General features: G+C 33.1%; 2 protein-coding genes across 4 annotated transcripts; one reads left to right on the forward strand and one right to left on the reverse strand.

Annotated features, from left to right (window-relative positions):
• Nucleotides 1-3,395: 3,395 nt before the first annotated feature.
• Nucleotides 3,396-49,132, forward strand: LOC118184496 (putative defense protein 3). 2 transcript variants are annotated; one of them, XM_035354170.2, is made up of 4 exons: nt 3,396-3,551; nt 41,055-41,261; nt 43,269-43,482; nt 47,829-49,132. In XM_035354170.2, exons 2-4 carry the CDS (start codon nt 41,069-41,071, stop codon nt 47,893-47,895), a joined length of 474 nt encoding a protein of 157 aa, XP_035210061.1. In that variant the 5' UTR covers nt 3,396-3,551; nt 41,055-41,068; the 3' UTR covers nt 47,896-49,132. The 2 variants fall into 2 exon arrangements, with proteins under 2 accessions (XP_035210061.1, XP_035210062.1); XM_035354171.2 differs by lacking the exon at nt 3,396-3,551 and adding an exon at nt 27,230-27,379.
• Nucleotides 49,133-49,721: 589 nt separating this feature from the next.
• Nucleotides 49,722-114,055, reverse strand: LOC118184497 (uncharacterized). Of its 2 annotated transcripts, none has more exons than XM_035354172.2 (6): nt 113,888-114,055; nt 94,556-94,780; nt 74,050-75,335; nt 69,763-69,971; nt 57,393-57,575; nt 49,722-56,553 (listed from the first exon to the last, which is right to left on the reverse strand). In XM_035354172.2, exons 2-6 carry the CDS (start codon nt 94,680-94,682, stop codon nt 56,394-56,396), a joined length of 1,965 nt encoding a protein of 654 aa, XP_035210063.1. In that variant the 5' UTR covers nt 94,683-94,780; nt 113,888-114,055; the 3' UTR covers nt 49,722-56,393. The 2 variants fall into 2 exon arrangements, with proteins under 2 accessions (XP_035210063.1, XP_035210064.1); XM_035354173.2 differs by lacking the exon at nt 113,888-114,055 and adding an exon at nt 113,428-113,824.
• Between the last annotated feature and the right edge of the window lie 30,124 nt (nt 114,056-144,179).

Raw genomic sequence — 144,179 nt, forward strand, 5'->3', positions numbered from 1 at the left:
GCGACTATCTGTCTGGAAATATTCACAAATCTCACTACTTCTATGGATGTCTATTTTGTTTCTAAACGACGATAACAAATGGTTTTGAATTACACACCTAAATCAAACGCTATATTGCAGAAACTCACTCAGATATTCATTTTGCGCAAAGCGCTTTATTCACAGTCAGATGACGTAATGCTTTGATTTGCATATCAGGAACTTTTTGGTCACTTTTGTTTGGATGAGGCTAATTAGACTTGCCTTTCACACATTCATGCAATAATTTATTACATCGACTGGCTGTTTTTTGGACTATTATTATTTTGGGGTATGAAAAGAAAAGTTTGTACACGAGGGTGTATGCAAAAGGACCAGTTATCTGATTCTTACAAGTTATTTCTGATAAGTTATCGATCCTTTAGTTGTAATCCATCAGGAGTGGAAAAATAAAATGTTTAATTCTGTCTGTGTGTAAGCTGATTACTGTTATAAATAACAACTTACGAAAATTTAGAAAAACTATCAGGTGAGCTGAACTTAAGATAGATTAAGTACTAGTGTTAAAAGATGACCTAAATAAAACCTTTGCACTCAGATGTTTCGAATTTTGTATCCAAATGTTAGGAACCGTTTTTAGCTTCTGAAGATATAAAGAATGGTCTTTTTGGACTCAAATTTTGCTCTACCGAGGATCACATAAAAAGGTAAAATTTTGTGCTACAGAATTCTCCGCATTCTAAGAGTTTAGTCAGTTTGCATAAAATTATGCACTTTTTCGAAGATATATTACTACTATAAATGCTAGTTAAGCAAATTAAACAGCTACGAACGCGCAGCTTACGAAATAAAGCAATATTTTAATATAATAAAATGACCTTCTAAATTTCAAATTATTAATGATACTTGATTTAAAAGGAAATTACTTTCATAAAATTTCGAGGAACTTAAATAGTGCAAATATGTAAGTGTCATTATGAAAAAATTGCAATTACAAACTATCGGCGTAAAACGAAACTGACTACGGAAAATATAAAATTGAAAAGGAAAATGCGTGGTGTAACAGTTGTGTTAGTAGATGATGTATGTCAGGTAAACTCTGTCAGAAAGCAAAAAATTCCTCTCAGGCACTTTTAATGAGAATATGAGTTTAATGACAAAATTCAATCTAATTATTGCTCTTTAATGCCATTTATAACTTAGATACGTATTCTTCCTTTATTTACAGTGTGTTATTTCTATTTTGAAAATTAATTTAATTTTTGTATGCAGGTAAACGTACTCCCTCTCTAAAACTGCTTGAAAATATAGTCTAATTGTTAACAGAATTTTTCTACTAATTATAATATGGATTATGCCTTCTTTTCGAACTTTTTTTTAATTCTCTCATTAACTGTGAATTTGAATTAACAGTTGACATTGTCCTCGCTGTTATCTCGGTTAACGATTAACCCGGAGTTGAATACATATGAATTTATTAACGTACCTTTTTTTACGAGAACCGTATACTAGAAGGGCTATTATAGTGTCATCACAATGCAAAATTAAGGCCCATAAAATTAAACGAATTAATCAAGAGGAAACCTAAAATTTCTTAAGGCATAAATCTGAATTAGATTTTTAAACATAAATTATACATATTTAAAATGTTGCAAATATATTTACGAAGCAATAAAAACAAAAATTTCGCATCTTTCTTCACTCGGCTGGAATACAAACGTTAATTGAAATTAATTAATTCGTTAATTCTTCCTTTGAACTTAATAATTACTTCTGCTGTTACTTCAAAAGCTACCTTTTCATTACTGACTCAACGAAATACGTCATTCTTTTATTAGTTCACTTGCGATAATTTAGAAATTTCGCAAACCTTTAACGGTAAAAGACAGGTGATCATGCTCTAATTCACACAGGGTTAAAGCAACTTTTTTTTACAGTACATTGTTAAACTAGATAAAAGTTAGATGGCTGATTACCCCTTCAATTGGCATACACACGTTAAACTTTTGTTATTCCTTTGTGTCGGATTGACAGATACCACTGTTAAAGTCTGATTTCCCGGATTTTACTCGAACATAATTTATTTGCTGCTTTCCGAATTTCTTAAATTGTATAGTTGGAATGCATGAAACTTATAAATCAATCTCTAGAACTGCAAAAATCAAACCTTTGAAGGAATGGTAAGTTTGGGAAACTAGAAATTTACATTTTAAAAAGAAGAAAGTTTTCGAAATAATGAGTCCTTTAAATATTAAATGTTAAGTAGACATACCTTAACAATCTATTACTTTTGAGCTGCTTTTGGAATACAAATCAGGATTTTTTTAAATGAAAAATGCTTACAAATTTACTATGATTTAAAGCATTCGATTTACTTCAACGCCTTCGAAACAAACTGATCACCGAATTCTTCATCACAAACGTATAGATCTCTCTTTCAGCTATAACGTAAACAAATTTATCTTAGTGCCAGGAAATAGAGGATTCGATCATCCTGTTCTCTAGATGACGAAAAGCTCGATGCTTTGTTGATGTTATTATCTTACTGTATTTCAAATTAAGATGAATGGGAATTTTACTGTAAATGAATATGAACGTCACTGCGATACAACTTTGAGTGGAAGGTAAATTCCTGCTCATAAAACAGATGACGAACAGCTAGAACTGTCCTTTAAAGAGTATGAAGCCGTTTTTAGACTAGTAAGTACCAGCACATGAAACAAAACAAAAGGTTATTCGCAGCACCTTCTAAAGGACGCAGACAGAATATGGAAAGAACACTGTTTATATTCCGAATTTATACTTAATTGTTAACTCTGTCGACGTTTATTTCATAGATATAAAATTTCATGGAATAAAAGTATTATAAACAGTCTACTAATGATTAAATTAAAAAAATGTAAATAAACGTAAAATAGATACTTATTTTCAGTACCCATTTAAAGGAAGAATTAGACCCTATAGTATCCAGGCAGGTGATTCAGAAATGATTACTACATTTAACTGCGGTATCCACTCAAGCTAATAAGCTTTTGTTAAATATCATTCAACCTATTCTTTTCGAGAGAAATGCATCAAATCATTGAGCTCGTTCCATTTTCCTTGCAATGATGTATTTAGGGATATGGTGCTCTTTGTTTATTTATTTATTTATTCTTGCGTGAGTAAGAAGAATCGATGAGAACATCGGAAGAACGTTCAAGAGATTCGTTTTACGAAACCTACCCTAAGCAGGACTTGTTTTTCTTTCCTTTCCTTTTCAGACGGCACTGACACAGTATAAGCAGCGGCGAGCGATCTAATAATCCTTTCCCTAAAACTGTCCAATGGCAAGCGAAGCAAAAGTTACATGGGAGGTGACGCAATGGCCTTGCAAAGCACCTTCCTGACCGATTCACTCTTTCCGAAAGGGTTCGGAAATGGGTCAGTTCGACAACAGTGACACCTACCAGTGGTTAGAGCTGGTACAACGACCTCACTAAGTAGTACAATCGGGTGTCCGACATATATAGCGAAGCGTGATACCCACTTCTAACTTCGCAACTTTGGCAGCAACCACATCATCCACATACGTAAGTGCCTTACCTTTTTTCGCTGTTCTTCTGCAAAGCTTTCTCTTACCACTGTCAATAGCAGTTTTGAGGTATTTTTCTTTATTCGCAATGTTTTTAGAGATATTTTGCAGAAGTAGAATTCACCGAAATTCCCGATTATAGTTCCAAATACAAGATTTTTTTCGTATCGCAAGACAAAATACAGTTATTTAAAGCGACGTAACAAACTTCAGTACAGTAAATAATTAAATCACGTATAATTATTTACGTAATGGAAGCAAATAATGTGCAGGATAATTTTATTGTTTAGCAGTGTATTTAATTAGTGTTTTCGGCAGAGTATTTGGTATGAATTATCATATCTGAAATTCATGATACACATTTTATATGTTATTATATACATGACGCGAATATCCCTTTCTGGATGTTCGTTTAAGTTTGATAATGTGCAGAAATACGTGTGCTTGCATTTTCGGTTTTGAAATTTCTTACCTTAAATGAGTTAGTACAATTGTATGAAAACCGGACTAAATCCTTCTTTCTAACTTGTTTACAATTATTTCAAAATCGCACTAAATCCTTCTTTCTAATTTGTTTAGATCGTTGCTAATATAGATAAAAAAATATGTTTGCATTACGGTTATATGTTATACTTTTAAAGAAGTAAAAAAGCCTAATAATTTGATTAAAAATTATATTACATTTTCCGGAGCTGTGCAGACTGGAAACGACTAACTCTTAAATAACTAGTTTATACACATACGTATACCTAAGTATTTAAGCGAAAATAAAGAAATAAAATGCCTTTCGCTTATAAACAATGACTTAAAATAATATCTGAAAATGTGTTTCATTTACCCTCGTAACTGTTAACCATCAGTGAAGTGTTTTATTTTTATGCCTTATTTACTTAACATATTATTCGATTCTGTTATGTTTCTTACTTACGTACAGTACATCTAAGACATTTTAGATGTCGAATGCAAGCTCTAATAATCAAGCAGGCGTTCGTTTAACTACAATAAATTCTGAGGCAAGAACCTTAAAGATGGTATAAACACATACAGAGCTATTTTATCTAGAAATACTTATTTATATCAGTTATTCTGGTATCGCTCAGTTTATAACCCCTGGAAAAACTGGTCAAAATTTACTTCTTACATTGCCATCAACCAAGTACTTTTCTAATCATTTATAATTTTCGTGGATCCATGCGAATACTCATTTAACGAATCCAGATGCTGTTTTAGACAGTCAAGTACTGAATTTTATTTGTACTTATTAATAATTATTTTCTGTTGCAAAATAAATTGTTCCAATAAATTTGTGTATAATCGTATAGCAAGCGTACAAGAACCTCAGGAATCTTCATGGAATACTGAAATCGAAATGCTATAGAAAAATAAGCCTATTAGTATATTTAGATATTAATGAATATTATAAGTTATTAAAACAAACGCATATAAATTTTGCAAAAAATGATAATGAATTTCGAAGCACTTTATTTTTAAACCTTCCAGTCTAATTGCTTTTAGTGAAAGCAATATTTAGAGGAACGTTTAGCTATGTAAATATAAGTGTCTACTTTAGTTAAGTTACCTTTTAACATTTTGCGAAAAATAATAGTTTTTGTAACGTGCAAGCACAGTTTTCAAGCTGAAACTCACGCAACAGTGCAACAACTGAGGACTGCTCATTATTGTTTGCCTGTGAGCGTTAAGCGCTTTCCAATTACGAGTAAATGATTCAGCAAATTCATTCATTTCCCTGATCTCCATAATGACTTGAGAGCGGAAATAATTTTATAGCATGCTATTTTGACAGTATTATACCAGAAAGCTTTTGCATATGAAACTGTGATATCATTTCTACCTTTGTGTGTCAGATTATTATAAAGGTTTCATAGTCAGACCATTTTTAGCTCTTTGAGTAAATATTTTGTCCACAGATTTTAATGCTTTGAAAACTGCGTTAAAAGACGAAGAAAACATTCACTTAGGTTAGACAAATATTCAAATTCAGCACACAATCAACAGTTTTATTTAATCTTCAGTAAACAAACAGTTCATGGAGTGAAACTGAAAGTATGAATTTTAATTACGCATGACCTCGCAACGTGAAGAAAAAGAAGCGTAACATTATCAAATGCTCTTTCAAATTAAAATATACACTGCACGTTTACAGCCATCAGGAATTTGTAATGTGAGTTTTCATCTCATTGGCAAAACGGCATTACACGTGCTTTGGGATTTAATTACTCTAATTAATTCGGTGCTGTTATCTGTAAAAATATTTGAAATGCGTATAACTTAAAATTAAGACACTTTTGTTTTGATGCACATTGTTTGTAAAACGCAATTTGCATGAATTTTCTAAAAAGGATGTTATTTTCTCATATTTGGTATTTTTTGTTTCCATTCTTCTGTTCCTCTTTTAAATATCTTGAGATAAATAAAATAAATTCGGAAAAGACGAAGGGAAAGACGAAGAATGTCAGTTCATGCCAATGGGAAATATATGGATTAACATTCAGTTCACTCCTTCTTCAGCATTTTTGAATGGAAAAAATAACTGTAAGATTAAAATTGGTTAATGGAGAGGAAACACTGAAAATCCAAAAAAACAAATGTAAGTTAATCTATCTATAAATGTTGTCTTTCATTTGATAATATTGGATAACTAGGATATGTTGGTAAATAAAAGGGCGTATTTTGCAGTACGCTATTAAGTGAATACTAAGTATATTCCAAAGAATTTAAGATTTTACAATTAATCACCTTAATTCTGCAGAAAAATGCACTGATATTTCCTTTTGTGCAAACAATAAAACCAGCTCGTGTTGTGACCTTCAACAATGAAGTGTATAAATATTTCTAAACTTGCTTACCTGCAGCAATGAATTACAACTACTGTACAAACACAACACCTTGTCTCTCGTTCTCGTCCATAACAACAGTACAAACTTTCTATCCCTCTAGATCAGTAAAGGAAATTCATATGGTTGAGTTAATTAGGTATGTTTCCTCAATAATTAATTTTAAGTAACGATCAATTCGTTTAGTCGTTTAATTAAACAATAATTATTTCAGTTATATGATGATGTAATAAAATGAACTTATACGTGAACTGAAATATTTTAACATTTTTACAAATAATAGACAACAGACTCTTTTGTAGTTTATTCCATTCGGAGCTTTAGCGTAACTTTTTTTTTCAAAAATTTATTTTCTCAAATGAATTTTCCATTTCTGGAAAAGGTACAGCTTAATACTTTTTCAAAAATAAATTTATTTTTTGTGAGAATTATTTTTAAAGTAACTTATTAAAATTTTTTCGTTTCTTTAAAAAGTAAATCTGTTAAATATTTATGCGGGGTTAAAATAGTGAGAGGACGCTCTCAGAGTAATGAAAAATTAACTTACTCAAATTACTTATTTTCAGGGAAGTGACTTCATCGCACATGAATTTCTACAATTGTTTTCGGAAAAGTATCAGACGTTTTAATATTTCGCGAGCTTTAACAGTTGTTGAATACATCCACATATTTAAAATTTCTTTTATTACATTTTAATCTTTATTATAATTGTTAGATTACATTAATATTCAAATAAGCTTTGTCCTTCTTTATGTCGGAACTTCCGCAAAAATATACTGCTAAGTAACCAATTTTCAAAATCTCATCTAGAAAAATTACCCTAAATTTTGCTGAAAATTGCCCCAAATTTGAATTTGAATCACATTAAATTTTGAATTCAATAAAAAAATTTCATTTTATTGAATTAAAATTAAAAATTAAAAATTTTAATTAAAATTAAAATTTTAGTTACCGTAAATTTTGCTTTAATACGAAAAAAACTTATTTCCCTAAAATACACAAAATTAGCCTCCGTTACAATAGCTATACAGTGCCAACAAATAAGTTGTGTGCAGAACGGTCCTCCTTTGAAATGTGCCACTTTATAAAGAAAATCTGATTATGTGGAGAACAATGCATAAAAGCATCGTTCAGTTAAATTACCGATTAATACCGATATAAAATAACGATATTTAATACGTTTACAGAATATGACTGACGTTTAAATGCAAATTTCCTTTAAAATGTATAATATAATTTATGGTACACTAGTTATTTGTATTATTGCTTCACTTCGGGTGTACATCCCCCTGACCTCCCGAAGTGTTATTATGAATCCTGTACCACGAGAAGTTTTGCGGAATTGTTATTGTGAATTCCTGACTACGATAATGTTGCGTGTTTTTCATACAGCGCCCCGGCGATAAATTCATTTCTCAACGTTTACTGCATAATTTCAAGCACAATTATGTGATTCATTAGTTGATAGATGCCAAGTATTGGTAAGTTTTCATAAATTAATTCTTGTAATAACAGTTTTTGTGGTCCTGCATAAATTAATTTTAGCGCATTTCTGCAGGACGTACCTCGAGTAAACAAAAAATGCCAGTCCTCAAAATTTTGTTACTATCATAATTTTCAAGTAACGTCTTCACATATACGTGCGAAAGAAACCCATTTAATAGTACTTACCAGAACTTTTAAAACATTTAAAAACTTGGCCATATGATCTCAAAGTCATATCACGAGTTTCAAGGTCGCTTTGTTTACAAACTATGTTTTTCAAGAAGGGATACATTTCTGTTGTTCCAGACCAGTTAGCACATCCGGAGCGTGAAGCATAGCAAGATAAAGCCTACGAGCAAAATATATTTACAAATGAATAATTTTGTCGATAAACTTCTTTAAAAAGGGAAGCATCCGGAAATATTTTAAATATTTTTTAGATAAATCTAAATTGTTTTTCTTCATATGTGACTACAGCTGAGCGTAGATTCCCTCACAGAATCCCGGTAGTAAAGGTACAGCCTTAGTAATTTTGTATATAAAAGTAATTTTCTTACAATATAAGACGTTTTATCACACAAACATGATGGTCTTCATATGCTACACGACTTTATATTAGGACTCACGATTTTTGAGGAAAATGCCTCTTCACACTCATAGAGTCTACTAGGCTTTTCAGAGCAGAAAACGTTAAAAAGTAGCTGTGTGTTAAAAAAGTAGCTTCGCAATGCGAACTCCAGGCTGCTAACCAGATAGGCTACCGACTGCACCACGAAGGCATACAGTAGAATACAGTGGTAATGCATACAGTGGTAATTTTCTACATGCTCTCCCCCCCCCGACTTAAAGGGCCAGTATGGGGCAAGGAAAATAAATAAACTGGAAAACCTAGGGGGGTAACGATTTATCGTTTACCATATTTTTAGACGGTGCCACTAGTCAGCATACTCTTCATACGTCTCTTTATACGCAGAAGACGTGGGTCTGAACAGTTGGACACCAGAGCACTGGGGCAACATACTCTTTATGGATGAGTCTCAATTTAACATTCAGAATGGTTCCCGAAGGACAATGAGCCACGGACATTCTATCGGGAGCCAAACATTGTCGACAAAGATCATTACACAGGAGGAGGCTTATTTGGGATACTAAGGAATTGCCGCACCGACCTCTGCGTGAATCCTGATGTTTTCGTCACAGCAGGCAGATTCGCGACGAAATTCTACACCTTTTTTTGCGTCTTTTTATTGCTGCAACGCGATGTTTACGGACGATAACGTCCGTCCGCATAGCGCTCGAGTGATGGGGAGTTATCCGGAGAATGAAACCATTCCACATCTGTTGTGGCCGACTAGATCCCCGAACCTGAATCCCATAGAGCATGTGTGGGATATGTTGGGACGAGGATAGCTGGTCGCATTGTGCTGCCAAGCAAACTCAATGCAGGAATCAGCACTACTGCTACATCAAGTGATCAACGGTACTATTGCTAGCTTGCCTCGACTTTTTTAAATATACTTTTCAGCGAGATCCGTAGTTAGTGTGATGTTTTCATTGTACATTCTTCTACCCATTTGTTTTTTGGCGTAATATATGCGTTTTTGTATCTGTTTGCTTTATTGTTTGCTATGTGGTCTAGTAACGTCACACCATCCTCTGGGATTAATTTCACGCATATCCATTAAATAGTTTTTGTTTTATTATGTACGAGTATTTTTCCTTTGTTGCTTTTTTTAGCAAGAGTGTATGAGAAGGCAATATATATTTACTTCCCGCTTTATGTTTTAAACGTTGCTGTAGGCTTAAGATGCATCACAAGAAAAATAATCTAAGTCCGTTATTTAATAAAAAAATCTGTAACTTCAAGCAAAAATCTCGAATTGAAACTGTCGAGAGAAAACGTAACGAGGAATCGTAATCCTAAAACACACTAAGTGACGGGTCCAAAAGAAGAAACAAACCTCGGGATTTTTTAATCAGTAAAATAAAAAAACAAGACGCCTGCGAAATGTAAGTTTGTTAAAATAATAATACTGGAATAAAATTTCAAATTTTTTTTCTGTTATATTAATTAAAGTGTTTATTTTTTAGGGAAGGAAATTAAACAAGAATTTTGCCCATCCATTCGATTACTTCCTGAAGTTTTTTTATTTTTTAGACCGTATAAAATGCATCTTCCTTCAAGTTTATTTAATGCACTGTTTCATTCATTTTGCATATAATGAGGGTCCGTTGCTATCTTTCAACAGCTATGTTTCGCACAATGACTGTTTCCTTCCTTATCATCTGCAATATTTACGCTCAGAATGCATTCACCTTGTAAAATTTGGTTACTTTTCGGTAATTTGTTAGATTTTTAATTTGATTTCATGGAAACTTTTGCTCCCTCTCCTATCAAATGTACGAAAATGAAGAATAAAGCAAAAATACTAAAGCAGCTGATTAAAATAGAATTGCAAATTTCTATAAATCTGAAGTACTTAAAATAGTTATAGTTAAGAAATTACTAAGAGTCGTAGAAGTATTTCAAGATATTATTTCTTATGAGTAATTAGAGAACATTAAATTGGAAAACCTGCTAAAATAATCAGAAACTTCTTAAGCTTACTTAGGTTTTGCAACGTAGAAATTAGAGAAAAAAGGAAAAACAATTATTATGGGTTATAGCAATTTGTTTTCCATTTACCTTCATTTCAGCCCTCATTTCAACATTCTGTAAATAAGACAGAATTTTTATCTGTGTAATTAATTCTGCTTACTAACATCTTATATCGAAATGTACTTTCTATTTTTTTAAATTCGTTACGTTTACGTTTATATGAGTGTAATAGACTGTTTTTAATATTTAATTTTCACACAATTAAATTTTATTCAAGTAAGTGAGAGTGAAACAGAGTAAAGGAATGCAAAACATTTTGCTGATCAAAACTGTTGCAAGTGACAAGAACAGTTGCATTTTTCAACCTTTTAATCATTGTATTTTTATGCCCCAAAGGTATGCATAAGATAAAATATTTCTCACTTTTTTTACTTCTGATACTAGAATGATGTAAGAATTTAGATTATACCTGTTGAATTAGGAACAAGAAGCAACAAGATGTTCATTTATCACGGGTAAGTGTAATATGATATAAAGATGCCAATGTTAAAAGCTAGAAAGCACCAAAAAAAGTATTTTCCAAAGTAAAGTTTTCTGCGTTATATTGCATACAACTACTCAAAACTGTATATTAGGCTTTAAGACTACAAACTATAACGATGTTTGAGATTGTAAAATGTTCTCATTTTACGTCTGTAAAGAGCCGAGTTACGATTAGCACCAATTTAATTCGCTTGTTTTAAACTTATGGCTACAACGAATATAAACGTAGTTCGTATAGCTGGGATAAATCTGGATAAAAATCGCTAAGATAAATCTGAAATAAATCAAAATGCATCCATAAAAAATAAAAGAAGGCTTGAAAAAGGTGAGAATAATAAAACTTTATAAGTTACAAAATAGAATTTAAAAGTTTAAAGTTATAAAGGCTGAAATGATGGGTACTCCTAGGAGGTATTTCGCAAAAGGAGCTTCCTTAAAATTTTTTATCAGTAAGTAATTGAAAGATAAATATACATTTTGCTTAAAGTTAATTCTTAAAAAAAGTTATATATATTTTCTATAAAAAACAGCTTAACGGCTTAACAGTATTTGAAGTTTTACTTTCGTATTACACATTTTTATGAATAACAATATTTCAGATTTAATAGGAGAAAATGCTCTTTATGAGTAGGAAAAGTGCTCTACTCGCTAACCACATTGCTCAAGATATGTTTTCGTTTTGTAAGCTTTTATATTAAATTGGTTTAGAAGCAGTGTAAACATTCTGAAGGTTTCCACATTAGCTGTTCGGTAGATTACCTGGGTACTTATTAATTCCAGTTCGTTATTTTACCATATTTTCAGTAGGATATGAGGAGCAGTTTATGATCAGGAAATTATCTAGAATCTCAATTAAATGAATGTTACTTTGTAAATACTATAAGCAGTAATGATTAAAAAGCATTTTGCCTTTTCTGGGATTCGAACCATGCATCTTCCACTTTTGGTTGCTCATTCTAAGCCCTTTCTTCACGAGAGTACGAATGGGGGACTATGATAATTCCTTACATTCTATTCCACTTAAAAAAGACTGTATAGAATCACGAAACACAATCAACCGAATCCAGGAGGTGGCGATTTATCACCTACTGTCTTACTGTAGAAACAGTTAAGTTTTTCGGATCCAGGAACGTAAGATAGAACACCACTGTAGTAACATTTAAGTTTTTTGGATCTGGCAACGTTAGAAAACCATCTATTTTCTTGCAGGAATTCGAACCATGGCTGTGTCTGTACTAACTGATTAAGCTAAAACTTACACTACGAAAGCACTCATGGGAACATTCGATAATTTCTCACAATGATTTCTAACGTTTCGATGTAAGGTTCTAGGAGGTTACAGCTCAAAGATTCATTGCATTGCTTTGTATTTAGTGCTTCATCCATAACTGCTATTGTTGTAAGCTTCCCGAGCTATGTAAACATTCTTTCATTCGAATTTCCTGTCATTTTTCACTTTTATGTGAGTATCTATCTTTTAAAAGGCAGTAAAATTCTAAATCACGATATATTTACTCATGGTTACATTAAAAAAATCTACTTTTCGATTTTGGCTGTATATTCCATATGCTTGTCAAGCTCGTTTAATATTTTTGAAACTCCCAAAAGTGTTACAGAAGTGTTATGATTCACATATTTTAGTTTGAATTAAACAACACTCTGACACGCATATACGAATGTAGTAAAGTGGTGGCTATTTGTTTCTTTCAGTTTTCATCACTAAGTCAAGAAATTTAATATTATTGGTCGAAAAGTTCCGTTTATACGGAATCAAAATAAAAACTTGAATAATAGTAATTTTGTCTGTTAATATAACAAATATATTTACTTGAAAAATAAATAGAAGATATCATCACCAAAAATGCTAACGGGACCAGCTACAAATTTAATGATGAGTTCTATTTTCTTGGAAAACAACATTAATCGCCAAAACGAGCAATTTTTATTTTGTAGCTGCTCCTTAAGATTGTGTTCAAAAGTTTTACACTTGAATTTAGCCTGATAATACGCATAGAAAAATAAACCTTAAATCGATAATATATAATCTTAATTTTCAGATCTCTAAACTCTTATTTATTATGTATATATGAAACAACGATTACTTTTTATATGTATTTTAGTCATTTTAATATATTTTTACTCAAATGTCAATTTATTTTTAACTCTAAGCTCAATTTACCACTTCTGATTCGGATTCCATAAGCAGAAAAATCTTTTGTTTGTTGAAATGACATATAATTAATTGCTTGCGCACAATAAAAGTTTATGTAACTAACTGTATTCCATGAAAAGCGCCCTTTTCTTTCATGATTTCCATTAATTATCTGAAGACTGTACGAAATTATCGCTTTTGTTCACTTTTTTGCGCAGTTTCACATCCTGCAAGTTTTCAGTAACCAGTAATTGTTTGTCCTTTCTGAAAACTTTACACTGATCTTATGTCTTCACACAAGAAGTTATTTGCAGCTGAAATCCAAGTCAAGCAAAGTATCTGGAAACAGCTTATGTTTATTGATTGATTATAGTGAAATCTTACTCTGAAAGCAAAAGTTTAGTAGAAACCTTCAAATTTCTACTTACAGCTTGTTTGAAGACTCAATTGCAGTAAAACTTCTAACTGAGTAAGTGGGATTTCTATATGCATCTGTATGTAGAAGTGTTGATTTCATGAGAATTTTCAGTAAAAGCATTTCACGTTATTATGTAGAAAATGAAGAGAACCATATCATGTATCTCTTATCACAGCCTAAAGTATTCACTTTGAAATATAAAATTTTTATGCGATTTTTTTAACTTAAAAAAATAGCAATATTTAAAAAATTGAAATATCTCCCTCTTTAATTCTTATGAAATTTCTGATTTGTTCATTGATAGAATCTTATTTCTGTCTCTATTTATTACCGTAATTCTATTTGTTTCCAAATACTTTTACATTTGAAGCTCAATAAAGATGGAACTCAAAGTTTGTACATCTTTTCCTTTGTGCTCTTTATGGACCTTTCTCGAAGAACTACTATTACATGGCCTGCGTAATGCAGACGATACAAAATATGATCAATCTTCAGTGCAGTTTCCTAGCAAGTATTGCATTTTTTATAGTGCATACATTGTCCTAAATTGTAAAATTCGTATTTTCTGCATTTTCTGAATATAACATATTTTTATTTAGATTCATTGTTTACTTATAAATTTTGGACTCATTTATATTAATACCAGTTTTATTAATATTAACTGCTATTTTCTGTCTTTACAGAACGCAAAGTAGACGATTTATTATTTAAGGAGAAAAATTGTGTTCAGTGCAAGCATTTTTTTAAAAACATACAGTGCAATATATTGAACACATATATGCGATAGATCTGATAATGCATTTCACAACTTTTCAGTCATACTGCCGTCAGTTATTTACAAAAAGGCTCTAAATCCTTCAAAAATGTCCTTTCCATATTTCGTTATAGTTATGTTTTTTTTTATTGTTCACTGTCCTTCCAGAAGCTGATTTAAAACCCCTGAACACTCGTACTTCGACTTGTGCTCGAGCTCAGATGAACGGTCTGGCTGCATGGTTGGCTTTCGTGGTTTTCCTATGTGTAATTTGAATTTGAGCCCATGTCCCTTAAACCGTCCTCCTCGAAAACCTATCAACTTTCTTAGGCAGACAGCACTCGTGTGCTTTACCATATTCAGATAATCTAACCTACCCTTGTCGCTTATGAAAGTCTTGCAATTTTCATTACTTCTATTTGTTCATCTTTACCAAAGCAGAAATCATCTTCATCTCCATTAAAGACATTATCAGAGAAAATTCTTTCAGTGTCTGATTATTCAGTTCCACACTTTCGTCTCTTAAGCCTTCATCACTCTTAGCAATTTAGCTCTGTTTCTCCCCATTTCTTCGTCTCGTAGTCAATGTTTGTCTAATAGATGGCTAAGAAAATCCTTTTACTCCCTTTTTAAAGATTTTTCGAAGTCTAGACATCGTTTAAAATTAAATTTTAATAATACTAAAGCAAAACCAAAACAAGCACTCAAGGATAATTAAAAGTACAATACAATAAATGGTTGCCATTCTAAGTACCTTGATTGAAAATGATTGAAAGAACAGAGATAATTGATTGATCTATAGAAAATGTGGGCGAGGCTTGAATGAAGGTACACATGTAGTGGCCACCAATGTTTTCCGTGTTTTAAAATTTAGGTTAGACAGGAAAACTTACTATTTTATTCTTTTTATATCAGTGCCCTTTATGAAAATTCAAGTTTTTAATTTCTTTCAGTTGGCATATTACCATGAAATAAAGATCATTAAAGTCCATTTGAATTATCAAATTAGCTCTCCAGTATGGAAATTATTCCATTTGAAGATTAAAGAATATTTCTCCGACTGAGTTTCGTTTGCTACCCTAATATTAATCGTAAAACAAAGAAATGCTTTGTTCTTATTTTCTGTCAGTCAGTTGTACTGAGCAAGAGGATCACAATAAGAGTTATGATTATTAATTTTTCAATCTTGTACGATTTGACCGTTTTGATTTTCAAATGCAAGTGAAAAATCCTTGTTTTAATGAATGGACTATTGTTGAGCTTCATTAATTGGGGATCAAAGGATTCGCTATTAAACAACAGAAACAATGGTTGGAAAGTTATGTCTTGTCGTACATCATTTCCTTTGGTGCCAATGTGCTTCCTGAAAGTGGGTCTCGGAGGAAATTGCAACATATGGCTTCGATACATCGCCTCATGTCCTTCGGGCCGTACGTGAATTTGATATCCGAATTGCTTTATCTTCCGCTTTCTATATTAAGGGCTGAGTTGCTAAACATTTATAACTTAATTGCAGGGTAGAAAGATTTCGATTAAGTTCCAGAACGCTTCTGTGATATATTAATATGCAACACACTTTATTTCAAGCTAATTATGTTTGTAAACACAGGAAAATATTTTTTTCAGTCCTTAATTCCTTTCCGATTCAGTCACATTTGTCTTCGAACTGAATCAAATTATCATGATATTATAATCACATTTTCCCTAAAGTTTAATGAATTGAAATCATTTATCGATAATTGTTGAAAGAATCCAAATAAGATCCTAATCGTTGCATATAATACATACATAAGGAAGGTATTCTAACTCTCTGTTAGCATCTCAATTTCAAACGACATTTGAAAAAATAATATGATCGATATGAGTAGAATTCAAGTAGGGACCTCAGAAACAAAAATATTTTTTAATCAACAAAAGTAAAATAAATGGAAGTCAAAAAATAATAATTTTTTAGTTGATATGTTCCTAAAATTAATATCAAATCTAATGTGATAATTGTATGACTCTTAATGTAATGTTTCGGTTGGGGAGATTTAAAACAAGTGACATCATAAGTTAGATTAGCATTAATTTCTAAACGGCGTGTAAAGAGATACGTATAGCATGGTTTATTTAAGTAATGATTTATTAGGAAATGTAAAAATAAAAGGAGTTAAAAAGTATATAACATACACTGAAAAACTAGTTATATTTTGCATCTCTAACAAAAATCTATAGTACATGCAAAAAACATTAAGAGGTCATCTTAAAATATAACTAACATTTTTACCTTATGCAATCCGTTTATAAGTGCTAATAAATAAATGCTAGATGTAAACAATATCGGCTAAAGATAAAATTTATTAACTTTATTTTTACTAATAAAACATCCTCACTCCCAAGAGGTTAATTGAAATCTCACTTAAGAAAACTTCTTTCTGTTCTGTCATAGATATTTGCTCATTCCTAAGTAATATTCTTCCCATCACAAAAGAGAAAGTTATCTGCTTAGCCTCTGTGTAATCCACTGTTGTGTAATTAACGCCAAAAAGTATCTTCTTTTATACAAAGATACTCTAAAATACGTGCCAGGTACGATATCCAAAAATAAGACGTGAAAGGCTGGAAAAATCTGAAAATTTAACCAGTTAATGAAATATAAAACTTACGATTAAACACTATGCAGATAATTTATGTGTTACAGTTTGAAATTTTCAAGCCTTTAGTGATTTTTAGATAATAGTATACAAGAAATACTGTTCCGAGTAGAAATAAGTAAATTGAGGTATCAAATAATTTAGAATAGTATTCTCAAACTAAACCTGCATGCTTGACAAATAAACAATCTCAAAACTGATGGTAGACTGCTTTGAATGAACCAAAATGAAAAGGTTTTCGTTTTTTAACAAAACAATTTTTTTAAACTAAATTTCAAGTTTTGTTTATCAAATATTCATTAAAAACATATATAAACAGTAATAATATTAACGCAAATGAAAAAAAACATCTAATTTATATTAATTCCAATTCATTTTCTGTCTGAAATCTAAAGGCCGGTATCTGCAATTGGTTACATTTTGAAATTTATACGTATTACGAGCTAAATATTAAACATTTCAAACTCATGTTTATTTCAAATATTTCTGATATGTTGAATTAACCACTAAATAATTTATTTAAACTAAAAATCATCAAATTATGAAAACTTTAAAAATGGGACAAAACTTTATAATAAATAATAGCTCCCCCTATTTTCTTTCTTTTATTCATTAAATTTATCTTGATGCATACAGATATAATATGTATATTCGGATGTAAATATTTATAAATTTCTTTACTTCTTACTGCAGCTTTCGTCTAAACCTCATCAGCTACACCTCTTTTGATAAAGTTTGCAACCTTGGGGAAAAAATGTTAGAAACTGTCTTCTTCACAAATTGTAGATGTTCTTCGGCCAGTGTGGCTGTTTTTTTTTAAACTTATTAATTTTCAACTACGAAAACAAAACTGTTCATATGTAAATGCGCTCCCAAAGAAATTATTATTATTACTGAAAAAATTCATAACTGGGGTTCTTTTTATTTTTTGACATGCCGGAATAAAGCTTAATCAAATTTGTGTTTTCAAATCCTTTGAATAAGATTTATATCACAGTATAAATCAATTAGCTCAGTTGGCAGATTTTCTGATACTTCACTCGCGCTCGTTTTTGTAATGAAAATAATATAAAATTGGTTATTTTGGTTTGGTTTATTTAATTACGGTAAAGCATTCGAGGGCTATCTATCTAAGGGAAGAGATGTTTTCATGGAGGACTTTCTAAGGGAAGTTGCTCGTAGGCATGTTACACTTGGGAAAAACCATGTATGGTCCATGCAGGCAAGCCCGTTCGCCGGTGTTCGAACTACCAAAGTATTCGCCGACATCATCGCTCGGCCACTGGTGGGCCAATGGAAAACTGTGCTCAAAATCATTAAAATTATAAGCTTTTTACTTAATTCTTTTCATTATAATGCAAATTAAATTACAGGAAATACATTCGTGGATCATGTAAAATTGCTTCGGGGGTTGCAAGCTGCCCGCGAGCACCCAGTTCTAGACCGCTGACTTAAGAGACTATATCTGCTTTCATAAGCTTTGTAATATGATTTGGCTCATTTTCATGTTCTAGCTTATTAGACGTAGCTGTTTTAGATAGCAGATATTTCTTCATTATTAATGCAGTTATTTTTTCATTCAAAAAAATCATTTTTGGTAATTATTCAAAATTCGGCTTTCACAGACTAACACACCAACCGTTAAACAGAATGTAAATATTGCCAGATGCCAAAACTTCTACAGTCTTAAATCTCAAGGATTTTAAGCCCGTTTAAGCTAAATTACAATTAAATATAGTTTAAAGCAGTTTTACTTGTCATCAGATAAAATCACAATTTTTATTCGAACTGTGAAATTTAAATAAAGTTTTGAGGCTATATCTTTTTTACTAAAACGTACGCTTTTTTAAACTGGAAATATTCAATTTTCCATATTTCCAGTCTTAATAAAATGTGTACGAATTCGGTAAACGTTTTTAAAACTTGTACAATAATTGCATTACTTCTGAATTCAAATTTTTACAATTAAAAATCGGAAATTATATTACGGACAAAAGCGCAATTATAGAAAGCATTTTTTACAGATCTAAAAATGTAATTACTGTGGTGGAATGGAATACTTATTTGATGAGCATGAATCTGTGTAAACGATTATGATCTTAGTTTATGAAGTGTATGCATATGAAGAAGTTTCAATAAAAACGTTCCGCACGTTTAGGATATAATCTTCAATAAGAATACCTACAATGAATTGAAAAAAGGTGAAATACCAAAATCAAATTTATTTCACAAAATTTTAAATCGTAATTGCATTTGGAGTGACATGTTTATGCAAAACCATTTACTAACTAAAGTCTAGGGTTAGCAAAGGTTAACGCGGAAGGTGGAAGAGCAAGTTGTGTTCTCTTTCGAGTTTAACATTAATAACCAAGGCAACAGCCTTCCGCGTTAACCTTTCGTTTCGGGAGACTGGACTATCTGTTAGATCATCATAACGTGTTCTGCATATAACTTGCCTTCATTCAGAGGAAGTTATCAGACTACTCGATTTTATACTAGGGAAAGTCAGTGTTATCTCATAAGTGAAATATTTTTTTTTATCAAGCCACATTAGCAGAAAGAGTGCTAACAGTAGAATATTTCAGATTTATACCTTTCACGATCTTAATTAAGTTCAGTAAATATACTATAAATGGTTCTCAACTAAATTCTAGGAGGATTTTTGTTATTTTCCTTAGTTGTTCAGCCTAGCATGATGCATGTTGACATATGAACATCTTTTTAGTGTATATTAAAAATGAAAATAATGTTATCTGTTATTCTCTGTCAATACCATTTTCAAAAGTATAAATCGTCTTTTGTTTGATTTAATCCACAGCTGCATGTTATATATTAGCTTTAGGTGTAAGTAGTTAAACTAGCTAAACGATCTGCTGTATCTGACTTGTTTTGAAAGTTAATCAAAAGCAAATCAATTCGCTAACTACATGTAAATAAAAAAAAATCGAAAACTAATCAACTTGCTATTTCTACAAAAATTATTAATTTAGTGAGTGTTGGAAATATTTCCAAAAAAAGATAAAGCTTGCAAGAAAAATCTCTACAGGCATTTTCTTAGTTTAAAAAATATTTCACATATTTGCTTTTAGCATATATATCAGTTACAAATGAAAGCTGTTTGCACTTTTTCTTTTAATTTTAGCCAGTCTACGCCGTGCCGTCTGCCTTTTATCTCTAAAACTTAATCATTTTAATCCCTTTTTCTCTGATGTTAGGTACTAAATTAAACACATTCAGGTTCTGCTATACTTAGCATTATCTATGTACATACGTATATATTATACTGTGCTATAAGCAGCAGTATAGAATTCAAACTGATGCAAAATAATTTCAATAACGTAGTGTTTACTTCATGAGATTTGTGTGTCGCTGAAAGCATGTTGATGTAGGTCGACTGTAAAATAACCAGCAGAAAATGAAGCAAGTGAGGAAATCTGGTAAACTGAAAGATACAAAGGTGAAAACCAGTAAATGAGAGATTAATAAGTTCCTTCACAAAACAAATTGTTGTTTTATCTAATCGAACGGAAAAAATAATATATAGCACAAAATCAACCGTTAACCAGTTATGTGTCTGATTGTACAGCTTGAAATGTTTGTAAAGCTTTATATTTGTTTCTACATAACTATGATTTCAGCAGCACATAAATCTCATAAAGCTAAATTATCTTATTCACATGATTCATATTCTTCTGAATGTCAGCTGGTAGATATATAGATATATATATATATATAATTTTTCATTTTTGAAATTATTATTGTTTAACTGTGTTCTAAGTGTCACTAGAAAAACTCCAAAGAGAGTGAATATGTGTCTGATATTGCTGGATCTTAATTAGTGTATTGTGAAATGATGTGTATTATGTGTTGTTCAAGGTTATATTAAAAGAAAGTGGATATTTTAAGAGTGTAATGCTCAGTTAATTGCCATAACACTAGGTTAAAAATTTCCAGGTGATTTCTTAAGTACACAGAAACCCTATTATTTTACCTAGATGTACACACATTTTCAATTTTGCCCTATTTGATATGCTAAAAGATAATTAAGATTTGTTTTAATGTTCCAGGATAAGGAACGCATTCTTATATATCTGAAAGCTGTTTATAGAGAATTTAATTTTATAAATTATCCAAAGTAAAAGTTTGATCAAAAGATAATTTTTAAATAGTTCACCCGATTATAAGAATATATCAAATTATGAGATGACACCCCAAGCAAGTAAAATTTTAAACAAAATCTAGAAACATGAGCAAACTGCAAGCACCAGTTGGAATTTTCATATTTTTGGCTTAATACTTTTCCTAATGCCTAGAGGTAACTAAATTTATTAGGAATGTAAAGACAGGTGTAATTATTCTATTCTCAGCAGAAAGCTAAGACTTTGCTATTATTGCTGATCAATAATAATAATAACAATAATCGGATTTTGAAGCAACAGGACTCCATGGCTTGTGTAAACTTTCTTTTCGATCAAAGCAGCAAAGCAGGTGATGATACTGTTCTTTATTAAAAGCAAACGCTGCATCTAATAATGCGCGACAGGAGATGCTGAACTCGAGTATGCTGCCTAAAACCAATATTATAGATGATCATTATCGTGATACTTTATGGTAAAACTGAATCTCATGTTCAAGGGACATGGAAGACGCAATTAAAACCATCAAATTATTCGAAGTAATTGCTTTATATACGGAATATACGTGAATTTCAGTTCTAGACAATGCATATCCCATTTGTTAGTTTGCAAAGTGTTGTTTCAACTGTTGACCGGAAAATGCCCACAAGAAAGAAGCCCACAGGAAAAATGCTCACATAATAATCCTAACAGGTATAACTGCTCACAGGAAAAAAGCCCGCACAGAAATATGCCCACATAGAAAAAGCTCACATGGAAAAATGCTCACTTAAGAAATATACTCACACGGGAAAAAGCTCACATAGAAATAAGACCACTGATAAATAAAATACATAGAAATATCCTTACATTAATCAATCAATAAAATTAATCAATTTGAACATCGTACACTTGCTTGAATTTTTCAAAGAAAAATTATTTAAATTACCAAAACATCTATGGTATATATATTTAACAAAAACTGTATAACTTATGGGGAGATTTACTTGCTATATAAGATTAACAAATGGGCCGTTTTGAATTAAGGAAAAGAGACGAGGAAGGGAAAAAAATGAAACAGAATATACAGCGAAAAATTATTACAATTTTAATTGTGAAAAATAAAATAATAATAAATATATGTTACACAGTTTATAATATAAACATTTAGAATAATAAGCAAATAGAAATAATTATTTTATTTAAATTACGTAAAATACCTTGTTATATATAAATCATAAATATATATTTCACATAAACTTATTGAATATTAGCTAACATATGTAAATATCTAGTTTTATCATCGATTTCGTCCTAATTTCTTACATGATTCGCGATTACCAAATGTAAGTTTTTCATACTTTCTTTTTTTTTTACTTCAGTACGCCCTGTATTTACGATAGCAAATAATATACGTTGACAGGCTAAATATTTTTTCAGTCCGTCAAACAAAAACCACATACTGGGATAGATACAATTAAATAATGAATTTAGTACCTTATGAAAGCTTTCGTAACAATTTGTGATTTTTGGAGATTTTTCGAAGGCTGCTTCATAATAATTCCACATTTCGATTGGAAACTGTGGTCTTCTAGAACTTTTTTTGGCTCCAAACCTAAATAACTACATTTAAACATCAATTTCTATAGATACACATCAAAACTATGCAAAAATAGAGTGAAAAAACGAAAATAAACTATTAGCAGTTACAGGAAAAAAATGTCGTACAGGGGGCAGTGGTATAACATATTACAGTACATGCAAAATTTTACTATAGTTTTTATTCTTTTATATACCGCCTCTGGAAAGGTTAATGTGAGCATTTGTCCAATATTTTTTTAAATGATCAAATAATTTTTCTTTAAAAAATTCAAGTAGGTGTACGATGTTCAAATCTATTAATTATTGATTGATTAATGTAAGGATATTTCTACGTATTTTATTTATCAGTGAGCTTATTTCCCTGTGAGCGTATGTCTGTGTGAGCTTTTTTCCGAGTGAGCATATTTCTAAGTGAGCATTTTTCCATGCGAGAATTTTTCTATGCGGGCATATTTCTGTGTGGCCTTTTTTCCTGTGAGCATTTATATCCGTGAGCATTATTGCTGTGGGCTTTTATCCTGTGGGCTCTTTTCCTAGAACCGTTTCAACTATGATATTAGGCGTCAGAGACTGCAATCAATACACAGAGAATACTTAAAAGCTAAATGCAGAAAACGTATCGAAACTGTAGCTTCATTATATTATCCTTCATCGAGGTTATACTTCCTTGATATTCATTGCCTCTGAGCGATTCATTGACCTTATAGCCAAAACCGCAAGGTGTAAAATCATGTAATCCTCATGGCCATGCCAGAGGAAAGAGCAGCTAATTAGTCTTTCTTTGACTGAAGCCTTTCTCGCTTAGATTCAGCAAACCTCATTCATACAGATGTGGAATAGCAAAGCTGTGCAGCAGATGATGACGACTTGATAAATGTAACATGCGACTGACCCTATAACAGAAACAAATTATTGCATATGCGGGTTGCAGTTCCTCAGTATAGGTATGATACAAGCAGGAAATATGACGTGCAACTGAACCAGATAGAGATTTTCTGCGACTGCAGAGGGATCTTATGAAAACTATGTGGGATTCTATAAGACTATATTCACTAAGTTTATGAGTTCACTGTTTTAGCAAAATATGAATGTCACCTGCCCATATTATAAACGGTTAAAAATTTTTCATTCCTTTTGAATCGTTAGTATTCATCCATTCAAAAAGAATGAAAGCTTTCAGATCTTGTTTGAACAGCTAGTAAATTCCTTTTCAACCTGTAACCGTTTGAGAAACTTTATTAATTTTGGGGGCCATCTCTTAGTAGTATTACTGTCACATAGCTTGTATAGGTAAAAGAAGATTTTTTCGGAATAATTTCTTCAGCGTGGATGTAGAACGTCGAAATGTCTCAATACGTTCCTTGTGCTGCTAGATACTAGATTAAATACTAATGGATAGATATACGATATTAGTAGCAACTTCTGTTGCTTAAAGTGAAACAGGACTTCCTTCCGCCATAATACAGCACCCAATCATTCGTTTAACTACAACTGACGATAAAGGTCGGAGTATTGCTTAGACCTTCGAAATTCACTTTCAGCATCTGCTGTATTTCGTCAATTAACAAACAATAATTTAACATTCAAATTACAGTCGGTCAGAATGAAATCTACTTACACTTCTTTCAGAGAAGAATCAGTTAGAATAAGATCTACTTCTTCGTTGATGAGAAAAAATGATTTACGATAAGGTGATTCCTATCTTTCAAGTGCGTCTTTATTTCTTTCTTTTTTATTTTAAATTGCAAATTTTAAGTTTCTCCTGTTCCTTTCTTAATATCTGCGAAGGAGAGAAAAATAATTTTAGAATTTTCTACTACGTTTTGTTATTTGCACGTGTTTCCTGTTTCACGATTTTCTGTTTTATGCTATCACTAAAATATGCTACTAAAAGCACTTCGCGACTTTTATAACGCGAACTCTTCACTAGTTTATAATCACCTAGATTACTTGATGTGAAAATTGTAATGCAGCTGTAATTTTAAAAGTAAATATGCTACATATGAAAAGAACTTTGTATCTGTATTAAAATATAAGTCGAGATTTGTTTGAAATCCAGCAGTTTATTGTGCATTTCTTTTAACGTTTCAACGTTTGCATTTCTTTTAACGTACCAACAGCTTGCATTTCATTACTTTACAAGGTATACAGATTTAATCTAATATGAAAAAGTAGGCCAATGTTTCTTTCGTCACCTATGAAACCTGTCTTTCCTTATTTATATTGTATTTTACAAGCAAGATGGAATTCTGAAGATCATATATTAAATTTTAATTTGTAAATAATAAAAGCACTAAAAAAATCATTTCATGTTGTCTTCTGCAGGGCGTTCAAAAAGTAATGCATACCTGTGGTATTAAATAATTAATGAAATAAGAGCGTTCATTGAAAAACAGGTCAACATTTTACAAACATAAATCGTTTCTATAAATAAAACAATGGCATTGTTTTCTTCTGGTAGTGCATACCTAATTAATACCCCAGCTATTACTTATCAGAACAAAAACATGGCTCATTTACTAGAATTATTCGTAGCGGCTGAGAAAAGTTTTTTCATTTGTTATTAACAGTATATTTCTTAATTGCGTTCCTGATAATCGAGTTATATATATCCATCTATTAGCAGAAATATATCATTCAGCTACGATATATCGTCTGTCTCGTATTAACAGAAAAAAAAATATTTGTTGGTAAGCTTACAGCATTCGAGTGTTATGAAAAATAATTTCACAGGATTCTTTTTATTCAAAAGTTTATTAAGGATTATGAGCATCTCTGGGCTATAAAAAAGTGTAGGTTTTCCACAGGAATTTAAAACCCTTCGAAAAAAGAGACAAAATGTTTAAAATTAAAAGAATCATTGGGGTAAATTCTAGATGCGTTGTACACTTGTCGTGAAAGATCCATAAGATAATAAATAAAACATTGTAGAACTATTTTAATAATTTCTGCTTCGTCTCTTGAGAAACAGAAGCAGATTAACAAAAAGGAAGTTGCAGGGAAATTTTCAGAATTTCTGCTTCGTTTCTTCAGAACCAAAAGAACCTTACAAAATAGGGGATTATTGCAGAGCAAATTTAAGAAGTTTCACTTCCTCTTTTGAGGATATGCTTGTCAGCTACCCAGCATCGGTACGACCGCATCATAATACAATTAGGTTCGAGGTTTTGCTCACGGTAGTCTAATTTAAGTAAAGCGTTTTTTATTTACATTCATCTTTCGGTTGGTTGAACCCTTGTTGGTTTCGGAAAAAAATTCAATATATTTGGATATTTTAGAATAAAGACAGAACGCAAGATTTGATTTCTGAAAACTACTTGATGGAATTCAAATGATGCAGGATTTCTTCAGTAATAGGATATCTAACTGTCAAACGACGGTAATTAAGCACTAGATCTCTGATATTATTGACGTGTTTTTTCATTGGTTAAAGTGGACGGCCTATGACAAAGCATGTTTTATTTTTGATGCGTTTTGTGCCTGCTTTAAATATTTTTTCACCACTTAAAAATGTTTGCCTTTGATAAAATGTTGTTTTCAAAAGCTGTCCGTGATATTTTTAAGGATTTCTGTAGCAGATATTTTATTTTAAAAGCAAAATTTAATGCTCAGCTATATCTTTCATGTATAGAAATGACCAAAGAAAAAGTTCTCTGTTCATTCAAAAATGAATTTATTTTCAAATAATAAATGACAGTGAAATACGGATTGTTACCAGATATAGGTGAAAGTCGTAACAACTCTTGTAAAGCTTTGCAGCCGGTTTCTGGGACATGGGTATTTTAAATGGAACATTCCCAATACTTTTTATCACTGCAGTATTATTCTGAATTCCTCCTCACTATGCGGATTCTGAATATGAAAGTTATAATTCATAATTAACTTTTTCTTTTCATAAAAAACTTAATTTTTCAGTTTTTTTATTACGAAACTGAGAGACAAAACGAAACATCTTAAGAGAACAATTTTCACAATAATTGAGATAAATGCTTCTTTTAAAAGTGGTATGTTTTCAACGTGATCCATTTTTGGGACAAGTATAATAGCAAATGTTAAAGTAAGTTTTTGAAATTAATCTGTTTGAAACCCATAAGTTAATCAGGGAAAACATGAAAACATTTAAAAGATACATAACCTTTCCTTTTGAAACCTTTTGTGCCTTGTTAAAATGTCACTATCGAGGGAAAAAAAAGAACCTGAAAGAGCTGCGAAACATAAACGACTAAAGAATCATTTAATAGGGGATGCCTGCCTTTAAGATACTGTTATAACTGATTCGTTCAGTATAATGAAACTTGCCGTTGCATTTGCTAGAACCAGCTATTACTGAGACGATCATTAAACGGCAACAGAACCGATTTCTGCAGTGATCTGTAGTAATTTGGTTTTTTTAAGTATATTCCTCGCGGTTACGCAATCGCAAAACTTGTTTCTGTCATTAGAGATAAAATCTGTTTTATGTGGTTTAGCTGAAAGGGAATATTGAGCTAGTTCGCAGAAAGAAATTACTACTTCACAGCGCATAATGTAAGAGCGTGACGCTTTGTTTATGTGACACAGACTTTCTAGGAAGCGGAAAGCTTTTGTTTTGCTACACTACCAAACAAACAGTTTTAAAAAGTGGCGACGGAGTGAAGTTTCAACTTTTAAGGACACTTTTAAAAAAGGTATGGTAAATTTAAATTGTTTAGACTTTTTCAATTGTGTACTACGTTACATCATCTGCTACATCATATCCTCAAAGGTTATAATCCACAGTCAGAAAACAAGAGATTTATGCGTCTTTCGTGGAAAAAGTACCCGTCAGATAGTTTAAAGTCTGACTGTGATATAAATGTTCTTTTGCATTTACTGTAAAGAAACAAAGGTAACATTAAAAATAGCCAAACTTATTAAACTTATAGCTTCATATTTTGAAAATGCAAACAAAGGTGAAATAGAGCATTTTGTGAGAAAAATTTTATAATTCCATAGAATCTATGTGTTCAGATCTTCGCATCAAGAATTAAATATGAATAATAGTAATAAAGTAAGAATTATATAAAGTAAATGCAAATATTATAAATTGGGAAAAAATGTTGAAATTTCTCAAAAATTGTATTTTGTCGTCTTTTTTCTTCAAATTTTGATACCGTGCAGTCACGTAGATCTGTGGAGTCATTAGGTGTATCGATGCAGGAGAAGGGAAAAATGTGCAGTGCCCTTGCCGGACTTCCTGATTTTGCGTCGCACATGCTTCCAGTTACACCATAAAGGCATGCGGAATAGAGGGAGAAAATAACCATACAAATCTATAAGTTTCATATTTAAAATTAATGAAAAACTGTAGTAACATATTAGTTTGAATAAGAATTGATGGAAATGTCTTCTGTTCTTATTCATTCAAATCATGTCTCAGTATCTTGCTTTTCCCAGTGAAATTAATGATGTACTGCCAAAATGTATTATATGTCAAAACGTAAAATTGACTGGGCCTCTCTTATTCCATTATTTAGTTATTAATTAGCTCCATTATTTAATTTCCATTTCCAATAATTAATATTTCCATTCTTTTGTAATTAAACGGCAGGCCATGCTAAGAGATAAACTACATGGATGATAACACTTCTCGTACGCTGCTTATATTACTTCTAAGCATTCGACGTTTTACTAGAGGTAGCTTCACTTTAAGGTATCCTCTGCATCACGGTTTAGTAGATCATTTAATTGATGCGCATAGGCCTTTCACTTTTCAACCATTAAATAAGCATACAAGAGATGTATTCTGAACAAAATGGTGGGCTCTAAACTAAATTTTAAAGTACTGTTGCGATTAAAACGTCAGTTTGAAAAACTGAATATTATTCCAAAGTGTATACAATAGTAAATCAGGGAATAAGAATTTCTTTTCAGTACACACTTTTCAAAATTGCTGTATCATTCGGAACAATGAAACCTGTGCTCGCTACACAGTTATTACATGAATGGGAAAATGTTAAAATGCTTCTATAATGACAAATCTGAGGAAAAAATTCTTCTTGTCCTGTTGTTACTCTTTTATGTACGCATTCGCATTTTAGCAAAAATTCAAATGCCTTCAAGTTTCCCTCAGAATATATCAGCCATAACGCCCCTTTCCAAATACGCGGAACATTGCTGTATGCTTCGCAACAATAAGACAGATAGTTGTACTCCCCGTATAGTTATTTTATTGAATGGCCAAATATTTTATTTTTTACTTACTTACTTATCAAACGGAACTAAGAACAAGAGGCGTGCGTTTCTCAACTCACATCAGTTTGCAAATTAGATGCGCGTTTCGAGCAATAATTAAGTCACGAGATCAAATGGGAGTTTGCTTCAGACAAGTAATGTAAGAAAAGTTGCGGAACAGGTCAAAAACCAGGTGGTTTCAACTTCCAGCTAACGATGCCGGAAGTTAACAGCAAAAGTTCGTCGTGATCATGAAGAAAGGGAAAGTCATTATGATTTTTAAAAACAAAATCAAAAGGAAAACAAGAAAATACTGCTTGACTCATACACTGCCAGTGGGTTAACCTCAGGTTCATTTCTCGACAACGCCTATCTAAAAGGCAGCCATACAATGGATTACTACTTGAAAGTCGGTTAGTTCGTGCATTAGCATAGATGCATTGAAATTAGCATCGCTTAATAGGCCTTCGCTCTAGTGGAATTATGAAATAACAAATGTAAGGGCAAGGATATATTTCTTATCTAAAATCTTAATGTAGTTTCTTTCCGTACCATTATAAATAAGAAAACAATAGTTTTCTATCAGAAATGAAATGCAGTTTTAAGGAAAAAAGAAAATCAACATTAAGAATTTTTGCCATATTTATATATTTATAATAATATATGTTTTCATCAAAACTCAGAATATTACTTTTTTACTTTATCTTGCAGTGTTGGTATTTGAAATTTTTACACTCTGTACCTAATTTATTATGATTTTTGGATAATTGTATACTTCTTTATGTTTCTTAAATGCTGCATGTATAAGACCTGCATGCACAGATCTTGTTGTCTTTCTTATATAATGTGTAGGGCTGTTGTCTGAACCTGGCGGCCCGCGTTGCTGCATGCTGTTCCCAAAGCAATTTTATGCGGCCCACGGGGACATTTGATTTATGTATTTGTTGCAAATACAGCGTTACAAAGATTTCAACATTTTAGCTGTTTGAAGTCCGAGTTTATATTATTTTCAGTTCCATTAAAAACGAACAGAAATAACTCATCAGAAAATCTACTAGGTAAAATAATTCGAGCTAATTAATTTACAATGTACCGTAAATCGTATTCAAAGATTCGATGATGCAGATTTTATTAACTTTAATTGGTACAGGTCAAAAATAAATCAAAGCAATTACGAAAATTTGAACTCAGAATAATCGCTTTGTTTAAGAACACATTTATGGATAAAAAGCTGTTTTTCACAGTAGAACATTAAAAAAAGGCATCTGATAAACATCAACAATCCGTGACGAAGATAATTTCTATTAATTTTCTTCAAGGCTCCAAGACTTTTAAAGGACGAACGTAACCGATATTTTAATTGTAAAGTGCACTTTAGATTGTAAATGCAACCTACATTTGAACTAAAAAGTATAACCGTGAAAATTTTCATACAGGTACCAAAATTTAGGTTTTCAGACAGAAAATAAATATAAATTGAATTTTCTTCTTTTGCGATATTATTATTATTTACGTACGCTTTCATAAATATTTAGTAAAATATAACAAACACGTTAATGAAATCAAACTTATTTAAAATACGTTTTATTTTGTTAGTAAATTGTTTCATTTAAAAAAAAAAAATATATCTGTTGCCAGTTGCTTTCAAATCGTGCATTCAACCTGCACGCAATTTCAGTTTGAGACCATTTAAGCAGGGGATCTTATATTTAGAGAAACGTATGTGCGTAACTTATATATGTATGGATTGCAATGAAGTATGTAGGGATTTTTTCCGCAGTTAGGAACCGTGAATAAGATCCGCATATAGCGTTTAGAAATGATAAACAAGATCTGTGACTGCTATATATCGTTAGAAGGAAATTGTATCATATAGGAAATAATTAGGAGTATGTTTGAGAAGCAAGAATGATTCAATGTGTTTGATTTTAGAGTCTATAATGAAAAAGCAGGTGAATGCTTCGGATGATTTAGATCTGATTATTTGGATTATGACAAACCATACTTTGGCTATTTATCTGCTTAAGGGAAGAAGAAAATGCATCAGAGAAACAAAAAACGTTTGTGAAGGAAATTTTGGCTGAGAGACTTAAATTTAATCTAATAAAGTATTCGGGATCTTCTGTCCTATATATTTAGCCCAAAAGAAAAGGAGAAGAAGTATATGATAGCTCATCAGTTTATGCAATAAAGCAACGGCAATAGTGCTGCCTGTTTTTGTGAAAGTTGTAATTTATCCGTTAAATTTACCCATTACATACTCCACCGTGAAACACTTTTTAAAATATGAGACTTGAAGTTATTTATAATAAAATCAAAACCCCTTTCTACCTCTGCCTGTACTTACTGGCTGATTTGAACTATGTAGAGAAAAGTAATTTTACTGCGGACAATATGCATTTTTAAGAAATATTATGTAAACAGATGGTTGATTTTTATTTTTGCATATGATGCTTTTTATAGTTAACAAATGCATTAGCCCCTTTTGATAGAACACGCGAAAGAGTGTATTTTTTGCCAGCTTGTTGCCACCAGTGTGAGAACGGTTAAGGCCGCTGGATGCTGGTAGTTCGACTTCAGTAGAAACAAAAGCGAAAGGGCTGGCTGCATATGTGATTTTTGTGGATTTTCCCGTGTGTAATGTAAATGCGAGCCAGTTTCCCATAAAAAATCCTTTACGAAGTCATCTCTCCCTTTTGACTCATAGTCTTCATATGCTTTGCCATATCCAAGTAACATAACTTAATCTTTTAGTTAATTCATTACTCTGATGCAAAATATAGCATTTGCGTTGTTGATAATATAATGAGGAAATATTTGCCTTCTATAGAAATTAGGAGAGAAATTGTAGGTTGCAGTTTATCTAGTATTTGTCATCAGTTTCCTTACCTTAATGAAATTTCTGAACATAAAGCACAGATGAGAATTACACATATGAAAACATAAAACACTACTAAGGTACATATGATAATTTTTTCTACTCGCATTTATCATTTTAAAATTTGCAATGGTGATTGAAAATTTGTTAAATAGCTATTGAATTTCCTAGTTTATTCTTCGAACATAGCTAAATCATAGCTAGAGGTTGTTAGCTGAGAAAAAGGTGTGTGATGTTGTTAGTCAAGTTTGGGTGTAGCTTCGGCGATAGCCCTCGCTTTCACTTTAATTAAATAGTCCAATTCTATCCTGAAAAATTAATGAATTTCTCGGTCTTGGTGTTTGTGTCATTCACGTAAAATTACTGAAAAATTAGAAGAAATCTAAATTTACCCACCGAATTATGAAATGCGCGTTTTTTGTTAGCCACCTTACAAAATTTTCTTCTTTTGCAGGCCGTGCTATAAAACCTTCTTCTTTTTTTAATGTTTCTTACCCGCATGCTTTTTTCCTATTTAATTTAAGCGATGCTTCTTTAATTTATTTTTCCAAATGATACATTGTCATTTCTACTACTACATTAAAATTAGGTAGCATTTTACTAATATGTATTTTGGCGTTTCACTTATTGTAGTGTTTTCCTAGAAAAAGAATTATATTTCATAAAAAATCAGGCCAGTTAAAAAAAATGAGTAAATATAGTGGATTTTGTAACAAAAATTTACACACATGAGAGCAGAAAAGAAATTTAAACTCTTAAACTGTAAATCAAATTCACTTTTATAAGAGGTATATTATCATGCGTGAGGTAAAAAGAAATAAATTCGAAAATCAAATTATTGGGGGGGGGGCAAATTAACTTTAAAAGATATTGATTTATTCATAATAAACTCGTTGAAGATTACTGAAAGTTTTCAATTTCAGGCTGGTTATTAAATAAAAAGCAAGTAGTTGATTTCGACTAATGTATATATGTTTTCCAAAAGTCCTAAATCAAATCTTCGAGTAGTCATCTTTATTTGCTTGTTATAAACTGATAAACGTAGCAATAAACCTGCATAATAAAAGTTTATTTGTAAAGCAATTAAGAACATCTGTAATAAATGTATCAATAAATTCGCATCAAGTCTTTTACTGACTTTGTTTCCTGCTGTGCTAAGTAGACTTTCAAATTCTCAAGTATATTACAAGGACTTGAAGTATTTCGTAAAAGTAACGCTCATCAATTATTTCTTAATAACCTCGAAATAATACGTGAATAAAAAGGAGGCAGGTGAATAAATACCAAAGAGGTAGTCAGACCATTTTCAACATTCTTTTAAAAAGCCCTTCACTTTCTCAGATGAAAGAAGTTCGCCGTTTCAAAAGCGGCAATTCACGAAACAAAAGACCATTCAAAGGAAATACTCGATTTTAGTATATATGGATGCGTCGCTAATCAAAAGCAAGGCTAAAACAATTCAAAGTAACATTTCTTTACTATCTGGCAGACAATACTTTTTGTGCTGAAAACTTGCACACTAGAAATTTATTTATCCAATATAAAATCGTTCAATCGTGTTAGAATAAAAACGGATTTCGTATAACAGAGGAAGAATAAAACATTAGTTATTAAATAAAATTTCTGAATAAGGTACAATAAAAGAAGATGTTGCGTACGTTGGGGTTCGTTATAACTCGATGCACACACAACAGATGATAGCTTGATAACATTCCTTTACAATTCTGAAACTTTCCATAGAACCACTTAAACAGCTCTTTTCAGTAAGTACCACAGAACACAATCAGTAATTACACTCAACTACTAAGAACGTTAACCACAAAGCATAACAAAGCGTATCTAAAAGGCGATTCCAACATAGAGATATCTCAATGCTCCGAAATCACGTTAAACTAAACAACTACTACTGAAAAACTGTTGCACTACCTCCGCTGTTAGCTTTCATCCAGCCACTAAGAAATCCCTAGTACCTACCACTTCTCGAAATTACTGGAAGGCATATGAGGGCCGGATACTGCTACAGTTACCATATAAGATCAATTACAGTAATTCAATTACAATACTCATTACAGTTACACAGGAAACAGATCAAAATGTCGCCAAATGGTTGCCAAGCTTGACGACTTTTGGCGATTTCTCTCCAAATCTGGCGACAAAAATGAGTTGCGAGATGGCGATTTACTCAGCGTTGATTAGACTTGGCCTATATTGTTATCTTTCCGGCAGAACATCCCTTCTTTTAAGAATTCAATGGTATATTATACACGTTATATACACAAAAAGTACTACAGTCTTATATGTAATTTCACTAAAATAATTTACATATGGACAAAATTTGTAACATTGCCTCCTTCCCGAGTACTGCACGTCCCGGGCAGTACAATCCTTGGACAGAAAGCCATACTTGCAACTGAAGAAATTCAGAGCAATAGTAAAATAATAATCTCAATACATAACAAACCAAACATTAAGTCAATAAAGAAATGCATGAATTTACTGATTTGTATACAAATAGGACCCTGGTCTTAGTATACTATGCTCTCGCCGGTCTTATATAGTCCCCCCGGCTCCCGAGAACTCTCTAGTACATTCCAATTCTCGAAATGACTGGAAGGCATATAAGGGCCAGATGCGATTACAGTTATGTGTATGGATTAATTACATTTATTCAATCGCAGTACAAATAACAGTTATACAGGAAACAGATCAAATGTCGCCAAATGGTAGCAAAGTTTGGCGAATTTTCTCGAGTTTTCGACAAATTTTTGTGACAAAAATCAGTCGCCCAAACGATTCGCCAGCTTGGCGATATCTCACTATTTTAGCGAGATAGCCGTTTAGTCAATGATAAATAGACTTGTAGTAATATATAAAAAATCGTACAGTTTCACATATAATTTGACTGAAATTATTTACGTATGTACAAAATTCATAACAACAGTATAATTACTGGACATTGTGTCTTTTAATTTGACCTTTTTATGGTTATTATAGTAAATTTACTTCGTTGGAAAATAAAGATGTTTTCCAGTCTTCAATGCATCCAGTCCTTTTTTGCATCAATTTGTTCTAATCTAGCAAGCATTATAAAGCATCAAGTTTCTACAAAATTCTGAATACCGCTCTTCATTTGACAACGAGAACAATCTGCAGAAATTTGAAATTATTGGATTATGACAAAGCACTGTAGGGCTCTGCCTACAAGAAAGAATATTCTAAGAGTTGGTTATTGGAATATGTTAAAGCACACGAAGTCTATCTGCCAAAAGCAGTGGTCACCGAACTTATGAAGCTTCTGAGCTACTGCACCGTTTTTAAATTCTACTGTGAGCTACCAACCAAAAGAATTGCCAGTTTTTAAAAAAAATCTTAAATCTGTTTATTGCCTATAAACTTACATATCTGGTAAATATGAAATTAATTTTAATTAAGCTGTACATAACAAAAAGAAACTGAAATTAAATTTTGCATAAGAAAGAAACTGGAATGTAGTTTGTAATAAATAACAAATGTAATAACAGTTTTTTTAATAAAACTTATTATGAAAAGTATGAAACTCCCTTTTGTCATCAACACAGTTTCTAGTGTCGGGAGAGTAGGTAGTGGCTGCTATTCGAATAAAGTTGTTTCAAATATTCATCAATGAGTCTGCGTACTTATTTTTGATAAATTTCATCCTGGAAAAAGAAATCTCACACCGATATGTAGAACTGAACATTACCTCCACTTTGAGACAAACCTGGATCAAAATTGGGTATTTTCTTTAGGAAAAATAAGCCAAATATTTTTAGAGCTTGAAGAATGTGATTTTAGAGATAAATCATCTTAAAAATCAATGTTCCAACTCCACTGCCTCATCGTCTTCTTGAAAATCAAAATTCTACATAACATCAGTACAGAACTTTTCATCATTAATTAAATGCGATTTGACAAACAAAGCTTTTGTTGAATTCACTACTTTCTTACGAAATGATACACTTGCATAGCACACAGTAAACACACACATTTGTCCTTTACCTGGGTAAAGAAGTAATCGGCTTCCTATTCGAATAAAACTGATAAGCTTTTTGCATGAACACGCCATAGTTAGAACGTAGCGTATACAATCAACTACGAGATGAAGCATGCTCCTTATATTAGGTTTGTATACATAGTTACATAATTTCTGTATAATGATTGTTTAATTGTTGACAATGGCAGCTGCGCTGAAGAAACAAGCAGTTATCGTCAGCGTCAGCTCAGTGGAGGAATCAAGGTTAGCCAATCAGAGGGTTAACGCGATCTACCGAAAATGTTCCGCGAGCTACTAATAGCTCGCAATCGACGGTTTGGCGATAGGAATTCTAGAAGTAACTACCTCATATTCAAGTTAATATATGGCGGATGTTCTTAGTGAAACTAGCTCGTATTCATGTTTCACACGGTGAAAACTATGAAAATACCCATGAATGTAGCCTGTTCGCTGAGATTCGAACTTGAGTGAAACAACCAGCACTGTAATTCATTATCACTTGGTAGGGCTAAATCGAAGAAGAAGCACACAAACTAAAGGATTATTTAAATACGACAAAGCACACTAGCCCAAGGAAAGGCTTGTTTTCAAGGAGGACCTTCTAAAGGAAAGTGGGCCATATTTTACATGAGAACAACTAAAATTTTCTCATGCAACCAGTCTTTTCATCAAGATTTTTATCCTAGAAGAACTACCAATGTTCAGATGATTTATCATCACAGTCAGTGGCGATCCACGCTGAGCCTAAACTCAAACGCTTATCCTAATACAACACAACTGGAAACAATACTTTCCCCCACCCAAGAAAAAAAAAAGAAGCGTGAAGAATGCATGGTGCAAATTCACTGTTAGATCGGAGTGCAATTTTCTTGGTGGATAGTTTTTTTTTTATTATTTTTACGGAATAGACTTATTAGAAAAAAACACTAGCAATGTAATTTGAAAAAAAAAATACGTAAGTAGTATAGAAACAAAAATCAGTTTTCTTGTTAAATTCGAATTTTGTCCTATATTGGATAAAACGGAACGTCGAATAATCTGTATTTTAAAGTAGCATATTCTTTTAAATCTAGCATATTCTTTTATTCAAACACAATTCATTCATTTTTAGCGTAATTTTAGTATTTTTTCGATCAGTTTGATGCTCTGTTAAAGATTTTGGAATATGCTTTGCTGTGTTTTATGTATTTGTATTTACTTCACCTAAAAATTATTGGAGACCGTGGCTGCTTAGAGGTTATGTTATTTAATATGGCAAATATACGAAGGCTATCTGCCTAGTGGGAGGGATTTCTTTGTGGAGGAATTTCTAAGTGAACTGGGCTTGGATAAAACCACAGAAACTAACCATGCAGCCAGTCTCTTTCACCTGGGATTGAAATCTGGTCGAATTATCATTATTCATTATTCATGCATTCTTCATCATTATTCATTCAGCGGTCTTAACTACTCGGCAGCTTAAAGACATTGCCCAGAAAAGCTGAATACTAGAGTAGTTTATTCTTTTAATGCAAAGAAAGACGATGCTTGAAAAGTATCTTTAAACAGATTTTGTTTCTTGAAAAGAAAAAGAGAACATCTTTATAAAATAAACCGACTAGTGGCATAGTGTACTGCTTGCTGATCATTATATGCGAGGGAATGACTGTATTTCGTAATTTATTTTTCTAGTATCAATGTTAGATGATTTTCCTTAAAAAGCCTTGAATCAAGACATACCTTCCCTTAGGCAGATAGCTCTTGTAGTACCTTGCCGTAATCTGATAAATCCCATTTACAGCAAAAGAATAAATTTCTTCAACTGCATTTCTTGCTCAGTTTTAAAAGCTGCTTAACTGCTGTGTATTTCCCAATTTTAAATCTGACAAGGCCGTGTTTTTCTTCCTATAAAAATTGAAAATCGAAGCAACTTATCTTTCTGCTTTAAATTATCTTGACAAATTTAAGATTATTCTATTACTTCTGAATGGCTTTCCGTTATAGTTACTGAGGAAAAATACCTATCTGCATTCTGTTTATAACTTCAAAAAAGATCCTGGCTTCGGCACAAACAGTTGATTTTCCGGCCAGCATGTAAAAACAAAACTTCATTACACATTATGTACTAAAGCGCTTTTATTAGGATTTATTTTATCAATAATATCTTTCACCAAAGAATTTTAATCCAAAGTGCGCTTTTTCGTTAATCCAAAGTATCTGTTCATATTTTCACTAAAATGATCCCAAAAAGAGTAGGTTTTTCTCCCTGTCGAGAAAACAACGTGTAAAAATCTGAGTTACTTCCTTATCTATTCTCCTATTCGTGGGGATCTATAAGCAAGTAAAAACTTTCTTGAATATAATATACGTAAATAAGATTTAACTTCCCGTGTGCTGTGTAAATATTTTTTTTAATTTCTGAACGTAAGCGTGCTTGTCTTAGAGGCTTACAGTATCGAACAAACAGCTTACGACACGTATCAAGAGATAGTCTGCTTAAGCTTCTGAAAGAAATCAATACGAAGGCTTAACGAAGATTAGGAGCATCAATCTCTCAAATATATTTTTAATAACAATAGTGGGATCGTGTACTACGTTCAACTGTGGTTCGGTAGGACATGATCCTTTTTTATCTTGCACAGAATCTAGCTAAATAAGTAGAGCCTCTTACTGGCCTCTTCAATTAAACTAAGGCTAGTTCTGTACTCTCGTTTGACCAGAGATATAAAAACATTAAAAAAAATTGGGAAAAAAATTCTTATATCATAAATATAGACCATGCATTTTACTACAATTCGCCTAATCTGCTTTAAGCAAAAACAAATTATCTAGAAAGGGATGAATACTAAATAAATTGACTGAAAATCCTTAAAAAACTGAGACGAATTATAAAAAATGAGTCTATTTTAAGATCTTTTTCAATAATCAACTTAATGTTCACGACTCTTTTTACGCATTTTGATACTGCTAGGTAACACAAATGTTAAGGAGTTTCGTTGCTTCCTGCATAATGCAATATAACTCGAATTCTCAGGTCTAAATAGGACATCTAGTCAGTTGAAAGATCTAGATATCTGACCATATATATGTTCATTACTGGCCGAGTGGATAAGCTAAAAGTGGTAGTTTTAATCAGATCGGAATACCGACGAGTGGGCGTTTATCGTAATAATGTAAACAAATTTTATTGTGTTTAAGCCTGCTTTATTTCAGCCAAGATTATAAAGTACAAAGGAATAAAATATTCCTATTTCCGTTAAACAAACTAATTTTCACAATATTTAACAATGAAATTCGCTTTCTTTGGCATAAATACATAAAATTTTTCTATTTCAAGCAAAGTAAAACAATGCGGTTTCATGGGTTTAGTTTTACATAAACCATATAATGCATACTTATTATTAGCTAAAATATTTACTCATTTTAAATTCGTAAAATGTAAATCTTATGAGATTTAGGTAAAATGTAAAACTAAGCATAAATCTCATTTTTATTTTTACTGCAATAAAACTAAACAAAGGAACTAACTTTCGTCTGGCTAAAAGAAAAAGTATAAGCTATGTCTGTTAACGAAAGTTAAACGAAGCTGAATGGTAGCCGCAATAAACAAGCGTGGTGGGTGTACATACACTATGCAATAACATTCCTGTTAATGCTTATTTGCTATGTGTTGTCCAAATGAAAAGCTATAGCATGCTGTTACAAACCTACGTGACTGGTAAATAATATGTGATAATATTCTATTGCTCCTTTATTTATTAATTTATTGGAACGCATACGTGAACTGAACCACCGATGCAGCATATGTGAACTCTCTACCAAAGATTTTTTAAGAGAAACTGTTTCATTTTTATGTTACGAATGAGGAGAACTAAGCAAACGCCCACGCAGCTAGTCCGACTGGAAACCAGGTCGAACTAGCACTATTCAGCGCTCTTATCCATTCCGCAAGTTTTGGGAGTGCTAACACATTATTGAGTTAAATGAGCTGAATGAGTATAACATATTAATTGTCTTTCTATGAATTAGTTTTTACTGTAAGCTAAATAAATACATTATGTCCATTCAGTTAAATAAATTATATATATATATATATATACGTAAAATAAAAATTAATATGTAACTTTATACTTTAAATTAACTCTTAGTTCCTTTTTTTTTATAATTTGAAAACGCATCATATCTGGAAATTAAGTCTATAAACTCCGCATTGCGCATAATTCCTCAGTCAATGAGATTAAGGCAAAACTTCTAATATAAATAGCTACCAACTGCGAAGTCTCTCTCTTTTTTTGGCACTTCGCCTTCCTGCTGACAATCTATGCCTCTGCTTGCTATTCTCCATTGTTTAGGATGTAATGGCATATCTAAAATTGCAGGGCATGTTTAGTACCCCTAGTCTTCTACTAATTATGAAGATATGCGCTAAGAGATTCGTAATCCAAGCTGGGTTGTGCTTCTTAAAAGTCTAGCCGGTCTTTCCACTATGACGCAATTCCCAATCATCTATGCAGTAGTATTTTCGGCCATGACTAAAAAGTGAATTGTTATTATATTCCGCCAAAATTGCAATATGACGTGTATATTCTGCACTCTTTTGAATTGCTTGGGGGAAGGGGGAATTATCAAAATGATAAAAACAAGTTAGAGAAAGTTATAAATAAAACAGCAGTAAGCTTATTTGCTTGCCTTGAAAGAAACGAAGCTAACCGGATAATTAGAGTTCTGAAAAATTGGAATTCGGAAGACTTGTGAATTTTGAATAGTTGGTTAGATTATTTGAATTACGGCAAATCATGCTAGGAGTATCTGCTTAAGAAGGGGGAATGAATTTCTTCAGATCAGTTTGGTCTGTTTTATTTGATTATGGCAAAGCACCCAAAGGTTATCTGCTCAATTCCAAAGGTTCAATTCGATGGTATTTTAAGTAACCCTACGCCGCAAAGACACTATATACTTCTTCCAACGGACGGATGAGAGGGTATCCTATTCCTATTCTCTCACTACCAAACCTCTGGATAGAACTTTCAAAATGCCCCATGCTGCAAAGACACTATGCACTTACAAAAATCCATGTCTTCTCAGTGATTAGGCCCAGGCAATGTGCTATAGTACCCTTACCACTATGCCAGCAGGCTTCCATAACACCATGTCAACAAGGTGGTCAAGATGTCAAGTTTATTTAATATGTTTATTTTAATTCTGATCTTATTAATATATGTTTTGAATACCTTTTATTAATCCATTTTTCCTGTAAATACATACAAAGTTTTGATTTTAGTTTGCTGTGCAGCGATGCTGAGAGCTTTGTTGTTGGTTTCTCTTGCCTTCATTCCTTTGGCTGCGGGGTGGCCGACAGGAGCACCGAGTAAAGCATGCGAAGCCATGCTTCCCAAACACGGCAATAACAGACCTCAACCAGCTCACCTTTCTCCTTACTCTTTCATTCAGTCGACAGATTCTTACAGACCAGGTGACCAAGTAATAGGTTAGTATTATTTTTCAAGTTAATAATGAAATGCTGCATGCTTAAGAATGATTGTGAATATCAATTTTCTTAAACTGAGAGTTTTTAATATCTCTGGCAACACAATTTCATGAAGCACCGTTATGGAGCTATTTTTGGTTCTTTAAAAGCAGTTTAGTTTGTAGGACAATTTCTCTCTTTTGATAAATGTGTTAACTTACTATTTCTCACTTCACGTAAAAATGTAATACTTCTGCTATCGATGTTATCAAACATACCGGATGTGATATTTCCTGCATTTTTATATCATAATGAATAATCTCAAACTTCTATCTCTACGCCTTGTCTTCTAAAGTCTTTGAAAGCACATTGATATCGTTGCTGGGATTAAAAACTGGCATTTTAAATGCTATTTTATTATGGATGATTTCTTGGCCTTTTCAGGATTTCTGATATTTAATTATGTCATACTAATAATTGCTATGACAGCTTTATAGCTTCCAGGTTGACCTTGGAGTAAGGAATCTACTGTAAACATACGTACAGTCTACAGTAATGCCCATTGAAGGTATCATAAACTGTACTCTACTGTCGATAGAAATGTGTAATAATTGAAAGAAAACACGTTAATAAAAAATGTATAATAAATGGAAACAATCACATTTGATATAATTCATTACTGGGATACTACAAGCGGCGTATGACCTGAGGACTATTAATTATTTCTTTCCTCAAAAAATACAATAAAACGAATTTTCTGGTTAGTTGCATCAATTAAATAAAATTTGAAATTTCTTTCACAACTTTAAGGCTGATTTTACTTGACTAATTTAGTAATATTTTTTTAACTTCCTGAATAACTAATTACCTTAACACTTAAAAAATATAGCAGAAGATAAATCAGCGTTCCGTTATTTCAAAATTGATTCTTGACACTTTCTTTACTTACTAGTATGTTGTAGGTTGCTACTCATAATGCTTCAGCCTTATTTCAAGCTCTTAGGTTAGAGGTTTCTATCAAATCTGCCTTTTAATGTAGCTCAATATCATCCAATTTCAGGAAATGCTATCTAATTATAATACTAACATGCAGTTAAGTTCTTGTATTACTATCTTTATATCCTTTTCAAAATTAACTGATGCAACTACCTTTTATGCATTAGTATACTTTCCTAAAAAGGAATTGAAAATTCCAGTTTCCATAAATTATAAAGTAGACCCTTACGTCCTATAAGATTCTAATATATCTGATTCTCAAATATGATTTAATTGTTTTTCTTAGAGCTTTGAAATGAGATGAGAAATAATTATTTATTTCGGAAACGATTTTTGAAGCCTATTATTAACAAGAGTTTGCTATATGACTATGTTTAAGCAAACACCATACGATATGAAATTATTTCATAAATACGTTAGACGCTTCAGTTCAAAAGGACTAAATCAATATTCATTTGGTCAAATTCATTTGGGCAAGTATTTTTCTTCTTAATTGAAACGCTCTTATCTCATAAGAATGGAATGACTGTTACTTTCGGTTTACTTTAACTCAGTAGCAATTTTCTACCGTAGGACAAATGAGTTATATTACAATCGAAAAATTAGAGTCGGTGTATCACAAATTGTATGCGATGCTCCAGCCATTCTTCTAAACCTGAATAAGTAATAAAAAGCATTAGAAACATCGTTTTTGGTTAATTAATGGTCAAATGTTCATAAAAATAATCAATTAGATATGCTACAAATAATATCAATTAGATATATTATTAAAAATAAAATGTTAATCATTAGAAGTAGGTACATTGTTTTGGAATCGCCCTGTTAGTAAGTAATGTTAAGATTTAGTTAGATAGTTAAAACTAAGATGAAATTATTTCAGAAACGACAATCTCTCAAACCACTACAGCAAGCTAACATAACTTGTTGCGACATGAATAGTAAGTAATAGCTTGTTGCGACATGCATTGTATTGACAAGCTCTGAAAATACCAATTTCAAAACTATATTCTAAAAATGTACTATTATTTCTAGTGTATGTCCAGGCTCCAGCAGGTACTCCCTTCAAGGGTATGATGGTACAAGCTTATGACCCAAGAACAAATAATACCATTGGGGAATTTTTAGAAGGTGTGGGTTTGAAGAAAATATTTGAATGTGCAAGTATGTCTCACAGTGATAACAGAGACAAGAAATCAGCTACACTTGTGTGGGTTGCTCCTCAGGATTCTGGAAATGTTCGATTTAGGTAACTATATCATTTTGAATAAAAACATTATTACAAAAGTTCATACAATATATCGAATTTTTGAGAAACTAATGGACATATTTTGATTAAATTCGGAATGAATGCACATTTATAACAAACAAAACTATGTATCATTCAAAAAGTCATTTTTATGTACGCATGATTATTAATAAAGCTCACAGAGCAAGAATGTCCATAATCTACGATGTGATATCGAACTGAAAATGAGTATAATATGGCACATGTTCCCGTCTCACAGCGAGACAGGTCGCGCAGCGTAACGGTATACTAGATAGGAGGTATTTGAGGGGTCCCTATGGCAGTCGATATCACTCCTACAGCAAAGGAGTCTCCGAGATAGTTTTCGAAGGAGGACAACGAGATGAAATTGCGCTCCCAAAAGCGTCTCAGGCATACACTATAGTGTTAAGATTAGGGGATCTGGCTAGCCATTCCATGCGACAAATATCTACATTTTCCAGGTAATCGTCGACCAGCTGAGGACGAAAGCATATGGATGAAAGCTGTCGTCAATTAACAGGAACCCAGGAACAATTGCGGCCCTGGTAAGTCGAATATAATGCCCTACGATTTCCTCTCTATACCTCATAGCACTCAGACAACCTTTGTCAAACACATAGAGGAGTGTGCGGCCGTCCAACATAATGCCTACTCAAACCATTACACCTCCACCATCGTAATGATCGTTTTTCCTGATGAAGGAGAGATAGTATAATGTTCGAGACTCTCTTCAGAGAAAGGTACGCCGAGAAACAGTGTCCATTCTGAATCTCAACTCATCTATTAAAAGCACAGATCTCCACTGAAGTCTGGTCCAAGATGCATATTTTCTGCACCATGTTAACCCGCTCTCATGTGCTGCAGTGAGTGTGACGCAAATAGCGGATCCTCTGGAATACAGCTCTATCTCAAGAAGCTTTCTGGCAAATGTAGACCGTAAAACTCGGGTTCCAGTGACAGCATACAGGTTATGTGAGAGCTGTGAAGCTATACCATTGCTGCGTCTCAGCGCTGAAATTATCAAATAATGATTCTAATTCGACCTTGTGGATCTTGTCGACCTTGTCCAGGCTTTCTCGATAAGGCTCCAGTGTCCTGAAACTGTTTCCATAAATTGCAGATGACACTGGCCGTTACATTGAGACAACGCTGAGCTCAGTAGCCGCTTGTGCTTGTGACTGACCTGACTCCAATCTGCCGACAATTCTGCATCTTCATTCCACCATCCATACGTTCGTGGCTACTCATTTTACCTGATATCTTATAAAATTGGTAACTCATTTTACTAATACCTTATAAAATGTACCTAACTCTTGCGAGAAACAAGGCGAATGTCGTAATGGATTAGGAGCACTTAAATTTCCGAAAGCCCCTCGTGCGTTTATATCCCCTCCACAACCATAGCTACGCAGACACGCACGCGTATGGTTTCGCATTCGACTTTGAACATTTTAATAACACTTCGACGGCATAATTAGTACCTTTGGTTCAAATGTTTTCCTTAAAAATAGACATAATTTTCCATTTATCTTCATTTTGCACACGCGTGTGTATTAGCTAACGCGAAGGAGAGGTAAATGCAGATGTAGATTTCAGATGTCAGTACAAGGCGCCTTTACGTGCTTTACCTTGATTACAATTAGCAACCAGCTGACTCAACAACTTTCGAGTACAGCCTGTTCGTTATTGCAGTGAACTGCCGCAGCAGGCGCGCTGGCTACCAGCTGATCTGTTCCCTATTCGTATCAACGACTGCTGCGATTCCTTTAATGCGCATTATGTTTGCTTACTTCATACTAAAGTTGAGCTGAAACGATCGGTGGAAAAAAAATGAAGACTCAAAACAAAAGTTGTTTCTGTAAACTTATACCTTAAACTATGGTCATCATGCTAGGTATGTTAATTATATTCTTTTGCTTAAACAAGTAATGAATTGCTGTTATTTCAAGTTAAATACTGCGAAATATTTTTACAAAAATGTTCAGATAATCAGAATTTATTATGAAAGTCATTTTATTTTAATACATTAAAAATAAGGTCTTCAAAACTTATTATGAAGCCATGCATTTTAATACGTTAAAAATAAGCTCTTCTTATTAGTTTCGAACAGTTTTAAAGTTGGTATACTCTTCTAACTCATTCAGCTAGGAATGAAATCATTTCAGAATTTGTTTTTTAAATCTCAGCTTTCAGGATCATGTGAAGAACATGAAACAACAAAAAAAATGCTTTTATATATCTAAAAAAGAAAGCTAATGTTGAATATACATACTATTTCACTGATTGGACTAAATATGTATCTGAACAACTGCAATTAAGTGTTCGTTAAAATTTCTGAAATTGTATTTGAGTCAGAATTCTGGATAATTTAAGTAATCCTCTAGAATATATTAAGATTGGAGTAGGAAACGTTAAGAATCAACTATGCCGTCACCGATATTCGAATACAGGATCTTTCAGTTGCAACTAGTCGTTCTAATCACTCACACAAACACAGCAGGCCTAGGGAATGTTGTAGTTACATATAATCGCATCGTGAGAGAAATGAACTTTCGCATTTTCTTCATCTTCAGCATGAAAACGTCAGTTATTAAAAGAATTCTCTGTTTCAACGGAATTCGTTTTTTTTTCAGAAAATGTGATCATGATCATTTATGTTTGCATGCGTAGACAACAAGTCTTAAACGTGTTTTGAATTAACCATAATTCTAAATGGCAAAAAATGTTTGGTAATATTATGCCAGTCAGAATGACTATTGCTCAACGAATATTAAAACTTTTTGTAGCATTTAACAGCTAACACTAGGCTCGATCCTTCTTTCCCAAGAAATGGAGTCATGGCCTTTGTTAGCCTGCAGTGCGTGTAATAATGCTTGAAAGCCGTTGTGAAAGAACCACAATTCTAAACATAATGAAAAAATAATTTAAAATTAAAAATAATTTAACATTATTCTAAAAATAATGTTACAAACAGCTGATAATGTTTGATTGTATCATACCAATCATAATAGCTATTGGCGAGCGAAGATTACAGAATTTTACAGCATTTAATAGCTGATTCTAGGCTCCATCCTTCATCCGGAAAATGCAGTCACCTCCATTTTTTTGCCTGAATATGCGAGCAACAAATCTTATTTAATATCACAGTATTTAGTAGCAGAATCTGCGCTCTATCAGCTCCCCAGAAAATGCAGTCATCAGGCGTCTGTTTGCATGCGTTGTGCGAACTATAATTTTGTGAACGCCGTTGTGTTCATTGGCTTGTTTGAATATGGCAAAGCATATGAGGACAATCTTCCTAAAGGAAGAGAGCATCCGTGGAAAGCTTTCTCAGGGAAATTAGCTCATATTCAAAAGCGTCGTTGTGAAAGAATCGCAATTCGGAAATTGTAATAATATTTTATAATATTATAGCAGTTAGAATAGCTATTGCTCAATAAATATTAATTTTTGTTCCATATCATTTAAGATCTGAATCTAAGATTTTTTAACCTTCCAGGAAATACAGTAATGAGCATTCTTTTGCCTGCATGCGCAAGAAGAGCAATAATTCTTGAAAGCCGCTGTAAACCAACCATAATATCGTAATTTTAAATAACAAATAATATATTGTAGAATTATATTGATTAGAATTGGTTCTTGCGTAGTGTTAACACGTCTTCAACGTCAATAAAGCAATCGTTCGGATTTGTGGCTTGTGATTTGAGATGGGTGATGCGCCAACTAGAGAACATAACTGTCATTAATTTTATTGCGTAATAAAACTCTTTAAAAAATCTCTTGAAAAATAAACGCTTTTTGAGCTGATCGTTTATCATGCATACTAAATTAACTAAAACATTTTTTATTATTCAATTTTAGATGAGTTTGCAAAACGATATACTGTATAAAGTCTGAATATATGTACAGTATTCTGGATGATATAACGATGCTCGCTAAAACGACCACTGATCATAGCTATTATTCTTTGTGCAAAAATTTCCTATCTGATGAAATTATGTTAAATCTACTTTTATCATAATGATCACTCGTTAAAACATCCTTTTTCTTTAGAATGCGAGATGTCGTTCTAACAAGCGTCAAATTTATTTTTAAAGTTAAAAATATTTTAGGCCATTTTTTCTCTCCTTTTTATGCATATATTTGATACTTTATCATACTTTTGATATATTTGCAGTCTTAACATGAAATTAGTTAAGAACTTACATGTGATTTTTACTTTTAATCTTTTTCAACATTTCTTAGACAACATTTATCAATTAAATTCAAATTTTTACTAATTTTATTTGATTCCAATAAAAATCCGCGCCTGTTTTTTTTTTCAGAGCAACCATTGTTCAGCAGTTCAACACATTTTACCATGGACTGTCTGCTGCCCTACAGAAGGTCTGAGAAAATAATTTGTACATCAGAAATGTGGATGGTAGTCGTACAACCTTGATACATCCTGTTGCCACATGATCCATATAAATATCACATTTTACTTTCATCCAAATGCATCTATCTCACTATAATTTACTTTTAATACCGAATTTGCGTGGAAGCCATTCCTGTGCGACGAATTACAAACTTAAGCTGGGAAAACAATAAGATTTAATGATGCTTCATGAATAAAAGCTATAAAATTAAATAGAAAGGAACATTTAAAATGATTCAACTGATAAGAAAGGTTGTGATGCAAAATGACATAATTTAGGTACAGAAAAAGATTTTCATCTGTTGTTTTAATTCCATGGAATTGTGTTACCACATGAATGTAAACAAGTACTTAGCACAGAATACGCAGAATTTTATCAATAATTAAAACACAAGACTAATGTTCTAACAAGCATATAAAAATATGCTTATAAAGCATATATGAACCGCATATAATAAATTAACGAACTTAATATTTTAGTTTTTCTCACCCACTCACATTTCTATCTAAAGAGATTTACTATTTTCCATTTTGATTAATTTCTTCTATTTAATAAAGCGATGCACAATATTTTAATATCTGAAAATCAGTCTGCATCCTAGTACTAAAATATTTTTTCTGAAATGGTATTTTTACAGAAGTCCATTACATTTTTTGTAAGAATAATGGACTGAATCTTGCATAATTTTAGCAAATAATAAGCTTCAAAACATTTCTTTACCTTTGAAAATTCGTTTATTTAAGGATTATTCTATTATTATTAACATTCACACATCAGCAATGCATTTCTCTATGCATCCATAAAACGGTAATTCATATACATAATTTTATTTCAAGCAGTGATGTCAACACAGTGTACTGAAACTTTTTTACTTTTGAAGAAAATTTCTTTTAGACTATATATATTACACATGCGCTCAGAAAATATTTACTGCAGACTACATACTACTTTAAACAGATAATTCCTTCAAGACAGGTGTGAAAACTTCTAGCTAAAATAGAACTTTTTTTTTTATTTATAAAACAGTGTGAATCATACTTTAAAATTATATTGAATTCAATTATGAATTTATCTGTTATACATTTTTACCTCTACCAACCATGTACTTATTTACAGAATATTATACAAATGTATTTTGTTGATAATTTTTACAATTATACAAAAGCTTTACATATTTGACTTGCTTTGAATAAAAAATGTAGAAAAATGTTTTTTTTGTTTCTGTTTTCTATTTCATGTTTATTACTGTAAATACTTCAAGCTTGAATGGCCTTCGTAAGTTTGTTTACTCTTGAAAAATCGTAATTTAGCATCAAACAAATCATGTAAAAATTTTAACTTAACCTTGATGGATAATTTTCACACATATGCGCATCTTGACATTAAATTACCCTGTGATCTTCTTCATTTGAGTATCTGTATAAAATAAAATGTCCACTATATTGTGAAAAATGGCACCAAACATCTGAGTATGAAAAGATGTGCTTAAAATTTAAACCAAACAATAAATGTTTTCTGAGACAATTTTTATGACGTGTAGTTAAAAAACTTTTAACAGCTGACGGAAACATGTTATTAATCATAAAAATAAGAAACTTAACATTAATAATCAGTTAAGTGATTTTTGTTTTCAGAGAAAATGCAGCTGTAGAAATTTTTAACTAAAGGAAACTATTTTCAAGGTCCACTACCCCCCCTAAAAATTTTTCATTTTCACAAATATATGTTTATATATTTATTAAATACGAGCGATATTTCTTAAATAAGGTCAGTTTTGCAATAAAAATGAATCAAGTAAAATAGTTTTCAAAAGCACTTTTATTTTTTGAATTTGCATACAGTTCTCTATTTTTCTACTTAATATCATCGTGCGTTTAAATCGCTACCATAACGAACACTCAGTTTTTAGCACAACCTCCTCATTGAACTCTTGTCACCTGTGATGATACTCTACGGCGTTATTTACGGTTGTTTTCACTTTTCCATGAATGTCTTGACCTTCCTCAAACAATCTTACCCATTTCACAATTTACTACCACTCATTGCAGTATCACTTTGCACTTCACATATCTGGCGATGAATATTCGCTGCTTTCATATTTCTTGCTGTTAAGAACCCAATATGTGATTATAATTCACTATCGGTAAGGTGCATGATTTTCTTTGAACACTTCACCCTCACAACTACGAAGAATACAGACCTACTACATAAATTAAGTGGCGCTGGATTCAAGACAAAGAATGTCGCGAGCATGCGCTCAGGATCGTTCTATGGTATGATCAAAATTTCAAAAGCCGAAACAAGTCTTACTTAAAAGTTTGCCTTCATATTAAGCGTTTTAATTTAATTTTTTACGTATACTGAAAGCTATTCAGATCATTTTGTTTCTGAGGGTCACAGCAGCAACAAAAATCTTGCACCTATATAGAAACTATATAGAAAATGGTGATACAACCTACAGCAGGAATGGACGCGTTTTCCGTTCTGATCTGCTAATGGTTAGTAGTGCTATGTATGTGTTACAGTGAAACACCGAAATCTGGATAATGTCGACTTTCACTGGTGAATGTCAACATTCACATAGTCTCTTGGTGTATGTCCGAAATATTTTCCAAATACTCTTATTTCTGACTTACACCGGTCAATGTCGACATTCACCATGTACTAATGGTGAATGTTGAACATATAACAATATTATATTTTCCTCTCCGTAATTCAGTCGCGAATAAACGCACTTGAGACTTGAAATAAGAACTTAAGAAAATGAGAACCTAAAACACACAATACATTCAAAATGAGAAAGGAAAATAATAGAAGTTAAAAACTTACTTAATTATACAGTACGTTCTAAATGAGAAAATAAAATAAAAGTAATAAAAAACTTACTAAATTATGTGATTCAAATCTTATTTATTGCAACAACTTAAACTATTATGGCACTTTATGACCTCTCTTTTCGACTTTCACCAGAGCATATCTGTGATTGTCGAAATACACCGGTGAGGGTCCGAATATACAAGAATGTAGTGAAATATTCGGTCTTTCACCGGATATTCTCTGGTGAAAGTCGACATTCTCCAATTTCGGTTTTTCACGGTAACATATGTATATATATATATTATTTTGGAAACATCTGCAAAATCATTACATTGTCTTTAACCTTAAGCTTATTCCATTTATCAGGTTCAGCAAATTAACTGAATATTGTACACGATCTCTCAATTAATGAACAAAAATCAGTACATGTAGGTTAAGTGTCTTTTGCATGATTTGTATTCATAAAACTACAGGAACTTAAATCTGTTATGCATATTATAAATCATATATTTATAAATCAGATAATTTTGTTATGCATTTCGAAGCAGCGATAAACCTTTGCAGATTTATATAGTCTAAGAATTAGAGGTACCACCTTGCAGCAGGAATTAGCTCTTTCTTCCAATCCTGCATTTTACTGCTTACTAGGTTATATTAACTTGGAAATATACCGGAGGCGATATCCTTGGTTAATTCAGAATCTTGATAAATACAATGGTACGTAAAAAAAAAGGGAAAAGAAATAACCCATCTTACATTTACCAAACAATTAACCTATATTTTCTGGCAGCTTAATATGGGAAACAGATTCCTTTGTTTACATTGATTATATTTTTCGATAACAATTTTTCTATTACCCCGCAATAAATAAGTTTAATTTTTTTAGACAGGTCCCGGGTTAATCCACAACCCAGTTAATTAGCCGCTGGATAATCGGCAGTTTATTGTACGTTTAAAATGCTTACTAGGCATGTGAAATATAACTGCATTTACTGTATTTCCTAGTTATTCAACTTAATCCATTATTCTTATCCGATCTCTGACTAAAAATCCTATGTTCTGTAAAAGAAAGTTAGGTTATAAGATAAATGCATCAAGAAAATATTGAAATCTACAGTAAATATTTTCACATCATATTCTTTAAATATATATATATATATATATACTCCTTACAAGCGCAAATCATTCGTTTCAAATGGGTCATTCGTTCAAGTCATTCGTTTCATTCTCTTGCGTCAAATGGAAAAATAACGAACATGCAAAAATGTGATGTTATAGTTCACATTTAATGTTACACTTGTTTCAGGCTTATGCATTTCACACTTATTTTTCATATATATGAAGACAAACTTTCAATTCACCGTAAAAAATATTTAAAATATTCTAGGACAATATTTGTAAAAGTCCAAGACAATATTTATTAAAAGGAAACCTTTTATATGATACAGTTATTTCGCAAATGTTTTCATGTATTCACCAGTGTTACTGTAAATAAAAGTGGATCGCTACAGATTTGGTGCTGTGATGAGTACATATTATAATCTACACTGTCATCTGGGTTTAAGTTACACAATAAGGAGTTTCTTTACACAGAAGCTCTGTTTTCTTCACAAAGAGTTATACTACCGTCAAAAAATGTTTCTAACCAATTAATATTATTAGTTAATCAAAGAGCCACCAGATGACTTGATGATGAAAACATGATTTAGATGTAAAGAGAAGGCGTTCTGGGGTTTTCCCTCTTTTTTGTTTTCGATGTATACTTAATTCGTTTCTATTTCGAATCTTAATTGACAGGAATTTTACTTTAATAGAGTTTTTATTATGTTTCAAAGTAGTTACCTCAATGACTTTTGCGATTTAAGGTGCTTTTATTTTGCAGATAATAAAAAATAAATACATAAACAATTTTACTGGATCTTTCCTTAAATATACACTCTTTGGTAAGAGGGGTTACTTCTCTCAAATTATTTAATCTAGCTACTGAACTTCGATAATGTAAGATTTGCAAACATTTTATGGTATAATTTCTAAATGTTATACTGATAAGGAAGCTAACATTGTGTAATGCAGTAAAGTGCCACTAAATTTGTAGTAGACAACGTAGTGCGAATATCTTGGCGCTGCGGATTCATCTCTGCACATGTGAGAACGCTCCCATAAGATATATATATAGCAGATTTTCAGCCCTCTCAAAGCAATATCTGAAATATTATCCCTAGAACTACCTCCCAAAGTCATCAATGCATCAGGGCAAAGGCGTCCACTCTTCGTTCATCTCCTATTCTTTAGAATATTCATCTCATCGAACATCAAAGTCATGGCAGTTTAGGGAAATCCTTATTCAGTGAGTGACGGCCCAATCTGACCATAGGCTTGCACACCTATTATATATCCATATCTATCCATTCTCTCTAAGCAACTGTTAAGAATGACACGATGCTAAAAACTCGCGGATTAGATGCCTTTGATAGAGAACAAATAATACGGTTTCAACTTATGTGTCAATCAGTTTCAGAGCTAGCTCGAAAATTGGTATCTTCTCGTTTCCGGTATCAAGAATATATAAGAAAACTCAGATAGAGGAAAAAGGGTCATTTAGCAAACTTCAAGAAGTAAGAGGCCTTGGATGATAGCGATCTTTGAAGACTCAACCATACCATATGTAGCTAGAGACACTAAACGTTATCTCATTTAATCACTCAACTGAATGAGGGTAGTCTGGAATCGGAAAATCAAAACCGCTCCTTCACGTATGGGCTTCAGAAGCCGAAGACTTAGAACGCTCCGCGCTAACATCTTGAATGGGACACAGAACACGGTTACTGGACCATCGACGATTATAGGTGAGTATTACGGAGTGACATGTCTCGATATAGCACACATGGCAAGCTAAAAATACGGTGCCAGCGCCATGAAGCTATGCAGCCGTATCCATGAAGCCACGCCTGACAAAATGTAGAAAGTCAAGGCGGCTCAGGGATAGAGTTTGGTTTTTCTGTTGGCAATGTTTAAGTCCTTTGGTACCGTTACAGCAAGGCCATAACCTCAGAAAGACTTCCGTAGTCTTCTTGAATTTATGCCTCGTCGAGTGCAGCCATAACCAAGGTCAGAAGATCAACAATTCAATTCTAATCAGGTACCTTAAATTCAGTGAAACTTTCTCGTATTTACTATTTTATAGATATTTAGAATAGAAAATAATAAAATTGTGATGTTAAGACTTTTGTAGTTAAATCAAGTCTAATACTAAGTTCCATTTTATGGTTTATCGAGAGGACACTATGGTCGAGAGGAAAAGTGTCCCAGCTAAAGATTTAAGAATTGCGAGATCGACTGTACTATCTCAATTCTACATGCAAGTTCAGGAATCGCACAAGTAAGTAAACAGGATAAAGCTAAGAAAAAGGTTTTAGTACATTCTGTCTTCATTAATGCAAAAGAATTTTCTTCCGCTGTTGTTACATTTGTGCTTCAGAAAATATTAAAAATTATATAATAAATTTGAAGCGTCTGAAATCCATTTTGCTAATGAAGTGCATTATGATTAGATACATTAAACTGTACATTGTGGTATCATTCGCAATGCACTTTTACATGCCAGTAAAATAAAATCATATTATATAAAATCGTGTTTCCCAGTTATGACTTTTAAGCTACATGTTTCTTTAGACCTTAGTACTCATCAGAAACTTCCTGATATTCCCAGCCAGTACAATACGTTAACAATGATGGTTTGAGAGAAAACATGAAATGTAACTTTTCACACCGAATGTAAAGTTTATATGAAAAATCAAATACATAATATCAAAAATATTTATATTATTTTCTTAAGTTTTCACCGTTTAGTTTCATGACTGTATACTATTTGTAGCTAGTCAAATAAAAAAAAGCGCATTTTGTCACTACATTTTAAGGGTTTGATAATGTGAAGCTTTTATGGTATTATAGTGAAATTATATCACTAATGTCTAAAATCTTGATATTTCACTAAGCATACGAAGCGAAATAGAGTAAAATCTAAAATAGTGAATTGGAGTACCAAAACCGAAATTACCTTCTTTCAGATAAAATGTTTTATTTCCGATATAATTGTAAGAAAAAATTATAGATTTACCTTTTCTGAATGCATATGGAATTTTAATGAAAATGAATATAAAATGAATGCATATTGAATTTTAATCAGAAGTATGAAGCTTTAAATCTATAAATAAAGCTACAAAAAATTTCGTGAAGTAAGCTGGCAACAATATATTTTATTCTTCAAATTTGCTACGACATTTACAGCAGTGATTGTGTGCACAAATAAATAAAAGTTTACAATATTTTGTTTTCGTAGAAGTTTTAAATTTTTCCATAGTCATTATCTTAAGCTGATCATGTAATTAAAAACTTTGCATTGTTTTATTAAACAAATAACAGTCTAATGTTACTTCGCCTTTTAAAAAACTTATATCCTGCAAGTTCTGCTCACAATCACCATAGCATATATTCTCTCTGTATAAATGCTAGAATGAAATTTCAAACAAGTAATAGCTTTAAAAATACCTCTTAGGAACTTAGAACTCGTTTGATAATAGAGAATGATTCGATTGATAGACCTCTGGAACTGGCCTCGATGAAAATGAATGTTTCGTTCATTTTGCCACACGAAAGCCCGTGGGATGTGTTTTAATTGAAAATATTTCTCAATGTACAACTGGCAGTTAGATAGGTAAGACACTTCACAATTCTTAATTCAGCACTTAAAACTAAGCAATGTCCTTGACACTACTTTTGATAGCTGTAAAATGAATAAAAATGAACATTGTTTATGAAGATTACGTATGTATACATTTAACACGGAAGCTTCAATGTTTAATATTAGGTGACCTAAATTCTATTCGGTTAAAATACATTAATCAAATCTTACTAACAATTTCCGCTTTATTTGTGCATTCAGGAATTATTGGTGCGAAGGAACACGCATTCTAATGAAGAATCTGGTATCAGATTTCAGTTCTAAAATACTGATATTAATTAATTCGAAAGGAGTTCAAAAAAATTCTATATTCTCTATAATAAAAGCATCTGGCTCTCAATATTACCGATATCTTTTATAAATAAAACACTAATCCAACTGTAGGCGTAGTCAACATTCAAAATATTACCCAATTATAAAAAAACTGTAAAAGTAACTAAATATCAAACACATTTTAATAAAGTCAAATACGTAATGAGAAATATGAATACTATTTGGATATGTTTCCTGGAATAGAAGAAATACTTTTGCAACGAAACCTGTTTTATTGTCCTATCAGTATAATGCACTCTGTTTGTAACCTATAACCAATAATAGTGCTGTAAAATTCCATGACTTAATGTTGAAAAATGGCACATAAGTTGTTTACGATATCTGCTCTCATTTATGAAAGGTCACCTCAACTTAACGCCTTCCTAGACAAACGGTTTGCCTTAAAATCCAAATACCAATTCTGAAAAGATCTTTTTTAATTTTCTGTCATCATTAACAAAATGGCAACCTAGAGTTTCCTACAAGTATCCCTTGCTCTTTACTGTACCTCAAATGACTGAACATATGACATAGATGTTTCCAATAAATAACAACTGCGACGCCATGGAAGACTAGAAACTTGCGTCGTATCATCAGTATATTCAAGGATCTTGGGGTTCATCGAAAGAGAGTGGCCGAATTTTCATCTCTGAGGACTTAAGTGAATAATCTCCTTGCCATCGTTCCCAGATTATTCCAAGGAAGTAACCATTTTCTGTAGGATTCGTATGATAAGGGCCATTCAAGTTAGCTTCAAAACACCTGAAAAATAATTTTTCAAGCATTAATTACGGAGGAATAAAATAAATTTCATCAAATACACTCAACAATAATTTCATCGGAGAAAAATCAAGCAATAATTACAGAGAGCCCCAGAAACAAATGCGACAATGTTACAAGACTTATTCAGAAAATTAAAAGGAATGAAACACGGTCGAATGGTTTCAGTAGACCACTTTGCTCAGAAGATAACGCGATTTCAAATCCTTCGAGTGAAGGGACGCCTGTAACTTATTCATGGAGTCTGTAGATCACCAGACTTGAAATCGGTGAAATTCATGATTTCATCTTACAAAGCATTGTACAGCAACTGTGTACCAAGAGTCTTTGAACACTAACGAGAAATTAATCGCAACATTTGACATGACTTTTGACAGCGTTCGAAGGATGCTCGATGCAAATCATCTTTGAATGTGCTAAACATTTCTATTAGAAATGCAATGTCGCTCCTATTCACATCAATGATTGACAATTTGAACACATACGCTAAGCCACATCATGAAGGACACTGATTACCAGCAACTACACCACGGGTTCCCTTCATTCGCCTAGCAAAAAGTGTCAGCATAGGACTCTGAAGTCACATGTCTCCTGAACAAATGAGTATGCCACAATCTTTGAAACAATATTTTGTTTCTCCTAACCTCCCCAAATCGCAATATATCCTTGTCGCACATTATATGTACTACCATGTAGAATATCTGAAGCAAACACTTAAACCTCTTCAATGTAAAGCAAAATATTTTTAAGAACTTTTTTTTACAAAACAGAACCAACAAAATAATATACCATGAAGATTTACTGCAATATAAGCTACCTACCTGTAGTACCACCAGCCACCTTTGAAGGTATCCGCGCAGTTACAACATGCAGCAACTTCATCGTTATCTCTGTCATACGTGGAAAATAATTTACCGTCATGAAGACTCAGCGAATCAGTAGCATTACCTTGGTATTCACCAACTGAAAGTCGATACTGCTTGCTCTCGTCTTCCACTCGAAATCTGAAATTTGATGTTTACTTTAACCTAAATGCTTTATTCTTGATAAACAATGTAACATATATTGATATAAATAATTCTGTTTGGTAAAGAGTTTGTTCCGCATTGCTGACGGTCTAAACTCAAACATCTCGTGCTAGGGGTAGTAGATAATACAAGATTTTACAATTTTTGAAAATAGAAACAAAAAATCAACTTAGTATATACCACTATACCATTTATAAAGAGAGTATTAATGGAATAATTTAATACATTAGAAAGAACATATGAGCAGATTTACTAGCATTATTGAATTCTATAGTTTAAAGAGAATTATATTTGATACTTTTGATGCTACTCCCTCTTTTACCACTAGTACATGGCTAGCTATTTATCCTTTTTCAGTTGCTGCTATAAATCTTGCTGAAGGAACAAGATGAAATGCAATGCGATGGAAAGAAATATGCATGTAAACATGGTATTAACTGAGATACGATATATAAACCAACTTTTATCAGTTTCAAAAACTAAGTGATAACAGCTTCCAGGATTTAAAGAAATGAGCAACTACATTTGTGAAATGCTGGAGGTTGTAGGCAAACTATCTACTTTTTGTCGCAGTAGAACACGTTTTTGTGTTTTATAATTAGTTTTATTCATCTGAAAACTGTGGTATTATTAAATTTCTAGATCTTGTTGTTTAGCTACTCATTATTCCTTAAGAACGCCATAACTTGCGTAACACTTAATTCGCTGGGAATGACCTTCATATCAAGTATACATAATTGAGAAGTGAGAATTTTAATTAAGAGCCGAAATATTTAGGAAATTACAGATGAAAGCTTTGCTCGCTTCTCATCTGACGGGTAATAACCTTTCATATCATGTAATCATTCTGAAAGATTTGCCCACTATCGGCAGGATACCTGGAAATTTAGTTTAGATTAGTACACTGGAGGACAGCCACCAAGTCTAGAAACGCCAGAGTTTGGCCAGAACACTCATATGAGTTACAATCTTTCCATGTCCACTTAAGTCACTAGATCTCAACGTTATCCAGTCATATAGGAGATCTGGGATGCCATGCAACGCTCTCTGGAACACAAAATTCTGCTTTTCGGAATACATAAATTTGTGCTCTTCTTCGCAGAAAATAGGACATCCATGTGCAGAATACCGCTCTGCGGAGAAACTGGTTAAATAGTAGACTGGTGTACCAGTCAAGATTAATCCCCGTTTTATAATTCTTATATTATATCCAAAGGCTTCAATCCAATAATAACTATAAATTTTCAAATCAAAACCTTAATTAATTAAGAGAACTAAATCGAAACTATAACTTTGTTATTCATCTTCTAAGTTGTAATCTTCCACTCTTTCCTTACTTGCCTCTATGTTGTTAGCGTCATGTCTTCCATTTCTGTTCGTTATTAACATTTCTACAGAGTTATTTACACTCCTCTGACTATGTGGAAATCTATGAATTTCTTCCTTCCTTTTATTATTATGCAACTAAATATACTTCAGTAAATATGATCTGTGGAAGCTTCAACATGCAACATTTACATCATCAAGAATTATCATGGCATGCACAGGGTGATTCAAAAATGTCTGGTGCAAAAGTAGAGGGGTTCGAATTAGGCAGACTTTCTAATGAAATGTGTATGCCCAAAAGGGCGCCTAGAGGCGGTAGGAGACAGTTGGAGAGTAAAAAAAAGCGTTTTACAGAGGTAAACTTTCATTTCCCGTCCGAATATTGAGTCCGAATTGAATGCATCGCTATACGAACACGGAGCTCGCCGACATGCATTTTATCTATGGGGCTGCTGCAAAAACATGGCGAATACTCAATGGAAGTTACAGCAAGCAGTTCCCGAGTATCTCCATCGAGCAGCTATGTTGTTTCCGTCCGCAGATCCATATATAAAATTCATATAGATGAGTTCATTGATGCATTCTGCTCTACATTTGGGTGTGGAATGATAATTTAGGCAGGCAGAATGCTTTTCCTATCATGAAAGAGCCCCTGTGTTGCTTCAATGCCCTATTTCGGCACAAACCTTCTATTACGAAATCGTTCTCTCTACCTGGTTTTACATTTTTTAAATTATTGTTTGAATTACCCAGTGTATATATAAATACGTACATACAAATATACATACTTATGTAAGATAAAAAGTACATAAAAATATAATCTAACTGCACTTTGCAACATTCCCTTAGCACTCCAATTTAATTTGAATATTTCCACTTTCTGTCCAAAAACTACTAACTGTTGTAGAGACATTAGGATTTTTGAAAGCAGGCAAGATAAAAAATTAGCAACGTCTTCGCCGGGAATCGAACCACGGACCTCTTGAATACAGGCCCAGCGTGCAGAACCATCTACACCATGAAGTCACGCTAGGATGGCGGGAGAAATACCTTATACTGCTTGTAATAAATCTCGTTAAACTGCGTTATTTTCAAATTAGTCAATTTTGTAAGACCTTACATAACCCTGCTAATGCAGGTACTTGCATAAAAGCTTTAATCAATCACGATGATTCGAAAATTGAAACTAACACTGAAAACTATACGCTTTTGATTAGCCCCTATGCTAAGAGGAACAGTTGGTGGTGTTTCGTCTGCAAAACGTCGCTCTACAGAGAGTGTATGATAAACCCATAAAGACCAAAGCCAAGGATACAAAAATATGCTCTTTCTTGTGCGCGTAGTTACAAGTTTTCCCTGGCTATATGATTTATGTATCTAAATGATAATTTGTATAATTAACATATGTTTTCAATCAGCTTTGAGTAGTTGCTCTGCTTAAGGCGAATTGTCCATCTTCATCTGACTTCCGTTAATAGCGTTGTGCGTGTTATTTATGAGTTCGAAAAATCAGTAATTATTTGGAAAAGTAATTACATGGATACCTGACGTCGTTCCGAAAACGCATTTGGCTTACTAAAATAAAAGAATTTCTACTATTTATAATGTGATGTCACAAGATGATATGAATATTTATTCAAAGTGATACGGTATAACTGTATGGTTAATTTGTTATAACTTTTTCGAGCGCAGCTCATGTCCGCCATTACTGTTGCTTTCTGTTACAACAATTATATAGACGCCATTGATCATTGGCAAGACTATCATGACATTTTCTCCTAAAATCATTTGAATTAATTACTTAAATGTAATTATACTTAATTCTAATACACTGGCATTATTTACTATCAACTGAGTAATATTTTTAAACATCGATATTTATTTTTGTATTATTACTGCTATTGCATGGCATCACTACTGCACTAGCCTTTCCACTGAGTATTAATTATTTTATTAATCATTTCCGACGCAACCACTACATTAACATCAAATTAAGGTTTCAAGATCTAAATGCATTTTAAAATTTCCAATCAGTATCATACTATTATAATTATTAATTAGAGTACTACTGCCTGTATAATTACTGTACACGACATCGCAAGCGTTTTATAATGCCACTATGCCTTGAGTTAACTATGTATTTAACTGATTTCTTTTTTACAATTTTAATTATTCCTAGTTTAGAGCATTAAGTTCTGAAGGCATCTATTGAGCATTATTAAATTACATTTCATTCATGTTTCATCCTGCTGTTATTACCATTCTCAATGTTGCTAATGAGCTATGTTTTGAAATTTTTGACCACAGCCTGCATATATTAGCTTCAGCTTCCCCTTACCGTACGACATTTTTGGCCGCATCCCCGCTAAAGACTTACACCTATTACTTGACAGCCTTGTAATCTCATTAATGGCCCCTTGATACTCGCACATCCATTTCTTTCCCAAACTGCCCTTTCCAGTCTCGTTTATTAGATTATTTTACGAATTTAAGTTACTCGTCTTCTTGATGGTCGGAACTAATAAATATTCCAATTAGAATCATTTCTCCTATTAATTATTGCTAGGACTTGGAAATTTAACTGTAAACAAAACCGTAATTCCTTTCCTAACTTTCCAATCTTAAATCTAGAAACAAATTTGATTGTAAATTAATTTAATAGTCTTTTAAATAGGTGGAACATTTAATTATTCCAATTATATTCATTTTTCCAACTAATTGCAAAAATTGGAGTAAGAAAAATTCCAATGTAAATTGGACATTAACTACTTCCCAAATTGCCTTAATTTAAACCCAATACAGTCTTTTGATTTAAAATTAAATTACTAGTTTTTTAAATAGTCGGACCATATACTTAATCCAATTAGCATTTAATCTAGAAAAATCTTAATCATAAAAAAATCATAATTTTTTTTCCAAACATCATTCTTTAAAACTAATTGGGTTTTCAGCTTCTCGATGAATCAGCGTTCCTTATAATTCGTTTAACCAGCCACTTATCTCAATCGATTCCTGTTTATATAATTTGCTTGATTTTTATAACTCCCTACAGCAAATTAAAAGTAGAACCCTCGTGATCTGTAAAGAGATATCACTGCCAAATTAGTCTTAAATCAGAGAATACAATCTTACAAGAAAGCCCCATCCCACCCCATTTATCAGCCTTTCTCAGTTTTCCTCGGATCTAAGCGCAGTGCTTTCTTTCAGATAACTTATTGGTTATCTTTTCGTTTATTGTTTCTAAGTTTAATCTACTTAACGCTTTATTCTCACATTTTTGTTCGAATAATTATACAAATGTGCTAGCCGTTCTTTTAAAGTGAAACAGAATTCAGTGTTCTGACCACAGAATACAGCTTAAAATCATCAGTGGCTGTAGTGAATCGAAATAAGTTACAACATACAGTGAGCACGATCCTTGTTCGTATGTATTAACCGAAAATAACTACGTGGACTGTAGTCTATTCCAGTGGTGCGCAAACATTTTTCGACTGCGACCCCTTTTGTAGAGAGAAAATTTTTGGCGACCCCTAGAGATAAATGTTCACAAATACGATGTATATTTCGCGCATTTCTTTCGTTTCATCAAATAAAAGCATCATAATATCTGACTCATATTAATTTTATTAATAATTTTAAGAAAATACTTTTTTATAACACAAAAATCAGTAAATTGCCCTTTAATGAGATGTATGTGGCTGCAAGTTTCTAATTATCTCATCGATGTTTGGATGTATGTTGCTAATTGCAATTCGCATATCATCTTCAGGGTTTTAACGCGAGCGGCATTCAGTTTTTATTGAAACTAGTTTGCTAAATCCAGTTTCACATAAATACGTTGATGCAAATTGTATTAACACTCTGATGGCATTCTTGCATAAAACGGGATATTGTTTTTCCACGGATAGCCAAATTTTTGGCAAGACTGAGTCTTAAATTGATTTCGAAGAGTATAATCACTAATTAGATCTATCAATTGCTCTTTCTCACTAATTTGAAGAGTTGAACTGCATATGTCAAAGGAAAATGGATCTCGAATCCAACCAAGATTGTTTTCAGGAAAATCCTCGAATCTTCTCGAAAAATTTTCCTTTAATTTTTCAATGTGATTGGAAATGATGTTTTTAAATGTAAATATATCTATCTATATTATTTTCCTTGGTAAAATCGTTAAAGCAAGGGAGCATGTAGGTGTTGTTTTTATTCAGTTCAGTTTGCCAGAGACTAAGCTTATTCTTAAAAGCTTGAATTTTACTGGCTGAAGTTATGACAGTTTAATTCTCACCCTGCAAGCTCAAATTCAAGTCGTTAAGTTTTTCGAAAATATCAACTAAATAGCTCAGCTTCCCTAGCCAAACTTCATTGATATAATAACTTTCCAATCTACGTTTATTTTCGATTAAAAACATGTACACTTCATTTCTCAAATCCGTCATAGTATTTTCCCACGTGAAAGCCATCTGGCTTCGGTGTGTAACAGTAATCTCTCATACGTTGAGCCCATCTCATTGCAAAGTATTGAAAAGAGACGGCTGTTGTGGCTGTTGCATTTAATGTAGTTAATTGAACTAACAGCGTCTTGTAATATGTTGTGCAACTCTTCATCCATATCTTTTGCAACAAGAGCTTGCCGATGAATCATACAGTGATTAAACACCATATGAGGTGCCACCTTCTGAATTAAGCCTCTGAGCCCTTTATTCGAACCTGTTAATGCTGCAGCACCATCAGTACAAACCGCAACACAGTTTGCCCAGGAAAGGGACTTTGTTTCAAAGTATTCATTTATTACTTCGAATATTTTTTCTCCAGTTGTTTTTCCTTCCAAGCTTTTGCAACATAAAAACGTTTCTGTTATATCTTCATTAAAAATAAACCTAACGTAAATAATTAGTTGTGACATTTTAGTAATATCGGTAGTCTCTTCCAGTTGTAAAGCAAATACAGATGAATTTTGTATGCGTTTTATGACTTCTGACTCTATATTTCGTGACATTTCGGAAATCCGCCGAGACACGGTATCTCTTGATAATGCTATTGCTTTTAGTTCATTTCCATATTTATCGCCATGCATAATTGATGTCATCTTAGTTGCTGCAGGAAGGATAAGGGATTCTCCAATGGTATGGGATTTTATTGTTTTTCCTATTAGATAAGAAACTTCTAAAGAAGCTCGTAATGCTTTCTGAGGTATTGTTGTAAATTTCTTTAAATGTGCACTTTGAATTTTCAGATTTTCAGCTCGTCTTTGAAAAAAATCGGCATGTTTATTTTGAAGTTCTTTATGTTTAGTTTCAGGTGCCTTTTTAATTTAGCTGGTTTCATGCTCTCATTTGCTAAGTTTTCGTTGCAAATGACACATATCGGGCGTTCTTCATCATCAACAGCACAAAATGTAAAACCATACTTAATAAACTCCTCATTGTATTTTCTTACTTTTTTTAGATCGGGCATTTAGTTCAGTATTTTGCGAATCCTCATCAGTATTTGTTCCTTTGTTAACTGAAGATGTACCTGGTGTACGTAATACCCATTTATCCATTATGAAGATAGGGGTTAAATTATTTAAACTAAAACAAATGATATATAAAATTTTATAATTTTTTTTTTGAGAAAGTCAATAAAATTAACAGATATCTTTCTCTAATGATAGTACATACCTGATAACAAAGAGTAGCAAAACTTGATAAAAATATAAAAAATCATAATTACACAACGTCACATGATAAAACTCGAGGATAAACTAAAACAATTGCAGGCCAACTGCTACATGCTACAACTTCATGCGAACACTTCACGTCTTCACTCTGACTATCAGATACACCGCGAACCTCGCCATCTGATTGGCTGGTCACGGAAGCGAATTTTTCCCCTTTCCCTGCGGTTTACGTCTAGTCAAACAGGCGCTTTTCAGTAACTGGCGAATTACCGCGAAGAGGGCGCTATCTACCGGAGTGAAAAACTTGCGTCTTCACACTTAACATACATTACGCATTACGGTCAAAGAAAGAGTGGACAGCATGAAATTGCAACTAAACAGTGAGTGATGGCGCTTCACTCTTTATATGTGCACTGTATGGTATGCAGCATGCAGGCGTAATGCATTTCATAAAAATTTGGCGACCCCCAAAAAACTTCTGGGGATCCCCAAAGGGGTCGCGACCCCTAGTTTGCGCACCACTGGTCTATTCGATAATAATAACAACGACTCAACGCAGTGCAATGGAAGCTGCCCACTGAAACAAAGAACTATATCCGCCGAAAAGACAGCAGTGACCAGACGAAACAATCTTATTTAATAACACCAAAGGTATTTAGCATCATTGCCAACAACTGCCCGCTCTATGTATCCAAATCCCCCAACTACTACATAACCTCCAGAATGGCATCAGCATACCAAGAAAATTCTCACGAGTCAATAACGAACGACAGTCTCTTCCAGCCGCCTAAACAATTAATCTAATAAAACATAATTCCAACAAAGTACAAAATCAACGCCATCGAAGATCCTGTTCCGAACTTTCAAGACTCAACCAGAAGACATTCAAAACTACACTGAAAATTTATCAGACTAATTAACAATAGAACTATAATGCAAGAAGGGAAAGCCACTATATCATCTGCGAGGCATTAAGAAACAATCTAAGAGATGTAATATATTCGATATTACTGTTTGCGCTTCAGCACTCATCATAGGGAACATCAGCTTCTCAGCAGCATCCTGAGAGTCAGGGAATTCCAAGAGGCACTTCATCCCAACAAAAATAAGGTTCTAGACAACGTAATACGTAAAGCCATCGTTGCAATTATTCCGCGGTAGCACACCATAAGGGAAGGGAGGTGATTTACTGGCACAAGAATAATCAGTGCCTACAAGTAAACCTAATCTCTCACGCAGAGGCTCTAAAAAAGAAAAGAGACAGGGCGAACTCTCCTCATTTTCCCAAAGAAAATTCTCGAAAGACCACGGTCAGACATTTTGAAAAAGGTCTTTTCTACCCATAAGATTACAGATAACGTCAAAATAAATTTTCACTATACAGGAAGGAGGAATAGTAGTGACTTACAAGTCAGAAAGAAGCATTAAACCTTTGCGGCACAGTATGTCTGGTCTGGACACACCTAAAAATTTCCTTCTGTACGCACAGAAAAATTGAATGAAAAAGGATTTATAGGCTACTATAGGTTAAACTGAACCTTCTTTATTTATAGTAGATGGTTGCTCAACACAAACCAGTCCATATATTTTAGCCACGTTTAGTTTTTTAAGACCCTCATTTTTCAAAGAAATCTTCCAGATTTGTTTAGGGTATAAAAGGAATTGTTTGAAAAGAAATTTCTATGTTATTTTTTTGGCTATATTCTAATCTCCTTATTCTATATTAATTTTAAATTTTTACTTTGAAATCTTGCCTAAAATCAAACGGCGTTGCCTGAAATCAAACGGCGAAACTTAGGTGTACCCAGACCGGGCTCACCGATAATCTAGGACAACTGAGAGATTGTGTTCTTTGTTTCTCCGCATCTCATCGGTCAGTTCATCGACAACAATGCTCGTTTCAGCACTCTTTTCGAACCTCTATTCAATCAGTGTGCCACTTTGGGCGCACCCACAGAATTAAAATGATAAGTGCTATCTTCACATAATTTTACTGGGTCAACTGGGTAATAAGGTAGCTACTTGGATAAATAATATCCTCACTGCCTATAGTTAAACAATGGGTTTTCACCACCATATTTCCTATTTTTTTTTTTTTTTTTTTTTTTTTTTTTTTAATGCGTCAGATATTTCCCTCTTTGCCTGCTTCCTTCTAGCTAACACATTACGTATCAGAAAGAAAGAAAGAAATTACCAAAACCTGATGATAATGCGTCTTCAAAACTATTAAAATTCTCCTTCTAATTCTTCTAATTCAAACATTTAATGACAGTAAATACACTAAAAAACAGCAACAAAGGCTACAGGAAAAAGTACAAATGTAAAAAGGGGGATTAAAATATTAAATTTACATATATGAGGTAGAGGTTGCATCAAACAAAGTGAATAGGCAACAAAAATTAACATAAAGCGCAATCCCACAGTGACACTACAATACCTTAAAAAAGGGGGGCATGTCGCATCTATACGTCAGTTAGCAAGCGACGATAGTCCCATGTAATTCGAGATATCCAAATCGAAAAGACTTCTTTTTCAAGATGAAATGCGTTGAAGGGATGTGAGGATGTTGCAAGCTGGTGCAAGACAACCGCTGTTGCGAGAGAGCTGAATGTGCATTTTAGAGTCAACAATAGGCTGTGGAATCGTTATCAAAGGGATCAAAACCTCTGCAGAAGGCATGAGCCTGGACACCAGAGGATTATCACTACGCGACACGATCGCTTCCTGTTGCTATGGGCAAGACGCCGTAGATCACTAATAACACGACAGTTAGCGTCACATCTCTATGCTGCTGCAGGACGGCCAACTTCACGTCAAACTGTGTCGCGTCAACTGCATGAAGGTGAACGGTACACCCGACGACCTATGGTTTGTGTTCCTTTGTTTCCGCCGCATGCCAGAGCGCGGTTGAATTGGGCTCGTGAACATTGTAGTTAGACACCAGAGGGGTGGGGTCACATACGTTTTACGGACGAGTCTCAATTTAACATCTAGAAGGATTCCCGAAAGGCAATGTTATAGCGAGAGCCAAGGGACACGCTATTGAGCGCCAGACGTAGTCTAAAGAGACCATTACAGAGGACGAAGCTTACTCCTCCTTTATAATGGCCCTGTATGGCCTAGGATCTCAAACTGTGTATGGGCTGGGGTAGCAACCAACGGTCGCACTGAAATCTACGTGATTCCTGATAGTTCCTTCACAGTCGTCCGATATTGCGAAGAAATTCTGCACCCACATGAGCGTCCTTTTATCGTTGCAATGGATACCGACGCGATATTTTGGACTATAACACCCCCGCACTGAGCTCGAGTGGTAAGAAGTTAGCTGAAGAAAGAAACCATTCCACATCTGCCGTGGATCACCACAGCATGATGTATGATATATGATATGTATGATATGGATGATGTATGATAAACGTTGGGGCGACGGATAGCAGATCGCATTGTGCCGCCAGGCATTCTCTATGAACTCCGACATGTATTACTGCAGGAATGGACGCTACTGCTACGGCAAGCGATCATAGACACTATTACCAGCTTGCCTCGCCTTTGTCAAATATACATTTCAGATGGAAGTATCATACCCGTTATTAGCGTGATATTTCCATTGTACATTCTTTCAGCCACTTAGTCCTTGGCTTAATGTATGTGCTTTTGCCTCTAATGCACCATAGTAAAATGTTCAGTTCTTTTAGTGCAAGCAGTGCGGATTCGTAGCTATGGTGTATCAGTACTTCATATATCAATTTCATCTAGTTAGAATGAAATGCTGAATCCTACTTAGAGCATATGAAACTCAGAAACATTCTGGAAAATGCCTATGAAGAGGTCGAATGTCGATAGCAGGTATGGTGTTAAACGAGCGCGTGCGTTCTGTGTACTTGAAAAACAGGCGTATTTAAGTGATTTGAACAGATGTTTGTACAGCTTCTATTGATCTCTATGTCAAAGTTTTTGTCAGACATGTGGTCTTAATTATTATGATTATAAAAAGTATTTAGATTTTCGGAGCACTCAACGGCGGCGGTCCTCTGTTTGGTAGCCAGAATCCGAGCTACGTATCTTCCACTGTTATAACTACTAACATAACGAAAGCACGCATGGAGAAATCTGATAAAAAATCTTTACATTTCCCTTCGCTTAATGAGCGACTGGAAATATGCACGATATGCATACGATCAAATCTAGGTTATAGTGTAACACATTTTAGTTCGGGCACCAAAGTAGACCTCCTAAGTAGTATTTCGAGCCGGTAAACTTAAGGAAACTAACCGCCAAAATTTGAGACATGGACTGTCCATTGTTAATTGAATATGCCAGAAGAGTACGTACCCCACTACACTTATGTAACTTAAACACCACGTATGGGAAAGGATATGAATCCTTTAATAGTCATATACATACAAAAGGATAAGAATTCAATATTGTTTTTGTAGAAGAAACTGATTCTGTTCTCAATGAAAGCTTTTAATTCTGTGATATATCTTTCAGTTAACATTCATGGAATTGTCAGATTTCTACTTTGTTACATTTGTAGGGTTTATATTTATTTTAACTAACATTTATTTTAAGTTTAAACTATCTTTCCTGTCAAGCCTTACTTTCCCCTGGAATTGCCAATGCCAGAGTATGTAAATTTTAGTAGAACGCGCAAGGATTCAAATTATCAGCGGAAGTATTCTGAGTTAAATAGAAGGGAAACGAGTTCGAAAGTGTGCTTTCTTACTTCACGAGCGTGGAGGTGGCTAGTTAGAAATAGAAGAACCACGTGTTTATGCCTGTGTGCTTGCCTCGGCAGTTTGTTAATCTTTCAACGTAATATTCAGAAGTTTGATGAATTATCAGCGGTATTTTACAACGCGGTGAGGTTAGTTACGTTTAGAGAGCCTCGTAGTTAGTCACTTGTTACTATTCTTTTCTTAGTTTCTTATTTTTATTTTACCGCCGGGTCGGCGTAGTTTGTGAGCGTCAAGAGCACGCGTTTGTAATTTCTAAAGTTGAATAAAAAGGGATTTAAACCCTTCTCAAGACTTTGGTCTACTTTCCAGTTCTCAGCATTCACCACTATTGTTGCGTGCAGTTTGGAAGCGCGCAACGTTACACATTATAATATTTTATGTTTATACATTTTTTACTACCGCTCAAGTATTTTATCTTAAATAACGTATATTTATTTACCTTGAATATTCCGCGTACGCTGTATTTCCTTCAAAGTCCTCAAGCTCGATTCTGAGTTTCACATCGTCTTGAGTAGATAAAAGATGAATTTTTTCGTTTCCAATCCAAAATTCCCGCTGAGGATCGCCAAAACCTCGTTTGTACATATCCCAGTTTTGAGTGAAATTTTGGCGGAACTCTTCTCCAAAATCTCCTCTTCTTTGAAGCACCTAAACGCGATTCCAAAATAAAGTCATAAGCATTAAAAGCATCATACATTTCATTAAAAATTAAAATTTAAGTTGCTCAGAATAACAGCTGAAGATAATTTTGCCGTTAAAGTGCTTGTTTGGATAATGTAAAAAGATATATACTTGGATACTTGGTGTTTTATAGAAGCATTCTACTGCATAAGACAGTACTTTCCTGTCCTATCAATTTCATCCACAATGGGCCTTGTAATGAAAATTCCTTAGTAAAGCCCTCGAAATGCGAACGTGTATGCAAAAAATTTGAGACACTTTGTTTCAGTAAGAGTTCAATGCCCAGAGAAATCATGAAGGTGTGGCGCCATCTGCCCAGTGAGGGTTTCTTGCAGCAGCTGATGAGCTGTATTTTTAGAAAGAAATACAAAATCGGAAATCAGGTCACGTGTCCACTTCGAGGCGGAACCAGAAGAGAGCGGGAGCCAATAGAAGAGAGCGGGAGTCAATCAGGAGTAGGAGGGTGGAGATAGGATAAGTTGTTAAATTAGACTTTTTTTAAATTTTAAGGTAGCTGATTAAGAATATTCAATAATAATACAAACATATATGTATATATAGCCTTGCTCTAACTTTTTGTTTTCTGTGATCGGCTCTGAACGGTATTTTACTTACATGCAGCTTTATTGAAACAGAATAATCTTGGTCATTGTACGTTCTAGATCTGAGCGTGCTAAATGTAATTATTATCTGTAGAGATTATTGAAAAATAATGTATTCAGCTATTAGGAACCAGAGGGGTTAACTGTTTATTCAAAAATGTTACTCATATACATTATGCGTACAAAAGTTCTTAACTGGCTTTTATTTTCGCAACCGTTGGTAATATACATATACTGCCACTTACAAAAGCATTTTGTACGACTTAAATATTTATAAGACGAAATAAATCATGCTTTGACACCTCTAAATTTAAAGAAATTAATTTTGTAAAATGTACGGAATCTAACTTTTTATACGGTCCAGTTTATAGAAAATAAATCACAAAAATTTGGCAGCCGTACGACAAAAATTGACCAAGATATTAATCTCAAAATTTACGATTTTTGACGTCAATTTGTATTGAGAGGTCGGTTAATAATTAAATTAAAATAATTCGATTTTGAATTTTCCCTTTAAATGCCATTTAACGATATTATCTTGTAATGCACTAGTGTCTTTCATTTATAATTTTGCTGCATTTGGTATGACGAAAGAATTTTCAGAGAAGTAATTTATACGTTTGTAGAGTCATTACTTTTATCGATGCAGGAGACGTGATAAATGTGCAATGCCTTCGCCCCGGAATTCAAACTCCGATTACGCCTCGGTCGTTTACCAAGAAGGTACACGGGAAGGAGGAAGAAAATATCTTACATGCTCCTTCTTTTAAAGTACGACTGGGAATGAGGGGACCCAATTGCCAAATCCTGGTGATGGCGAATTAACATCCACCACCTCTTTAGTTCGGCCCCACTTGTAGAGTTATTGATATAGGTTTTACTTGTGAGTTTATCGATAGGAGATGTGAAAAATGTGCAGTATCCTAGACAGGATTCGAACTCCCGAACCTCTTGATTACCAGTCGGACCGTAACCCGTCAAGTTACGCATCCAGTGCCCGACAGCAAATGTTGGAACGACGGTTTTTCTTCTGAGTTTCTGTGTTTGCTTACTTTTGAATTCTGTATTTTTTTACATTTTGTATTTTCTACTACATTCCTACATACTTCGAAACATCAGTATGCATAGTATTTTGAGTACATATGCATTATTATGTAATGTGTATTAATATTAATAGATAATTATGTTTTTAACTTATGCTAAAAACATAATCCGGCATATTAGCATTACTCATGGCCTTATTTAAACTTACAGATGTTTTACTGCAGTTTACAACTAAAGCATATCTATATCATAAACATTATATAAAGGATAAATTTTCTTACAAACCTGAACTTACTGCATTAAATATGGTATTGCATTTAGCATTGCTAATGCTCAATTAAATGAATACATTTCGCTTTGACTTTGAAAATCATTAAAGACAAAACTTTTTAATATAACTGATTTTATTTAAGGTATGATATCTAATGTCACAACTTGTAAAATGTGAAAGACTACAAAACATAAGAACTTACAAGAATATGAAGAAATCCCATTATTAGAACAATCAACTATTTCTGACATCACGCATAACTAGCCGATGACAGAAAGCATATATCCAGTTCAGATCACGCGGACGCATAGTAGATGATCGAGACTGGGTACTCAAATGAACAGCAGTCGCCATAATGAGGAAAGGATGTGGTTCATCCCGAGTTAGGAAAGATGTTTATTTTTGCACTGAGCACACGGTGTTAGCATTTCGGAAACCGCACGATTTGTAAATTTATTTCGGTTCGGCTACAGTGAAAGTGCATCTTTAAAAGTACCAATAGTACAGTTTCAAAGACAAGAGATTAAACTGTGGAACTCCATGAGTGATGGACAGTGGAAATTTACGACGTTCCCGACGATTAAGTGAAGGGCGATCGCTGTACAGCTGTGGATCGACTCACCGTATAAATGTATCAAATAGCTTCGAGAAGTATATCTAAAAGAACAGTTCAACCAACGTTTTCGTGTATGGGACTTCGCAATCAATGCCAGGTACGAGCATAGATACTCACAGAACTCATTGATAAAACCACCTGCAGTTAGCAAAAGAACACGGAAATTACGCAACTATGGAATTTAAAAAAGGATAATTTTTCATGTTTATCTTGGTTTGTGCTCTATCGGGTGTATGGACAGTGGCATATTTGGCGAGAAGCATCAAAATGGCAATACCTAGAATAAACAGATCAGGAACACAGACTAGTGGTGGCAAAGTCCTGGTCGGGAGGATATTTTCCGGCATCCACTAGATTCTCTAATACCAACAAATGTCATCCTGAATCAATTTGGACACCTTTCCACACTTGATTATACCACACGTCCCGAAACCATTATCTTCTTTAATTGCAAAGGGATTTTCGAACACATTAAAGCGACCATGACCTCCAGATCCTCCATCAAGAATTACTTTAATCTCAACAAGAATGTTTGGGATTACCTCAACAGATACATTAAGCGAATGAAACCAGGCGAAGGTCGAGAAGAAGGAAATCTGAGTCAAGTGAATGGCTAGTCATCAGACCTTTTAATGACTATTAGAATTCATTTTTTTTTTTTTTTTTTTTTTTTTTTTTTGAAAAGGGAAACATGAAAAATAAACTCCTGGTTTCCTGGAATGAAAACCAAAAAATCCCAGTGGTGACCGGATGTACTATTAATGTGTACTACTAATGTATGTACTTGATCGCTGTACTACTTATCCGCATGTTATAAATGCTTTCAACTTCTTACAAATAAAAACCTATTAAGACAAGAATAACATTTTCTGAAACACAGAAATTTTCTTAAAGCAACCCCCTTGCCTATCTGTAACAGTGTTTCATTAAATCTCATAAATTAAGCAATAGTATTACAATATTTGAGTTATTTCTTAATTTCTCATTTTATATGCTGCTTTACAGCGCTAACTGACTTTTCTGTAGGTAACTTCATTTCATAATTTAGTACTTTCAAGATTTGAAAGAAGTTATAAGGTATTTCTCCCACTTTCCTAGCGTGCCTTCGTGGTGTAGTGGTTCTGCACACTGGGCAGGTATTCCAGAGGTCCGTTGTTCGATTCCCGGCGAAGGCGGTTGCTATTTTTCATCTTTCCTGCTTCCAAAAATATACCTAATGTCTCTACAAAGTTAATGAACATCGCGTTTGAGCCAGTAATATGAGTACTTTAATTTCCTAACTGGTAATAAATTTAAATTACGTCGCCTATTATAAGCCTGTCTTATTGAAATAAGATTTATTAAGAGATGTTTTCCTCTACATATTTGTAACAGGAAACAATTTTCAAAATTTAAGCTAAAGGTTATATTTACTTATTTCTTATGACTTTTTCAATTTGAAGGATTATTTTTAACTATTATTTAAAGTATTATTTTAAAACTTTTTTATTTCAGTTATAGAAAAATACATACCGTCCATCCACCTCCCTCGGTTTCGAGATCACAAAATGCTAAGAAAGCTTCAGGAGCTTCTTTTGGCTTTATTGTGTAGATACCATTCTTCACAGTTCCTTGAGCTTGAAGATCTGCGCAACTTGTCGCTAAATAACCTTCTCCCACACCTTCAAAATATCCTTCAGTTACTCCTGGGATAAATGCAGAATTTCCAACTTTGAGTGTGATTTTAACCCTTTCAACTTCAGATAAAATTTTGGCGCAAGAATTTTGTAGAGCTAATTGTCGAGATTCCATGAGTCCTAATCTTTGAGTGATGTCCTTAGTTGTATTTAAAACTGATTGCATTTGCTTTGAACAACCTTCTCCACTTTTGCCCTTACCAGCCCATTCTTTTAGTTTGATCAAAGTTTCATTATGATACTTTGCATTTGACAATTCTAGCGCTTGAGCAAGAGATTCGATTTTTTCACCAACTTTATTGATGGGTTCCGTCATCTTTCTCCATAATTTCCTAAATATCCTACCAGGTGTTTCTCGTGGCACATTACCATCTTCTGTATGACCTTTACTAGGGGCCCTAAATTCTTGCGCAGTGTCATGCGAGTAGGCTATGTCGTGAGGTGTAAGTCTAGAACCTTTGGTCGCTATGCAATTACATTCTTGAATTGCCCCTTCTAACCTACTACTGAAATCTTCAAGTTTCAAACGAACAACAGATTGAAGAGAATCAATCATGTCCTTCCATTTTGACTCTACAATTCGGCCAATATTTCTCTCTAGATCTCCTGGATTGCATTTCTTAGCTACATTATCCATTGGATGGCGCACAAATGAATGTAATATGTCTTTAAATGATTCTCTATCGCATTCTAGGCATTCGGATAGCACCGCCGTTGACGCTGTCAAGGAATCAATCTTTTTTGTGATAAAAACTTTTAAATCATTAACGGGACAAGATTTTGGCAATCTTTCCACTCTTGTTTGTAAATCATCCAGTTTTCGATTCATTCCTCCAAATATTTGGTAAAGGGCTTGGACATTTTCTGATACTTTATCCAATTTTTCAACTTCAGTTCCACTTTTCTTTGCAACCGTGGTGATCTGTCTTCTACCCATTTCTTCTAGACTGCGTGATATCCTCTGCAGAATGTCCTTTCGAGCATCATTATCCTGATGTATTTCACTCAACAATTGACTTTTTCTATTAATATCAGATACTTTACTCATCAAAGAGCTCAAAGTCACTTCAATGCTGTGGAGTCTGTTGCCATTGCCCGTAACAACCATTGAATCTAATTTTCCTAAAAAGAAAGGTAATTTTATCTAAAAACAATAAATAAGTGCGAAGTTTAAAACTCATGAAAATTTCACAACCATACACAGCAACACATCGCATAATCAAGGTAATCAATTTCGCTATACTCCACTCTGTTTGGAATCGGATTAATCGAGTTACTAATACGCACAAAAATTATAAGTGGTTCCAAGAAACTATATTTTCTCCCTAAATGAAACTCGATTAATAAATTGAAATAGTTTTATTAAAAGTTATTTTTTAAATGCATGTTTAATGTAATTTATGTTTTATTCTCTAAAGGTTCTTAAATTGAATCGTCGTTTTCTAAGTTGTCCTTCCTTTCTTCATAAGCCCGTAATTCACCTATGTTAAGAAGTGTTTCAGTGTCTAGTTTCGTGTCATATAAATTCAGAAATCGCATAAAAATAAATTCGACTGTATAAAGGAAGAAACGCCGAATATTTCGTACCCTGTGTATTAAAAAAGTAATTTTAGGTACTTTTTTTTTAGAATTTATTTTAGTTTTGCTCAACTTAAATTTCATTTTTTAGAAATTTTCAAACCGAAGTATAGTGATTCAGAACTGATCGAAGTCATATTATGCGAGGTATTGCTGTATTATCAACGGCTACCTAATACCCAACATTGCAATATTCTGCGATTTTAATTAATCTAAATAGCAAATAAAACATTCAAATTTTCTTACATAAAAGAAGGATTTCATCAATTAAAATTCTGACCTACTACCGAAGTTTTGCGAATATTTCCCTATATGTCATAAGAATTATTATCGCCATTATTAATCTAGTCTTTATACAATCCTCAGAGCATTTTGTATAGTCACATATATTTTATAGCACTTGATAAATATTGGATTTTATAAGCAAATATATGTTTCATTTTACTAGTTTTCAACTGATTTTTGTCATATATGGGATACTTTGATTTAAACAGCTTTAGCTGCATACGTTTTGGAATTATGTTATTCCGGAAATATAATGCAAATGTTGTGGATGGAAATTGCTCATTTACCCGTGCAACACTGCCCGGTATACACCGAAAGAGATAGAAAAATATCTTAGAAAGAGGGGCAAAATTATTTTTATGTAAGAATATTTCAGTTTAGTATGACAAAACAATTTTGACTTTTATTCAAATTTTATATAAGAAAATAAAAATATACGTAAGAAAATGTTGGAATCATTAATGTGTTAGGTAAATTTAAAGACAATTTTAAAAAAATCTTTCGCTGTTTCATTTCGATATGTGAATAGAACTTATCCTATACGTAATGAAAACAGTAGTTTCAAGTCATTATGTATACGAAACTATATTTCTGTAGTTTGGGTCTACCATTAGCCGAGCGGTAATATCACTGAACACTGATAGTTCGACTCAAGCTCGTATCCCTGCGAACGGGCTGGGTGTATGGGAATTCGTTGTTTTCCCCAATTGTTTGTTTTTAACGTTGATATAAGCCAATTTCCCTTAATAAGTCTTCCACGAAGGCATACCCTCATAGGCAGGTAGCCCTCGAGTTGCTTTGCGTTAATGAATTGACCTAACTTAACCTAACCTGTAGTTTGAATTTACTCTTATTCTTTAGTAATCTTTAATCTAGTGTAAAATGAAAGGATTTTAGCACACACTTGCGCACTATACAAATTTCACAAAACGCCGGTCAAATTCAGATTCATAGCTAATGGTGCAAAAAACGCTTTGAAAGAAATTGATTATCTTTTTTTTCAAAAAGCTTTAAAAAGTTCTCTACATTATTAATAATATTAATTTCCAAGATCACAATTACAATTGGATTACTACTCACAACGAACCGATCATCGAAGCTTTCCAGTCTTTAGATGTTAAGAATATTAATTGCTATGTTTTCGAAAATCTTTATACTAATTTGCCATTAAAAGAAATTTATGACAGTCTGCTCACTTTACCAGATCAGCTTACAAAAATTCTTACAATAGTCTCCAAAGAAAAATGTCAAATCTGCTTAAAAGTATTTTGTTTCATAATTACATCAAGTTTAATAATACATTTTTAAACAAGTCACGGGCATTCCAGGGGGATCGAGCGCATCTTCGGAATTTGTAATTTGTTCCTCTTCTCACAATAATATCAGTTCCAGTGTTCACATACTAATGAACAACGTACTTATTTTTCCAACATTTTCAAATATGTCGACGACATCATTACATTCAACAACTTTAATAAAACAGAAGAAGCAAATATCTATCTTACTTGCCTCAAACTTAACAAAACTATCCTACATCAACATAATATCAACTTACAGATTTTAAACTACAAAGATAACTGTAACTTGATTTACATATTTTAAACTACAAAGGAATTAAAATTTATGATGAAAAAGGGATTTTTAATTTTGATACAATTATACTCATCAGTTGGAATTCCAACATCTGCAAGAAAAGTATACTTAATACTATTAATTCGCAAATTCTTAGAATCAAAAAGTTTGCAAAGAAACAGATTACCTTCAAGGAGAATTATTAAGTTCCTCTTAGAAAATCAAATGCCCAAATTCACTATTTCACACACTTTAAGAAAAGGTGGCATTAACTTTATATTTTAAATTACTTGTTTACAGTGATATGAAAATTGTTACCCAAACCTGAAAATTAAGGTAATAGTTGGATGAATTTTGACAAGTCATTTAAACTGAATATGTAATTAAATGTCTGATCTTTTCTCTTTGTAAATATGCGAGGCTTTAATGAACATATTACTCTCTTTATGTACTTTTTATTAAATTCTCGCAATTCTTTCCTGTCTCTAACGAAAAAGGGCCTATTTAGATTTCCATAACGCATTATAGCTCGATTGCGTGAAGACTTTTGCCTTTTGTGGCACCAGCACCATTTTTTTCGCTTTCCTGAACTTTTGGCCAAAATTTAAATTTAGATTGTGTAGAATTACATCGCCATCTTTATTGGTTAGTTTTCAAGACCCGACTCAGAAAATAAGACGCCATTTTCTTGTTCAACTCATTACCGTCTTCATAGTTTGCAATTTTACTCCCCCTTTCAAATTTCCACCAATAGTATCACGCCTAGAAAGCGCGGGCTTTTTAACTGTTTTTTGTTCATTTCTATTTGTCAACTATTGTTGCTATTCCAGTTTAAGAACCATTTTTCTCATTTTCTGGTAAACCCATCAATGGGGTTCGACAAAGTTTCAGCAACCTTTTTTTTTTTTTTTTTTTTTTTTTTTTTTTTTTTTTGCATGCGTTCCTTCCACAGCTTTTGGTTGTTATTTGATTTACTAGACGTTTACAGAAACAGTTAAGGTTTTCATACTTTACACATTTGTCGTTCCAGCATTAAATATTACTTGTATCACTTTTTTACTGTTGCTTATAATTTCTCCATAAAAAAAATTCTTTATGTACCATCGAGCCACACCTTTTTAGTACCTTGTACATCGACAGTGGAAATTTTTTTTCATTTTTTTAGTAGCTAGTTATAGAAGCCTTTTGCTTTTGAATTCTTTCTTATCTTTTTATCCTTACAGATTAAGTTGAACCATTAGTTAGATTCTTTTAGTTTTGTCAATTTTTAAGTACACTGGTGAAATAAACTAAGAGAATTTGCATATTTTATCCAACTGCATGAAAAGAACTGAATCGAAGGAAAAACCATCACTTCTAGATAAAAATGCAAATCTTTTACGGCCAATACGTAAACGTACACTTGTGTATAGGCGGAGCCAGCAGAAAAACAGGCTTTATAAGCGCATGGAGTGTAAGACGAATTGCGTTTTCCAGCACACCTCGGCGAATTTCTTGGCGTTATCTTGTAGCAATCGGTTAAATTCACATCGGAACAGTAAAAATGAGTAACCGCCAACGTTTAGATGATGGGATGAGCTGGCAAATTGTGGGGAGGCTAGAGACAGACCATCGCAAGTCCAGATATGCAGAGAGTTTAATTTAACGCCCAGCGTCGTGTGTTACCTATGAAAACAGTTCCAGGATACTGAATCCATCGAGAGAAAGCCTGGGCAAGGTCGTCCAAGAGCCACGACGCCAGAGAAGATCTCTATTTGTCCATTTTAGCGAGGCGTAACAGAGGGGCTACAACTTCTACGCTCTCTCGGAATCCGTATGCAGCCACAGGGGTAGTAAAAGTGTAGGGGCAATGGCAAAAGAAACTTGGGCTCATTATGTCATCAGCTGGTTTACTAAATAGTTATTCGTCAAATCACACATCGTTCTGATATAGAACGTTTTTGAGGTGAGGTGATGTGACGTAAAACAATTTCCCCACCTTTCTGCGATAGGAACTTGCATGTATTTTCGGAGAGATGACGCTGTTATTTATCCTAGTTATTGTATAATTAGACGTTTTCCTATCATTTTTAAACACGTTGTAGTACGGCTTTGAATTCATTTATATCTGTATATTCTGACAAAAGTTCTGTCTAATTCAATATAATATTTTACCATGGTATACATAGTAAAACTAGGAAAAGTCAGAGATGCATTATTACCTACTTTTTTCTAGGCATACCAATGATTATTATAATGGGCGTAGTCTTGTACTGAAATCATTCAGCTAGATATGGCTGTTATAATCAGCGGTAGTTACATATATATATGATAATTTAATGATGTGGTTTATTTCGTATTTAAACACCGCAGTTAATACTATGAGAATTTTATTCCTTCTTCTCATTCTGAAATTTCATTTACAAAAATTCTCGATTTAAGACCCTAGCAAATTTTAGAAGCAAAAATATAGCAAGAAAGGAGGTCATGTATGCGAGTTAATACTAACGAAGTAGTATTAACGTCAAAATGATATGCAAATTGACTCAATGTATATTTTTAAAGAAGTTTTACCACCCAAAAGTTGCGTATTGCTTCAAGTGTAAGTTACCACGCAGCACAGAGAGCGCTCTTATTTACTGAGTCTTTATACGGAAATTTTCCCAATGCATCTCACTAACTTCGTCAAATTTCGGAAAGCTAAAAAGTCTAAGGATTTCTTTTGAAAGTAGAAAATGAAAGTCTAATAATGTTCCGTAACAACGAAGCTGGTTTTTTTTTTTTTTTTTTTTTTTTTAGTGTGTGCTGAATGAAAAAAACATGAGATTAAAATTTTGGAAACCATTTCTAGGAAACCATAAGCGCAGGATCAAACTCCGGCCTTCAGGACAGGAAATCAATATAAAGGTGGTGCATTGACAATAATGGCACAGTTATCATCAAAGGACAAATGGACCTAAATGTGTTTGATTATCTGTGATTGTTTGGTCAATGACATCGGATTATAAGATCGATACGCATTATGTGCGCGGGCTTTCTCATCTCTTGATGGGATGTTGCTACATGATCATTCGATGAGAGTTTCATGAAATATATAAGACTTTACACTCTTAGATCACGCTATTACCCTTTCAATATCATCATTGCTTTTTTTTAACATAGAAGTAGGCTTCTGACTCAGTTAGGAAATAGTTTGGCATCATTGAAAGTAAATCCCCAGTTTAGGAGAAATTTCATAAAGGCGATATTAAGAATACAATTCCAGCTTTGTGCATTTAAAATAACACTCAGTTCCCTCTAATGTTAAATGTTCATATTTCAGTAATTCTACAAGTGTAAGATCATACATAGGCATAAAATTTAATTAAGAAACAGCAGGCGGAACGAAAAAGAAGAACTTAAACACCTATTGTGCTAAAAATCTAGTTAAGAGAGTCGCCCTCCCATTGTTAAAGTAAGCAAAATATCCGAAGACAAGAAACTGAAACTTGCGATGACATTTCTCACATTTTCAAACATCCAATTTACAAAGCTTGCGCCCAAAACATCGCTGCAAAATATGCGGAGAAAACAACAAAAAAAAAAAAAAAAAACACCGCCATAACAAAATATTGTGGGAGCAAAGAAAGCAAAGAGAAAACCATTGCAGTTTTGTATAATATCTTAGCAGAAAATAATGCGGTGCAAAAACTCTCAGTTTTAAAAATAGTCGTCTGAAATATCGTGATAAAAAATAAAGCATATACAAATCATCTCATGATAAAACTGCCGACATGAGTTTACTGACCAAAAAATAAATTCTCGCATCATAATAATAAATGAATTTTTGCATAATGCTTTATGAACACAAGAAGAAGTAATATTTTATCTCTATATTTCATATTTTTATATTAAGTAATAAAAGTTTATTGAAAAAGCAAGAAGGAAACTTAAGCATTCAAAATCTGAAAATTATTAAAAATTAATGCTATGTATAGCAGTTAATAGATTTTTAAACTTATATTGCTAAAAATTAAAAGTCATTATTTAATGACCTCTTTTATAAAGATATATTAGTAGATTCTCATTCAAAACTATGATATAAAAAAGAATTAAGGAAAGGGGTAAAAGTATAGTTTAGGGTACCCCTTGGCGAAACTTGGCGATTTCTGGCGGTACATAGATACCGATTTTGTGCAATTCTTTGACTCGTTATTTTGACTTGCGAAGCGCCGATTTTTGCGCCAAAAATCGCCGCTACACAAAGCCAAAATAACAAGACAAAAAATTGCACAAACTCGGTATCCATGTACACATCGACTTATTTTCACTTAAAAAAAATCCCCGAATTGCACAAAAGTGGCACTGCGCACCCCTTTTACTTTATCCATGTACACGTCGACCTATTTTCACTTAAAAAAAATCCCAGAATTGCACAAACTTGCATTGCACACTCCCTTTACTTTGTTCATGTAAACATCGATATACTATTTTCACTTAAAAAGTAAAAGGAGCACCAAATTCTACAATATAAGCAAACAAAAAATACATAATCTCAATAAAATACATTTTAAAATAAACAATAAAATAACATAAAAAAGGAAAAACATGTTATACATTTAAGCACTACCAAAAGCAAATATTCACTTACCATGATTTTCGAGTTCGCTTCGTACACTAAGAGCCACGTAAAAATCAAAATATCAATTATACTCAAATGACTTTTTTCAAACCAGGTACTCTTTCTGATCGAACGCTTCACATAATGACCATCTGAACCTTTCTTCCTACAAACCCATACAAATCCATCTAAACGGTTTTTACGTTCGACTAGACGCATATCCTTCCTACATACAGGACACTTATAATGGCTACTAAGTAAACCTTCATTTACACACCAGTCAATTAAAGCTCTTTTCCCCTTTCGCTCCAAATCGTACAGAAACTTCAAATTAATCTTACTACATTCGGCCATTCTACCGTCTAAAGAATCAAACCAACACACACCACAAAAACGCTTAGAAAACATCCCATGATTCAAAATTTCCCAGAATCATGCACCCAATTACGTCGCAATAGGGTTTCCATAACATTCAACTACTTAGGCTACCATAAATGAAACAACAACTTGGCGATAAATCAAACAACAACTTCGCCATAATACAAGGGGTACCTTAAAGTCTACTCTACCCGGGAAAGGAAAATACGTAAGTTTAAAATACTGTCAGCTGGCTACCCATAGCACTCATTTTTATTAATATCCAGATTTTGAATTTTTTTCAGTAAAAATTTATCAGTTAGTACAAAAATACGTAGGGGAGTCAACTGAAAACCATAATAGTAGAAATAAAAATCCGCGTATGGCGCCAGTGAGCTGTAAGTTGGCATGCTTGTTTGCGATAGTATGCCGGATGTCTCCTAGGTCGCAGCAGCCGGCAGATGCACAAAAACCGGCGCAACAACAGTTCCAAAATGGCAGCCCCACTAGCCACATGCACCAGCGAGGAGCAGTGTTCTGTGATTCGGTTTTTGCGAAGTGAAGGTGTGAAACCGATTGACATTTTTAAGCGAATGAAGGTTCAGTATGGAGATGCGTGTTTGTCACAGCCACAAATCTATGAATGGCGCCAGAAATTTGAAAATGGTGTTACGTCCGTGGCGATGCTCCACTCCCCGCCCAGGCTCGGCGCGTAGTGACTCCAGAGACCATTTCAGCCGTTGAAGCCATCGTTTTGGAAAACCGCCGTGTGACAATAGACGAAATTGCAGCATGTGTGCACATGAGTCATGGATCGGCACATCATATTGTGCATGATGTTCTCCAATTTCATAAGGTGTCTTCAAGATGGGTGCCCCGACAACTGACGCCTGAACTGAAACAGCGACGTGTTGATGCGTGCGAAGACCTTTTGTGGCGTGCTGAACGTGACGGTAATGCCTTCCTGTCACGAATCGTCACTGGTGACGAAACATGGGTGCATTACCATCAGCCTGAAACAAAGCGAGCGAGCAAGGAGTGGCGCCACTCCTCATCACCGAAACCCAAAAGGTTTCGGACACAGCCGTCTGCAGGGAAGGTTATGCTGACCCTCTTTTGGGACGAAAAGGGCATCATCTTGGAACACTACACTCACGAGGAACCTCTGTGACGAGTGCTACGTACTCAGACCTCCTAAAAAATCATCTCCGGCCTGCCATCAAAACGAAACGACATGGATTGCTGTCAGCCGGTGTGCTGCTGCAACACGACAATGCACGGCCCCATATGGCGCGTGCAACGGTTGCGACCATCACAGACCTGAAATTTGAATACCTCCCACATCCCCCTTACTCGCCAGACCTCGCACCGAGCGATTTCTATCTGTTTGGTCCGCTCGAAGAAGCAATGGGCGGCAGGAAGTTCTACTCCGATGAAGAGGTACGCAACGCGGTGCACGAGTGGTTGCGCCGTCGCCCAAAAGACATTTTTTCTGCAGGTATTCAGGCTCTTCCGAAGCGCTGGCGGACTTGCATTGAACGAGGAGGGGACTATGTTGAAAAGTGATTTACTTCTGTACCCTGTGTGACCAATAAATAATATTTAAAAAAATAATTATGATTTTCATTTGACTCCCCCCTCGTATATAATACAGAGATAAAATATTACTCAATTTTTTGTGGTCACAAATCATTACGTGAGAATAGCCTTAAAAAGTTTTCATTCAGAAAACACATGTGTACGATGTTGCGATCATGGTAATTTGTATGTGTTTTTAATTTTTTGTCACTTTTTAATTATTATAATTATTATGTGCTTTATTTACATTCATGGTATTTAGATTATTTTTATGAAATATTATGGTTGTGTCTCTAATTAAATTAAATTTTCTTTAAGAATCTTAAAATCCTTATACGTGTAATTCTTAACTTCCTATGAAAGCGGTTTCAGTCATTTATTTTTATAATTTATTATCCGAAACCAGTTTTATTTCAGATTCGGGAGCTTGCTTTGTCTTTAAAGGCTTTTCATAGGTTACGAACACATTCCAGCTGAAACCGTTTCGTAAAGTGCGAATAAAAACTTAAATTTCATATATTTTTATAAAAGGTATCCCGTTATTAAAATTATCATAATCAGAAGGACTACCGTATTTGACTCATTTCTTAAACTGAAATCACTGGCCTACAACTAATTGTTCGAGAGGTATTTAGTCAAAGCATGAGTTTTTGAAACATCCTTTGTATATGTCATAGGATCAATAATATTTCGATGGAATGTTGGTTATATATATATATATATATATATACATCTTTTAAGAACACTGATGACAAAAAAGTGGTTTACTTTCAAAAACTGCTTTATTTTAAAAGCTAAATATGTCCTGCATTTGAAAGTGAACCGTTCCAGGGCTGCAGGCATGTAGCCGTACATACATCCTATCCTCTCTTCTCATTTAACATATTTTTTTAAAAAATCTTCTCACGCTATTTTTTAAACTTCTTTTGTCTTTTCTTTCGGAACTTCATTGTCTTTACCGAATTCTGAAGCGAAGTTTCCTAAGATTATCGTCGAAAAAGGCGCCTTTGTATTTTCTATTAGCAGTATGATGGAAGAATGACACGAAAGTGCAGTCCATTAGCGTTTTTGTTAATTCTTTCAACCACACGAAAGGTCGTGAACTCATCAGTACGTGTAGAATTTTTATAAACCCATTTACCTTTCAAATCCTATTCTCTTCGCTTTAATAACTGAAATGTAATACAAAAACGAAGCGTATGTCCCGTCAGACACAGAGCCTGCAATCCTTTATGGGAATTGCTAATGCGCTCTGATATAGTAAATTTAGAAACAGCGCATTTCATTCGACTACTGTAATGAGGAACAAACACATTCCCAAATTTCTGATAAATGTATAATTAAGCTCTAAATTCTGCTGCTAGCGAAGCGCATTTTCCACAACGGCTGTTTACTACTGTCCGAGCGAACACCCGACATCGTTAGACAACGCCAGAACTAGAACAGATTCTCGTAATGGTTTCGAAATCGTAATGGCCGCTGAATGCAAAATGAAATGTTGACTATTGGCTTTCGAATTAGCTCTGAGGTAATGGTAAGTGAGTGTTTTAATTCTCTAGCAGCGATCCGTCAATTCTTAATGAACGATGAAAATAAAACAATACAATTTTAAGCACCAGGCAAATATCCGGAGGAAATGGCCTATCAGTTATACAGTTTTAATTGTTCTCTACAAATGCAGAGTTTTAAAAGGCTTGAAGTGTTTATTTTCTTAAGTATTCCCCCAATTATCAGCTAGAACAATATTTTTCTATACCTGCATAAGTATACTGGAGGTCAAACTTGCTACCCCAGTAGACCTAAATTAAAATGTTTCTGTGTATACACTAAACTCAGTTTAAATTCAGTTATATTCATGTAAATTTCGTGTGCGTATTTCAATTCAATTTAAATAATGTAATATTTAATTTACAGATATATACTATGCAATATTTAAAGGATAATTTGCTTGTGAAGCTATAAACAAATGTATTAACTGAATAAACACGAATACCGTTAAATAGTTACGTGAAGAACAATACTTTGATTTTGGGTAAGTTATATTGTAGTATTTTATGTTAATTAACCAGGTAATGTGCTTTAATCGTAATGCAAATTAGTTGCTGTGTATTTAATCCAGAAAGTTTGAATGTTTTATAGTTAGAGCTTCTAACAGCTTCGCATTGCAATTATGCACTATCGCGAACTCTGCCAAAGTTATTCAGGCTTTAGCGCACCTTGCTAGACGACGTTTAAAGTACACGCCGTTAATTATCTTGAGCCAGCTGAAGTAGTTTATTTTGTGTGTGGTTCCAGACTACGTTACCTAAATTGAATTTAACTTTATCTTACGTTACTTTGAATACCCACAAGTGGAGGCTCATCTGTAGCATAAGTAGTCCTTTCTGTTCATTCGTAGAGTTAAATATAAAAGTTATTTTAACCTTCTTGCGGCTTGGTCGTCATTTCAGACTAATATTATTACTCGTTTGTCAGTCTAATAGGTTCTGCAGATCATTGAGACAAGCTCCTAGGCATAGCAGAATCCTGCAATGTGAAGTTTTCTTTAGTTCATTTAATGAAATAGATACTGTTTACAAAACTTTTCTTTTTCATGACCAGGCATTTTAAAATATATTGTTATGTTCAGATGTTTAGTATTATTTTAGATCCGCATTTATTTTCCTTTTACTTGTTACATAGCTTTTCTTTTTATTGGTTGCATGGTTTTCGTTTGATTCGTTGCATAATTTTTCCTTTCCTCTTCTATGTTCCTTTTACTCGTAGTATAGTTTTCATCAGTAAGATTGTCCTTTTATCTGTTAAATAGATCTTCCAGCTTTTTTCCTTTTTTATAGTTGCATAGTTTTGCTTATCTACATAATTTTTCCCTATTTTATTTTATTGCCTTTTTTATTTTATTGAGTAATTTTTCTCTTTACTTGTCACACAATTTTCCCTCTCTCTTCCTGGAATGTGTTGCATGGGATTTTGCTTATTTGATTTGTTGTATAATGTTCCTTTTTGTTTGTTACACAGGTTCCCTTTTTAGTATTTGGGGTATAGATTTTTTGTCTTGTAGCTAAAAAGGTAATAATGTTCACAATAGTGTAATCGTAACGCATAGATTTAACCAGCGGCGAGTGCAGGACGTTTCGCCACTACTGTAATTATCGTTTTTTAAACACTGCATCCTTCGTGAAGTAATATTAATATGTGTGACGTGCATTATTCAATTAAAGGGAGTGGCATGAGACTTACAAACTTAGGCTTCAGAATTTGATCGACAATTTGATACCTGCAGATATCTCCGTTACCCTCTTCCCTACAGATATCCATACCTTACCCGGTTCTTTCTACGAGGCAACCAGCTTTCGTAAACCACCGCACCAACAAGAAAGGACTTATATTTGCAACATCATGTTTTCTACAATCAAAAAATAAATATCCCGATACATATGTACATAATGGATAGGTAAGGAAATTAAAACAGAATTTTAATCGCCCACTAAACACGATCTTTAACAATTTGGGAAGAAAAGATAAGTTTTTAGCTAAGAGCTTTAGTTGTAAAGTGAGTGTTGACTCACTGCGCACTCACAAGTAGTCGAATATAGGACTTCTGAAAAATTGGCTCAGTGTACTGTCGTTGCAAGAATACAGGAGAAATACGGCTTTCTTCTTAAAAAACTCATTTTAAACTGAATTCAGTTTCAAACAATTGAATTGGAAATATAATCGGTTCATCTAATAGTAACGTTAAAAACGTTTCTTCTGATAGCATATACATAGACTAAAAAGACTTCATAAGGTCGACCACAGATTTATTGCGTTCAGTATAAGTGTAGCAGAGTTTAAATATCACATGAATTTCGGATCAAAATATCTCTTCTGAGGAAGTACTTTGCCACTCACGTACCAGCTCTTAATCTTATTCACTCTACTGAGTATCTTTTCATCTAGTGCCTTCATGATGGCTCTATTAATAAATTTTCTTGAAATGATTCCTAGAGCCTTCTCAGAACTTTCCTGATGAACATCTGTTAGTTTCTAATGTTCAAGAGCCAAAATTTGGCTAACTGCTGTCTTCCTGTGTTGAAGTAAACTTCCAAGTGGACGGCTTGGAAGTTCGTTGTTGCTTGCTGACACCACATTATCCTTCAAACCGACGATCCAGAGCCATACCTCAAGCTGAAAGACAATGCTTGGCTACTTTGATTTTCATTGCCATGGTAAGATTATATTTTAACTTTCTTCATATGAACAAAATTAAAGGAATAAATGAGATAATATTTTAGGTTTAATTTCAACTAATATAATTTTATGATCGCTGGAGTTACTTTCAGTTTCAACCTCAGGCATCCGAGCTTCCCATTTTACCTTATAAGGCATTAAGCTATTTTCTCCCTCCTTTCCTCATGCTTTCGTGGCGTAATCGAAAGCATACTCGACGCGTATTCGAGAGGTCCAGGGTTCGAGCCCCTGCAAGGGAACTGCACATTTTTCACCTAATCGCTCTACAGTGGCTCCCAAACCGAAAGCCGGCGATTGCGTCCTTTCATCTGTAGTAGGTCTTTAAAAGGGGGAGTATATAAGATATTTTCTCTCTTCTTTCCGCATGCCTTGAGGTGTAATGGAAGCATACTCGACACGTATTCGAGAGTTCCCGGATTCATGTTCCGGCCAGGGCACTGCACATTTTTCATTACTCCCGCTTCAAAATAACTTAATGCCTGTACAACATAATGAAATTTTTCTTCACTAGGGGGAAATTTCTGCATCTTTTTACTTTCACCATTTTAATTTAAAATATTTTGAGAATTTTAACTTAAAATGAAATTAATAACTGAAATTTTCCTCAGCAACTGATGGCACGTTTGAAAAGTGATAACAGTTTTATTTATGGGTCCAGTAATATACCAATTATATACAAAGCTTTTATTACAAAAGTTGAGAATTTATTGGCAATCTTGGGCCACTATAAAAGAAGTAATACTTAAAAACCCTCTTACTGCAGACGGAAATATAGACATTTATGAAGAAAACGAATTGTAATAATTCTTTTTAATGCCAGTTCTGTTTATTTGCATAATCTTACAATCTCTTATATAACTAATACTTAGTTTAAGTGCCGACAAAATTCTGAATGCTCGTAATAATTTGAAGAAACAAATCCAGTCTAAATACTCTTGCTATACAGAAAACATTCGATGAGAAAGCAAAAACGACACTTCGAACAACTTAAGACAGAAATTTACTCTCTCTTTCTTTTTATCTTCTTATAAACAAATTCTGCAACTTTCACTAATAATGGTCGTTAAATCTCCTTGCATATGGCCAGAGAAAGCAGCTTAGAACTAAAAAAATTTTAGTTATATCTTGATGTCATATTATATCCAGGAAAAATACGCTTAAAAACTTCAGCATCACAAACCTAATTTACATGATTATGAACATCATGATTCAAAAAAAGGCAAGCAAAAAGATGGGAAACCTAAGACAAAGTATCCCTTTCTCCAAGCACAATATTATTATTCAGACGCACTTTAAAAAAGTACTTTGAAAAGTGATCGTTAAAACGATTTAAAGCGTTATTTTACATATCAGATTTATATGACAATTCATAACTCCCCGACATCACATAATAGCCCAAAAAAGTAAATTAAAGTATTTTATACTCAAAACAAAGAACTGATAAAATTAAATGAAAAATCTGGATTACACGATACCTTTTTTTATCCAGTTTCTATGATCATTTCACGAAGGAACAAAAGAGTAAAAACTAAACTATCGAAAGCAAGTGCCAGTGGCGTGATTCTAGCTGCGATAAACAGCGCAGCAAATTCTCCAGCCACGAAGTTCGTTTATAAGGCAAATAAATAAAAACGAAAGAAATATGATAGGTCGATGAAAGCAGAGTGTTATGGACAGGGAACATTGGCAATAACTGACAAATAAATGTTAGGTTTATCAGGCCAAACCGCCCTCGTCTAACGCGGAACAACAACAACAGAAAAAAAAATCATCGTATTTTTGGGAAGAGGTTTCGGTCTTATTTGTTTCTGCTCTTAGTGCGGGTGATGAAGATGGAAATACCTTGTTAAGCCGATAAGTTGTGGGAGTAGGGCGATTATTTTCTAAGCCTCTGTCATTGTTAAATGGAACCAAGAAGAGTTCTTAAATTCGCTTTTTATTAAAAAATACTTGTGAGTTTCAGGATGGTATAAATGAATTTTAATAAACATTAAGAATTAAACAATTTATCTTCTACTTTCTTTTTTCGTTCTTGCCTAATAAAACTTCTTGAAGCAAGACTATTAACATAGTAAATATTAAGTTTCAAGATTATTCTGGGTTGTATACTAATCAACCATTTTTGATGTTTTTCTTCTGTTACTGTTGTTGGAAATACGTTCCTGATATATGATTTTTAGAATCAATACATTAAATTTCAGCAATATATTTCTGAAAGCAATGTTACACATCTTAGTTAAATTTCAGTTGACATGAACGTTATTTTGTGCTCGATATTACTTAATTTTATGCGTACATTCTGCAGTCGAAAGGTGACAGTAGTGAAGAATCCCGCAGTTAAGAGAAAATCAAAGACATTTTCCAAATTCTTTTTGATAAAGCGATTTCCTCATTTTTGAGTTTTCATTATTTTGAGTTTGAAGACTTTCAAAGGGTTGGCTTGTTTGGTTTATTGGACTGCGGCAAACCATACGAAGACTATCTTCCTGCTGGGAGGGATGCCTTCGTGGAGGATTTTATAAGGTAAACTGGCTTGTATTCACTTACGCATGGAGAAAGCCATGATAACACCGATACACAACCAACCTGCTCCTTTGAATTCGAACACAGGTCAAACTACTAATGCTCAGCGATTTTGCCGCTCCACCGCTGATGCGCGACTTTCTAAGGGAAACTGCATCATAGTTACATTGCACATGGGGAAAACCGCAGAAACGGGCATGTAACCAGATGAGATTCCAACCCAGTTCGCCAAGGTTCTAGCTCCGGTCGAAATACAAGATGTTTATCTGGTCCATTACATATTAGTCATCTTGTCAGGGAACGATAATGCGAAAGAAATTCATTGAATGATGATATGTACTCAGAATCTTTGTGAAATAAAATGTTCACGCTTTGCACCATTGATTTCAGCACCTTCTCGAAACAGCTTTCATATGCTTCATATTGTTTTACAAAAGCTATTGGCAAAGAAGGCGAAGAATTGCATGATCATATTGCTTAATCACATCTTCGAGTTATTCCCAGGAACAGTTTTACTGTATGTTGGTATCTTAAGTTTCTTCTCAAAGAGCTCTGTTAATCCGAATGCCAGTCGTTATCTTAGTTATCTATGTTTAGTTTTAGTTATCTATGTTTGCTACCTTAGTTATCTATGTTAGTTTTTATCTTAGCTAGTTTTTACCTCATGAAGTTCAGCAATCTAGACTAACATCTCAACTGAAGATGTGTTTGTTTAAAAAATGCATCAAATATTAAGCTAGGAAAGAAATTTCAGAAGGGACAATGTTCGGGGGATTTTTGATCATCGGTTTCATCACATAATAAGAATTCCTGTCATCAATTTTTCTTGCAAAATGAGAAAGATTCAGACAGAGAAAAACTAATCTAACCTCATCTTAAGCATGTACTGTAACAGAACACATGCTGAAGATACCCGTTAAGCATGTATTATATTAAGGATGCTGTTTGCCTTCAGCTAGTCCTCTCCAGAAATGACATGACATTTTTTCATTCCTAAACACTATATCTTTTGCTTCGCGGTTCCTTTAAAATGGAGAAGATGGAATTTTGTCGCGGTTTAAATCCTTGTAAAGCATACGATGGTGGATAGTCTAACACTGAACCAACTTTTGAGTGATATCTTGATGATTCCTTATACATTGCATATTTAGCTGCATTTATCGTAGTCCTCATTGCAGGCAATCACCCACATGTTAACAGTATACGGATTGCGTAAATTGCAAATGATATTAAACTTGTAGGTAGAGGGAAGCGGTCATATAAACTACTTTCATATTGAAACTGGTTTTTAGAACTGTCTCGTTTTTATGATCATGAAAATGTTCTAAAGTTTTATTCCACAAACTAAATCTTTATGCGTGATAAATTATATTCTTAAAATAAAACGATCCGCTACCTTGGTTTCGGTTTCTAAGGCAGCATCATTCCACTTAAATTTAAAAAAATAATAAGAGACTGAAGTTGTTCTAACCTATAACAAAATTCGTTACTTGTTTATTATCCCGTCGACCGTAAGCGGAAATTTCCGTAATGATCGCGAATCGTAATGTTACTCGCGCCCATAACATACCTTAAGCTACACGTTCCTCCTGGGTAGTGCTAAATGAATACCAACACTTGCAAGATTGGAGCTTTGTTTATCATTGTGGAAACTTTATGTGTTTTGCACTGGAATCCTAGCGGGATGTCACAGGCAAAGAAAGTGGAACTTGAGAATATTTATCGTGAAAGGAATGTCGAGATATTATCTCTGATTGAAGCTAATATCACTAACGGAACTTTGAGAAAATTTAAGTTTAAAGTGTATAGCTTGTTTTGTCTATAAAAGAACAGACAGGCTGCAAATGGAATCCTGGTGGGAAACAAGTCTACCGTTATATCGAGATTTACAGTCTTAAAAATGGGAAGTACGGAAGATAAGACAATTATTGTAAAATGCTGCGATGAATAAAGAATGCCATTACTCAAAGATTTTGCGCAATTCGGTATGGATCGGAAACCTCTGGTTACAAACAAATTCATTGTGGTTTACCGCAGGGAGACGTGACTAGCATAAGTCTTTTTAGTGTATACATTAACGATCTTCCTGACAGAAGTAAAACCATAAAAAACATTGAATATGCTCTACATTCAATGGACGCTGTTCTCTTTTTTTTTAATGAAAACTGAGAAAATTATCTTTGTATCTCTTCGTTTAAGTAGGAAATACAGAAAGCCCTTCGCAGAAGCGAAGAAATGTAAAGCGAATTTTTGCAAAGGTATACTTGTATTTGAAATATTGACTCGAAATTGAAATATTGACGCGAACGTTAGAACGTTAGAATATCTCTTTGAAGAATATATCTCTGATTTCACCCAGGAACATTTAAAATTCTACTCTAAAGTGTCTACGAATAGTTAGAAAAATAAAACTTTCGTCGATATCACCAATTTTCTCGCAAAATAAAATTCATGCAAGAATTCTTGTCACTTTATACTCAATTTTTAAATGCGCTTTTTGGAGGCCACAACGAAATGACCTGTCATTTGTCTTACAGATCCACTGGAAAGTAAACATGAAACCCTCTGAGTAGAAGAAAAACATTCTGTCATGTAATTCGAGGATAACTCATATTAGCATGCGGGAAACGCTGACATATGTTCCAGATACCAATATATTCATTTAACTGGGTAAACATATTCTGCTGAATTTACTCTCCTAAATATCCTTTTTGTGTCATCAATGGTTTAAGACAAAAAACGAAGGTTAGTTAATTGATTATGACGAGGTACTAGAGGGTTGTCCACCTTAGACAATGCCATAGTATAGGACCTTCTAACAGAAATTGGCTGACATTCGCGTTACACATGTGAAAAACCATGAGAAGCCAGCAAGCAGGTTTACTGAGAAGGAAAATCAGCTCGGAATACCAGTGTTCAGCAATCATGGACAGTTGTAGGCCATAAAACACAAAAGTTTACAATTGCATAAAGCATGCTTATGAGGCGAGCGGTATTATACAATGTTCAAAAGTAACTATAAATTTAGCATACAAGTAAAATAATATCTTAGTTTACAAAATTGGTTTCCTCAAACTATGCTCAAAAAGTGTTTTATATTCGCAGAATTCCGGAAATACAATTCAAACGTTTGCGTACAAGACCTAATTTTTGCGAATTTTAGATAATTAAAATATAATTAATATTTTTCTACCTGGAACGTTTGCTCTAAGGAAACCACACAAAAGATCAGATATTTTATTTCCAGCAACATGCCCTGTCAATAACGTTAAGACTATTTTTCAAAACATAGTTCCGCTTAGCTGTTTAAAGAGACTTTGTGATTGGATGTCCATGCCTGAAATGAGCATTTAAGGTAAAAACGCATGTAACCACTTTTTCAAACATGTTGCATATGTTACACATCAAAATATTATAAAATATGAACATTGACCTATTTAATTGATAGAGGAAAAAAATTGCAAATTTTTAGTACTTATAAGATAGCGAGATATTAATACAACTAGATAACAAAATATTGCTAAGCATCTAAATTAGAAATTTCGATCTTGAATAAAAACTTAATAAGTAACCTCAGTATTAGATGATACGTTATGTATAAAAAACGTTTTCGATTCGAAAGCTTTTTGTAACTTACTTTCAATACCAGCTAACGTATCCTTGACCGAAGCCAGCTCCCTGCGAAGTTCATGATGTCCAGTTTTGGCCCCAGGTACGAGACCATACAAGAGGGTACAAATGAAGGCTGCAAGGGAGAACTTCATCTTAATTCGGTTCCACTTCTACTGCACAGCGGAAGCAGTCGAAGCGTCAGTTTGTGCACGCCACCACATTCATCCAGCTTTCTTTAACTAACCACATTCTGAAAGGAAAATAATGAATAAAAAGAGTCACAAAACAGGAATAAGGCTATTGTCTGAATAATGAATAAACCGCTCATTACTGAAACCTTACTTGCTTTCTTTCGTCAGTATTATTGTCAGACTGAGGTATCTATGCCTATTTCTCTCGCCCATAACATTGCCGGTCTGAAATTTTAGTTACAAACCAGTACGGAAAAGCCTATGACTCATTACTCGCCCAATAAAAAATTGCCTAAAAAGCCATGATCTCGAAGTTCGGTAAGGTGAATGCTCCAAAGAAATGCAAGCTAAGTAGCTCAAAAACCATTTTGTATATAAGGTATGATAAGCATGAACCAGTATTTTCTAAACACATCTTGTTGCTTTGAAGCATAACAAAGGAGCACTGACTGGAAAAAAGATGCTGAAGTTTAAGATCTCAATTGGAAAACTAGATGTAACATTATCTATAGGTAATTTATACTGTTAACTGTAATAATGGGTTAAGAATTTTTATGTTGTTTTTTGGGTCGTATCTCAAAGAGTTTAGTGCTTATTATGTCAGTATATATCACGGGGATAAATGAGACAAGCATTTTAGATTGTAACGGGCTCGTTTGTGGCTGAATGTTTAACACCGCTGAATGCTAAAAGGTCGTCCTCGGTTCGATCCCAGGCAAACAGAAGAATGCATGGTTAGGTTTCATGGCTTTTACTATGTGTAATGTGAATAAGAACCAGTTACCCTTAGAACGTCATCGAAAGGCATTCCTTTCTTTAGGCAGGTAACCCTCGCGTGCTTTTTCATATTCATAAAATCTGAATGTGAGCCATAGCACTATCAAGAGCTAGCACAACCCTCAGATTGGGAACACGGTTTTGGACTGGTTGTTTATTAACTTGCTTAGGAATCCTAAAGTACAAAGGTTTAGTGAAAAACATATTCGATATTGCCGATGAAAACGAGGCCCTTTTCAGTACTCCGCTGTTGATGGGTTTACTGTAATGCGCAATGCAAAAAAAAAATTATCATCGTCTGAACGCGAACGTTAGTTATTTCTTTAATTAGAATCATGGTCTTACGACGACTTCACAAGAGATAATTAGCCGTGCAGCATTTCTGGAGCACTCTGCAAAACATTTGAATTATGAGTCAATGATGTATACATTATATTCAGTAGTAGAAACTAGTAAATGAATAAGTAAAAATTGAGGAAAAACTTTCCAGACAAATTGTGGCCTAAGTATCAGCTGATTTATACATATGAAATATTTTATTCACTTGTGATATTTTTCTTATTTTATTCATTGTGGGACATGAGTTATCCAAAAGTTATATTAAAACTAAAATCATGCATTAGCAAGTCGTAATACAACTTTAAATAATTGTGTTGATCTTCAAAATAAATATTTAACACGTTGGAGCCTAACAAATACGGAGTTAACTTATTATGGAGACTCATATATATGTTGAGCACACACATATTGAGCATACACATATATGTGAATCACTCACTTAGTGTATCTAATACACATATATATCAATAAAGCACACGCATATAAGGCTGATACACTGTAACTTCAAATTAAGACATGTATGTCCTACAATTTATACCATGCTCTATATCAGAGAAGCCTTACTAATACCAGGAAACACTATCCTGAAGAAACTATATTTCATCTCCTGGCTTCTTCCACATACGTCTAATCAAGTACCAAAGACTATCAACAATCTTTGATACTTGACCCACTCAGCCACTAGTAAGACAGCAGCGGCTAGTCAGAAGGTATACAGAACTTTAGTTGAATATTTTTTAATTTAAATTCCAAGCATATTAGTTACCATAATTTTAGAAAACAAGTAATTATAATTAACGTGAAGAATTAAATTATTTATTTATATTTACATACTTTCATTTCATCACGTGCATGAGAACAAATAATGCATTTCTGTAATGCAGCTTATCAAAGATCAAAATAGTATACCTATTTATAACTATCCTAATTTATATATTAATTTTATTCCATGTGCAGTTACGTAGTGTTTTAGTCTCGTTCGTTAGATAAAATGCCATAATTAAGTTATTATTAACTGATCTTGAATAATACTTTTATGAAGAGAATTGCTTAATTACGATTTACGTTCTGATGCTTTCCAGTCAAATTACTGAGAATTTTATTTTCACTCAGAAAAGATCATTTGATATATAATTACAACCTGGCCTATTTTGAATGGGGTAGTATCGTTTTATTGTATATAATTTATATTACATATAATGTATTTCCATAACGAATTATATACCTAAAAACAATAATAGTATAACAGTATCGCAATATGTATTTTTCTGTTGTTCAGTGATATTATAAGTTCAAAATCAATCGTCCAATATAAGTTTCAGCAAAATGTAGAGGGTGTTTATACATTTTTAGAACAATTTCGCGGGTGTTTAAAATGTAATGTACTGATGTTTAAAATATAAAGAGTGCTTTTTAAATGTTCGATTTTATAGCCTTTTCTTCGGATAATAAATTTGCATAGTGGTTTCTATGATAGAAAGGCTTTTCGTAAAATTTCTAAGGGAAAGATTTCTATTCATCTGTCACTACGTTTTAGAGTCCATCAATAGCGGTGATTTTCCGCTTTAAAAGAGCTCTTTATAACCGATCAGGGGCATAATAGTCCATAGATGAAATGTCAGAGGATTTTGCAGTAATATATTGAAAATGTAAATATGCAATACCTGTATCAGTCTCCATTTTATAAAGGAATGTAGTGGTACTTTTAGAAGTGAGACTTGATGAAGTCTCGTTCTTTGAATGTCATTGGGATAAAGAAATTGAATTTCTTCTGTAAATATCGAACATAAAATTTTCTCTTGACAGTACATTTAATTGAGTACATTAAAATTCTTATTTTAATTTCCCATTGTAAAAACAATCCTCCAACAATCTTTTCCATTGATGGATTCAGGTTCGTAAATTTTTTCTCCTCATTTTGGACAATAAATAGACCTTTTTTGTTGCGTCATCCATGCTTCGTCAAAGCATCACAATGTATTCCATTTATCTGCTGCTAAATAGCTTTCATACATGTTCTACAAACTGCTCTGCGCTGAGCCACATGGCTCGCAAAAGCTGACAAATATTATGTTTTTTAGCTTTTCTATATCGTAAATATTGAGTTATTATTTTATTTACTGCTTTTAAAGGTGTATATAGAGACTTTGCAACTGATTTCTGCGTCGGTGGATTTTTTTTCTTGTTGCTAAATATTTAACTTTAGAAACATTAGAAACAGTACATATCTTTTTCAAGCATTAGTCTGGAGTCTTCTTTCTGTGTAGAAGTAATGACTGACGGTATTTTTTGCAGTTAGAAACTTTAATACCATGCATTTCATAACGTTTCAGAAATATGGAATAGGAATATTTCTTTTCGGAAAGCCCAAAAAATATCATTCCACAGCTTGTTTACATGCGACATTTGAAAAAAAAGATTAAATATAAGAATAGTAGATGATATTTCTCACTTGAGATAATAACCTGTTGCCAGAATTTTGAATTTAATCATTTGTAATTTAGTATTTTATTAGTAATATACATATACGGTTTTAATTTAGTGTCATTTCTATCTTTATTTATTTATTATGTTAGCTCTAAAATGCTATTTGTTTGTGAATGTTGTTTGATTTATTTACTTGTGAAAAAGCCACATAATGATAACGAAATTAACTAATATTTTTATTAGCTGAATGGATTCCGCCTATATTTTCATCAAGATATCCTTTTAATTTCATGAAAATGAGAAGCTTATATTTTTCTCTAGAAAGCTCTAGTATCCTTTTAATTGCACCATTTCTTTAATTTTGTTTTAGACAAACTATTTTTTTTTTTTTTTTAGTTTTGTTTTAGCCAAACCATTCATTTTCTTAAAACGCTGCTAGAAGCCATTTTAAGGTTTCAGTTTTAGGTATAATCTTTTTTCTTATTCTTTTCCGTATGCCTTTGTGGTGTAATGCCTTTGTGGAAGTGCATTCGACGCATATGCGAGAAGTCCAGGGTTCGAGTGCTGGCAAGGGCGCTGCACTTTTTTCACGTCGTCTTCTTCATAAAAACACTACATAAAAACTCTTACACAGATACAAAAAGTTTATTAGATAATTGAAATATTGCTCGTTTCATGGTGAAAATTCAGATGGCTTCGAAGATTTCTTTAACAAAAATAGAATTAAATTAAAAATAAAATTAATTATATATATATATATATATCGGATATTTAAAGAGAAATATCATTCTATGAAACTATTCAAAATTATGAAGCGTTCATAAATTTTAGTAATGACAAAGAAAAGAAAATGAGAGGTACTGAAAACGTTTTTTTTTTTTTTTTTTTTTTTTTTTTTTTTTTTTTAATTTTTATTAAAAAAAACTCCGCTATGAAGTTGCAGAAAATATTTATGATTTTCGCTTTTAAAGAAACGTGAAAAGTAAGGGATCCTAAACGGATAATGATGTTTCGGAACGTTCTTTTAATTTCAAAAGTTCACCATAATGCTCTCTTTCATTTTTAGATGAAGTAATTTAGTTGCCTTTAGTAAAGTCATCTTCGCCAGAATGTCGTTTTTTAAGAACTCTCCAAATCTTCAGTCCAGAACCATCAGGGCCAAATCATAATAAACACGTTTAGTGCCAAATTATACGACAAAAGAATTCAAAACACACCAAATACATAAAAAGCAATGTATGATTTAAAGAGATAAAAATCTGCAGTTTGCAGATTTACGAGCTGTTAGAAACTATACTGAAAGTGCTGTCTCAGCAAAGATTATCGTTTAGCCAAAGGCTGTTGAAAATTAGAACAGAAAAATTTATTTCTTTGATAAATGTAAATTACTTTATCTCGTAAATTTATGACAAACATTTGTGCTATTTTAATGTTTCTTCTCAATATCACACCTCGAACAACTACCTACGTATTTTCTCCTTGAATCCAAAGCAGCATTGAAGAGAATTTTTCTTCGCTGTTGCTAATCGAGATTTAATCTTAAACTTTATTTGAAATGAATTTAATTTCACCGGAGTGTCTCAAATATGAGAAAAGATAATATGATATGCTGAGAATAAATATTTTCTCCTGACTATTATAACATTTTTTTTATCTTAGTATTCACAGAATAGAGTTTTGCAGAATGAAACCCATTCAAAACTTAACAGCAATTAACCAAACTCTCTGACATTCCCAAAATGATTGAACAAATGGAAGTGCTAATAAGCTGTGATAAGAGGTAAAATATTGCCAACTAACTGATAAAATTTCAATGCTGGAACTCAGAACACCTCTTTTATGACACTGTTTCACAAAAAGATAAAAAGATCAGATACAGCAGTTGCACTTTGGGTTTTTTTTTTCCCTCTCTCAGTTGGACTATGATTCGTAATGAGCTATCGGTGAGAAAATAAGAGAAGACTGCTGTAAAAGGAAAACATATTTTATGTCATTGGTAAATGGCAGAAATTATGGAAAACCTTGGTAGTCATTAACAGGGACAACCCCATTAGTAGAGTGACTCGGAGGCAGGACAACAAGGCACATTAAGAGTGGCACAAATGTTTCAGGTACTGCAGAAAGAATATGAACACTTGAATATTTTTCCAAATATGAAACTTAAATAAATCCCTTTTACACAATAGAATGCAATAACTGATTCATAAATATTGGACAGGAAAAGAAAAGTTTTACTTAATAGTCGAAATATTTGGTAAACATGAACAGTGCCTACATCAATTTTCCTGTTATCAGTTTTCCTAACTTATTACCAATTTTCATTTCTCTTTTCGTTGGTAAAAAGAAGAAATAGGTTCTGCATATTAGAAAAGAAATTCTTATCAGAAGAAATATGTCATCATTTTCAGTACGTTGTCCTTAAAATCAGAAAGGTTTCTTCTGAATCCTGCTATTCAAGGAGTTTAGTCTTTGGTAAGGTTCTATTTCATAAAATAATTGAGGAGATTTATTATAATTGATTTCAGTAGTTATACGATAGAAAGCGATTACCGTAATAAGCAGAAGAAGAAACTAAAATGTCTCCTACAAGAAAAAAATGCACTGAAAATGCACTTTTTCTAAAGAAAAAAATGCACTGAAAATGCACTTTTTCTAAAGAAAAAAATGAATGAATTTCCGCGAAAACTTAAAAGAAATCAAATGGAGATGCTTTGTATTAATCCTAGTAAACTAATTAATTTTCTCAAAAAACGCATAAGCTGCTAACACAGGTAGCTTTTATAGAAATATGTGATATGTTTTATACGGATCTGTAGTAAAAAATCAATATGCTTCATTTCGTGAACAGTTACTCATCTCATTAAAGAGGAAGGAAGTACAAAAGTAGTTCCCTTGTCGATTACGAATATAAAACCGTTTAGTTATCTACTTCAAAACAAATATGCAAACTTCCCGCGCAAAACCTTTTAAAAGTTAATTTTAAATAGTACTATTTCACATCACAAAAGTTAGCATGATTGCATGCTAAATTCAATAAAGTCCCATCCTCAAAATGCAAATAAATAAAGGTTTCAGAACATATCGTTTACAGAAGAAATTAAAATAATTTAACGGAAATTAGTTTTATTTAATTAGAAAGTACGATAAAAGTATGTACACAATAGATAATAAACCTCGTATGTACACAGAAACATAAAATAAAAGTTAGCTTCCGATATCAGCTGAGGTTTTCCAAGGATTACATAAAGGTACTTAGACTGATTTTGGGGAGTTCTCTAGTGAAAGTGTAATGGCGTTAAAAACGTCTTAACCTAATATTTTCAACAATAAAAATAAAATATTATTTATATTAATAATGAGTATTAGAAATGTAAATATCATTAAGAATTATGTGTATTGTTTTTGAAATTCGAAGTTTCTTACTCTTATGAGATTACACATTGTAATAATTTCAAAAATAATCGAAAACTTCTTATGTGGTATAGACTCGCAGCAACTTTAAACAGGCAGTCTGCGAACTGGTAGGGATGAAACCAGTACGGCGAATTGGAGGACTAAGGAAACTTGAAACTTGGAAACATTAGAATATTCCTTTAAGATATTAAAAAAAAAAGATTTAAAAAGAAATCCCTGAAATAAACATTTTCTCAGACCAAGTTTTTTTTAACAGAAAGGGAACTGAAGGATTTCACTAAGAAGAGAAATAATAAAAGTCTAGCTAAGAGAGAGTTGAATGTTGAAATAATTCCACCAGAGTCTGTCCATTAATCCACTGGAGTTTTAAAATAAAGAGGTAGCATCTATCTCTATTATCAATACGTTTAACAAATTACTGAACAGGCTAAGCCCGTGAAACATTGGTAGTCACCTGACTTCTATTCCAAGCTTTTAAACAGACTGCCTGTAAGAAGTGTTTGAGTTTTTTACATGTGTATGCAGGCCAGGTTTCCTTAATAACTATAATAACTAAAATGTCCTCCCCGAGGACATGTTTCGTCTTTGCTTGATAGCCTTTGTGTGTTTTGTCATAATCAAACGATAACATTCTGTTATCAATAGCTTCAGGCTTCTAGTTACTGTACGGTTGGGCTTGAAAATAATTCATGTTAAAAGATAATTCATTTCTTCACACTAGTTTTCCCGATTTTCATTTCAGAAGTGTTCTTTCTGATCAGTCTATGCCAGGATGTATTCGTACACGAACAAGCGAAATCATAATCGCGTAAATCGAAAATATTTTAAAATGTAAATCAATGTAGAGGTGTTTGTCATCTACATGTGTTTTGTCAACTAAATATTAACAATAATCTGCAAAAACATAAGTTTAATTAATTGCAAGAAAGCATATTGAGCATAATAAAGTCAGGCGTTTGAAGAAGCCTGTCTATAGGTGTAACGAATTTTCTTTTGAAGCCGAAAAGAGTCTCGAAAACACGATGAAACAACGATTCTGCGTTGATTCACTGGAAATGCACTGGAAATGCACTGTTTTGCTTTCCTTTCGAGTCTATTGCCATTCGGCAAAATGTAAGGTATTCATTTCATCCTTCAGATTTGACCTGTTTGTTATTGATTAACAAACTAAGCTACTTAAAAGCAGCGAATGGCGTTCTTAAGAATATATTTTTTTAATTTTTCAATCTGATTAATTTAATAAAAAATTCACTTAATTCATGATATATCCAATTAAAAGCATTAAAAAGTTTTATAGAAAACTTTATTTATTTTTTTACTTTTCAAACATACAGAAGATATATAATGTTTCCATTGTTAGTCTAAATGTATATTTATCTAGTGTCCTATAAATATATTTTGCTATTCCTCCTGGTCTATCTCTACTGATAATGTCTACTGATAAACCACATAAAACTTTAAGATAACCTTTATGGGCGACCGTTATAATCTGAACCTTTTCGGATTTTTTAAGTTTTTATTTATTAATTTCGGAAAAAAGTAAACGAAAAAAGAAAAAAAATGTTGTAGCTTTCTGTTTTAAAATTCTACAATCAGACCTCACTGAAAAATGACCTTCATCTTTGAGATCTGATCGGTTTGTTATTGATTAGCAAACTAAGCTACTTTACAGCAAAAAAAACTCTTAAGAATATATTATTTTTATTTTTCAGACTGATTAATTGAATAAAAAATGCACTTAATTCATGATATATCCATCATAGAGCCCCATGAAGGCCTCATGAACATCATAAAATTCTTCTTCGTTAAATTCTGCTCTATCCAGTCAGACTTCTTAAATTCACTTGTACACTTTCATAAGCTAAAGAACCTAGACTGTTCCTTCTTTTAGGCGACATATAACACAACTCGCATATAGGTGTTTACATTTTACAAGAAGCTTCGGTAATATGAAAAATATTGCATAGGCACAAACTCGTGTTTACATGCTAACATTTTGCAAACGGTTTTCAACAAGAGGAGTAATATGGCATACATCAAACTCACATGATATAAAGGACCCACCAGCGACGAAGCGGTTAAAGTCGTTAGTAGTTTCAGCCACACACAAATCCTGGCGAACGGGCTGGCTGCATAGGCCCCTTCATGGATTTCCGAATGTGTAATGTGCATACCAGCCAATTCCTTTAGAATGTCCTTCACAAAGGCAAGTCAAGTATCTTCCATGAACTCCCTCCCCCGGTGGAAGAACCTTGTTCAAAGAGTGTTATCTTCGCGAGATTACAGAGAGTTATTAAATATCTTTCCCAGAAGTGTAATACCTTGTCGGGTGCTTTTCATATTTAGAGCTAAATTACACTCCAGAAACTTAGACATCCCCCCGGGATACCGGGGTACTCGCAGGATGGCTAGTGGAGAGAAGTAAAATAAAAAGAAAACGAGAAGAAAAGGATAGAAAGAAGATACAAAGCAAAGCAAAGAAATGAGTGAAGAAATGAAAGAATTGGATGATGACAAAGGCATGGGAAATACCAATGATGTACTAAATGAATTATTAGATCCAAATTTCACGCAGTCTTATATAGTTGATATCGTACTATCATTCTTCAATAATCAGACAACTGGAAGATGTCCTGGGAGATACCACAAGAAAAGTAAATAAAAGATTGGGAAAAAAATTAGAGAAATGTTTCAAGAGTTACAAAATGTCTTAACGAATGCCCTAATAGAAAATAGCAAACTAAGAGATAGATTAAAATAAAAAAAAAGAGATTATACATACCTTTGTGAAGGAAAATGAAAAACAGTAGCTATAATTAAGACACAATAACACGCCGAATAAATACTAATTCAGAAGTCAAACAACAAAAATCAGCGTTATATTCACAAAATTTGTGAATATAACGCTGATTTTTGTTGTTTGACTTCTGAAACAGTAGCTATATCAAGATGCAGATTCAGATCAAAGCAAAGTAGGAAACTGAAACAAGAATATGCTGCTCTTAAATAGGATAAAATGCTACTCTTAAAAGGATAAAAATAGCGCATCGGAGCAAGTATGGGCAAAACTAGTTACGAATATACTACCTAATAAGTTGAAGATTGGTGTTCAAAGATACAAAAGATCAAAAATTGTGAAATTCTTGTGAAGATAATTAAAAAAAAGGATGTGGCAGTCCTAGAGACAGCCACTGCTGAAAATGCGATCCCGAATACAGAATTAGAAATAAAAAAGGCCTAGTAAGGTGAACCAAAAGATTATCATATATAATGTTGATTCGTCATTAAGTAATGACGAATTCAAAAGAATGAAAATTCAAAATTAGCTGAGATTATTCCAATATTTAATATAAAATCTGGAATCGGGGTTCAATGGATTGTGTCCTTGGATCCAGAGTCTTTAAAAAGAATAATAAAAGAAAAAAGCATGTTTAAGATAAATTTAACAAAATACAATACAAAAGAAAAGAATACAAGAGAGTTGCGAGATGTTTCTCCTGTTACGTATTTGGCCATATTAAAAAAATGTCAAAGTAAAGAACTAAAATGAATGTAAAAACTGTACTATGGCAAATGAAAAATATGGTCTTGACTTAAATACAAATCATGAAAATACAAATAAAGATTGCATTTGCCTTAGAAGACACAGTATTATAGGTATTTTTGTTGAAAAAATTTACTATGAACAATAAGCCTGAAACTATTGTAATATGTCAGATCAACTTACATCATGCTCTCAAAACCACGAACTAAAAGTAGAAATTAAGAATAAGAACATTAAAATAGGCTTGTATGCGAGAGCCTTATGCTTCCAGGGCAAAGTCTATGCATTTCCTGTGAACGCAAGAGTATATTATTAGAAGAATCATAAAATTAGGACAAGAATCTTGGTCTTTGATAACATATCAAACAACTATGCAGATCTGTGCATCCAGCATTCAATGATATAGTAGCAGTTTTGATTGATGGTCGAAGTCCTGTGTTTTGGTTACGTGCTATTTCACGCCATAACAGACCTTTCAGGAACATTTAAAAGTTCTAACAACTTTGTGTATAAGATTTGCTAATTATAAAATTGTCATTATTGACGGAAACATGAACAACAAACATCTCCTATGAGGATAAGATAGAAGGGATAACAGAGGAGAAATATTAGCCAATTTCTTCTTGACCAATGGATTCATGATCAATAATAACAAAAATTATCTTCCAATTTTTTGCTCCACATTAGGGCTTTCTTGGATATGCGTTACGACTATGGGAAATTTTAAAGTTACAAATTGGAAAGTTACTGAGGATGTTTCTTTGAGCAATCTTAGATACATAGTTTTTGAAATTAATAACACAGATATTTAGTATCATACAAGAGATAAAATAAATGTAAAAAATGTAAAAAAAAAAGAAAAAATGCATAAAGGATATGAAGTTTTAAGATGACATTAATGAAACCGTCAAGATTATAAACAAGATAATTTGTGAAACTTATCTTGAGACAACAATGTGTAAGTGAAAGGAGTAAAGAAAGATCGCGAAACTATTCTCCATTATGGAACACGGATTTAAGCATTGAGAGAAAGCAAGTTCAAGCATTCAGAAAAAAGTATCAGAGTTCTCCGGAATGCTAAGGTTGGAGCAATGAATTATTTATAATGAGAATTTGGTACATTATAGGAAAAATATGCAACAAATCTAAAGAAAACTATTGAAAAATTTAAAGAACGATATCATAGTCCTTTCGGCACCCATTTTAAAATTGCCGTTGATAAGCAAATTAATATTGCAATTATTTCAAAGATTAAAAAATGGCATAATTCTGACCAATAGCATTGAAAAAGCTATTAAATCCATCGTAGATTTCCATTGTGATTAAAGAAGAGAAAATGAACTTCATGAGAGGATTCGATGGCTAACAAATGGAATTCCAGAAAAGGACGAGGATATACTCTTTGAGCTACAAGGCATTTATAATGCTTTTGAAAATATGAAACAAACAAGGCTCCGGGGCCCTATGGAATCCCGCTGGAGCTTTTTCAAGAAGTTTTGTTTGCAAATGAAAAGTTGATTTTGAACTTATATAATAGTTGTTTAAAAAAGAGCACTTCGCGTCGGCCTGCAAAAGCACAAGAAAAATTTTCTTTTCTAAGCCAGGAAAGAATTCTATCATTCTATCATTCCATGGTCTTACAGACCTACATGTTTACTGTCTACTCTAGGAAATGTTTCAGAAAGCTGATCAATGATAGGCTATTACTTGAAAAATAATGATCTCGTGAATGAAAAACGTCAGTACGGGTTCACACCTAGAAATGATAACATACATGTTATTGAGAATGTGAAGAGAATAATGGAAGAAAATACGAAGACATGCTGCATTGATATTGACTGACATCAGGAATGCATTTAATGTATTATGGTGACCTAATAAAAAGGTGAGTCTATTAAGACTGAAATGTTCGAACAATTTGTATAAAACTATCTCATGCTATTTCGAAAATCAAGAGATATTTTGTGATACATATAGAATATATACGAATAGAAGCTATAATAAAGATGCACCCCAGGAATCGGTCTTGGAACCCACGTTGTAGAATTTGATGGCAGATACAGTCTTAGGTTTGGAAGTTCATGATGGAATAAGGCTTACGCTGATGATTTTATACTCCTTATTCGAGGTGGAAGTAGATTAGTTATTGAAGAAAAGCTAAAAAAAAGGCTGGAGATTTTTTCCAAATGGATGAAAGAAAATAAGCCGGAAATTAGTGTTGATAAAATTTTAATGATTACGTTCCCAAAAGCGTCGAAGTTCTTGCGACTATTCACAGTGTCATGGAAAATAGTAATATGGTTAGTAGGAATGCAATAAAACTATTTTGAGATAACAATGGATATAAATTTTAGCTGGACTTCACATCTAACAAATGTTAAACAAAAGGTTTATAAAATTATGAACAAATCAACAGGATGATTAATGAAGATAACTATAGAAATAAAAATATACTTAAGCAGTTTCATAAAAGAGATATAGAGATAATTATTTTATACTGTGCTCCTGTATAGTGGAGTGGAAAAGAGAAGACCAGAATAAAACATTTACAAAGAGTGGCTTTGCTATCATTCACCCTCTGTTACAAGACAGTGTTGACCACAAGCATACAAATTTTAGCGGGTGTTATTCCCAGCCATCTAAAGGCAGATTATATGTTTAAATTTATTTTGTACAACACATGGGAAAAGGTATAAGTTCTGGAAGCCTAAGTGTAAACAATACAGTAATCGACGTAAAAAATAATAAATATTACCGTCAGCCAGCAAAAGTAGAAATAATTAAAGCAGCAAGGTCGGCCATTATTTTAATTTTAATTTTTGCGTTTTTTTTTTTTTTTTTTTTTTTTTTTTATGAAGTTATTAAATGGTGCCGGTTTGCAAAGTTTGGGAGTACGGTCTTTGTTTCATAGGAAAGGTTATGTTAGGTCTTCCATGAAGGCATTATCAGTCCTCCATGAAGTCCTTCCCTTAAGCACGTGGCCCTAGTGTTCTTCTCTATAGTCAAGTAAGCAAAGCCAAACCATGTTTATAAAGGACTTCGACGTGGGAGTGATATCGCATGAGAACAGATTCGCACATGCAGCTGCTTACATTTTTGGTTTTTACAGATTAATCGGTATCAGAATGAATTTATATAAACGAAACAAAGGTAACTGCAGAGGTGACTGAAATTATAAATTTTTGTTCAATATCAAAGATATGAGAATTCAATTTACATTTAAAAACAACCTAACAGTTAAATCTTACAAAAGTAGAAAAATAGGGTCTTCCACTTTTCTGAGTTTGGGTTTTAAAAAAGACGCAAGTTGAGAGGTAGACCTGTAAAAACTAAATTTCTCATAATTTTATTCTTACATTTTAAATTAGTGAGATTTAAGATTTTTTATTACCATTTTATCTGTAAGTAAGAAAGAGTTTGTAGGCTGGTCATTTCGATGTGTAAAATGTAATTCATATATGGGTCACACTGAGAAGAAATTCAATAACGTTCGAAAACAAATAAGAGGAATAAGTTCTTCGGATGAGTGGACTTCTTAGGGGAAATTCCTCCAAACTAGGAGGAATTGGTTCCCCGCATTAGATTTCTGAATTCAGTTAAAAAGCTTTTAATCGCTGTATTATTTAATATGAAAGAATCTTCCTTTACTCTGCCCTTTTTTTTTCAATAATTAGTAAAACTACAAAATCCAATATTAGTCTAAATTTGCATAATAATTCAAATAATTTTCTCATAGCATTTAAAATTACTGTAGAACCTATTATTTAAAATTACCTATTGTTTCGGCAACAATTTTTCTCTCGCATGCAGAATTATTCTCCGTTTAAGGTTCCGAATGGCGTTTTGTAAAATTAACATTATCTGGTAGCATAGTAATGCAGTAACGATTTGTAAGTGGCTTGTATTTTTTATAGACTAGAATAGTTTTCGTTTGCTCGCATTCACAATATTTTTTCTCTTTCCTATTTAAAACGAATCGATCGAGATTTTACTGCTAACAGCAATTGCTTCATTCTAAAGTAATTACTTCATGTTAAGACTTACTTCATGTTTGAAATTGAATCAAGCAGTGGCTGATATAAATAATATTGCTTATATTAAAAGTAAATGTCTGTCAAAGAAAGAAAGTATTGGGAATCTTCTCATTGTTCTGTATTCACCCCATCTTTATCGAATATCCTATATTTACATGCACCGAAAATGAGCGGCATAGAATCTAAGATGCTGCATAAGAAAAATCTTGAAATGAATATATTTTAAAAGAAAGAAAAGGTTATTAATGGTGATTAACAATGATGGAAAACAAATTATCTTGTGTTAGTTAGCATCAAATATATGACAGATTATTATTATTTTTAGAAATTTATTTCTGCTAGTTATAAAATAATCGCATAGTTTTGTAATCCAAACGTGGATTTTGCATTAGCTCTTTTATTACCTATCACTCACATTAGATTAACGTGGCATTTTTAGGAACTTCAAGATATAATATTTATGGGCATTGCTAGTATTTGGCACATTACCTATTAATAGAAATGTGTTACTCAAGAACTTTCGAAACTCATACTAATAATACCCTTATCAATTAAAATGTAGTATCAGTTCCCTTTGATAGCGAAAGCTTGTTGAAGTTTAACCCTGAAACCTAAGCTAAAATTTACAGGGTTTTTTTTTACTTCTAGAAGATTACCTCGAACTTCGATGTTATGCATTCATATTAATTTTTTTATTTCGTACTTTTGCTTGACGAAAATAGTTCGAGAACAGCTCAAAGACTGACATGTTAGATTTTAAAACTCGAAACCTATTAAACAATCTAAAATAAGCTGAGTTAGCTTAGTATGTATCTGAGATTTTTCCCTACCAAAAATTTCTTTTTGTCTGAAATGAAATTGATTAAATTATCCACGCCATGTGCCATGGTAATGTGTGAGAGGAATAATCGTAACCACAGCTTAATGGTTACCATCATTCCTCCCACCTTCGATTGAAATGGGATGGTTACAACACAGAGTCGGCTATTTGAAGATCCTGTGTTGGATCGTGGACGGGACTGCAGAAACTTTGTTTCTTTTTCAGGAGACTGTTTGCTTTCACAGACCTTTTACTTCCAAACCCCTAATTTTCTGTATATGCAGAACAACATTACAAACGTCCTTCATTTCTATCCAAAAGTCAAAATGGAGCTATTTAGCAACAGCCCATCACTGACACAATTCTTACCAGATCATGACTCTTTCTTGGCTGTTTCAAACTGTTCGGGGAAAAAACATCAGATCAGTGCCAATGTGGAGAAGAAAGCATTATATCAATGGTAGGGAATAGCATATTGAAACATCGAGTGCTTCGAACTGGGTAGCATGAGTAGAAATCACAAAGACAAATACACTATTAAATTACGGTGATATGATAAGCGATTCCACCACTTGAATTGTGCCCCTTACTTTCATCTCAAGAGATAGATTAATGTGTCAAAAAATGTGCATAACTATAAATCATCTCATACATTTCGCTCTTGAAAATGAATAAAATAAAGAATGAATAAATAAAGAATAAATAATAAATAAATGAATTAATAAAGAATGAATAAATAATAAATAAAGAATGAATATGTTCTTAAACTAAATATATATATATATACAGTATGTGGTGCATATATATATATATATATATATAATTGAAAAAGAAAATGTAAAGCTAACTGGTAATTAGACGTAAGACCTATCTGGTCTCAAAAACTTTTGCGCATAATGCTGCAAAAAGATTTGAAAGAATAGTAGTAGGTAGGAACATTTTAATTTTTATGTATAGGCATATTATATATTGGCAATTTTTAATTTTAATTTTTATGTATTGGCATTTTATATATTGACATTTATAATCCATGTTTTTTGTAACTTCCTTATATATATATATTTTTTTCCGTCGACCTATTTTTCATGTGAGTTAACTTTTCACATTTCACAACGGTCAGATTCATTAATTTTTTTCGTGCATTAGCAAGTCTTCCAGCACTAAAATTTGGCAGTTTTATCGCGCTTATGCAGTTTTTCCAGTTTTTCCAGACAAATTTCTTATTGTTTATGTAGTACTATGTTACAACATTTCGTGGAGCTACAGCTCCTGGTAACGTTTTAGCAAGGTTGCTGCAATGTTCCTACCTACTATATATATATATATATGCACCACATACTGTTATTAAAAATTGTGAAAGCACTTTCTTAGTACTTACCTAGACTACATCATAAGTAGTTATTCATATCTAAATAATCTAACTTTGTAAATATAATATTTATATGTGTGTATATGCGTACCGTATGTACTTCTAATGTTCACCTAATGTTATTGTAGTGTTCTAATGTAATTTTTTACCAGATACAGAACACATCCTCCGGGTTCGCAACCATCCTTGTACGTTAACACCAAGGCAAAGACCTACTCCGTCAGCGTTCTGTTCTATAGAAGCCGAGGAAAATAGTTACTGCCAGCTCGTTACCAAACTTGGATTGGTCGGCTGGGGCTACGTCTTGAACTGGCCTTTCCCGTATTGTTTTTAGATGGATTAGAATGTCAAAATAAAGTTTTGACGGTCACTACTAGCGCCTAGTACTATATTAAAATAAAATGTTGCGTCATGTTATGAAAACTATTTTCATAAACAAATACAAATAATGTATACGTGCGGTGAGAAGTTCTTTGACAAGGTTCAGTTCTGTGATCAAAGAAATGGTATAATAAAGATATCATATAAAGTATAACAAAGAAATGGTAAAATAAGAGCAACTTCTTCTCATATCTTAGATATGACTTCATTTTAGAGGATAGCCTTCTCAAGATCTACACTTTCGTGATTTTGGCTATGCTGTTTTTTGTTAAAAGCTTACGCTGTTATCACAGCTTCACTGCATTAATTGTAATTTTTATACATCTGTAATTTACATTCTGCCAGTTAGTTTGCTTATCTTTCTACGTTTTCATTTTGTTTGCCTGTATGTATTATACCATTTTGTGCATCATATGCCTTTACATCATGTTCCAATAACATACTGTGGTAGTTGTTCCTCCCAGAAATCTTTTTTTACTTAACTTAAGATAGCCCAAGCTCGGCTTACAGACTGATTTCTATCACTGAGTTGATGAAACAGTGGTAGCAGTGTGGAAAATTTTCACAAATTTTTCCTATAGATGCATATCAATACTCCGTAAATTCGAAGTAAGTGTCAAGTTTTTATGATGTCCAGTTACTAATATTGTTTTATTTGAGTGAGTTATTCATGGGTAATTATATTAATTTCACAGACATACAGTTTCTTTTAAAATGAAGTTTGAGTTTGAACCAATGTCATGTGGATTGGTTCAAACTCAAACTTAATTTATTTTCAAACTTAATTAATTTTTTAATTTTATTTAAATTTAAATTTTTAAATTAATTTTTTTTTAATTTTTAAATTTTAAACTAAAACTTCATTTTAAAATTTAGTGGAAGCAGTAATATTTTTCCAATGACTGTTGAGATGCTTGACCTCATTGACAAGTTCATTTTAATATTCAAATTTAATAAGCAATATACTTTAATGCAATGTCGAAGTTATTAATATTAACTTTATGCTTAAAAATCATTTCCACCAGTTTAAATATTTTTGTAATTTAAATAATACTTATGAAGATACATACTTTGATAAGAAATATTCTATGTTACTTTCAGCCTTCACTCAGATGAATCATATAAACATAAATATTAAAGAAATGAAAATCATGGACATGAATTAAACTTCACAAACACAAATAAAATACAGTGATGGATGTGGGCGAATTTTAAGTGGATGTAAATGTAGAAATGATATTTTTTTCATTCATTAAAGCTTTATTTGGCATTTTATAGTTACTAGTAGTCTACGTAATTGTCTCTGCCATTTCTGTGAAAAATAATTATCATTTTCTTCACATAGGTTTCTGTATTTTGAAAACCCATTTCATGTAGATTTTTAAAACATCTATTGCGCGTATGAAACTGCACAACAAAACTTTATGTATGTGCTTACATTTAAAAATCTCACTCATAAAGAAATTATTTATAAACGTAAAATGACCTTAAAACATTAGGAATACAATTACAAATATTTATGGAGAAACACTAAGCATGGCAAGAAATAAATTCTTTGAAGAAAACATTCTAAATTCAAGCAAATATCGGAATTTACTTACCAATACTTTGTGGCGCCCGTCTTTCTAGAAACTTCATACATTCGCACATTAATATAAATTTATTATCTTTCACATTAATAATTAGAATTCACTCTGATAAACCTATCGTATTAATACAAAACAGGTGTTTTAATTGCATAATGTAATAAAACAAGGAATTATTATATTTTCTTCGCATTTTCTGTAATTATCCTTGGGAATTTACCTCATCCCTTAGCAATTCTTTCTACATAATGAAGCATCATCAATAAAAAAGTTATTGAGAAACTCCTGCCCACGCGTCAAATTACCAAGAAGCAAATCGGATTCAATCACTCAAGATCTAAATTACAGACAGGAAAAAAAAAGAAAGCAGTGGAGAAATCTCGAAATTTAATCCTGCTCAGATTTATTAAGCGGAAAGCGATTAAGAATATAAACCAACAAAATAGCGAACAGAGAAGAGCGTTGTGACACTTACAAGGAGCACTCAGAGGCCTTCGAAATTCGATCCACTCCCATGTACAGATTGCGACATCTTCGGAACAAAGCTGTTCAGAACTGGAGGCGGAAAAACGAAAGAGCACTTAAGTTTCATTTAGAGAGCATTTGAGTTTGAGTCGCGGACAACTTGTGAGAGCGCAAGAAACTGAAGAGTTGGAAATTTGAAATGAAATGCGCTGGTCGGGAGGCGCAGCGCATGCGCAGCTCCAGCCGCAATTCTTTACTGTTGTTATTTTTATTATTGTTACATCGATGATGGATGGATGATGTCCGTCTTTCTTGCTCCTACCAAAAAACTATACAAGTATTGCTTACCCTCTTAAACAAATGCGAGATATGCTGGTACCAGGGTCTAATATTTCAGTTTTTGATTACAAATACTTTGTACCAAACACCATCCATAAATGGATATTTAAGATCCTCAATCTTAACTTGCTGGACAAAAAATTCTAATACCATTCTGCTTTCGAGGCGTTATTAAACAGCTTTGGACAATATACGCAATTAATTACTATTTCACTAAAATATATAACGGTTTTAAAAGGGAGAAATGTGTTAATCGTGTATGAAAACATTATTGCAGTGAACTGGTAATGTTCATAGTAGAAAAAAATTATAAAGGAGAAGAAAAGAGAGAAAAATAGTTTACAAGCAGTTTTCCTTTACATCCTACTTGAAATACGACTTTTGGAAGCAGCCATAAATTCCAAAATCCCAGCATGATTGTTTTAGAAAATAGATTAAATATTATTCTAAAACAGTAATAAGAACGAGGATGTACTAAAGTATGAAAAGCTTTCAAATGACTTAAACAAAGTTAGCATCACTAGTTTGTTTCGCAGATAAAAAATATTCAGCAGTTTTGTTCTTTGACAGTTTTTACTCAGCCACAGGACTTTACCTTTCTATCCATTAAAAACTCATCTTTATAAATTGCTCATTTATTTGGGTTGAATAAATTGTGAAATTTAGAAAAATGAGAGGGAAAATGCTGATGTTCAAAAAATTACAAAGAATACTTTCCCTCCCTAAATGTCCGGATACTTGCCTTCCAAGCAATTTTCAAGAATGGCTGAACCCTTCAGCCATTTAGCAATGTCATCACCATGAGTACTATGCAATGTATACGTAAGAGATAAACCGGTATTCCACAAAACAATTACGTCTTACCCGGTAGGCGAAAGCGCATTTTCTTGAAAATCTATACTACACAGGGCGATGCAATCAACATTAAAAGCTATAAGGTATTTTTCCCGCCTTCTTAGCATGCTTTCGTGGTGTAGTGGTCAGCATGATTGACGCGAATTCGAGAGCTCCGTGGTTCGAGTCCTAGCGAGGGCATTGCTCCTTTTTCATCTTTCTCCTGCTTCAGAATTACCTAATGCCTCTACAAAGATAATAAAAATTACTGTAGTAATTAATAATTTAATAAAATTCTCGTTAGAGATCAAATCTTATCCATTTACATGAGTAATTTATGTTAAGAATATAAAGAAAAGCAATAAACTAAATGATTATAAGTTAAACAACTCTTCATTTAAATTGAGTTACGCTCTAGTAGATTAAAAATCAATGAATGGATAAAATTAAACTTACTAAATGTAGGAATAAATTAAAGTATTTAATTTGAACTTTTCCTCAACTAAGGCAAAAAGGCCGAGTGATCAAAATGTGAAGACACTTTAATACATATAAAAATTAGACATAAATTAAAAGGGAAAATTAGGTTTCGAGAGAAAAAAGAATAAGCTGCCGTAGCAATTAACCAAATATAGAACTTACATCTCTTCAAAGTTAAATCCCCAATAAAAAGATGTTCATTCTGTTTGCAACTTAAAATACATCTTATTTCCAATTTGTTTCCATTTTGATTCAGGTATGCCACAAAGAATGATCAAAATCGAAACTAATCCGTTAAAACGCTATCTCGTAGTACTAGTTTACTTATTTTTATCGTGACACTGCGATCCCGCCCGAATTTATAGAGGCGTTTGCATGGCAGTGCCATATACGTTTGTTTACATACTTGTTTTAATCGGGTCCTTTGCCTTGTGAACAGAGAACTTCTTTAACTCCTTCGAAATCTGAAGCTTTTCCTGAAACATAAAAGTTCATTTACAAACTATTAATATAAGAATAAATGATGTAAAATTCTTATAACAAGGGTTGATACTTGAAAACGAAATTGAGTAAAAGGTTTATGTCCTGACTTAACCATTTCAGAAATATTACAGAAATAAGCAGTGAATTTCGTCTAAAACATTCATCAAATTTTAATAAAGCAAACTGAAACGTTTTAGGGCTGTACAACAAGAAATAACGCCGGTGTAGAAGATTTTCTTTTGTGCTAATGCTATAGTTTGAGTACTTGAGTAAATCAGTTAATATATCCAGTCAACTCCGAATTATGAATAAATCAACTTTAACACATTAGGTATTACCATCCACTTAACAAATGATCGCAGGAACAATAAATTCATCAAGGCAACAATATTTTACCAACCCTTTCCGAAAAAGCATCATCCATTTTCAAAATTCAACACTGACGTCGCTTTTATAGATAAGCTCAATGTAGAGAAAGTATGGCATGGGTCCCTTTCTTCAAGAAGGAAAAATATCTCGCTTTCCAGGTATTTCACACAGGTCCATTAAAACTTAATTGCCATCTTTCCAACAAAACGAGTGTGAGACAGGAAGACTCAGACTGACGCTAAACTCCTGTAATTAAATAAAATACACCGAACAAATATGTTAATATAATATCTTCGAAATAGCTGTTGAAAGTAGATCTGGATAATTTATATTTTAATATACGCGCTCATTATTTTAATATTTGATACAGCTTACTTCTTAGGCTTTAGTTCGCTGTGTTGCCATTTAAATTTATGAACCATGATATCGAAATTATGTAAATGTAAAGAATCCATACACCTGCACCTTGGTCGTCTTAACGCATGGGGCCGCTGGGCACTTGCCCGATAGCCCCACGAGCATAGGGGTCTCGTGTTAATCCATTTACCTTTAATTTACGTTTCATGTCTATGAGAGGTTGTCGTAGAGGTACCTGAACACCGGTTAACCCCAGCGGCCCATAATACTGTTAAGACGGTACTTGACCTCCACGTGTGGTCTCATGATAGCATGGACAATCAATGGTTTTATTATAGATCGTCTGTGGTGAAGGACGCAGTAGTATAAATATCAATTTTCATGTCCTATAGGCTACTCACTTTAATTGCATATCGCCCCAGAAAAAAGCATAAAGTGAGACAATTTCTGTTGATTGCACAGAATAAGCATGTGATTGGCTTACTTGACTACAGCAAAGTTTTTCGTGTTTTACCCACCCTGACGTTGGTTAGTCCATAGCTGTCATTAAAAAAATGGATACTAAACAATCCCGAAGCCAGTCCAAGGTCTTCAATATCCTGTTCATCGCAATGTCTTCAGATGCGTGGAACTTTGGATTTTCTCCAGGCCTCTGAAAAGTTTCTGAATGAAAGTTTTATAATCTTCTGAATGTCTGAAATATTCAAACTTGACATTCGTCGGCATCCCGTTTTTTTTTTAAATTTTCTTAAATCTAAGAATATCCACTTTGTATACCTTACAATTTCTGACAGTTTTAAGTTCGGTTTCGTAGATGTTGCTTAGACAAATGCAATATAAATCGTACACTTATTAAACTGTGTACAGATCATTAGATATTTCAGAAAGGAAAATATGAAAAATTAAATATGTTCCGTTCGAAACACGGATCCTCTGTTTGCTAGCGGGGACGCATATAAACGTTTCGTACCGCTACCCGCGCATAGGGAAAAATTCCATCCTTACTATTGGATATGGCTTCCGATGACATCATTTGTTCTATGCTTGGGAACACCTTCATTTTTCTTGTTTGCATTTTGATAGCAGTATAAGAAAGCCTATTATCGTTAATGAATTGATATGTATTAATGTTCTATGATTTCTTACGAAACTGCTTCTCGGTGAATTCAATATAAAAAGACGCAGTTTTCTTTCTTTAAGAAATTTATTACAGTTTCTTCCAGTAAGATAATTCGGTAAATGTGTATTAATGTTACATTTAGAAGTTTCCAGTAAATGAATTCTTGAGGATTTTCAACCTTACATATTAATAGTGATAGCATTATTTTTCCGTTATTCCATGTCCATTATATATTCATTCTGTGCAGATGCGAAACGTTGAAAGCATGAGACAAATCAGTTTTCGCAAATAGCAAAAAAGGTTGGAGCTAATATAATACACATTAAGTTCACGATATTTGTAGTCAGTCTAAGAAAGGCACCTACTAAAGATTTGGAAGAGAGAACTAGATACGTTTCTTTCAGTCTTTTAATATATTGTACAACTTTTAGTACGTGACATTTCTGTAGCTTTGTATAAAAGTAGTGTTTACCAGAGAAGATTGTTTCTTTTTTATGCATTTGCATTATATTCAGCGAAATGCATTGTTGTCAGCGAAATGTATTGTATTTAGTGAAATGTATTTCGACTTTTAAGGGAAAGGGATGATCAGAAACTACCATAGATGAAAATACTTAATAATATAGTGCGCAAGTTAATAACTAGCTATAGGTTTGTGTTTAAGAAGTTGCAAGTAATAAAATATTCCAGATGTTAATTCTGTTTAAATTAATGCTGTAATAACTGCTTAATTAAAGTTAGAAGCCCCAAACTCTTGAAATGTTATTGTTTTATGTTATGTTATGCTATTTCATTCCTTCCCAATTATTATATTACTTATTTTTTTAGTAAAAATTACTTTATTTCGCTATTTTGCAACAAAACCTGATAAAAGCAGTATCATGAGGGGAATATTTTTATTGGTCATTAGCAAGTATTAATTAGGTCACATAAAAGCGTTGCATACTTTAGTAATGAAAGATTGAACATTAAATGCAATAGCCCTGAAAATTAAATCCGATAACCTTCCGATACCGTTTATTTTCTCTTTCTATTGAAGAAATTGATAGCATGAAATATTAATCGTATATATTAAGTGCTGATGCATATGCAATAGAAATAATTACTAGAACAATAATAATATACTTGCGAACAAATAATCGCTGTACAATTGAGTCGAGATCGTTTTATAATCCAATATGTTATGGTTTTTGCTCTAAATTTATTAGTCAGCTATTTATAAAAATCTAAGCATTTAATATTGTTTCTCATATTAAAGAACGATTATATTAGACCATGACACAGCAAGGTTAACTGCAGAAAGCAAGCAGCATGTAAATGTTTTCGCCTAATTTTTTTATTCAAAGAAAAGATACGAAATTTGACGTATATATTACGCACATATTTCACGTTCGCATAATCTCTCATAATGTCATTCAGCGAAAACAAAACCATATGGATATGGGTGTAATGAAGTGTGGTGGACACCCATTGTTTAACCATTGGCAATGTGGGTGTTGCCCAGATCCCGCTTAAACGGCATTATGCCAAAGCGTTTCCCAAGCATAGATGGAACGATGTAATCGGAAAATATATCCAGTTACAAGAGCAGATTTCTCCGTATGCACACGGCACGGTACGGAATGCTTATATGCTAGAGAGACGTGCTAATACCTTACAGCCTGAAAGGGGACAAGGAGTATGTTACTCATTGCATTACTCATTATATAACCCATTACATTTTACGCCACTTGAACCGCGCCCGGAAAAAAGCGCAAGACGCAGTCGACTAAATGTAAGTAGTGTCCGCCACATTTTTAGCTCGGTTCTTCTGTAAAATTCTATATTTTGCCCTTGTATGGCCATGTACTTTGCCCTTGTATTGTTTTCGGAGTGTAGCTTCAGATAGTTGCGGGTTCCGGACGATACCCGACTAGTCTATGTAAGCCGTCCGGGTGTCCGGACCTGCTCTCACCTGTCACCTGTAAAATTCGTTAAATATTTACATCAAGAAACATGTAAAATCAGTTGTACGTGCCAGCCTTCTGTAAGAGAAAACTTGCACTGAGGAAAATGATAATTACTTAGAGAATTCTCAGTTTTAAGATTATTGTCACACAAATTTACTTTCCTCGCCTAAATGAAGGGAATTATTATAACAAAGCCGTTAGTGTACAAATAAAATTAAATTATTAATAAGCCAGAATGATGTTATTGTTATTTACAAGACTAAATCCTTTACAATTAGCTAAAAATTTAAAGAAGAAGCATTTCAAACACAAAATTTTACAGGTAATATAGTATTGACTGCATTAATAAACGTTAAACGAAGTACCATAATGGAATACTTTGAAGGCCTTACAAATAAATCTTCTAATATGACGTAATAATAAACAAATTAGAAAACTGCACACTATAGCGAGGAAAATAGTGTGGAGGAGGAGGGGAAGAATATAAAACTAAAAAACTGATTAAATATTTTTATACTTATTAGCATTATATTTAATTATTGAAATAACTAAAAAAGAATAAAACCTAGAGATAAAAACCTAATTAGAAACAAGTTTGCAGTAGAAATGCAATAGAATGGATCTAAATGAGCAGAGGAAATTAAAAAGTTCCCTTTATTCTAACTGATGAAGTTACAAACAACTCAAGGCTTTCCAAATTTATTTTCATTTTATTTGTCTTGATTTTTCCCTCCGCTCTTGATTTTACTAATATTATCGTTTCTTTTTTTCCTCTTTTCTTCTTATGCCGCCCCCTCCCAAAAGCCCAGTGGTCAAGACCTCTGAATAACAGTTCGACCTGGCTTCGAGCCCAGGCAAAGGGGTTGGTTATATGGTTGGTTTTCGTGGTTTTCCCCATTTTGTTGCCCATTTTTCCTTAGGCAGATAGCCATTGTGCTTTGCCATATTAAAATAGCCTTATCTTCTTGTGCCTTCTTCTACTGATGGCTAAAGCCACGAAACACCGATAGTTCGCTCCGGGTTCTACGCCAGCCAGTTGAACGGACTACTTGCACAAGATTTTTGTGGATTCTCATAGTTGAAAACAAAACATGGCACAAGTTTTCCCTGAAAAATATAAGCTATTCCTTTCTATACGCTAAGAAGCTAAAATGCTTTTCTACAGTCAAATGTATGTAGTAATCTTTCAGATGTCTTTAGTTGTAAGGTCTAGTTCTTTTAGAATAAAATGTAACTAGACGTACCTAAGTTATGAACTTTGAGAATTTTCACACAGGATTGAAGATGGAAGCAACCAGGGGAAGGGTGTAGAAGATCCTTTCATTGAACACACTATAATTTACAGACGCCACGGATTTACGTGCTTACGAACAGCGACCACTTCCGGTGAGGACTTAAAGGATAATTTAATACTAAATTCAAAAGTAAAGAGTAGTGCGAGACTACATAGCTCAGTTTAAGCTAACAGTTTGATTCAGAACCTACACCGGCAGAATAATAGCTCGACGGGAAGAATATTAATGTTAACAGTTGGAAGAAAACTGTAACGTGCGCTCACAATAGCGAAATCATTCTCTGTATAACCTTTTTGCTGCAATAGTTTAAATACTCTGGTTCACCCTAACTCATTTGCATCCTGGCAGGGAAACGCTAGGGGAATAAGAGACAACAACAGTCTCACAAATTAAAATAACTGCTAGTAAAAATAAATAAAACTCTATATAGTTAGCAGATAATATTTGCAACGTTTAGCTTATGAGGTTAGTATACCGTGTGAGTGCAAATATTCTGGCCAGAAATTCTCCTGTGCATAATCTCTATTACAGAAGTTTTAAATTATAAACAATTATATGTATACTTAATGAATTTTTAAATGCATCATAAAAGCCATCCCTAACCGTGGTCCATTCCTCATTACAAATGTAAGTTTTGTTCGACGAACAAGAAATTTAACTTAGCGAGATCAGCTCAGTCAGTTCAAGCTACTCTTGAAATGCTTTTAGAAATATTGCGAATTTCGTAAAGGCTGAAGAAATTTGTGATTAAGCTGCAAGAAGTTAAAATCTCTTCCCTCTGACAGCTCCTCTTCAAAACTACATTGTAAAGCACGGTCTCTTTTTTTCCCTCGAGCAGGGGAACTTTCTCTCGGAGAAGAAAAAATTGCTCAGAACCAGTAGTCAAAGAAATAGCAAGACAGAAGGAAGTTTTAAGAAAATAAACGGAAGTTTTAAGTTGTTAAGAAAACAGCTGATTGACAGAAGTTGAACTGTGCGCGACAGAAATATGGGGAAAGATGATGCAAGTGCATTAAAAGAAAACGTCTTGAAATATCTCCTTTGTAACTACATTTTTAGTTATGCTTCGAACATTAAGCGAAAATCCAGCAACGCATATATATAGAAATATTTTTAAATAAATAATTACGTTCTTGGCGATGAAATGCTTGTATAAAATAACTCTTTAGCTTCCCAATAATTTTAGAATTATAATTCAGTAAAGTATTTTCCACGAATCATTGTCAAAAAACGTAAGATTATAAATTCATTTCATTTCTAGGATTCACAAAAAGGAAATTCTTGTTAACATCGCTGGATTTTTTATTAAAACGTGAACTCATGAAAGATATGTAACTTCTATATGAAACCCGTGCAGTAGTTCTTCATATACGGGTCTCTCAATATGAGCTATAAGAAATGAAGTAAAAAAATGCATACTGGAAGAAAAAATATTTCAACTGAAAGGTTTTAATTTACTAAAATTAGGTTTGAAGTTTACTTGAATGCATTATACATTATTTTTAGAACTTTCTGAGCTTAAATATATGTGAGGTAAGGAACTTAAAATTTGAAATTCTAAATCTAATTCCTTAAGTCTCTCTTTTTCAAGAATTTCTCACTCTTATTTCATTTTTTCACTCTTTCTATATTCATCTTAAGAAACATGCGCCCGTGTTCCAATAACTGTATTTGTACTTTTCCCATCTTTATAAAAATATATTGGAAGTAAAAATAGAGAAGGGTTGACCTGCCTGTTAGCAGGACACAGAAGTTAAGGTTAGCGATACTGACTGCCGTACAAAAGAGCCCGGGTTCGAATCTCGGAGAAGGCATGGATGTTTGGAAATGTATTGTGTCTGTGCGGCACAGAAGCACTCTAAATATCCAGCGAACCGAAATTCCTCTTTAGAGGTTGGTGGTAGGGAAAGAAGGGTGGGAGATTCTCGGACATGTCCCCATCCAGGATGTTCTCCATCAGAATGGGAAAAGCGAAACTAGCAAAGTCGTACTGTCACCCGTATGGTACTCAAGCCTCTTGCAAATGACAGGCGCAGTCTTGCACTTCTTGCCACGAGGAATTTCGTGGACTTGTTCTGATGTTACTGTCACACAAGTGAGATAAGTCACAAAAACACGACAACAGATACTTTGCCTAAATTATCTCTCTCTTTATATATATGTGTATATATCTTGCAAATTTATATATGTGTATTTTTTATATTTATATATGTGTTATATTTATATATATATTTATATATGTGTTTTAATTTATATATTTATATATGTGTATATATCCTGCAAATTCAAATTCCGGCAAAAGGGGACTACAAACGGCCGAGCGGTAAAGTCACTGAACGGGTTCGAATCCCGACGAACGGGTTGGCTGTTTGGGCGTTTCGTGATTTTTCCACTGTGTAACATGTATACGTTACTATACTCTCATCCTTTAATACTGCACTGTGGCTGTGTAGTATGAATTTCATGTCTCCCAGTTAATGTTTTGCGAAATTAGAAAAATCAGAAAAGGTGATTAAGTTTCGCACACTAGTGCGCATATGTATATACATATATATATATATAGACAGAGAGAGATACGCAGAAAAATATTAAAGGAGTTGTATAAAATAGAATAAAAAATTGCATGAGTGCATTCTGCAGTATTTCGCAGCAACGGTTTCACAAAGGCAACGTAATCAACATTGTCAATATCGTAAGCAATACATACATATTTTTTGTCTTCGTTTTCGATAAATTTCCATTGGCATGACATTCAGGTTCTTATGGCTCGACCTAAGACAGGCGTCATCTAGGCGGCGTTTATATTATATACTTGGCATACGTGAATATTATGCAATAAAAAGGGGAAGTTAGATAATGTAATGTTAAACAAAAACTACGATTTAAAAGAAACTTTTTCCTTTCAAGTATCTAAGACAACCTGACGAGACTACAGTTACTTTCGAAACGTTTAAAATGAAGGAGTATAAGAAAGAGAGTTTGTTTTACGGCTATTAATAGTATTTGAATATTATAGCTTTCACTTCTTACATTGCGTAATCTAAGCTAATCTGAAAAATGCATATGGTATTGAACATAAATTTTGTGCGTGTGTGGGTGCCTTTAAACTCAATAATCTTATAAAGTGAAATATTTTTCTAAAAAATCCGTTATTTTATGTCGGCCGAGCGGTAAAGTCATTCTACACTGGTAGTTCGGTCCAAGGTGCGAACTCCGTGAACGGGCTGGCTGCATGGGCGTTTTCGTGCTTTTCCGAATGTGTAACGTGCATACGAGCCAGTTTCCCTTAGAAAGTCCTCTTCGAAGGCATCTTCTACTTAGGCAGATAGCCCTCGAGGCTTTGCCATCATCACATAAACCAAACCAAACCATTATTTTACGAAATATCCCATTTCGTTTCAGTCTTATGGGATTATGCTCAGCCTGTTGTAAATCGGTTACAGTCGAAAACAACGCGGACGAAAACGTCGCGGAGAAAACAACGCAAGACGAAAATTTTGTGGTACAAAACATCGTGGGAAAAAAGAAAGCAAAGAGAGAACATCGTGGTACAAAATATCATAGAAGAAAATAAAAGCGGTTCAAAATCTTCGCATTTTAAGAACATCTTCGTCGAAAATATTGTGGTAAAAAATAAAGCACCTACAAATCATCGCATGATAATAACATCGCACACATGCTTTTTTCAGGTTTCTGAAAGTTGTAAATGCATATTCGCAGAAAGATTTGGGAGCGCAAGAAATGAATTTCTTTAAGAATAAGCGGAAACAAAACAAGATATAATTTTTACCAACATAATATTAGATTAACAAACGTGAAAGAAAGATAAATAAGTAAGCAATTTTTAAATAGTTAACCTCATGCAGTTATTTATCTTCCTTTTCTAAATATTTTTAGGCTGTATTTTTCATGAAAAATTATGAGTAAAACTTTATAAAAAAAAAGGTTAATTTATTAATGACTCTTGTAAATTAACTATGTAAATTTAAAATTCTATTAAGTGATGTAAGTTGCATTAATTTTCTACCCATTTTCAAATTTTAAGTGCTTAAGTTTCCTTCTTACTTTTTCAGTAAAAATGTATTAGTTCATTCAAAAATATGAAATATAAAAGTTAAAATATCCCTCTTTCGTTCTTGCGCTCCAAAATAATTATGTGAAAATGTACTTACAGCTTTTAAAACATCAAAATCGCATGAGTGCGATATTACCGTCATGCGATGTTTTGTAGGTACTTTATATTTTACCACGATATTTTTAAACTGCGAAGTTATTGAACCGCTTTATTTTACCGCTTTATGACGATATTTTGTATCACGATGTTTTCTCTTTGCTTTCTTTTCTCCCAAGATGTTTTGTACCCCGATGTTTTCGCCTTGCGTTGTCTTCTGCGCGGGATTTACGTCCGCGATGTTTTCGGCGGACGCCTGTAAAAGTTTGCTGGGAACAAGGAATAAATTCAACTTTCACGATACAAAATATGAAAACAAATCATTTTATATCCAAATATTATTTTTTAGATACTTTCCGAATAACGGGATGTTGGCGCGAAATCTGACTAGAGAGAGAAATGACAATCCTAAACATACAAATTTAAAACTCATCTTGAAAAGATTGGTTATCTTATTAAAACCAATGTCAAAACCATTTCCCCGAAAAACAAGAAAAGTACAGAAATTTATAAATAAGAATTCACTCAATTGTTGCAACAGACAGTTGTATAGTATTTCATTCGTAGTTGCATCTGACATAATTCTACCAACCTGGACACTTTACACTAGACATAAACAAACCCAATAACTGTTGAAAATATGAATACTTGCTCCTTCAAACCAGCTTCCGCTCTATATACCTTTCTCCTTGCGGCGAGATCTTTGGTTGCAAATAATTTCGGTGCTTCGATAACAGTAAAATATAATTTTATTCCTTGGTTTTTGAATGAAACTTTTGATAAATTTGTCTTAAGCAAGAATCGCAAGTATCATCATTCGTTTTCCACATTTGGCATTTTTTCGCATAATTTCCGACTGGCCGGAACATATTTTTACTTTTGAAGATTTTATATTTTTTGATATTTTGTAACCATATTATGTATGCTAGTTGTAATCAAGACAGCTGTACTTTCTAAAATGCATAAAAAAGTGTCCAATATATAAGTCAAAATTAAATTTATAATTAATATAAATTAATTATAATTTAGTATCGAACACAAAATAAAACTATTTTAATATGCTAAAACATTCAAATTATCAAATAAAATTGGTAATATCGAATTGTAGTTAAGAAATTATGTTTTTTTAACATTTTGGATGGAATACTATTTAAAAACAAATGGCTATGTAGTTAGAAACTTTACTTTCATTTTGGCAGTCTAAGGATTAATGAAACAAATAAACATAATAAGCAAGAAGCTATTCAAAGATTACTTACTCTTGCAAATATAAGATTTGATAAAAGCAATTCATTCAGCGCTAAGATGATAACAGTTGCTATATTCAGACTATGTCTTGTGATATTTGGATTTCAGACATTTTATTGTCGATATAAGGTTTAAAGTTCTAGCTTCTCATGATTCTAAAAATTCGAGCCGAAATATAGCTCAACAACCCTTTCCGGTTTGCGAGTTTTCGCTATCACCAAAACAATAACATAAACTCAAGTTTATAATAACAATTGAGAGGTGCGATAAAATAATAAGTGTAGCTAAGATGTTTCTCAGAAAGGTGTAATTTATATTTATATCGTATAAAGCAAAAACTAAATGAATGTACATATATTTTGTATTTATACTTCATAAAAACTTAACAGTAAAACAACCGTGTAACCAAACGCTATAAAACAGCTCCAATTTTCTGTAGCGACATTCTAGCGGGCGGTTTAAAAAGAAAACTAGCAACTCAATCGCTAATTCGAGTTTCGGCAGATTTTTGCATGGGCATAACCTTTCCCCTTGTTCCAGAGTAAATTCCTTTATGTTAATTTTCATAATTCTTAACGTAAATCTTTTATACAATGCTTTTGTTTTAATTAAATTTATTTTATATAATGCACATAGTGCACAAAGTTTATTTTCAAATTTAAATGCTGTCAGTTACTTACAATTTTCAGCTAGCCAGTAAAACAACGCTACACATAAATGCAAATGGCAGCCCAATGATAGGCCTCGAAAATTTAAATTATTCAAAAATAAAAAGCCATGTTTCTTACTGAAGTCCCATGTCCCTTTTTCCTTCTAACTGCCTGCTTTAAAAGAATAAAATCGCCCTCCTGTTGATGCGAAAAATTTTGATATTTGTCCCTTCAGAAATAAATAACCACGTCGGCATATGAAAGATTAATCCAATATCTTGGTTTTATAGTGAAGCAACTATGCAGTAAGTAGGACATTTATTTTGTGCGAAATTTAATTGGTTATGATTGTTTTAACATATCTATGTTAAACTTCTGTGAGTGAAAGTCTATTTAATTTTGCAAATTAAAGTAAATGATATGTAAGAGTCAAAAAGAAAGGAATCAATAGAAGGTGTGGTTTATGCGTATACGGCAAAGCCTCAAGGGCTATCTGCCTAAAGGGAAGGGATGCTTTTGTGGAGGACTTTCTAAGGGAAACCGGCTCGTATACACGTTGAATAAAGGGAAAACCACAAAAACGCCTAAGCAGCGAACGGGCTGTTCGCGGGATTCGAACCTAGGACCGAACTACCAGCGTTCAGCGACTTTATCCGCTCGGCCATCAAGAGAAGGAAATAATCGAGGAGATGTCATTAAAACTCAAAGCAACTGCATCAGATGAACTAATGAATAAATGTGCAAATCCCCCAGATCCTAAATTTAATCTTATTAGGCTCATTTATCGTGGCTTAGAAAAGGAACATGATAATCATTTGAAAACCTATGAAGAAATGGAGCAGCTCATCAAAGGCTTGGAAGCAGTAAAACAAAACCTTCAAGATGAAATCGAGGAAATGGATTTAAAACTCAAAGGCTTTGGTTCTACTACAGATGATTGTTCTAATAATTTTTTAATAGTTTCGTAGAATTAGAAGATAAGAAATAAAATTAAAATTTAGAAAGTGAAAATAAATGGCTCAAAATTGTGTTACAGCAAGTTCAGTGATCTGGCAAAAATTATGAAGATAAAAAAATAGTAATTTAACATGTATAGTCAAGTTGCCTTTTAATTCTGAGACTTCACAATTTTAATTTTAGTTCCTTTATGTGAATGTGATATTCTAATTTTTGAAGAGGGAAAACTTATTACAAGAATTCAAGAGTTGCTTCGAATCAGGAAGAGACATTACCCTACATAGTCGACATTGTATTTTTAGTGAAAACAGTAAACGTCTACCAGTTGCAAAACCTCCTTTTAGAATAACGTCAAAGAATAACGTAAGACTTTGCGTCGACTAATCGTAAACTAAATGCCAATACTATTGCAGACAGACAAACTTTACCACGTATGGACGATCTCACCGAAGCGAAGCCCAGGGGCCACTAGTCAAAGCAAAACAAGTGATGCTTGAAAGAAATAGAATCTCCTGATTATAAGGAGTTCTGAATGAATCATCCCGATTCAGAGAAATTTAGAAAAATCATCTTGACTCTATGCAGTTGGATGAATCATCCCGATTCAGTGAAGTTTGAAGAGAATCATTTTGATTCTACGTGGTTTGCAGTTTTGAATGAGTCATCACGATTCAATGAAGTTTTTAAAGACTCGTCCTGATTTTATGCAGTTGGATAAATCATCCCAATTCGGTAAAGTTTGAGTAGAATCACACTGATTCTATGTAGTTTTAGGCAAATCATCCCCATTCGGTTATGTTTGAGTAGAATCGCTCTGATTCTATGTAGTTTTAGGCGAATCATCCCGATTCGGTAAAGTTTGAGTGGAATCATTCTCAGTCTATGCAGTTTTAAGCGAATCATCCGGATTCAGTGTAGTTTTGAAGAATCATCCCGATTCTATGCAGTAAGATGAATGGACATAACTTTTCCGACTTGTCCCAGAGTAAATTTCTTTATATTACTTTTATTAATTTTGTCAGGTAATTTTTCATATAGTGTTTCTGTTTTAATTAAACTTATTTTGCCAAATGTACAAAGTTTATTTTCAAATTAAAGTTTTGTCAGTAACTTACAATTTTCAGTTAGCCGATAAAGCAACGCTACATCAGATAAATCCTAAATGTACACTATCGGAAGAGCTATATCAAAAATTTGCACTTGAAACAATACGCCTAAAGTTTCTAAATAAAAAATGTGTATAAAAGAATAGCATTTTTAAAAGTTTTTGTTCGCAAAGTTTAAGTTTTCAATCATTACTAGAAATACGTTAGTAATAATAAAATAAATAAATTCAGTTGGAATATGACTTACTTGATTTTTGAGCTATATATAAAACCTGTACGTATCTTACTAATATGTAAATATTTAGTAAGAGTACAGAGAAAGTTTTACAGCTTTGCTTCTCAGTATTGGAATTAGTTGGGGCTTCAAATTTCTTTTTTTTTAAAAGGCTATTAGAGACCCATCTAGAACAACAGCTGGAAAACTTTAAGCTTAGCAAAGGGATAAATTGTCTCACCTTTAAATCGTAAATCGAACTACATTTAATTCCTATCATGTTTCATTCTAATTCACTCTAACTACGACTAACTATCTTATATACGCGTTTTGCTACAACAGAGTTTTTTCGTCGGAAATAAGTATTAGAAATTCTTCTGTCTTTAAGATTTTGTGGGTTACATAATCCACAGCTACCTAAAGGGGAAGACCGCTGAACGGTAGTTCGATGCAAGTTCGAATTCCGGCGAACGGGCCGACTGCTTGGGTATTTTCATAACCTGCTTCATATAATAGAGAGAATACAAACTCAGATTCAATTAGGCAATCCCCCACGATTTCATCCTTTCCCTTAAGCAAATAACTCTTATGTGCTTTTTCATAATCCACCAAAACAAACTGGAAATCAAAGATTCTAAAACTGTACATTGCTGTCATCTTAATCAAGACATGCAGACCGAGCTCACAACCTAGCGCTCAGTTGTGAGCTTATCATGTTATGTTATGTTTTTCTATTTTGATACGGTAATAATTATTGCACATCTTTGAATAAATGTTGCATAATTATGTTATTATGATACTTTGTTTAAGTTAAAGAATAATAAAATAACGCAGTATTAATTCCTTTTTTATGCCTAGTTATAGAAGAATGGGACACGGAAGATTTTCTACGACAAGAGGAAGCTACAGGATGAAAAGTCTGAGCCTTTGTACCTGGCGTAATTTATTTTAATATCCAGAACAGCAGTGGGGAACGAACTAATCTGCATGCTAAACGTGATACGTCAAATGACAAAATTTCTCTGCTTGTAACTAAGAGCTGGGCTCAAAATATAATTAAATAAAATATACAATTTCTTCAAGGAGCTGTATATTTTAATTTAATAAAATGCGATTTTATCGAACATGGTGATGTCAAATAAACATGCCACAAAATAACAATCGTTAGCAACTGGTTTAATAGTAATAGAATAAGCAAATCAAATAAAGATTAATATTTCCTAGTTATCCATGTTTGCGACTAAGCCTTATACGATTTACAGGCTTTGAAAAAAATCATGATTCAAGAATGAAAAAAGCGATATAAAGCGCCTAATTAAACGCGATATTTGCTTTTTATTAGCCCAAAGGGCGTTAGCCTAGAAGGGCTATTAATTTCGTTTTGGCATTTTGCGTTGGTTCACTATAAATGTCGGTTCCCTTTTCAAATTGTTGCCATCAAATATACTCCAGTCTGGAGTAGCTGTCTTCAGTGATGAGTCCCGCTTTGAACCGAGTCCCGATGACAAGCGAAGGCGAATCTGGAGACGCCCCGGACAGTAGTGTGATACCAAACTGAATGTCTTCCGACGGACAGGCCGACAACCAGGAGTGATGGTCTGGAGTACCATTTCAAATCATTATAGGACTCCTTTGGTCATCCGTCGCAAGCACAGCGGTACGTCAACGAAGTTCTAAGGCCCGTTGTGTTGCCCTTCATGTCACGCCAACCTGGGCTCACGTTTCAGGAAAATAATGCCCGCCCCCCACACTGTACATGTTTCTACTGCTTGCCTTAGTGCTTGCCGAACATTACCTTGGCCAGCAAGGTCGCTGGATCTCTCTCCTATGAGCACGTTTGGAGCATTATGGGCAGGGCCCTCCAACCAGCTCGGGATGTTGACGATCTAATGCGCCAGTTGGACAGAATTTGGTACGATATCCCTCAGGAGGACATACGCAACCTCTATCAATCGATGCCAAGCCGAATAATTGCTTACATAAGGGCCAGAGGTGGACAAACTCGTTACTGACTTTTTCACTTTGTGAAGCTCTATCACTTCAATAAATCATCCAATTTTATTCAAACTGTAATCATTTGTTTTTCTGCACATGTACATCACTTCTACCAATTTTCGTCTTATTCGGGTCAATCCTTCTTGGTGCGCCGTTTTTTTTTTCGGGGGGGGGGGGGTTAAGAGTATATTACGGCCTTGTGTTATATTTAAAGAAATTAAATAATGAAAAATCTGTATAAATGTATGTATGTTTCTCGCATTGTGTTAAAACAACGGTGCTAGAGCCATCAAATTTTGAATAACGTAATCTTCCACTGAATATGGGCATCTGGAAGCCCTAATTCGGAATTTGAAATATGTTTTATTATCTATTTCATATTTTGTAACACTTTAACGAATTTTTGATTAACAAACTCGATGATTTCAAAGCGAGCAATAGCAATATTGTACGAAAAAAAAAGCATTTTTACCTCCAGAGCGCGAAACTGTGTATCGGAAATTCTAATGATATGCTCATTATTTTGCCATATTACTGTTGAATTGAATTTTATGGTTTAACTGCGATGAACATGTTATTTAATAAATAAAGGTAGCACACAAAACCTTAAGCAAACGCCCCTTTGGGCGTAATGTAAAATCTGAAAGCTTTCAGATTTTATATTATACATTTTCTTTAATGAAATAATCTATTGATTTTTCTCTACGTACCTGAAGCTTATGCTCAAACTTTTCAGCCTTTCCTTTTTTTCTCATACAATTTCAAACTCGTTAAGGTACTAAAACGCAGTGAAATTATTGCATCAGTCATTAAACAGCCAAAACTTGCGTAACGCATTTGCTATCATTTTAAATATTGCATGTCGCCCTAATCTCTGAAGTGGTTAGCGTTGCTGCCTGCTATGTCATAGGGCTCGTGCTCGACTTCCGGAAAAGGCCTGGATGTTTATAAGCTTGTAGTGAAGGCATGGCCAAACTGCCATTCTTTGGCTCCTTTACTGCAACTCGCCAGCCGCATGCTCCTTTTTGACCCTTTAAACGCTATTCGCCTGCAACAAATAGAAGTTTCATTCTTGAAACATAATTGAATTTTACAACGGCACCCACTTCTTTATCAATCATTAATTTAACTTCCTCAATTACATTTCATTCCTATTAATTATTCTATTTCAAACTGTCAGCTATATGCTAATCAACAGAGTAGCAAAAGGGGGGGGAATAATTTACTTTCATGGAATTACTATCAGGGCTTTAGAGTAAGAAATGGTGATACGAACAGCAAAAAAAATATAAATACGAAGGTCATTTAAAAAAACAAAACTCCCCATTTTTTAATGTTTCAAATTTATTGTATTTTAAGCAGTTTCTCATTACAATTCTATGTCCTTGGTTCTTAATAACTGAGATCTAGTGTCTCGGAATATTTGCATTCCATTGAAAATTACTGCTTTCGATATTCGACCTACAACATGGGTATGTAGAAAAGTTTATATGAGTTCTTTTCACAATATGTAAAAAAATGCGCATGGTCAATAAAAGCTTGGTTCAGATAGACTTATGAAATGCATTTTCTGGTCATAAATTTTGACCAAAATATGCGTGTGAATATTCGTTTAATAAATGATCATCCTATCTCTTCTACCATTTCGTTATACTTAGCTAGTAAAACTTCATTTTTACTCTGCTAATCAGAATTATTTTAACAATACCGATATTGTGAGCGCAAATAACATTCCGATTGCATCACCCTTTTTGTGGTTCTGCTACCTCGTGCTTTATTTTTAAAATGACCTGAGTACAATGGTATTATTATGTGCTTATAGGTCATCCCAAATCTCGCTAACAGCACTAGGAATGTGCTGCATAGTTTTTAACTTGCCTCTGACAACTTCGGCATGTAGAATACTGAAACAAGAAAGAATCTCATATCTCTCGAATCCCTCATAAATAAATAAACTGAAGGCAGGAAAAGGCAAAACACTTTTAATTAATATAAAAAATTTTTAATAAAAGCAAAATATAAAACCTGTATATAATAAAAGAATTAATTTCAGAAATTATTTTAAAAAACATATGTTATATTTAGTTAAAAAAAGATGGAATTAAATTAAGCGTGTAGAAAAGCTTAATTAAATTCTTGAAACCTGAGGTTCATTTCATCAACATAATTTCACAAACATATAACAGTAAAATTCAAATTTCAACTAACAGTTCAAAATTCGACTGCCATAGGTTCAGTTGGCAGACAAATAGAGTAACGTACGTAAGGCAGCAATTATATGTAGTTGTCAAATATCCTAATCGCTGTCATTTTTATTTTGGAAACAATGGCTGCACTCTCCCTCAAAACAAAATCAAAACTTTTGACAATTTTAAAGAGAAGAGTATTAAAATTTAAACCGCACTTTTTTTATAATACAGAGTTTTATTTTCATCACCGAAAGATTTTCCCGATTAGAGAAAAGAGCAGGATATCATAGAAATTCAAATCTTACTTTTTCCTTTGATATGATACTAAAAACACTCTGAAATATCTACTTTCGTTTCCTCTTTGGAAAATAAATGTTTTTTTTTTTTTTAAAGTGACTTCATCTCGAAGTCAGTCTCACTCTCTTTTACTGAATCTCCAAAACAACTCTCGAGTTTAGAATGGAGACTAACTTTTTGTGGTATGTTTACCACCATCAAGAAGTCACCCCTCATTTTTTTCATAGCCAAATAATGTTGAAATCTGCCTTCAAAAAGTTTTCGAGATAAGAAGAACAGCGTTTCTTGTCAATACACCAAGTAAGCAGATTAGAAGTTTCGGATCTCTAACTTTTACTCAAAAGTATCAAGAAAAAAAAAGAGCTACCAAGAAGTAGGTGACGGGACTGATATTGCTTTAAGCCCCAGAAACGCGTTTATTAAAATCTGTCCATCAGAACTCCTTTTAAATGAAAACTTTAGGCATTATTGGAATCTAAACTCTTTCAAGTGATGCGTCTGTTCAAAATAAAGAAGCTGACAACTTCTTTTAATCTTGGAGATAGTAAATTTACTTCCCTGTATGTGTGAAAAAACTCGCTAATGAGTTTCCAAGACAGGGGATCAGTCAAGAGGGTTGTGGCTACACACAGTAAAAATAGCTATAAAATACTAGGTACGAGGGTTATTAGTATAATAGCGAAAAGTCTAGGGTTTTTTAATATATGATAGTTTTTCAACTGTGCATTTTTACAGTTATTTTTACGAACAGTCAGGCGTATGTACCTTTCTCAAGGGATGCATTTTATAGCGCTTCAGTACCAATAATGATATACACAAAATTCATCAAAACTTTTGGGGAATTTATAAGAATTCTGTAAAGAAAAGTGTTTCCCGAGTTCCCAAACTAGGTTTAGTACTGATTACACGTTATTAGTAATGTTCAAACAAAATTACATATATCTCTTACAACTTCTATTACTGGAAATGCTTACAAATTATGGTTAGAACTTTGATACAGTTATAAAGAATTATCATTTTCCTTCGTGGTTGCTGTCGTCGTGTAGCTGGCAGCACGTTCAGCTAACAACTTCAGTTGGCACCCGAACTAAAAATGTAGTGAACGATAATTATTCACCACTTAAATTTGGTCGACTGTGTCTCATGCCTCTTCAGTACGCTTTCATATAGGGCAGAGTATGGAAAATTATCGCATTCTTTCATGCATGCTCTTGTGATGTAAGTGGTAGCTTGATCAGCTAGTAATATAAAGTTCCCTGGTTCAAATCCCAAACAAGCCAAGCTTTTTTCTCACCCTCTTACTCCAAAAGTTTATATAGTTTTCCTAATTTTTTTAAATGTGCAATTTTGGAAAATTTGGGTATCAGATCTAATGAAATTCAAAACTGTCACGGATCTAGTTTTTCGTGGGTATTTGAAATTTGTCTTTGAACTATAATAAATGCTCTTGTCCTCATATATGAGTCAAAAATACATAACATCCATATTGCAGTAATTTGTAACTCATTTCTAGATTCATCTAGTATGAAGTATGGAAATTTGGACGTCATAAATGTCACAGAATTCAGCTTAGTGTAGCTAACACTCACATCGACTGTTAAGTCTACAGTAGTATAACTAACATTGATCTTCGCTGGATAGAACACAAAAGCAAGAGTTTGACAGTAGCAGCTTTCTTCAAGAAAGAAATTTTGCAGTCTTTAAATATGAAAACGTCAATCCAAAATAATTGCTGCTTAACGCAATTTGATGCTTATTATAATTCAGTGTTTGCGTTTTAGTGTATTCTGGTTCATGAATTGTTATCGTGTTTTTATGTAATGCTAACTTCTTCCACACATAAAATTCAGAAATTTTACCGTGATGTTCACCGTGACGAAAAAGGTTCATTGACTTCAGATTTGACTGCGGCCTATTTTACATTTTAGTAAAGCTAAATGTGGTTTTTACGTTTCGGTTGCAGCACAACTGAATATAATAGATTACTAGATATTAACTCATACTAAGAACATGGTACTTTAGTTTTCTGTATTTATTAAATTCATAATTGTCAAACCAATTGCATTCATTTGAAACTTTAAGGATTCACATATTATTTTCTTCGAAAAAAACGTGACCACAAATGGCGATAAAATATGAATACTATTATGGAGCTTTTTTTATTCAACGTTAGCAAAGAAGTCGAAGATGAAGTGCAGTGTCAGGGTCATAAGTCTGCAGAAACACGTGGTATTCATTACGTTTCACCAGATAGATACAATGTGTTACTTTCACATCTGGTACTTTGAAAAATTAAAACAAACAAAATAACTCAGTTCTCCAAGATTCGAAAGTCAATTTTATCACTAACTTGAAAAACGAATGTAAATTCTTTATACTTATATTGATATACATAGTAATCAAGTCATTATTTGAATAAAAAAGAAACTTTTATAAGTAAGAAAGAGATTTTAGAATTTTGCCGAAACAAATTTTAAAAAACGCCTTTATTTCAATGCCGAGCATATGCAAGTAAATGTTGATCCAAAACAACTTTTTTTTAAATTAATGTACATGAATTTTATTCAGGTGATATAAATTCACATTTAGTTATACAGTGAGTTTCAAATTACTGTATCTACTCGAGTATTTTCCCCATTTTTTACGAATTTTCCCCTTGGAAATTGTGTGGGGGGGACGGGGAATGTATGTAGTTTACATTATTTTCTGAGGGAAAGAATTAGAATTGAGGGCAGAATTTCTGGAAGAATTTAGTACATTAAAAAGTAAAATTACAATCTGAAAATTTCACATTGCAATTTAACACTCCGAAGAGTTTTTACTATTAAGTTTAAAAATATAGTAAAATTTTAAAAAATTAAAAATATTAATCTAATAATTGCGAGTTCCAGTCTAACACCTCCAAGAAGTTAATCAAAAAACTTTCAAAAAGTTAAAAATTTTTATTTTAACATTAAAAAATTATAAATACGGAAATTGCGCTTTTTTTTAAGCTTTATGAACTTTTGAGTTTGCATTCGAAATTTCGTATGCAGATATCAGTTTAACATCTAAAAAAATTTAACCTAAACAGTTACGACTAGCCTGCTTGTTTAAGGATTAACTCTCTGGCAATTTAAGATGCAGAATATAAAATGATGTATTTGTTTTTGTTGCTAATCTCAGTTGTCTAAACTAATCAGAACAAGTCCACAAATATTACCGTGGCAAAGAGCATAGATCTGTAGTTGCCATGGGTCTTGAGAATCATAAAGGTTACAGCCCGATTTTGCCCAGCTCAGGCCCAATTTTGAGAAACAGCACTCCGGGGAACGGATTCAAGAGTTCTCCAACACCTCTTTCTTTATTGCCAAACCACTCGAGAGGATTTTTGCCTTGTCATGCATTCTGAGTACCCCCATGCCGCTGTACAACCCATTTTTGACTATAAAGTGAATTCACATTCATTAGGCGGGACGAGCTGCACCCAGATTATAACTAACTAGCTAACTCCCGTGCCGCTGAGACATTATATTTTTTAAAAACAATCAAGCCTTCTCCAGAATTCGGGCCTGAGACCTTCGTACGGCAGTCAGCATCTTCAACCACTATCCCGTCTGGCCGTCAATCACATACGTATGTCAGTCAGAAAGTTTGTTGCACTACTTCGTAAATATGTTCCGTCTAAAACTATTTGGATGACACTGTGTGGTAACACTTCAGACATGTACCTTTATCGCGTGACATAGCGGCTTCCCCGAGGCAAGTTTAGTTTTTCTGATAATCAGTCACAAACATGTCTTGACAGCTGCAAACAGCGCCCAAATTGGAAATGCGAGCAATGATTCGTTTTTTTTTTGTGGGCAAAAAGGTGCAACTGCACTGACATTTATGGGCAGTTGCATGAAATGTATGGTGAAAATGCAATGCCACGTCAAGCTATCGTGAAATGGTGCAACATGTTTGAGAATGTACGTATAGATATTGACGACGCTGAGTGCGAGGGAAGACCATCAACCGCAACAAATTCGGAAATCACTGCTTGCGTGAATGAATGCATTCTTGCAAACAGACGCATAACGATAGACGAAATCTCAAATAAACTGGATATTTCTCATGGAAGTGTGCATAGAATTATTGCCGATCACCTTAAATTTCGTAAAGTTTGCGCTCGATAGGTGCCACGTCTATCCACGGAATATAAAGGAAAGCGTTTTGAAAGAGCATTTGCATTTCTGAAACGTTACCAAACGGAAGGAAATGAGTTTTGGGACAAAACTGTGACTGGAGATGAAACTTGGATTCACCACTTTTCACCTGAAACGAAACGCAGCTCGCTCGAGTGGAAGTATTGCAGTTCCCCGACAGGAACAAAGTGTCGAACTGTTCCATCTGCAGGAAAAGTGATGATGACGCTATTTTTCGACGGTGAAGGCGTGGTGCATACAAAGTTTATGCCGAAGGGTGCCACAATTAATGCATCTACTTATTGGGAAACACTAAAACGATTGCGACAATCATTTAAAAAATCGACGACCAAGTAAACTGTCGAACGGCATTGTGTTCCTGCATGCCAATGCAAGACCGCATGCAGCAAAACAAACGTGTGACCTTCTGAAACTGTTTAAGTGGGAAGTGTGGAATCACCCTCCCTATAGACCAGACCTTTCACCTTCTGACTTCCATGTGTTTGGTCCCATGAAACAAGAAATTTCAAAGTGACGGTACCATTCGGATGCCGAAGCTGCAGCCCAGCAATGATTATCGGACATTGGACGGGATTTCTTTGCAGAAGGCTTCGAAAAACTTGTACCACGCCTCGACAAATGCTTAAATAACGGATGTAATTACGTTGAAAAGTAGATTTTCAATGGAACTTTAAGATATAACTAAAGTTATTGTAAAATTTTGCTCTTGTTTTGCTTTCTTAGGCAATGCAACTAACTTTTTGACTGACCCTCGTATTTAAAGCCAACTATTAAAAAGATTAAAGAATAAAATTTATTGTGATTTTATTTCATCATAAATCAATACCATGCAGATATTTATTCGCTTATTTAGTGAAGAAAAGGTTAAATTGTTGAAGACATAGCCGTGCATTGATTTCTGTAGATCATATGGACAGGAGGCTTACAACAAATTTTCCCCTCGAGTGGCAATATATTTCATTTTTCTATGATATCTCAATTTGCTTACTGAAAACAACAAAAGCCTCTTCCAGCTGCATGAAAACGCACACAAATAGAGGTACTAATATTGCTACATTTTGTATTTCAAAGAATTCAGATATAGTTATTACTTTCAAGTTCTATTCTTTTTACCTCCACAAAGTACTTTGCTATATCTGTCTATATCTTTTTAGTTGTTACCTAATTCCTATGATGAAAAAATACGGGAATGGGTATATGCCAGTAAATGCTACGCGTAATTATGCGATAAACTCTCTCCCAGTTAAATCTTCAGACGAATGGGCTGTTTTTCTCCATGTGTAACGTAATATTGGCCAGTTTCCGTTAGAAAGTTAGAAAGTTCCGTTAGAAGTAAATAGCATCGAATAACAATTTGTATAGCGAGTAAAGTTCGTATGCTTTGCCATAAGCAAATAACCGAACTGAACTCTGGTTAAATCTAATCACTTTTCTTATAATCCAATATCGCTTACATATTTCGAATAAATACTTTTGTTTCGCTTGCGATAGTTCACAAATTCTCGGAATACAAACACTAAATTACTAACAACAAAAGAACGTTTTATATTAGAATGACAGAGAATCTTATAAAATTAAATTATTCAAAACAAGACTTTCATCTAATTTAAAAGTTAACGAACTTCTTCATTCATGAATCTCATTCTCAATAATTTTTAAAATCTGAGTGAATGCGGTAAACAGCAGAAAATAAATAAGGATAATGATGAAATAAATATTAAAATGTTACCTTATATAACCAGATCCAATTCCGATTTTAAAAAAGTCCTCGTTTTCACTAAAGAAGAAAAATTGAAATAGTTAATTTTTGTAAAAATCAGTTTTCAATAACATTATTTCTGAGAACAATTTGGATGAAGTTCACTTTTAAAAAGCTATTTTTTTTTTCATTTTCATTTAAATTATGCAAAAGGGGTAAAATGCATCTTAAATGAAAAAAAAAAAGTTTAATTTTTATTTTTAATTTAATTATAGATTTTAAACTATTAAACTTAATTAAGGCACATAGGTAAGGATGTATGAACTATAAAAACTACTAGCGTAATTTAAATGCAGGAATATTTGTTTCACAATGCAATTTTTTAAATAATGAAATAAAATAGTATAATGGGCTTCTCGATTTATCGGGAACAATGCACACAGCTAAGCCGAAGATAGTTGAAAAATATCACAATAAAGATAATGACTGATTTTATAACTAACAGAAAAATGCTGTTAATAATTTACCCTTATTTTCAAGCAGTTTAATGTGTAAAATAAGTTCATCTAATTATGTAAGTTCATTTAATTGCGGATTTAATTACTAGCACTCAAAAAAAATTGTGAATAATGTAAGAAAATAGCGTATCAGAATTTAAGAGAGTTGTAAAAGACTATGACATCATATGCTATTAACCTTCGCCTATCTTTTTCTGTTTGTGTTTTCATTTGAAAGTTTCTGTTAACCCTGAGAACGCGTCATCCGAGTATAACGCAAACACCTTTTATTTTGAATAAACACAGGGAAGGTTCTTATCGCGTAGGCAGAAACTGCGAATAATTTAGCAAGGAGAAAAGGTGTAACTTTTTAAGCACTTTTATGAATTTTGTCAGACGGATAAGGTTGTCGAATTTTTATAGTTATTTTCCGTTGTTTCGCAATGAGCAGACTTAACATTTTTTATACAGGTTAACCCGCACTTGGTTAATAGTTAAAATTGCATGTGTTTTTTCCTTGGTTAACCCGTCTTTGGTTAATCGGAAGCTAAGTGTACCTATAAGATCCTGTAAATAACCGTTTTAATTCTCTCATTCCGAAACCCGTCTTCTGAAATGTTATTAACATTAGTGGTAATTAGCTAGCAAATTTCATCTAAGCACAGAAAAATTATATAGGAATAAATTGAGAATTTTTTTATTTCTTAAAATCGTTAGTGTTTCCCTCCCACCCCCCGTTTAGCAGAACATTATAAGTACGAAGGGAATTTTACTCGTAATTCACATGATCCACCATCCAGGAAAAGGATTTCACAGTACTTTTTTTTTTTTTTTTTTTTTGTTTTTTTTTGTTATTATTGCTGTTTACGATATAATAAGACGTTCGTTTTTATCATAAAATATGAGAATTGTGTATCAATGCTTGCGAATTATGAAACATTGAGAAAAGTTGATTAAAACAATTGCAGCCTTCCTGCGAATTCATTAATTCAATTTTTCTCCACAATCTTTTACCGAGTCGTTTTTTGTAACAGTGCAATAAAGTTGAATGTTTGGACTGTGGACAGAGAATTGCACAAATCAAAAGCAGAATACTCTATTTTTAAATATTTTTGCTTTCAATAACCAGCACAAAACCTTAAATTAACATTCATTTCTAATACGCGCTTTTATTTACCACACTCAGTAAATTAAGGCCTGCAGTTTTATATATAATTCAACACAGAAATGCAATTAAAATATCTTTCACAAAAGCATAAAATTCTCAGCCCTTTTGATTCAATATTTCAGATATTTTAAGATTGATAATCATCAGTTTTTTTAACAAGTTCTGTAAGACTTCTTTGATGTTTTGCAAGATTAGTGGTGAAAAGAATCAGAACTAGTTTATTCTTTCTGATTAAAATTTGCATAAACTCTTGTAAAATTTTCTAATTGTTTTGCTTGCTAAATTTTATTTAATTTGCGTTCTGATTATAATTTATCATATTTTACACTCTTTCCGATTATACTTTATGTTAAAGTAAAATATTTGCTAACTATTAACTACGGTCTTAGTTACTGAAGAGTTTGAAAAAACGTCGGACATCTATTAACACAATGAGTTAAACTGTCCGCCGAAAACATCGCAGAAGAAAACGGCATGAAAAGAAAACATTGATTGTGGTGGAAAAGAAAGTAAGAAGAAAATTTTGAAATTTCCGAAACACTGCAATGTAAATCCTCATAAAAAATAAAACCCAGACAAATCTTTTCAGCTTAAAAAAGTTGTAAAAGAACGTGATAAAAAGAGCAGCCGTAAAATACCATAGAAATATCTATTTCATTCAGAGATTAGTCAAAATTATCAAAATGGACCACTTTGACAAAATTCTGCACTATTCTATCTCATATTAAGTTTTCATAACAAAATATATATGTTTTTAGATATGACACACTAAAGAAATAATTATAGGAAAAATCGCAATATTTTTAAAATAAAAGATAATTATCAAATGAGATCAAAAAATTAAAGAATATATATAAAATGGGGACTCAGAGGTCTGTCGTATATAGGCATCCCAGAGGTCAGAAAAAAATTAAAATATTATGTATTTTGTAAAGGATTCAGGGGGGATACGTTCCCCCCTGAAAAATATATGAAGTTTTCTATTATTATATAATCAAACTACCTTTTCTCAAACCTCTGAAAAAAACTAAACCATCATTATGCCTCTCATTTTCGATATCATCATCAGAAATCTTTTTTAATGTATTTTTTCTCAGATAGTATCCATCTTCTATACCATTAATATCTAATTTCGCTATGACTGTATCACCATATTGTTTTACGGTTTCTTTTTCAGAGATATCAAAGGATATTTATCCCGCGTTAAATCTTTTAATTGCTGAGTTTATTAGTATGATCTGACACTCATTTATTAAGAAATATTTTTTCAAAATCAGTATTTCATCAAAATCATTTCTTTATATATAAATATTTTTAACCATGCTTAGTTTTAAGTATAAATATATTGTTGCGTGTGTTCGGGATCGTAATAGATTGAATGCACAAGTCCGATAATAAGTTAAAATATTTTATTCTGATCAAAAATGTTATATCAGAACTCTGGGATTTTCCTCAGAGATTTTTCATACAAGTGTTCACAACATCCCGCAAAATAATCATTAGTTATACTTCAAATTTCTAAAAACGTTAAATACAACGCAAAGCGCGTCTAAAGAGAAAGCTAATCTCGAGGAACTAAACAACTCGCAACAACAGTAACTAAGCAATTTATTTGAGATACTCTCTGGCCTTTTATCGCTTTCAAACGGTTGTGAGAATTTTCCAATACTTTCTGCTTCTCGAAGTTTCTGGAAAGCAATAAGAGGATGGAATTACGGTTACAGCCAGCATAGTGGTCATTTACATTTATTCAATTTCAACACAAATTACCGAGATATTCATTTACTCATTTACTCAAAGTTAAATACACGTGCCCCTGTATTCTTATGTTTCTGGTATATCTTTCTCTAAAAATTTGTCTCGCGATGCATTGCACGGGGAATATAACAATTTTAATTATAATTGTATTAAAATTTACCTAATTAAATACAAAATTTATTACATTGCTCTCTTCCCAAGGACTGCACGCCCCGCGTAGTACAATTCTTGGTAGTCATACTTACAACTAAAACATCAATACAATTATAAACATTACAATACAATAACAAGCAACATAAACAATAATTGCAATAAGTAACTTAAAAACAAATCAAGCGTTAAATCAATAACTGAGTGTACAAATTTACAGATTTAGAAACAAATAGAACCATGGTCTTATACTATTCACATTATATACACTACGTATTATGGCCATAGTAAGAAGCTGACCTTTCTTAATGAAGGACTTTAGGCTTCGAATTTGATGACTTACGGATCCGAACTACGACATCGTTTAGCCTGTTTAGGACTGTGTAAGGACCATCCCAAGGTGATTGTAGTTTAGGACAGAGTCCTTTCCGTTGAATCGTATTCCACAATCACACCTTGTCTCCTTCGTTAAATCGATGTCCTGTAGCTCTCGTGTCTTATCGAGTCTGTAACTTCCCCGTCGCCAAGCTGACTCGCTCTCGTGCAAAATTGTTCATCACTTCGAACCAGGCCTAGAGATCTTCGATGTATTTCTCAGGCGATGAAGGCGCATCCGGAGGGCGACCAAAGATCATAAGGCAGACAGAGGTCAACGGCCGATGATCATCTGAGATGGGAAATAGCCACTAGACTCATGGACAGCACTGCTATAAGCCAGCAAAAACAGTGGTAACTTCTTGTCCTAGTTATGTTGGCTTCTGCAAATTACCATCGAGAGGTTATTAAGGAT

This window comes from Stegodyphus dumicola, chromosome X2 (genome assembly GCF_044657685.1).
Source record: "Stegodyphus dumicola isolate Sdum_Otavi_A_Nest chromosome X2, ASM4465768v1".
Lineage (NCBI taxonomy): Eukaryota > Metazoa > Arthropoda > Arachnida > Araneae > Eresidae > Stegodyphus > Stegodyphus dumicola.

Bases quoted from the DNA above. Each gene is read 5' to 3' on its own strand.
- LOC118184496 (XM_035354170.2), top strand. From the start codon at position 41,069: ATGCTGAGAGCTTTGTTGTTGGTTTCTCTTGCCTTCATTCCTTTGGCT. The intron at 41,262-43,268 runs GTTAGTATTATT...TATTATTTCTAG, and splicing joins ACCAGGTGACCAAGTAATAG to TGTATGTCCAGGCTCCAGCA. The intron at 43,483-47,828 runs GTAACTATATCA...TTTTTTTTTCAG, and splicing joins TCTGGAAATGTTCGATTTAG to AGCAACCATTGTTCAGCAGT.
- LOC118184497 (XM_035354172.2), bottom strand. From the start codon at position 94,682: ATGAAGTTCTCCCTTGCAGCCTTCATTTGTACCCTCTTGTATGGTCTC. The intron at 75,336-94,555 runs GTAAGTTACAAA...CTTTCTTTTTAG, and splicing joins TACGTTAGCTGGTATTGAAA to GAAAATTAGATTCAATGGTT. The intron at 69,972-74,049 runs GTATGTATTTTT...AATCGCGTTTAG, and splicing joins CCGAGGGAGGTGGATGGACG to GTGCTTCAAAGAAGAGGAGA.